Source organism: Amphiura filiformis, chromosome 18 (genome assembly GCF_039555335.1).
Source record: "Amphiura filiformis chromosome 18, Afil_fr2py, whole genome shotgun sequence".
NCBI classification, from domain to species: domain Eukaryota; kingdom Metazoa; phylum Echinodermata; class Ophiuroidea; order Amphilepidida; family Amphiuridae; genus Amphiura; species Amphiura filiformis.
The window spans coordinates 29,650,904-29,784,693 of NC_092645.1; the positions used below are offsets into that span (position 1 = coordinate 29,650,904).

General features: G+C 35.8%; 4 protein-coding genes and 2 long non-coding RNA genes across 9 annotated transcripts; 2 read left to right on the forward strand and 4 right to left on the reverse strand.

Annotated features, from left to right (window-relative positions):
- The first annotated feature begins 16,106 nt into the window (after positions 1-16,106).
- On the forward strand, positions 16,107-28,392 carry LOC140140108 (uncharacterized). The gene is made up of 3 exons (XR_011857213.1): positions 16,107-16,285; positions 27,648-27,846; positions 28,360-28,392. It is a non-coding gene; the product is annotated as an uncharacterized lncRNA (long non-coding RNA).
- Positions 28,393-39,139: 10,747 nt separating this feature from the next.
- LOC140140109 (alpha-2,8-sialyltransferase 8B-like) lies at positions 39,140-51,934 on the forward strand. The gene is made up of 4 exons (XM_072161936.1): positions 39,140-39,166; positions 39,282-39,317; positions 43,140-43,673; positions 46,924-51,934. The coding sequence occupies exons 3-4, from the start codon at positions 43,240-43,242 to the stop codon at positions 47,183-47,185; spliced, it is 696 nt and encodes a 231-aa protein (XP_072018037.1). The 5' UTR covers positions 39,140-39,166; positions 39,282-39,317; positions 43,140-43,239; the 3' UTR covers positions 47,186-51,934.
- A 982-nt stretch (positions 51,935-52,916) lies between these two features.
- LOC140139083 (probable tubulin polyglutamylase ttll-15) lies at positions 52,917-58,750 on the reverse strand. Its single transcript, XM_072160864.1, has 4 exons — positions 58,644-58,750; positions 55,686-55,758; positions 53,749-53,862; positions 52,917-53,033 (listed from the first exon to the last, which is right to left on the reverse strand). Exons 1-4 carry the CDS (start codon positions 58,745-58,747, stop codon positions 52,917-52,919), a joined length of 408 nt encoding a protein of 135 aa, XP_072016965.1. The 5' UTR covers positions 58,748-58,750.
- A 1,429-nt stretch (positions 58,751-60,179) lies between these two features.
- On the reverse strand, positions 60,180-61,163 carry LOC140139558 (uncharacterized). Its single transcript, XR_011857168.1, has 3 exons — positions 61,088-61,163; positions 60,409-60,532; positions 60,180-60,251 (listed from the first exon to the last, which is right to left on the reverse strand). It is a non-coding gene; the product is annotated as an uncharacterized lncRNA (long non-coding RNA).
- Positions 61,164-71,699: 10,536 nt separating this feature from the next.
- LOC140140110 (probable tubulin polyglutamylase ttll-15) lies at positions 71,700-93,355 on the reverse strand. 4 transcript variants are annotated; one of them, XM_072161939.1, is made up of 13 exons: positions 93,285-93,355; positions 89,517-89,899; positions 88,717-88,884; positions 88,384-88,505; positions 87,688-87,769; positions 87,095-87,336; positions 85,328-85,403; positions 83,336-83,459; positions 81,743-81,812; positions 80,339-80,469; positions 77,346-77,418; positions 76,302-76,415; positions 71,700-73,016 (listed from the first exon to the last, which is right to left on the reverse strand). In XM_072161939.1, the coding sequence occupies exons 4-13, from the start codon at positions 88,465-88,467 to the stop codon at positions 72,867-72,869; spliced, it is 1,146 nt and encodes a 381-aa protein (XP_072018040.1). In that variant the 5' UTR covers positions 88,468-88,505; positions 88,717-88,884; positions 89,517-89,899; positions 93,285-93,355; the 3' UTR covers positions 71,700-72,866. The 4 variants fall into 4 exon arrangements, with proteins under 4 accessions (XP_072018040.1, XP_072018038.1, XP_072018039.1 ...); XM_072161937.1 differs by lacking the exon at positions 93,285-93,355 and adding an exon at positions 92,525-92,642; XM_072161938.1 differs by lacking the exon at positions 93,285-93,355 and adding an exon at positions 91,193-91,313.
- Positions 93,356-122,111: 28,756 nt separating this feature from the next.
- On the reverse strand, positions 122,112-129,979 carry LOC140139431 (probable tubulin polyglutamylase ttll-15). The gene is made up of 7 exons (XM_072161189.1): positions 129,908-129,979; positions 129,293-129,416; positions 128,735-128,804; positions 127,257-127,378; positions 125,371-125,443; positions 123,149-123,262; positions 122,112-122,422 (listed from the first exon to the last, which is right to left on the reverse strand). Exons 1-7 carry the CDS (start codon positions 129,972-129,974, stop codon positions 122,306-122,308), a joined length of 687 nt encoding a protein of 228 aa, XP_072017290.1. The 5' UTR covers positions 129,975-129,979; the 3' UTR covers positions 122,112-122,305.
- Positions 129,980-133,790: the final 3,811 nt, after the last annotated feature.

Genomic DNA, 133,790 nt, shown 5'->3' on the forward strand with positions numbered 1-133,790 from the left:
ATTTTTTTTTTAATCAGCTGGGCACTTGACGTCGTTTTGACATGTCTGAGTGCATGCCTGGACCCTGCTATGTCTGGGACATACGCCCTCTTGTTGTCATTAGGAAATAACAAGTAATGGATCAAGAGGGCGCTATATAATAAAATCAAAATCATTTTGTGTGGTAATCCGCATAATTGTAAAACTGCGTTACACTCTCTCATTTCAAATTATAAGTATGCAATTGGTATGCAATCATAGCACTATTAATAGTATTATGCTGCGAGGACACAGTATAAAGGTATGGGTTTAAAGGCAGAGTTTCTTAAAATATTTAAAGAACCTCTCGTGTCTATTTAATATTCCTATATATTTTAGGAATAATTTTGGCTGAGTGGAATTTTAATATAAAACCACATAATCCGGCCTCCATGTGCATGTTTTGCAAAAAGCAAAAATTATAGCTAAGAGTGCACCAAAATATTGACATACTTTTTGGTATTTCAATCAGGTACAGTAAACAGCTATCTTGTCATGTTTCTCTGCAAAGTTCTAATTGATAACTAAACAGCAGATTGCGTAACTCTGTACAAAATCTTCCCTTGCCCCCCTATACTAGCTTTAAGACGCACTCAAAACATAGGAGAGCGTCTTATCAGAGCAAAGATAACTTTAAACCAAAACCCTAATATATCTTTAACTCCGACTTTGCAAAGTATAGCGGATGCTAACTCCAAAACCGGAATTTGCCCTATGTCTCCTACACTGAGAGATTTGTTGGATTTATTAGATGAAAATTAATTATCTATCATCACATTATCTTCATGAATGTTTCCTTACGAGCTTCCTTGACACTTAAGTTGGTTACACTAGTTCCATTGTTCCTATACGTACCTGATCTGCATGTTAACATGTTATTTTAAATATATAGACCTTATAATGAACCATAATAAAACCACACCCAATCGGGTAATCATATGGTCCTCATAATAAGGCTCTTTTATATGCACATTTATGACGCTGCACTGTAGGCCTAGGTATATAACTTTATAAAACATGCCTAAAACGGGCTCATAATCATAGTTTCAACCAACAAAAACCAAAGTGTTGTATTTTCAAACTTGTTCATTATATCGGTTTGTTTTCTTAGTCTTATCAAGACCAGATACATCCATATAAGTAGTGAAGATTAAAATATAACACGCTTTTGTGTTTAATCCGCACATCTACCATTTTGAATATCAAAAAGCTAGACAGTCATTTGGTATATATGTGCGACAAAACAGCCTAAAATGGGCATCTATCCTAAGATCAAACACAGCAAAATGTAGCTGATGAGATTAACCAAAATAGATCAAATTAATTTGATCACAGTTAATCGAAACGCGTCCTACAATAACTTCCAACGAGTTTCTTAAAATATTTAAAGAACCTCTCGTGTCTATTCGATATTCCTATATATTTTAGGAATAATTTTGGCTGAGTGGAATTTTAATATAAAACCACATAATCCGGCCTCCATGTGCATGTTTTGCAAAAAGCAAAAATTATAGCTAAAGAGTGCACCAAAATATTGACATACTTTTTGGTATTTCAATCAGGTACAATAAAAAGCTATCTTGTCATGTTTCTCTGCAAAGTTCTAATTGATAACTAAACAGCAGATTGCGTAACTCTATCACTCTTTAAACATTTATTACCGTTCTGTGCTCCTTCGTTTTGGACATGGAACAGCCGATAGACAGTGCGCGTTGAATTCTCTCCTAATGATCTCTTTATTTCATTAGCGAAGGAATCTCTGTTTGTTTGTTATCACAAACGTATTAATTAGACACTATCTAAATAAGATAAAGAGAAACATTAAATCCACAAAAAGACGTGGTTTTAATTTCTGAGGGGTAAATAAGGTCAATGCTCGTTCGTGATATGAAGAAATAAATGGACAACCAGGTGTGCCACTTTTTTCATCTTTATTAAACTGGATCTTATTAAAACATGGCAATGACATATTTATTTGCCTTAAATGAGAACAGTTTCTTCCGTGCACTGGTATATATCAATATTATAATAGATATATCAATCATGTCTTGCTTTTGAAAACTCCCGGTCGGATCCGACCTACGACCTTTTGCAAGACATTGCACTCTGCTCTATATCACGCATACGGCAGGCAGCCCCCAGCGTCCAACATACTTGGAAGTAGTGGCGCTTAAATCAAAATGTCAATTGCCATTACACTCGCATACTCAGCAATTTGCTACTATTGTGCATTATGGAATTGCTTTTTGAAAACAAACAAACTGTGATGCGCATGTGCCTTTATAGTTCGGTGATCTAATACTTGTTTACTACGGCTTTACTAAGTCATCTCGTTTGGGTCCTCTCAAAACCTAATATAAAGAAACCCGAGACTGCATCACTTTGTTTTCTTCCTCCGTTCTACCATGGCGTTATCTGATTCCGACTCGCTAGATCTAACATCCCCTTCTACTCCGGGAAAAAACCTCAACTTAGCTGCATACCGCATCCCGAAGCTACTGAAGTCACCGGAGATGATGGAGACCAATGACAGCCAACCCACCCCTGGACAGAGAGTTTCTACCAGTACCAAGAGAAAAAAATCATCTGACTGATCGCGCTAAGAAAATGGTGTGGGGAGAGTTGAGCAAAATCAAACATGTCCGATATACTGCGTCCAATGTTCATTTTCTCAGATTGGATATCAAGCAAGCTACAGCAGACAGAGTTATTCTTCCTATGTTCTCCATTTCAAAACACCTTCCCCAGTTACCTGGGGGAGCTCTGAGTTGGGCATTCCAATCAGAATGGGAGAACATTTTGAGAGAATGCTCACAAAAGCTGATGGACACCACAGCTAACTATCTGCTAACCGAGAAAGTGAAAGATTTGGATAAATTAGCGTCGGACATGGCTCAAAAAGCCACATTAGATTTCAAAAAGCGCTGCCATCTGATGAAATGGAGAAGGGTTTAACGCTTTTCAACATAGTTGACCAATCTATGAAGAAACAGAAGAGGAAGAAGAAACCGGCAGCATCCTCTGGGAAGATCACCAACGATCATCCAAGACAGACAAACACCGAGTGAAGAATCTCAAGAAGCAAAGAGGTGCAGTCAACCGCCGGCTAAAAATATAAGCCGGTATAAAACCAAACGGCCTTTTTTAAGGCCACCCATATCTTCCAAAAAGAGAGATGATCTTAGGCCGTCATTACACTATGCTTGGTATCAATTAAAACACAGTACATGTACTCCTTTGATACACGGTTAATATAATGGCAAAAAACAGGAAGTTCCGTAAACAGAGTATCAAACGGCAAACTAAGGACAAAATCAAGTCTAGAACTTGCCATTTGAATTCCCAAACCTCAAAAAATCACAGAAGTCCAAAAAATAAAGGACTTAGCCAATGCGAACAAAAAGTTCGTTATAAACTTAGCAAACGAAAATTTCTCTGATGCAGAATTATCTGTATTAGGGAGAGGTTTGAAATTTGTAGGTATCCCAAAAGATCCTAAAGCAAAAATGCTTGATAGGGATACAGAAACATTCATGAGAATAATGCGCATTCGTTATTTAATGTCCAATAAGAAAGCAAAACGAACACACAAGTTCAAACGAGCTTCTAATTGGCACCCTTTGTCTACACCTTGTTTGGATCTAGAAAACTACTTAGAATCCACGAGGTTAGAACTTTCTAAAATTAAGAATAATAACATGAACGATAACTTGACAAAACCCGAACGTCAAGCTCTCAAATCATTAAGGAAAAGAAACATTTGGTTTTCCAAAACCGGATAAATCTCGTGGCGTGGTCGTAATCAATAAAAATGATTACATACATGAAGGCGAAATCATGCTGGAAGGTAATCAATACACTGTAATCGATGCAGACATGACATTTGATACGGTAAAATTGGTTCAAAAACAGCTTAACCTCATGTTATGGGATCAAAGTATTGATAAAAATACACACGACTATCTATATCCGATAGAACATAAAATTCGAACACCAACTTGCTACTTTTTGCCAAAAGTTCACAAAACCACCCCTACTGGCCGGGTCTTTACTGGAAGACCTATAGTCAGTAATGTTAGTCGACCATGTGAACAAATTGGTGAATTTATCGACTTTTTTGCAGTCCCTCTCGTTCAAAAACAAAACACATACTTGAGAGACAAAAAAAGATGCGATAAGAAAAATTGAGCAATTAAAACTTCCAGCCCAATGTCTTTTGGTTACAATAGATTGCATTGGAATGTTCACTAATGTTCTTCAAAATGAAGTTGAAAAAGAAGTTTTAAAGACTTTTTCGGAAGTTAATCCAGGAATGTACTTTCCTAGAATGCCACATATCCGTCATATGGAAGCAATATTAAAACTGATTTTGCATAAAAACTGTTTTTCATTTAATGAAAAATACTATTTGCAAACGACAGGCGTAGCTATGGGACAAAAATGCTCCCCAGAACTATGTGACATAATGTTCCATTCGTTGGAAAAGAAATTCATTTCCTTAGCGATAAAATCTTCAAATGGTTCCGTTATCGTGATGATATTCTTATGTTTTGGTTAGGAGATGAAAACGAGTTAGCTAATTTTATATGTCGTATCAACTCTATGCACCCGACTCTGAAATTCACACATGAGTGGTCAAAAACAGAAATTAATTTTCTAGACTTAACTCTATACAAGGATGAAAGATTTCATGACAAACAGATCTTAGATATAAAATGCTATAGCAAACCCTGTGACACATTTCAATATCTTTCTAGAGATTCGTCTCACCCAAATTCGTGTTTTCGTGGCATGGTTAAGGGTGAGGCTATAAGATATATTCGAAACTCCAGCTCGGAGACAGAATATGAGCACAAACTTGATTTCTTTATCTCAAAACTTCTCACAAGAGGATATAAGAAACCAGAAGTGCTCGCATGCCTAGCAGATATTTCATACAATAGAAGAAATATTTACTTAGAGGATGTTCCAAAGAGGTAATACAAAAATCAAAAAGGCACTTCTCAGGAACTGGCATTTTATATCAAATAATTGTAACCTGTGCAAAATCTTCCCTTGCCCCCCTATACTAGCTTTAAGACGCACTCAAAACATAGGAGAGCGTCTTATCAGAGCAAAGATAACTTAAACCAAAACCCTAATATATCTTTGACTCCGACTTTGCAAAGTATAGCGGATGCTAACTCCAAAACCGGAATTTGCCCTATGTCTCCTACACTGAGAGATTTGTTGGATCTATTAGATGAAAATTAATTATCTATCATCACATTATCTTCATGTTTCCTTACGAGCTTCCTTGACACTTTAGTTGGTTACACTAGTTCCATTGTTCCTATACGTACCTGATCTGCATGTTAACATGTTATTTTAAATATATAGACCTTATAATGAACCATAATAAAACCACACCCAATCGGGTAATCATATGGTCCTCATAATAAGGCTCTTTTATATGCACATTTATAACGCTGCACTCTGGGCCTATGTATAGAACTTTATAAAAACATGCCTAAAACGGGCTCATAATCATAGTTTCAACCAACAAAAACCAAAGTATGTTGTATTTTCAAACTTGTTCATTATATCGGTTTGTTTTCTTAGTCTTATCAAGACCAGATACATCCATATAAGTAGTGAAGATTAAAATATAACACGCTTTTGTGTTTGATCCGCACATCTACCATTTTGAATATCAAAAAGCTAGACAGTCATTTGGTATATATGTGCGACAAAACAGCCTAAAATGGGCATCTATCCTAAGATCAAACACAGCAAAATGTAGCTGATGAGATTAACCAAAATAGATCAAATTAATTTGATCACAGTTAATCGAAACGTGTCCTACAATAGCTTCCAACGAGTTTCTTAAAATATTTAAAGAACCTCTCGTGTCTATTCGATATTCCTATATATTTTAGGAATAATTTTGGCTGAGTGGAATTTTAATATAAAACCACATAATCCGGCCTATGTGTATGTTTTGCAAAAAGCAAAAATTATAGCTAAGAGTGCACCAAAATATTGACATACTTTTTGGTATTTCAATCAGGTACAATAAAAAGCTATCTTGTCATGTTTCTCTGCAAAGTTCTAATTGATAACTAAACAGCAGATTGCGTAACTCTATCACTCTTTAAACATTTCCATGATCAGTGCACTTCTCAAGATTAACTTTAACAGTGATTACAAGCTTTGTTTCTGCTTAAATTAACCCCTGTAGTAGCAGTATTTTTCTACTGTTGTTCTTAAAATTGTACATACTAATGAACATGTGATTGGCAGTAAGTACTGAAAAAAGTGGATAGCTCTTTCCAATAATTTTTGACACCATTTTTACAAAGATCAGTCCATTTTCAAGATGCTTGTTCAGAGATATTTAACAATGGACCAATAGAGAAAGCATGTAATGCCATTTTATTTCTGTATATCGGAAGGTCGTGGGTTCGATTCCCATGCCGGCATACTCCCTTGCTTTATTGTCAAGTTGGGTTGTGTGCCGGTTGGAATCTGTATTTATTTGTTGTCATGTTTAATTGTAACACTTTGGGTTGGTAAACAGTTAATTCTTTCTTATTTAATATATTTTGTTTCCTCTCGTAGCGAGCAATCATTCCCCATTGTGTTTATTTGTTCTTGTGCAGGATGCGTATCCCCATTACCTACTTTACATTTATCCTATATTAACACATGCATTATATTGTTTATGTATTCTATTGTTTTCAAACAGTCTTATTTCAGTAATCAACTAATAGAAATTAATTGCAGGCCAAAATACATCAATGTAACAGAACAAATTGCTGCATATATATAATTCAAGTGACATGACAGTAAAAATAACTATTTCTAATCATACTATTATGCTAATTAGCTAATTGATACTCATATTTTAATGTTATAACTTTAAAGTAGATTTTCTCCTATTTCATATTTTAGTGGAAATGCGTTTTCAAAAAAATGTGGAGCGAAAATTACACCCCCTACAGACCTCAAATTTGGCAGAAACATGCATTATATTATGATCTAGACAATGGACCTCAATCAAACCGCTTAGGATTTACCAAATTTCATACCAGGTGCCCAGACAAAATACTAGAGATCATATGTACGAAATATAAAAGTAGGTCCAGTGACTATATCTTTTCAAGAGCTAAATTTTGACACCTCAATCAATTTCATAGGACATTCGGTTGTGGAGCTATATTTTTTTTTAAAAGTTTGACCTTCAACGCTAATTAATTATGCATGAGATGAAAAACATGCTTGTCTTTATATTATACTCATATAGATTTAATATGAAGTTGGTGTAATATTCCCTTCATTTATTTTTGTCAAACCCTCATATGACACCTTAATATGATTACTATTTAAAACTGTTTCATAGTAGCCTAGATACTTTGCATAATTCGTATTTATTTTTGACTTCTGTTGTTATTATTATGTCGAATTGTATTATTTGGAATATAAATAACCGTATAATATTTTGATAAACACATAGTGTTATTATTTATCGCACTATATTAATATCGTTCATGAATTGTTAGATAAATAAAATTTGATTGATTTATACATAATTAACTATGCATATGCAAAATGGAAAAATAATATGCATAATTACATACATATGTAATATGCATAATTCTTAACTTGATTTACACACGTAATATGCATAATTATCTAATTAGAATATGATACAATATGTATCCAATATGCATTAAGTATCTATGCATATGTAATATGCAAAATTATGTATGCATGTAATAGGCCTATGCATACTCATGTATATATGCAATGTACATATGTTATAGGTATACTTATCTATATGCATATACAATTTGCATATATAATATTGCTATTTATCTAATGCATATATATATATATTGAAATATACACAATTAATTATCTATCGAATTATTCATAATTGCAAATGCAATATGCACTCATGCAATATGCACTCATAATATGCACGTTGTAATATGTATATATGCATATTGTCTATGCTTATCCAATATGCAATATGCATAGATACTTAATGCATATGCATTTGTAATATGAATAATTATATATGCATGTTGCATGTAATATTATATGAAACATGCATAATAATATATGCATATGCAATGATCTATCTATGCATATGTTATAAGAAAAATTATAGATGCATATGCACGTGTAATATGCATAATCATATTTATTATTAATAACTTTGCCTAAAAAAATCATCTATCAAAATAGTATACAAATATTGAATGTTTGAGTTCAATGGTAAGAATATTTTTCAATTCAACGAGGCTTTGACGAGTTAAATGGATCAGTTCATATTTCTCATGATTCATAAATTAGTTCACTTAGGCTACACATATCATAATCAATTAGGCTTCATCGTGTTTTATTTTAGTGTTTATAGTGCAGATACCTACTGAAAATGTCATCAAAAGAGGATTTAATTGATACTCTATTATCTATTATCATGCAGTTATATTATACCTAAATATTAAACATTCATACTTTACATCATGAAGACCTATATAAGGTATGAAAACAACAAGTCTGTTTAACCACCAGAGATGACGCTATTCCAAGCATATTATAATTAAATTGATTATTATATTTTAATATATCTTTTCAATTGCTTCCTTGCTTACTAAGCAAGCTAAAAAAATATTACGTGTGTTTGCTGCCTTGAATGCGAGATTGCACGACAATCGCACGTATGTATGAACATCTTATTGGAACGAACTTGAACTTTTTACAGTTGATGATTTCTGATTTTCAGTTACTGACCTTTAATTTACTGTGACAGAGTATAAGGTCAAGTTCACCGATTTGCAATTTCGTTAGGTCAAATGCATTTAGGCTATATCATTTATGAATAAAAATGTTTTCGTGCAAACGAGCCATAATCTTATAAAACTAACTATAGGCCCTATATTAATATTGTATAACCCAGTTTGAGTTATACTTTATAATTGAAAATATAGTTACTTTATCATGTACGATGATGTAGTCAGGACATGCAGATTGTTTATATTCACATAATGCTTTGTTTGGCCCTTTACACTAATCTATAGTATATTACAATTGTTAGCAAAATACTATTTAAATATTGTATTTGATATATAAGAATAACATAATGTTAAAAAAATAAATGAAAGAGTGATTGGAGGAATATATGAATGATTGGATGAATATATCAATGAATGAATGAATGGATGAATGGATGAATGAATAAATGAATGAATGAATAGATGGATATCATCAAAAGTATGGATCTACACATACTACGTAACATCAACACATACTACTTAACATCAACACTAAAAGTACCGTCAAATAAATACATGAAATATTGAGGGAATATATGAATTTATTAGTGAATACAATTGTCCAAGTTCTATACATTGACAACATCGACGCTAAAAGTAAACAATAAGCTTACAATACGAAAAATAATAATATCAACATAAACAGATTGGCATACCTGCATGAATCAATATTGACGTTAAAAAACTTGCTTACCTAAACAGACAACCTTGTTACAAATATCGAGGGGATGAAAGCTTGTAGAATACCATGCATGCGAAAAATGTGGAGAGATTGTAGATTACCTAAACGGACATCCTTGTGACATAAGGCCTATATCGAAGGGATGAAAGCTTAAATGTGCAGAGACTGTAGAGGGCGGTAATGTGAGTGCGGTGCAAAATCCTCACATTGATATTAGGCCTACTCCCTAAATCATGCAGCTTCATGCCATAGCTGCAAAAAATGACTGATTTACTTGTTTCTAATGGGGGCAAAAATAGTGTCAATACTTATTTAGGGTATAAAATCGCACTTGTCATACTTGTTTAGGGGTGCATTTTCAGACCTCGTAAATACTTAGGGGGCGGTCACTATTTACGCCGGGGGGGTGGAGGATTTTCCAACTTTTCCTCAAATTTTTCATGTTCCCCTGTTGGCTTCAGAAAAAAATTCAGGTCCCCCCATCGATCAGATAAAAAAAATTCAGGTTCCCCCCTCCCTAACAAAAACAATACTACGGTCTTCATGTATTTTTACTTTGTACTTTTTTTGTCTCTCTTTTAAAATAATGAAATATATGAGTATTCATAATAATGGAAAGAGTTCTGTATACTGTACCCCTTGTTTTTTAATAAGTTTGTACAAGAAATGTTTTCTTTTTCTTGGCCTTTTTAAAATCACAAATGGAATATAAACAGAACAAGAAATGTCTTTAAAAAAGACAATGCCTCCAAGATACCAGTGGGCACCTTTTGTTATTAGTTAAGGAGACACTTATAATGCTAGCTTTAAGGTAACGCTATTGGATATAGATTTTGTCTGATTGAAATATGTGAGTCCATTCTCTCCTGATTACAAGACTGAAAATTTTATTTTAATCGGATATTCGGTTACCAAAATATATGGCCTGTCAAAATGGCGCGAAACCAAGAAAATGGCAACAAATTTCTTTTATTTTTGATATGCAATGATGTCAGGTAGGCCTTATTTTCTAATTATATATGCAAGAATTGTACAAAGTAGAATGTTCAGATCGGCTACAAAATAAGATATAAAACCCATGAATGCCTTTTTAAATGCAAATTTCCATTTGCATAATTAATTAGGGCCCTAATCAACTTTTCTAATAAGTGGCCCAAATTAATTATGCAAATTGAAATTTGCCAAAACGCAACCGTAATTTTGTAGTAGGTCTACAGTGTGTGTTCTACCCATGTACCATGCCTCAGTAGGCCTAGGCCTACTATAGCTCTTTTAATTGTATCTGAAATCTTTACTTTGCATACTTCATACATGTAATTAGAAAATCATCTGGCAACTGGACTTGTCAAAAATATAGAAAATAAAAAGAAAGTTGTTGCCAATTTTTTGTTTTGGGTTCGCACCATTTTGACAGGCCATATCTCAAGAACCGAATGTAATCTACAGGGCATAAGCTTTAACATATTATTTAAATAGAAAGAAAATCTAAATTTGTGCATTAGCCAATAGGGCCACGGTCACCTAAAGCCATCTTGCAATCTTGCAGATAATTCTGATGTATGAAATAAGACCTTCAAACTTTCAGATATGAAGAGTTCCAGATGCAGGCAGCCGTTTCTGTTTTTAAATGCATATATGCCCAAGTTGTATCAAGAGTCATTTCTCGTGGATTTTTTGACTGAAAATTACGATTGTAACGTTTCAGATTTTTTTAATGCTTGTTTATTATATTTTGTATTCAGGACTAAAATAATATTAATATTATTATATTTAGGGGGTCTTTTTATAGGTCATTACTCTTTTGTATGTGTAATTGAATAAAAAATCAAAAACATTATTGTTTTGTTTTGTTTCCTTCATTTGTGCTTTGTCTTGCATCGAAAGGGCCAATATCAGCACCTTGTTTGTAAGAAGTATTGTGTGGGGAAAGATGATTCTTGCATTTTATTTTTATTTTTATCTTAACAAACAAAAAGCAAATTTCTCAGTCAAAGTCTTGAAACGGTCATGGGTATGCATGCAAAAATATTGCAACAGTACTCAGTAGAACCCCGGAGTAGAACATAAAACACAACCACGCATGGGAATTGGGGAAGCAAATACTTTAAAACGAATTATTCCGAATTATATCAACGCAATAAAATTACAATACTTTAGTACATGTATTTGAACAGCAATGCCCGGGCAGCAATGAAGCCGGCCATAGGCGCGGCTAGGCGTATCATACCATACATTGCAGTTCAAATGCATCGGATCATGATCGTGGCCTAGTCGAGCCTAGCATGCATGCCAGTCGGTCTGCTGACTCGCCGTGGCACAAAAATACCTCCAATTTTGCACAAAACAATCCATGATGTCAAATTATCACATCCAAAGTGTCGTCATGAACGTCAGCTTCAACTTCTCCAGCCAAAGTTTTTGCATTAATAATCAGGTTTCATGTAATCATGAAATTAAACCTTGTTTGAGGTGTATTCCCATTGCCACAGCATAACGGTTTTCCAACTTGTCTTCAACGATAAAGCTGCTGATCACACCGAAGGCATTGAGGTGGTGTGGCTGCTGATGAGCGCTGAGGCTACAACCTATAATTAAAGACCGAATTAAAAAAAGACTAGTTTGCGTCTGACGTCATGACACAGGCGCGCCGTGATTGGTTGCTGACCTGCGCAGTATGGCATTTTTGGTCTGGTTTACAGGACGGCATACGCAAGCTAGTCTTTTTTAATTCGGTCTTCAATTATACAACATATGAGTTTGAAAATATTCTAATGCATAATTCATTAACTTGATAGACCCACGCGATTGGCGCCACGTGCTAGGCGTTTCTAGAATCCCTATAGAATAAGATTAATTTTAATGCTAATTTATTGCACATGCTGAGGAAGCGTGATTACCTTTTTGAACATTCGGAAATGGCGATAGGCGAATTTATGTATGGCGCAAAGAGGTGGGGGATATATATTGGGCTCTCGATATTGGGCGGAAATTAGAGTACTTGTCAGAATATAAATTTGTACAATCGGCCTACATGCCGCGCAATGTGCGGCATTTTAGGTGTAAATTTCAAAGCATACTACCTCCTGCGGAGGCAGAAAAATAAAATTAAGTTACTGGTAAAAGTATAGTACAGGTGCACAGAACTCTAGCCTGTACATGTATTAAATATCACAGTACTATATTCACAGGCAGATTCTTGTGACTGGCAACACAGGTTTAATATGTGCACCAAGCGACTCGAGGGTGCTACAAGTATATAGGACTCAAGGTGATTAACATTATACCTGTGTTGCCAGTTGATTTTGAAGATTCTGGCTGTGTACATACCCAGGGTGCAGCTTGTTGCTACGCTTTACTGGTTATTTCCAACACTGTTTATTGAAGAGAAAATTCTGAATACTATTATTTACAGCAGAAGAACTTGGTGAAATTAAAAAGGGCAGGCCAATTTTGACCTGTGTATTTTCAGTCTACTCTATTGATAAACCTTCATGGCCCCGGCCACATTTTGTACAATGTTACCTCTAAAGTTGCTTTGTATTTTCTCTTTTGGGGCAAGAATGTGACACTGAAGTTCATCTATATCAATAGTATCAGGATATTTTCATCTTTTCTGTAGACCATCATCATACAAAATGACTATCAAATATGGAAACCTTGTACGTGTTGAATCATTATTTGCCTGTTGGTAACGCTGTGCAAGGAACATACCACTTTAAAATGAAAAACACTTCTCCATGACCCTGCTTTCCTTCCACTTCTTGTGACTACAACATGATCTTCAAAGTTTTCCTCGTGCTCACTATCACTTGTGTCTGATCCTACAACACCATATACTTGATCACTCTCCTCCTCAATACTTTCACTTTCAACTTCTTCATGGTCACTGTCTTCACTCTCAGGCTACTCTCCTCCTCAATACTTTCACTTTCAACTTCTTCATGGTCACTGTCTTCACTCTCCTCTTCAGCATTATCAGAGTCACTTCTGGGCGCATCTTCCTGATTCTGGATGTGCCTTTTAATCAGTTGTATTTTTGCCCGCTTATTACCTGTGGTTTGAAGATTGTGTTTCTTGAGATATTTAGTAAGTTCACTAACTAAAAGTGTGGAAAGGGAATCATTGCCCACCAGTTCATGCCAATCGTAGTCATCATACTCCAGCCGCTCCCTTTCATTCTGTGCCATGTCCCGCTGCCTTTGACGCATCTCTTCCTTGCATTGCAAATGGTGAAGGTGCTTCACATATTTTTGGACTAATTCATCATTGACTGCAAATTCTGATGCAAATGCCTTTATGGCCTCTCCATTTGAAGCTGCTAGGACCCCTTCTCTGAATCTGATCTTGATTTGTGCCCGAGGAAGGTAATCATCAACTTGGCGTGCACTGTCGCCATCCATAGAAGGGGTATTAAAGACATCCATGTAGTGCCCTGGATTTTCTCTGTCTGGCATAGGTTGAGGAATACGTGATGCAACAGGGCCTATAAACTTGTGTACATGACAATAATCACACATTTGGCCTGCCATGATGCAGTCATGTCTACAGTAGAATTCATCTCGACCTTTGCAGGACTTAACCCCATTAAAAGCTATTAAACCAAGATAACACTCATTGAAACAGCTCAACTGATTAAATCGGATCTTCTCTGGTTGTGCACAAGTGACTGTTTTCATGTGCGATATCGCAATAAAGCTGGTATTCATAGCTTCAGTTGGGTAACCGATTATAAAGGAAACGAAAGGAAACAATGTTATGTGTGGCTTTGTTCACGAAATCAGACAATGTCGTGCTTTTTGTAAACCAGCATTCTTGAAAATGAGCAACATAATGATTTTTGACTTAACACGGTTTAGAAATAATTTCTTCATATTTTTGGTGTTATCTGTCGTTTACATGTCCTTCCTAAAACACAAAAGTACGACCCTCTCCAAACACCTAAATTAGCTAAAAATTTAGGACATGTTACAAAACTTTATTTTCTAGAACCTATTTAGAATAATTTAAATGTAGCTTTTACCGGTTTTTTGTGGCATCCTTCAGAAGTGAGCGGTCCGATACCAATATTTTCGGTCAAATCTCCATTCAAATAACACGGGGAGTTGGCTAGCTATGCCTTGCCCTCACTCATATTTTACAAAAGTACGACCATTTCTGAACATCTAACCTAGCTGTAATTTTAGGTCATGTTAGAGAAATATATTTGCTAGAAGTTTTGGAGAATAAATAAAATATTGGCTGGTTATTTTTCACACAGTGATGTTAACTAGGCAAGTGTCCATTCTCCCAACATACATCATTTGTAGGGGTCACGCGTCAATGGTGAGAGCACTGTGTATTGTGTATAGGAAAACGGACAGTAACTGCAGTATGCTCTTCCTCACAGCTGCCTTTCAGATATTCAGTAATTTACAAGCCAAGAAAAGTAGTGGGATCTGTCCTTTTGTCAAGATTAAAATTTGAATAGTAATAATTATATTTGTCTTCATATACTGGTTAAAAATTCAATTTACTTTTTGATCATATCAATAATACACATTTTTCATTCAAGAAAACAGTTTAGAATTGTGGGTTAGTACATTGATACTTTTGTATATGATTAATATTTTCCTGGGTTAGTCAGGCTGTAAGACTTTTTTCTCCGTCTGCTTTCAAATTTGCACATACATTTTGTATTTTGTACTTTAATGGTTTTGAAAGAGTGTACTGTGCTGTTTTGTAGGTGTAGAATAGTAATAACAACATCTGTATTTGTAGCAAAAGCAAAATGAAAATACTTTCAAATTTGTTTCGAAGCTTGTGGTGAAAGTGCTGGCTGCGGGGCCATGGTGATAATTGCGTAGCACCTAACATGCACGTACATTGCAAGTATTTGCACATTTTACACATTAAAAGAACTTTCACAAACCTGGGAACAATTTTGACTTTCACTGTAATCAGCCTTGTTTGTACATTGTATTTTATGTTACATGTAATCCAAGAAAACATGTCATGCCACCAAGGCTAAGGCTGTCAAAAGATTAAACAAAGTAGTGAATATGCACATATGCTTTAATATCAACATGACTACCGCTCTGTCACTCTGCTTTTCCTGTTTTACAGTGTTTTTTTTTTTTTTAATATACTGGCCGAAAAATTCATGTTCCCCCCCAAATGGAATAAATATAATTCGTGTTCCCCCAATCATAATAGAATTTTTTCGTGTTCCCCTTCAATCCTCCATCCCCCCTGGCGTAAATAGTGACTGCCCCTTAATATGGTGCTATTTGGGACTTCGTGGCCACGCATGATACCCCCTTGTCAATGACCAGTGGCCCACCCGGGGAATTACTATGGAACGGATATCGGATATGACCCTAACATTTTGCTTTTTTTTAATTTTTGGTTAATATAACAACGCTAAAATTATTGTTTTGTAACATAACATAATGATCCTTAATTTCTTTTAAAATTTAAAACTGTATCCTAATACTTTCGCACCACATTATACTTTCATCGGTGCATGACGTCACTTCATTAATATTAATAACCTGCTCTACGTGGTGCCGAAAAGTGCTTCCTGTGACCTGTGACTGTCATGACTGTGTTGCTTTGATTTATTTACAAAAAATACAACGACATGTCCACCATGCAACAACAACGTATCTATAGCATGTTAGGTTTTAGTTTATGTACACGTAGCTGCATGGTGTTTCTGCGGGGCTTGTTTTATCATCTCAAGTGGGAGGACCAGCTTGTACTGTGAAATTTACAAGATTTTTAGGCAAGTATGCACTATGTTTAAAACCATGAAACAGTCATGTTTTTTACATTAATGACCATGTCGACATGCACGATCATGTCAGAAATTAATATTTTGTTCTGGGTCTGATTATTCGGACTAGTCGACATGATGATGCATTGGATGATGACTTATATGATCATGTTTTTATGTTAAAACTTTTGTGTTGTGGTAGGCTGCAGACTTTGCATGAAAGTGCAGGATTGTATTCTAACATGCTAATTCTATCTAAACAGGGAAGTGGCACTGGGATCTAAATTATGCACATATCAAATGCAACCCGGCCCCTGCATGGGTACCCGGCCCTGGGGACGGCCCCAGACTCAGTCCCGAACCCTAAGCGGGCAAAATCTTGAGCCACTCCCGGCCCACCATGGGCAAATATTCGATACAAACCGGTGCAAACCCCGGGTATAATTCCCCCGCCATGCCCGGGGGTATTCCACGGCCCAAGTTTCCGGCCTGGGCATCGGATATAGCCTAGGGCAAGGCTAGGCCTACATGTCATGCATGTAGATCTTTTGGTTTAATATCGAGGTGATCTTGTCATGTGTTCTCAATATTCGGCTGGTATGTCTTTCATGGTCAGGTTTCATTTAGGGGTTCATTCATATATTTTCATGACTAAACGGTTGTTTATGCCCGAGGGGCCGCTTATGCCCGAGGGCATAAACAACCGCTTAGTCATGAAAATATATGAATGAACAACTAATGAAACTACATACCAGAACATTTTGTGATTCTTATTTCATCAAAATAATAACAAAAAATTACAAGTAAACATTATTAATAAACATGATTTTCCTTCATTTTCCCTACCCGGCGATCTCACATCCGGGACACCGGGCATAAACGCTGTTTATGCCCGGCTGTCGACCAATCACGCGCGCTGTTATATAGAGTGTATGTATGAACGCTAATTTAAGCATTTAGCAGATCTCGTAGAGCTAATATTATCACGCAGTTGTTAAAATATGGTCATTTTCACAGTAAAGGGTGTAACTTTTGATTTTTAGGGTCAAAATTTCAAACCACTTAAATATGTTTCTGTTTACTGTAATCATGCATAGAAGCAACTTAAATTCCAGTAAAATAATGTTTCAAGGCTTAAACCTTTTGATTTCTGATAAAAATTTGACATTTCCATAACATTTTGGTTAAAATCTAAGAAAAATGTATTTTACATAAGCTCAGAAAATTATGACATGAAAGCTGGAATACATGTGAAATCCCATTCCAAAGTAAGTCAACAGATATAAGTTAAATTTTATACCATGTTTTGCTATGTTTGTAATTGCAATTTTGAAAATTTTTAACATCAAGGGTCATTTGCAATGGAAATTTCCCAACCTTAAACATATTTTTTAAGTTTTAATTGGGTTCCTAAAATAATTTGAATGTCTAACTTCATGTACAAATACTACTTGATGAAAGGAACCTCCCAGCCAAGTTTCACAGAAATTGAAGTTATTTTCTAGAATTGGCAATTCAAGCGATCTGTGTTTCGGAGGCTTCAGTTAACAACACAGGTGATCATAAAAGTAAAATATTTGGCTAACTACTACAAGTTGACATGAAAAAATAGGTAAAAAATATCACAATTACCAATTTTCATGCATTGCTTCTAAGTATTGAATTTCAGTTGTGACAAAACTTAAATTATCACAGCAAGTCATTTTTTTTTGTTTCGAGGCTTCATGTTAACAATGGGTAAACATTGCAGAAGTAGTTTTTTTGAAAACAACACTGTTGGGATCATCTAAGCTGTTATTTTCTTGTGTGTATTGAATCAATGATTCTATGCGGCAGATATTGTAGATTTATAACATGGTAATTTTTTCACCCATTTGTTAAGTATGGTGTTATTTGCATGTGAAGCCTCCGAAACGGACTTTCTTGGGTATCAGTATATTTTTCAAACATTAACCATAATATCAATTTTTTTTTTAATTTATGACATTCTGCACATATCATGTAACAATTACAATGCAGATATCAATATGGAACACACCAATTTAGATATGCATAGATGATAATTAACCTAATTGTTGTTTCGGAGGCTTCATTTGTTTCGGAGGCTTCAATTGTTAACGGAAAGTTTGTATTGGGTCCCATTTTCAAACGGTGATATATATCTCCATGATTTAAAAACAAGTGACTTGAGGATCTACTTTGCTACATTTTGATAAATAGATTGGATGAGCTCTTTTATTCATATTTGCCCACGCTTGCTGAACAGTTTGTTTCGGAGGCTTCAAAAAAGTTAACGGAAAAATGGCTCTTTGAAGTCAAGATTTTATAAAAATTTTAAAAGCTTGCAAATCGACTAATTTTTGTTACCCATTTCAAGTTAAGATATCAACTGTTATGAATCAAGAAGAAGTGAAGAAATAACCAAGAATTATGAACCAAAGCTATACCCACAAAGTTTGTTAACAATTGTTAACGGAAAATGAAGCCTCCGAAACGACAAATCTCGAAGTCTGGTTCTCAAAAATACAGGGCTGTTCACAATTATATCTAATGTGGCAGTGTTTACTGAACATATGACCGTACTTTCAGGATAAGAAAAATTATCCATGAACTAACTGAAGAAAACACAGGGTTTTACAAAAATGTTACTGTTTTTATAGTTTTTCAAAATGGCAATATTAGGTACATTTAAGCCTGCTAAAACTGAACGCAGTAACTCCCGAAGATGATTATGCTACCCAAGGTAGCTGCTAACTAGATGACTTATGTGGCCAAAAATCATGGAATTCTGTGGCTTTATTAGAACACTACGGATCAAAATGTTAAAAATCCAAAGTTACACCCTTTACCGTGAAAATGACCATATATGATTTGAGGTCCGAGCACTGATTTGGAAGTGATGATGATCTCAGCATCGCTGGATTTAGATGTTTTTGCAATAGATAGAAATCTTTAATGATCTTTTACTTAGATTTTTAATACGGGGCCAGAGCCAAAAATGGTCATCACTCAACCTAAAATTTAGAAATTGTCACAGGAGTGAATTTCTCCTCTGGTTTAATAGACTACTAACCAAAGATTATGAATCGGCAAAAAAGAAGTAAAATGTGCCCGTCAATTTCGGACTGCAAGCAATTAAATATACATATAGCGCCCTCTTGGTGTGGCGGGACGGAATTGCTAAAGCTGATGTTACTACATATTTAAAAAAGATAGGATTTTTTTGTTTATGGTATTATAAAGGTCTTCTGTATCTAGACAATTTCAGCACTAAAAAAAATGCCAGTGGACTTTGCAAAAATAAAGAAATAAATTAAAATATGTGTAAAATTCCGTCCCGCCACATTTTGAGGTGATTTTTTTACGTTTCGGAAGGGACGAAAAAAAATGTTTAGTCAAAACTTTCCAAAATATCAACTATTATGGTAATATTAAATAAACATTCCTGAGTACACAAAAATTGAATTCATCAACTTTGCTAGACTCAGAGCCATTTTAACTTCTTCTTTTTCAGGCCTTTTGTGGTAGGATGCCAGCAATAAGGCTATTTTCAGGGTCTGTGGTGTAAAACATGGCCCTGCCACATTTTGAGATGATTTTTTTAAGTTCAGGAAAGGATGAAAATTTTCTTTCTCAGTTTATATTTTGCAATAATTTTTCATTGGAAGTGAAAGAAAAGACAATTTTCTCAGTTTTTTAGTGAATCAATTGCTTTTTTTCTTGATTTTGACATGGTGGACAAAATTCTGTCCCGCCACATTCCGTCCCGCCACAATGACATGATTTTTAAAAATTAATGAGCGTACTCTAAAGAGGGGGGTGAATTTTATTATTCCTTCCATAACAAAAGAAGGATAGTTGAAGTTAATACCAATGTTAGAAGCAAATGTTTTATCCCAGTACTTTTGATAAAAATTCAACAAATGTACTGTGTTCACAAATACATGAAGTTTATCATTCCGTCCCACCACATCGATGAATTTGTGTTACCGTGGCAACATGTTGATTCTTTGGACTATTTTTCTTGCGTGTGAATGTAGGCTGTAACTTATTTGTTTATAAAAACATGAAGAATCCATAAAATAAACAGTCACAGAGCTACAATTTAAAAGGTCTATCAAAATTCCGTCCCGCCACAAACGGGAATTTTGGCTCTGGCCCTACGTTAATTGCTAACATGCACTGACTTTTTTCTTCTAAAATAGCCCCTGGTTGGATTTTATATTTTAATAAAATTGCCTTCGTGTATTTCGGATCGCCGTGGTGAAAAATGATGCATTTAAGGGGGTAGGGGAGATTGGGGTTAGTTGGAACGCGGGGTAAGTTGAAACATTGTAATTTTTTTTGACACAAAAAATTAATTTGGTAAAATACTGGCACCTAGTAATAGGTATTAGTAAGGGTCATCCACCAAATTAGCAACAGCACTGATGCCCCACCAGTGTTGGCTTGGGAAAGGAATATCTGTTTTTTGACTTACTGACTAATTTGTATACCCCTCAGAAAAGATGCGTTATCTCCATGTTGTTTGAAGATTCAGGGGATTGTTTTTTGAGTAACATATAAGCACTAATAGTAAGTCCCAGAATAATGTTAAATAAAAGTTTTATTGTATTTCTTATTTTGTGTAATGAACTTTGAAATGTGAAAATAGGCATCGGGGTTAGTTGAAACTTTTGAGATGGGGTTAGTTGACACGTGAAAATGGCATAGAAAAATATGGTTAAAAATTTGACTTTTTAAAAATTTGTAACATGTTTACCATTTCTTCAATATTGCTTTAATATGGTTAAAAAGCAATAATACAAGCAAAAAGTGCACACAGAAAGTACATTTTATAATATTTTAGGCTTCTCATATTTTGGTCCATGGTGACACTCGTCACCTTGTGTCTAAAGTATTGACCCGCACTCCCACATATTTATTTATTCATTTTTTCACGGTTGATTGTATGTTAAAGGGTGCCTTCAAGGGAAGTATAACCCTAACAACACAATAATAACTATTTTTACATTTTTACAAGCCGTGTTTCAACTAACCCCACCCTATGTTTCAACTTACCCCAGGGGTGGGGTTAGTTGAAACACTTTTTTTCATATTTTCAAATTGGATTATATGAATAATCATAAGCAGGTCCAATAAAGTTTAAGGCTGTATTTGTAGCATGTACATGTATGTATATGTTTATACTGATATGGTTAGTGTTTCTTGAAAGTAATCGGTTTGTGTTAAAAAGACGATTTTGTGAATAATGTTTCAACTAACCCCAATCTCCCCTACTGCACCCCTGGCCAATTTTGAGCCTATTTTTGCATTTTTCTCAAAAATTATAGCGCATTGGTGACAAGTAAGATATGTACATTATAGGGGCAAGGACTACAATTACTGCACTGGAAATTTTATTTCAGCACCTGGACAACAGTTGTGGAGTTACAGTCAAAAATGAGGGAAAACCAATATTTGATCAATAAATCAATAACTACGGTACTTGCCTTGAGTTGCTGAATTTTCAGTGCAGTATATAGTTGTAGCCTTATCTTTGCCCAATATCATATGCATATATCTTACCTGTCACCAATGTGCTATAATTTTTGAGAAAAATGCAAAAATAGGCGCAAAATTGGCCAGAGGTGTAGTACCCCCTTAAGTCATGGTAAGGCATTGCAGAAAAATGCAAAATTTAAAAAACAGACATTTGCCCATAACTTTGCTGATTTTTGACCTACAGACATGGTTGACCCCTCATTTTTTAAGTTTTAAATAGTCACCTTATGAAACAAAATAATTTCCATGGCCATGTGTTTTGAACTCGCCACCCGTAGCGTTACATCGCAAATATATGAATTTTTACACCAATCGAGTTTCACATTAGAATATCTCCACAATTAACAACCCTAAACTAGCAAAAGTATACATTTTTGGAAAGCTGAAGGCATAAGGAATGTAACAATACATATTTCAACTCATTATACAGGGTGACCTTGAAGTTATACAGGGTGGAATAAAAAAAATTCCTGATACAAAAGGGTTACTTAATGCATTGCTTATTACTAACTTGCAGTAATAAACTGAAAGTAAATAACATCTATTTAGTTAGAGGATAGGGGGAGCCTATAGACTTTGGAAGATAAAAAAATCACAGCTGTTTTTTAATCTCGGAATACAAGGTGTCCCAAAGTATGTTAGAATTTTTTACAATTCATCATATTTTGAACTGAATCATTTTACCCCTAACCCATACAGGAAAAGTAAGTCCATATTTAGATTCCTCATCAAATTTCCTATCAGAAAATGTATACTTTGACTATGATAGGATAAGTAATAAAATTTTACAGCAACTTTTAGATTTTGAAGACATCCGCATTACTTACTACAGTGTTTGATATGAAAACGGGTGGTTTTGTACGTAAAAGTTTGAATTTTTTAGACTAAATCAAACAGTAAGAGTTTAAAATGATTAAAAACAATTAGCAGAATTGTTTAGCTGTAAATTAAGACCAAAACCAAGTTTATAGCCCTTGTAGCAGTGAATTTATTCAAGTTACACACGTGAAACGTCGCGTTCCCATAGAGTTTGTGTGTACCGCTTCCCCCTCCTCCGCTTCCCCCTCCTCCACCACCCTGACTGCTCGCAATTCAATCGACCACAGCTTTGTTAGTTGAGAAGCTATGTTGTCCATATTTACAGGTTATTTAGTGGTATTATTTAGCTTTTAAATGAGACCAAAACCATGACATAATCTTTTTGTTTAGCCGAGGTATGATGAATTAAACAGATCACAATTTGAAAATATGTAACACCACCACCCCTTTTGGGTGGCGAGTTCAAAACGCAGCGTGGCCCCATGTTAAAGGGGCATTTCGTGATCCACAGCCTCATCCCCCACTTTTCTCAAAAAAAGTTGAGATTTTTATATCACTGGAAACCTCTGGCTACATAATGTTCATGCACAAAATATTTCTTGCAGATTAATTCGTTTTGCAAAGATATCGTGAAATTTGAATTTCGTTATGGTGCACCAGAACGAAATTACAACGCATTGTCTATGGAGCAGTGTAATACACATAATCATAACTCGCAAACGCAAAAATCGGAATCAACTGAAATTTTGGGAATAGGCTTTTTTCGTGGATATGTACTGAAAAATGTCATAAAAAGAGGATGCTAGGATCACGAAATGCTCCTTTAAATATATCCTACTTGAATCTAACACTCCATTTAGGTATGAGAGAGTTTAAAACACATGTGCCCTGGGGCCCAAACACAATACATATTTATATTTCCGGGAGAAATTTAAAAGAAAAGGGTTGTACATAAATATGTTGCCTATAGGCCTACTTCACTTGACCGAAATATATGATTTTTTTTGGTGAGAATTTTAGAGGGATTGTGATAGCAGTTCCACATAGAAGAGCTGTAGGCCTACCGGTAGTCAGGTACTATGAGACTACATGTATGCCAAAATTCCTATTTATGGCGGGACAGAATTTTGATCCTTTTAAATTGTAGCTCTGTGACTGTTTATTTTATGGATTCTTCATGTTCTGAGTATAAACAAGTAAGTTACAGACTCATGCGAGTAGCGACCAATTTCGGATTGGTGGGATCTCCAAAGTATGAAAGGTAGAAAACCCATATTATGGATGCGAACCGGTCATCCCGGAGCGCTTGCGGGACGCAAGGGGTTGTCTGAGGGGGGCCCCAAAAAATTAGTGAGGGCCCGCAAAAGATACATCCAGTGGGCCCAAATGGCCCGCAAAAAATTTACAATTTTTCTCACTTTTTTTGTGGGGTTCATACAAATGTAGGTTAAAACCAATGGCCCAAATTTGGGCCCACAAAAGTTTGTGAGGGCCCTCAAACATTTATAATCGAGGGCCCAAATGGCCCTGAGAAATTCTGGCTTATTTCGAGGCCTGCCCCTGAGGATTGGGAAATTTGTTAAAATGAATGGCCGATTGAAGCCATTTGGTTGATCTTTTTTACACGAATTATGTACACAATTTCATTTGAAAAAGTTTGAAAAATGGACAATTTTTCCAAGAAGACAATCCCATACTAAACATGCTAAAGGACATCATCGACAAGATCCTATCCCTATCTGCTGCTGAGCAAGTAATAGGCTACCTCTCTGAAGTAGTAACTGTGTACAAGTTGCTCGTCAAATCAGCCGTTTTTTAGGTCAAAAATCCCTAAATATGGGTAAGGGTTTGTCGCGCTCCTCGCCCGCGCTGGTAAATTTTGAAAACACCTGCTTTAATTCGCACTATCATTTCGTGCACTTTTCGGAGGAAAACACCCCTTTTTTCAGATAGAGATTTCACAAATGTTTGCCCTTCAAAGATCATGCCCCCTTTTGGTCAAAACGTGAACGATATTCCAAAGATGCCTTTTTTGTTGTTGACAGAAACGTGTAGGCCTATATAGTATATGCCTACGACTAATCCTGAGGTCTAAAGTGTGTGTTTTTTTCCCAAAATAAAAATTTAGACCAATATTCTGAGAAAAATGAATAATTGAATATTATTTTGTCTCTTTTTTTTTCTTTTTCCAAAATATTGGTTGGATCAATCCCTCTGATCCGATCCGTGGCTACGCGCCTGCAGACTACATTCACACACAAGAAAAATAGTCCAAAGAATCAACATGTTGCCACGGTAACACAAATTCATTGATGTGGCGGGACGGAATGATAAACTTCATGTACCGTATTTGTGAACACAGTACATTTGTTGAATTTTTATCAAAAGTACTGGGATAAAACATTTGTTTCTAACATTGGTATTAACTTCAACTATTCTTCTTTTGTTATGGAAGGAATGATAAATTTTACCCCCCTCTTTTTAGTACGTTCATTAATTTCTTTAAATCACGTCAATGTGGCGGGACGGAATTTCATCAAAATCTGAGAGGTTACCTGGGAACTTTTTAGAAAATTGGTTGATTTGACATGGAATGACTCACTACTCAATTTATTTTTTATAATCTGCATTGCATCTATAGATGTAGATCTTCAGAGTCATTCCTTGCAACTCACAGGTGTACTTTATTAGTTGAATTAATTAAAAAAGTTAATTATAATGCTTCAAAAGTAACTACATGTACAAGTACAATTCGTAGAACTTTAAAAATGTAATGCTTCAAACATGATTGATACATACATGTACCTCTCATTCTAGTAATATTTAAGTAAACATGAATGATAGACCCGTAGCCAGGTGGGTGCGTAAAGCTATATTTTCCTAATTACTGATTTATTTATTAATTTAAAATAAATAATAAATCATATTATTCTACATGTATTATTATCGGAGTAGTGTGTTACATGTTATAAATGGTTCCAAAAAAGTAAGTCCCCCCTAAGACATTTTAGTATAACCCAAAAACGGCTTGATAAATTTTCTTGTTTTAAAGTTTGGAACATAGGCTAATTAGTTATGCATCAAGTGAGCGGGTTTTTGTTGCTACTTTTTATCATCTTCATTGCAAAATGCCGCCATTTATGAAATTTTCGGCTAAAAAAAAGTTGCATTTTTCTACATAGGCTTTTTATGCTTCAATTTGTGTTTGACAATTTTTTCCCTTTAAGTGAGTAATTTAATCAAAAAGAAGCATAATTTAATTAAATTTAATTTAAGCTTTTCCTGATTTAGGTGTTACACATTCAAAAACAATTTTTATGGTTCAGTGAATAAATTAAAATGAATACTGCAGCTTATTAATGTCTTTCAATAATGAATAGGCCTTCCTTCATGTGAGATGACTTCTAGCATCGTTCTTCTCTGTTGTTGGTCAAGCTGGTTCCCCGCATGCTGCAGGATTTGCTGCAAAATCCTCTAAGGTGGTGTTGTCCCTCACTTGTCCGCTTGTAACAAGTTGATTCTTGATAATGGCCACCCATATAAATGTTTTTTGAACCATTCAAGGAATAACCACTTGAAATCCAGCATAAAACATCTAACCAGGAATCTGTTGGTCCATTGGTTAAATTAATCTATGAACACAAGAGTTATCATTAAAGTTACAGTTGTTCCTTCCTAATAAATTTAATTAGAATGAAAAACTTATTAAATTTACGCATTTTAATGCATACAAAAAGCCAATTTAGAAAAGGGCAACTTTTGTTGCTGAATAAAATTTCAAAAATGGCAATATGATTACTCACTGAACCATAAAACATGTTTGAAATGTGTAAAAATTAATTCATGAAAATTTAACTATTTTAACAAAAAACAAAAATATAGAAACATTCCTTTTTGATTAATTTTCTTCAAGTGATAGAGGTCTGAAACCAAAAGTCATGCATAAAAAGCCTATGTGGAAAAGTGCAGCTTTTTTTTGGGCGAAAATTTTATAAATGACTGTGTTTCTCAGTGAAGATGATAAAAGATAACAATAAAACCCCGTTCACTTGATGCATAACTAATCAGCCTATGTTCTAAACTTTAAAACAAGAGAATTGATCAAGCCGTTTTGGATTATACCAAAATTCTTAGGGGGGACTTATTTTTTGGAACCGCTTTACGTATATATGATACATAACATGCTAGAATACAAATCAGGTTTTGACCAGATTTGACCAGTTTTGTCTGGTTTAAACCTGTTTTTTAAACCGCTTTGTGGACTAAGGGACCGTTCACAAACACTTGTAAGGGGGGGCTGATGCAAAAGGGGGGGCAGAACATTTTGACCCTCCTAAGGGGGGGGGGCCTGAAAAAATTATCACACATTTTCCTGGAAAAATTGAGTTTATATACTTTTCTATGGGGTTGACCCATAATTTTCATGTCAAAAAGGGGAGCCCTGAATTGTTTGAGGTCTGTTAAGGGGGGCCCCAAAAAATGTTCGCCAAGGGTAGCGCTAAGTTGCTTTTTGGGGTCCCGGACCCACCAAAATAGAGTTGGGACCCCCTGTTTTTAAATTTTCTGCAAGTTCAGGGGTCCCTACAGACCCCCAGTTTTCAATCTAGCGCTATTGCAGACATACTATTTATACTGCATTTGTGCAACTGGGACTCGCCAAACTCTACTCCGGACCCCCTACTTTTTAATTTTTTGCAAGTTCGGGGGTCCCTGCGGACCCTCGAGTGTTTAGTTCTAGCGCTACCCCTGATGTTCGCGATGATTTTTTTTTGCATCAGGCCCCCCTTACAAGTGTTTGTGAATGGTCCCTAAACAGGTTTTGACCAGTCAAAAGTCCAATCCTGAATTATCCTAATTAGTCTTGATCCTATTCCTAATTATCTAAAATTTACGCCAATTAGCCTTAATAATATCCTAATTATCTAAAATATCAAAATTATCCTAATTAGCCATAATATTATATTATATTGAGCCTCATTTCACAAACTCTCTCATGTCGTTTTTGTAGTTTCGTCAGTGCAACTGGACCTAGCTCGAAAATACCAGGCTAATTAGGAATACGAGGTTACGATGAACTATAAGAGGGTACTGTTAGGCATATTTCTTTCCTGTTCGGTTAGCTTGATGGTGATGATATATTGGCAATTTAAATCCAGTACAGCAATAATTATTAAAAAGACTTCGCTACAAACAGCATCACGAACTAGGTATGTATGAGGGTGGAGGGTGGGGCATAATTATTGCACAGCCCTTAAAATAATAAAAGGACAGGTTTCTACTTTATTGTATATTTTTACTTACTTTGTATTAATCACAATCTGCTTTGTATATTATACGTGTAGCCCTTTTTTATTTACAGATTATCCATTGTATTTCTTTACGATGAAGGCACCAGTTTATGTGACAGTGACGACTAATTCAAACTATAGCTATACCACGGCTGTGTCTTTTTTCATACGTGTACGCAAGTGCTTTACTTAATTTGGTCACAACCATCACTAACCATTACCATACATGTCACATGGAATTCGTTGGAATATTAAGGGGAAGATATATATACTGCTATGTTCCTGGTCTTAGACCACAGTAATGTCTAGTTAGTTCTGTCTTGGATTGAAGCTACAATGTACATGTAAAAAGTTCACTTCGCTATAATATAAGCTAACCCTGTATCAATCATAATCACATTTTTTAATTCTTAATTCTTTTCTTTTGAATAGACCGTGGGATTTCAACAGTAAAACAACTTTACGGTAAGTAGTAAATACGTATTTATTATGCCATCTCATTAGTCTGGAACCAATCCAGTGATTTGTTCTATTGCCTAGATTGCTAGGATACTCTGTGGGTCATTCCATGCCAACTCAACATTAAAGTTAACCCATACTTATGGATTTTGAAATGAAAAACTTTAAAATTTGAGGTCGCAACGACCTTTCGTTTTCGCGCTATAGCAATTAGAAATCTGGGGGGGGGGCATGAGAAAATAATGTGTAGCGAGGTATACTTTGATTTTCAAGGTGATTTTCAAAAAGTATATATCCCAGTCCCACACCCCTGAAAATTTACATTTTTTTGTGTGCCCCCACCCTGAATTTCAAAATTGCTCTAGCACGGAAACGAAAGGGAGTTACGACCTCAAATTTTCAGGTTTTTCATTTCTCAATTGTATCTACCAGTACACAAAAGAAGGAAAAAATCTATTATGGGTTAACTTTCATGTTGAGTGGGCATGGAATGACTCCTCAGGTTTTCGACTATTTCGGTAACAACTCATTCCAATTGCATGTACATTCGGTTTTGATTTATTTATATTTGAAGAGCTTTGTTTCAAAACCCCTTACATCCACTTTTGATATAAAATTGGATCGGTTGAGCCCATATTTATTGGTCGAGCTATGAGTTTTAAAATATTGGACGAGACGTAGTCGAGTCCAATATTTTACAACTCATAGCGAGACCAATAAATATTGGGCGTAAAGCATCCAATTTTATCATTATTATGTTTTGGATCCAATATTATCACAACTTGGATCCATCAAAACATAATAATGGCTGAAATTGAGTTATTGGCATGATATTATAGTATGGGTTAAAATACACATTTTGGTGGTTGTTTGACCTTCATACTACCTTCCCTTCCGGAGGTATCATACATTCATTCATTCATTCATTCATATTTTATTTTCATCAATCATCAACATCAATATACAAGTGATCTTAATAGCTCAACAAAGTAATAAAATTAAATGTAAACAAGAGTCATTGGTATATAAATAAATCTCAATACATTTAGGCAGTAACAATTAAATCAATATAATTAAATTAGAATAACATTACTATGTATGATTGACCAAAATACACTAAATGCATAATGATATTACGAGCGTGCTTGTAGTAGTTTATCACAGAAATACCACACTGCAATGGCAATTGATTTTGAAGTACTTCTATGATGATAAGCGCCTAACAATGGATAAGCTGGCTCTCTACAAACACGCTCAGTGAATAATACATACTATCAAAATATTACATAGTAATACATGATAATAAATATAAAAATTTTAATGTTTCCGTTTGGGAAATCTTAGGGAATTTCTGGAAATCTGAACTTAAAATTAATAGAATTGTTTTGTTTTAATTTTTTGATGTATAATAGTAGCTTAGAATGTTCTTTAGTATTAAAACCAAAAGGAACTGTTTTTGGGTCACTATGTTTGGAAAAATTCATTTTAATTAACAAAAGGTGTAGCTTCGAAAATACGCAAAAAATGCCATTTTCCCGAATTTAATTAAAAATTCAGAATTAAAAAAGTAAATGAGATATTTCAATTTTTCTTTTTGATTTTGAAAGCATTAGTCAAGTTACATAAAGTAGTGCAAACAAATGGGCTCTAATATGATTGCAAAGGTGGTTTCTAGAAAAGGGGTACATTTATTTTGTTGCAAAACCCCTTACATCCACAAAAGGTGTGATATAAAATAAATAATAAAATAAATAGGAATGCTTGAAAATTGTACCAAACCTATTCTTTTAGTTTCTATTCATCAACACTTTAGGCCCTTCAAATTAAAATCTTAGTTTACTGTTCAAGATTTTCAAAAAGGCACGAGGTAACTTTTAATTATTAATTATTAATTACTTATTATTTTCTTTATTTTGAAATGAGTGGTTACAGCCCAATATGAACGGCATATTTTGGCACTGCAGATTTAATTATTTTGCAATAATGGTTGATTTTATACATTGATGATAATGTAGGGGTGTTCATTGTTTGTTCAGCATCATAGTTAGGATGATCAAAGTAAGAAAGTAGCAAATAAATGTTATTAAAATGTCATTTAACAGAGAAAATGTCAAATAAAAAGAAAATAATTATTTTTATTTTTCAATTTTGGATGCGGGAGGAAAACAGTAAACTCAAAATCAGTTGTGAAGGGCCTTATCCGAACCCAAATTGAATCAAATCGAACGAGTAATACTTGCACAATTAAAAAAAGCTGTTTTTCTCAAAAAGTCAAAAGTGGATGTAAGGGGTTTTGCAACAAAGCTCTTCATTTTTTACTGCACCATGAAATTTTATCAAAGAGAATGTTTATACTTTCTTACTAACTTATTTACTGACTAACCTTTTGGTCTGAAGTGGACATATACTCTGGTTGCTCTATGAACAAGGCGGTTCTCGAACCACGAGTCTCGCCTGCTTTCGTGATCGCCTGCTTTTACGATTACTTTTGGTAGAAGTAAATGAACCTGCAACAACCCATGGCGATTTGCCTGTTCAATTTGAACTTGATTGGACCAATATTGGAATTTGACCTTTGATCCCTAAATTTTGGTGGGTCTCGGCTGGGCACAATTACCTGGCTGATGGTGACTGTACCCACCAAGTCTCATGCCCATCCGACAATTTTTACTAATTTGACCTCAGATGACCCCTACTGACCCCAAAATGACCTTCCAAAAATTGGGCTCTAAATGTTGACTGTACCAATCAAGTTTCATGCCCACACAACAGTTTTTAGTCATTTGACTTCAGATGACCTCTGAGTGACCTCAGATGACCTTGCAATGACTGTCCAAAAATTTGGCTCTAAATGATGACTGCCCACCAAGTTTCATGCCCCTGTGACAGTTTTTAGAAATTTGACCACAGATGACCCATGGGTGACCTCAGATGTCCCTGAAATGACCTTCCAAAAATTCGACTTTAAATGTTGACTGTAACCACCAGGTGTCATGCCTATGGATGACCTTCGATGATCCCAAAATGACCTTCCAAAAATTTGGCTCTAAATGTTGACTGTACCCACCAAGTTTCATGCCCATACAACAGTTTTTAGTAATGTGACCTCAGATGACCCTGAGTGACCTTGGATGACCCCGAAATGACTTTAAAAAAAGACTCTAAATGTTGACTGTACCCACCAAGTTTCATGCCCATATAACAGTTTTAAGTAATTTGACCTCAGATGACCCCTGGGTGACCCCGAAATGCCCTTCCAAAAATTTGACTCTTAATGTTGACAGTGACCACTAAGTGTCATGCCCATACAGCAGTTTTTAGTAATGTGACCTCAGATGACCCCTGAGTGACCTTGGATGACCCCGAAATGACTTTAAAAAAAGACTCTAAATGTTGACTGTACCCACCAAGTTTCATGCCCATATAACAGTTTTAAGTAATTTGACCTCAGATGACTCCTGGGTGACCTTGGATGACCCAAAAATGACCTTCCAAAATTTGGCTCTAAATGTTGACTGTACCCACCAAGTTTCATGCCCATACGACAGTTTTAGTAATTTGACCTCAGATGACCCCTGGGTGACCCCGAAATGCCCTTCCAAAAATTTGACTCTTAATGTTGACTGTAACCACCAGGTGTCATGCCCATGCGACAGTTTTTAGTAATTTGACCTCAGATGACCCCTGGGTGACCTTGGATGACCCCTAAATTACCTTCCAAAACTTTGACTCTAAATGTTGACTGTACCCACCAAGTTTCATGCCCATATGACAGTTTTTAGTAATGTGACCTCAGATGACCCCTGTGTGACCTTGGATGACCCCGAAATTACCTTCCTAAACTTTGACTCTAAATGTTGACTGTACCCACCAAGTTTCATGCCCATATGACAGTTTTAGTAATTTGACCTCAGATGACCCTTTGGTGACCTCGGATGAACCCGAAATAACCTTCCGAAAATTTTACTCGAAATGTTGACTGTACCCACCAAGTTTCATGCCCATACGACAGTTTTTAGTAATTTGACCTCAGATGACCCCTGGGTGACCTCGGATGACCCCAAAATAATCTTCCGAACATTTGACTCTAAATATTGACTGTACCCACCAAGTTTCATGCCCATACGACAGTTTTTAGTAATTTGACCTCAGATGACCCCTGGGTGACCTCGGATGACCCTGAAATAATCTTCCGAACATTTGACTCTAAATGTTGACTGTACCCACCAAGTTTCATGCCCATACGACAGTTTTAGTAGTTTGACCTTAGATGACCCCTGGGTGACCTCGGATGACCTTAGATGACCCCTGGGTGACCTCGGATGACCCTTGAAATAATCTTCCTAACATTTGACTCTAAATGTTGATTGTACCCACCAAGTTTCATGCCCATACGCCAGTTTTTAGTAATTTGCCCTCAGATGACCCCTGGTGACCTCAGATGACCCCGAAATAATCTTCCGAACATTTGACTCTAAATGTTGATTGTACCCACCAAGTTTCATGCCCATACGACAGTTTTTAGTAATTTGACCTTAGATGAACCCTGGGTGACCTCGGATGACCCCGAAATAATCTTCTGAACATTTGACTCGATGTAGCACCCCAAAAGAGACCATTTTTGACATAAAAACCCATTTTAGACATTTTTTTGAAAAAAATGCTTCCTTCACCCTAAAAAGGTGGTTTTAAATGTTCAGTTTCCTATCCTTTTGTACATGAGACATTCTTCAAAGTCTTTTTTTGGCGTATTAACTTGGCCTACATTTCCGAAATTGATATATGTAATGCAAATATAAAACAATATTTCATTACATTTTGACCCCCCTCAACTTTGAGTGTGTGGGAGGGGCCACATGGGGGGGGGGTACTAGTGTGCATGAAGACTACATTGTATGATAGACCATTTTTGACATAAAACCTGTTTTAGACATTTTTGAAAAATGCTTCCTTCACCCTAAAAAGGTGGTTTTAAATGTTCAGTTTCCTATACTTTTGTACATGAGAGACATTCTTCAAAGTCTTTTTTGGCCTAATAACTTGGCCTACATGACCGAAATTGATATACATGTATGTAATGCATAATATAAAAACAATATTTCATTAAATTTTTGACCCCCCCTCTACTTTGAGTGTGTGGGAGGGGCCACATGGGGGGGGGGGTACTAGTGTGCATCCTCTGGTCATACTACCCCCAACCACATTATGTTGACCGTACCCACCAAGTTTCGTGCCCATACGACAGTTTTTAGTCATTTGACCTCAGATGACCTTGGGTGACCTTGACGCACTAACCAATACAAACTTGTTCTGTCTGGGGTGAAGATGCACCCACCCACCAAGTTTGAAGAACGTATGCACCCCTAGTCTCCGAGAAAATAGGTTTTTGCATTTTATGCATAAATTATGCGAATTAGGTACTTAATTACCATATTTTGCGCTGAAAATCGAATCGGGTTGAGATCCTCTGGTCATACTACCCCTACCACGTTTCATCATCATAGGGCTTAGGGATCTTACTAATCCCCAGATACAGCTCCACAAGGCGGATTTCTTCAGATTTCCAACCATATTTGTAGAATCGTTCCGCATAAATTAACAACTAAATGCACATACTTTTTGCCGAAAAACTAATCAGGTGATCAGCAGATGTGTATCATAGCTGCCACCAGGTTTCGTTACCATGCGCCCGACAGCTCTTGAGATAGTCTGTCCACAAACTCCGCTATCAATTTGCGCTTGATTTTTGCATAAATTATGCAAATTAGCTATGTTAATTTGCATATTTTTCACCGAAAACATATGGTTACGGAGCAAACTTGGATACCCTTCCTCCCACCAAGTAGCGTCGCCGTAAGTCTTACGGTTCCCCAGATACAGCTCCGGACGGACACACATACATCCACACACACATCCACACAGACAGAAATAGTGATTACTAAGTCCCATCCTGAACAAAGTTCAGGCGAGACAAAAAGGAATAAAAATCAAAACCACTAATCCCTCCAATTAGCTCCTGCTGATTTCCCAGTAACTAAATTACTAAATGTTGATTGTACCCACCAAGTTTCATGCCCATACGACAGTTTTTAGTAATTTGACCTCAGATGACCCCTGGTGACCTCAGATGACCCCGAAATAATCTTCCTACATTTGACTCTAAATGTTGATTGTACCCACCAAGTTTCATGCCCATACGACAGTTTTAGTAATTTGACCTTAGATGAACCCTGGGTGACCTCGGATGACTCCGAAATAATCTTCTGAACATTTGACTCGATGTAGCACCCCAAAAGAGACCATTTTTGACATAAAAACCCATTTTAGACATTTTTTTGAAAAAATGCTTCCTTCACCCTAAAAAGGTGGTTTTAAATGTTCAGTTTCCTATCCTTTTGTACATGAGAGACATTCTTCAAAGTCTTTTTTTGGCGTATTAACTTGGCCTACATTTCCGAAATTGATATATGTAATGCGCAATATAAAAACAATATTTCATTACATTTTTGACCCCCCCTCAACTTTGAGTGTGTGGGAGGGGCCACATGGGGGGGGGGGGTACTAGTGTGCATGAAGACTACATTGTATGATAGACCATTTTTTGACATAAAAACCTGTTTTAGACATTTTTTGAAAAAATGCTTCCTTCACCCTAAAAAGGTGGTTTTTAGTCATTTGACCTCAGATGACCTTGGGTGACCTTGACGCACTAACCAATACAAACTTGTTCTGTCTGGGGTGAAGATGCACCCACCCACCAAGTTTGAAGAATGTGCGACCCCTAGTCTCCGAATAGGTTTTTGCATTTTATGCATAAATTATGCAAATTAGGTACTTAATTACCATATTTTGCGCTGAAAATCGAATCGGGTTGAGATCCTCTGGTCATACTACCCCTACCACGTTTCATCATCATAGGGCTTAGGGATCTTACGAATCCCCCAGATACAGCTCCACAAGGCGGATTTCTTCAGATTTCCAACCATATTTGTAGAATCGTTCCGCATAAATTATGCAAATTAACAACTAAATGCACATACTTTTTGCCGAAAAACTAATCAGGTGATCAGCAGATGTGTATCATAGCTGCCACCAGGTTTCGTTACCATGCGCCCGACAGCTCTTGAGATAGTCTGTCCACAAACTCCGCTATCAATTTGCGCTGATTTTTGCATAAATTATGCAAATTAGCTATGTTAATTTGCATATTTTTCACCGAAAACATATGGTTACGGAGCAAACTTGGATACCCTTCCTCCCACCAAGTAGCGTCGCCATAAGTCTTACGGTTACCCAGATACAGCTCCGGACGGACACACATACATCCACACACACATCCACACAGACAGAAATAGTGATTACTAAGTCCCATCCTGAACAAAGTTCAGGCGAGACAAAAGGAATAAAATCAAAACCACTAATCCTCCAATTAGCTCCTGCTGATTTCCCATTATAGAACTCTCAAAAAGTGTGCCAACATGTATCATAATAACATTATTACATAACAATTTCCTATCTTTTGGATTGTCTGCTGTGGTTTATCATTGGGGTGGGCTTGTCTAGCTGGAATTGTAATTGACCAAAGGGGGTAATTATCAGTTATTGGGCCTGGATTTATCACCTTTTTCATAGCAAAAGCCAACTATACCTTAAAATGCCACAAAGGTGTGACCCCCAAAAGGTGTTTTAAACGAAAGAGAGAAAAGAACAACTAAAGAATATATTTAAAATAAGATACCAATCATAAGCCTAGGGTCAATATTCATATGGATCCATTAATTAATAAATAAATTAATTAAAATTAATTAATTAACTAATCAAAACCACATTCCATATGTGACCGTACACCACGAATGAGCCGTAAATGTCCTCAATTGTATTCTGAGTTACAGTGTAAAATGGGCATGAAGGTCATATTCATAGGTATTTCAATTTGGTGCTACGTGTATCTCATTATATGAGGTACACATAGCACCAAATTGAGGTACCTATGAATACGACCTTCATGCCCATTTACACTGTAACTCAGAATACAATTGAGGACATTTACGGCTCATTCGTGGTGTACGGTCACATATTAGGTTTTTAACTTGGGAAAGGCTTCGAGACGAACTATTAAGATTAAAAATTAAGAAGACCATATCATTGGGCATCATCAGCGCATGATGCGTTGTCATTTATATTGACTCTGTGGAAAGGCTTGAAAATGAGGGAGTTTCGTAAAATTCTTTTCTTTTGTTTCAAAAACGGAGCAGTCAATTGAATACATGAATACAAAAGCCACCTAAGTCCATGCGAAGTTATTTTGAGAGAAAAACCTGTGTATCATTTTAATTCCTTCAGTTAGATTTACCTGGTCAATATGGTAAGTTTTACGTGCAAATGAGTGGATTAACCTGTATTAGGTATGACGATTAGCATTTCAGGGACTTTGTGGGGTTCATTTTAAATTTTGGACTTTTTTGGTGGTTTTTGAATCATATACAAAGACAACAATGTTAGAATGAGATTACCACTAGTAAGATAATACAAAATAAAGCACACAGGTATGTATATTGTATAATGTTGATAAGCATTCTGCCATGTAATATAAACCACACACTTTCCTTTATTAAACCCATTTTTGTTCAAAAGTCATTCTCTAGCAATGAATGTGTTACAAGTGGACTTTTATACATACTGGATTTCAATCAATGTGTTACAAGACTCAAATCATGGAATTGGGTGATTCTTTCATACATGCTATTTTTCACATGCCCAATAGACACAGAGAATGAATTTGAGTTGTTCTTTCATGCATATGACAGGCCTATGTATAGCAACAATTTCCCATGCTTAACTCAATTTGGCCAAAGTATGGACTTAGGTGGCTTTTGTATTCATATTCAATTGTCAAAATTCCAAAAAGTATGTGATAGCTGATATGTTCTACAACATCATCATTTATTTAGTTATGTTTACTTTGTGCATTAAAGTACCAAAAAATCAGTTCCCGGCAATGCAGTTCTTTCAGGGACACCCTGTACGTATACTGCCTCTAGCTATATCAGCTATATAATGACATCATTGTGATCTGGTCAACTTATTGACAGATATCATCCTGCAGGAGGGCATTCAATTTTAGATCAATTCTCTCCAGGTAGTGTAGTGAAACGTAATGAAGAATGCATAAAGGTGAATAGAAATGGGCACTAGAAGTATAATGTATACGATGTGAATAGCACCAATTCCAGCATGCCTTCTTTTTGGTGACAATCTATAATAAATTACTGAGTTTTTCGAATTTGTAAGGCTAAAAACGCCTCGTTTTTACATTATTTCGAAAACGGATTTTTACGTTTAAGTAGAGTAAAGTTGTCCGCACCCCAATAAAACGTCCAATTTTGTTTTTTTAGTTTCATTAGTTAATTAGTTTCAAAGGCAGGGCAAAGGCAGTGGCAGCGCACCTGCATGCTAACGCCAACACAATACACTAATGTTGACATAGCCTGAATTAGGCCTTCTATCCTGTCATCGGTGTGAGGATAGTATGCCTGTAGTCTCAACTATTACATGACACAGTAGAAGCAACTATTACATGACACAGTAGAAACTCAATTAATCTATTGTTTATTCAACTAATTGATCAACATTAGCATGTATTCTGTGTTTTTATGGAGAACCTATAGTTAAAGTGAAACTTTTGAAGGACAAATTAATCAGGGTTGCCAAACCACACCATGAATAGGCCTACTCTGCTTTGTGGTAGTGCTATGTTTAATGTTATCAGCATAATGTATGATCAGGTATGATCATAACTTATATGAAATAGAGTGTAAGGAAATGTGAATAAAATTGTTTCAGCTGCACAGTGGTGTAGCCAGAACTTTTTCAGAGAGAGAGAGAGGGGGGAGGCAAATTTCATGGGGGGAGAATTGTCACAAATGGGCTAAAGAGTACGACAAATTTATCCAAAATGGGCTAACAAATCAAAAGTACAACAAACGCATAGAAATCTAAAATATCAGATCAGCCAGCAGGCCACAGCGGGCCAAGAGGGATGTGAATAAAATTGTGTTCATCTGCTCAGTGATGTAGCCAGGACTTTTGCAGGAGGCAGGGGCAGCAAGGTACATTTCAAGGTGGGGGACAAACTTGGATGAAAATGACAAAAAATGAGCCAAAAGGTACAACAAATTTGTCCAAAATGGGCTAAAAAGTACTGTAGAAACAAATGCATAAAAATCTTAAATATCAGAGCGACCAGCATCCCACAGGGCAAGACATGATCTAATTGCAATTTCAAGCCATTGATTTATATGGAAAAGATACTAAATATTATACTTCTAAGTTCTAAATGATCATCTCCTCTCATACCATTAATCACATTAAATAAAACATTTACATATACGCAAAATGTACAAAATTTACCAACCGCGAAAAACCCTGACCGCGAAAGACAGGTGACCGCTAGTATAAAAAGTTATTAAGTTTCTTGCCTAGTTATGGTCACCCGAATCCTGGACCAGTTTGAAATCAGAGCCTGTGGTAAATGTTGCATATTTCCTGTCAAATTTCATGGAATAAAGCTGAACAATTGTAAATATCAGATGTTAACTGAAATTAATAGTATTTTGATGGTATATTTCATCCAACGTTTCATTTATTTTTAGAGATCATGTACACAGACAAGTGACAAGTTTAAATTCCTCATAATTATGTATATAATTTGTAAATTAATCAAATTTTATTCTGATTTTTTCTTTAGAAAAACCCGGGAGTTCAATACAACTATTTTACGGTAAGTACTAAATCTATTATTATTATTGTTATTGTTATTGTTATTGTTATTGTTATTGTTATTATTATTTTTTTATTATTATTATTTTACCTACGTTTGCTACTTTCTTTTGAAGCGTGAAGCTGTCGGAGATCAATACAACTCAATTATGGTAAGAATAAAACCACACGATATTTCCTTAATTTAACATAGCTGGCCTTCGATATAGCAACCCTTATTCAAACTGAATTTAAACTTAAATTAACCGTGTGATGTGATCATTGAACAAGCTAAAGAAGTAATTTGTTATTGCTAATTTAAGATCAAAGCCAGGTTATAATTCAACTTTACTGTGTATCATTGTTTTATCAAAAAAAAAAAAAGCTGAATAATTAAGGCAAGCACGCCCAAAATCTAGTTCATTTGTCCTGTTACGGCGCTACAACAACAGCGACTGAAACCGAAAAGTGGTAGAGTTGTCGCGTGGCAACACTGATGAAATACCAGATTCAGGCCTGCTTGCCTTTATTATTCAGCAATTTTTTGATAAAACAATGGTACACTGGGAAATTTAATGTGTTTAAATACATTATTTGTTCAATTTACTTTGTGTATCTGGGTCAGTCCATATCAAATCAACCAGGGGTCCCCAGGTGACCCTCTCAGATTTTGATGAAATTCCATCAGAGTAATCTTTTGTGGCCACAATGAAGTAACCCATACAAAAATTTTGCGTAGGGGATAAGTACATAGCTCAATATGGTTGTCCCCAGTGATTTTTGGACAAGAGGATAAGTGCTTATTTCGAACACTGCTCATAGGCCAAGTCGTTTTTGAGAAATGGCCGTTTGAAGTTTGGCCCAGACCCCCCATATTTGGCACTCCCAAGTGTCATTGGTGATTTTTACCAACTTTGGTAGCTCATAACTTCCTGTTCTGAACAGATATAAAGCTGCAATGTTGCATTCTAGCTAACCTTATGTCATATTTTCAGAATCTGGCTCTAAATTTCAGATATCTGCTTTCCGTTTAAAGTTACGAGCACCCAAAGTTGATCATTTATTGAACCGGAAGTGTGATTTTGTCATTTTGGGGGTCCCTGGTGCCAAAATATGTGATCATATGACTCATGTCACATGATACATTGTCTATGGGTACATATCTGAGCCCACAAGCAAGTTTGAGCAAATCAAACTATTGATGGAGGAATAGGCGGCATCCAAAGTTGGGTCCGGGTGAAAATTTGCCAGGAGACCCCCCGTTTTCTGACCAATGGTTGACCATGTGGACAGTTAAAACATGTATTGAAATTTACAGCCATGAAACATACTAATAAGACCTACCTAGAAACAAAAATTCAGCCAAAAATGGGGGGTCTGGGCTAACTTTTGGTTGATTTGACATGGACGGACCCATCTATAGACAAAACGGCAGATTTCTTGGCTAATTTGGTAAGATTTGGGGGGGGCACCCGCTACGGCGGCACCCCCTTATTTGGCTTGACTTTGTAAAAACCTTCTAATTTCGGTCTTGCTATATTTACTTTTCAACTGTTTTGCTTAAGGGATCTAAAATGAGCGTTTATTATGCGTTTTCGACAGTTTTTTTGTGGGACATGAGAGCACCTCAGACCTATCGAATTGCATTCTGAATCTGAAGCATGTCTTTCTGATATCAAATAATTTTCATTTTTGAAAATCACAATATAATACAAATTTTATGACAAATTATAAAAATTTCATATTTTTCAAATTTTTGATACAGTCCTCGAAGTAAATTATATAAATCTAATGATATATTCTTAAAGTGTATGTAGCAGGGAGGAAAAGTTGACGGTCAATTGAAAATTTTGACCTTTTATATTGAAGATATGGATTTTTTCCCAAAAACACCTAATTTTTTTGGTGTTTTGGGGAAAAAAATCCACATCTTCAATACGAAAGGTCAAAATTTTCAATTGATCGTCGGCTTTTCATCCCACCTACATACACTTCAAGTATAAATCATCAGATTTATAAAGTTTACTTCAAGTACTGTTAAATATCAAAATATCAATTTTAATGATTTGCCATAAAATGTGCATTAAATAGCTTAATTTCAAAAATCAAAATTATTTGATATCAGAAGGACATTCTTCGTATACAGAATGCAATTCTATATGTCTGATGTGCTCTAATGTCCCACAATAAATACTGTCCTAACGTTCATACTCCAGCCCTTAAAGTATGCCCAGCTTAGAAATAAAAACACAACTTGCTTGGTTTTGATTTTATTACTGTTTACTAATATGCATTGAATGCAAGTAAAGTAGTTCTATATACAGCGGAATTAACGATTGAAATACAAAATTAATGAAAATGCCTTAATGTCTTTTTAAAATGCTTTGAAGAGATGGCGCTATTACGAGCGCAGAGTAGGCCTATGATCCAGGTGAAGAGCGGCATGTTATTTAAAACACTTACCTTTACAAACATCATTAAAATCCCGTGCGTATAGGCTTGTCATCTTTGTTTGAAATACAAAATTATTGGTTAATAAAAACGCCCATTACACAGTCACTTTTGTGTCGCTAAAGCATGTTAAAAAACAAGTTCAAATGCTCTTAAAACATGATATCCGCGGCGACTTTCCATTAAATCAATAACCAGGCATGCAATATTGTGAGGTATTACAACCGACAGTTATAATTATATAATATGTCCACTTGGAAAACAATCCTTAACAAACCTATATTTTGAATAAAATAATTCTGCTCCAACAACCCCCACAACATGATTTGCTAACAATAGTAGGCCCTAACTGAAATGCTAAGATATATTCCTTTTTATTTGAAACCAACCCTCTTTCGTCCCATCTTTTACACCTCTCTCACTGCAATAAATATACTTTACTTTTCCTAATCTTTCTTTGCTTACTATGCTAATGTTACATTATTGTTAAGAAAAAAATTGTATCCAAACGGTTACATTTCAGCCCCGGGGGTGGCACTTCAATATGAAATGGATATAGGTGTAGAGATAGGGCTGCCCAGTAAGGGGCATCCGGTGATAGCAAAATATAAAAAAATATAAAGTCAATGCAAGCCTGAGAGCATGATTTTTGGCATTCTGTGAGAGCACAAATCAGTGTACAAAATATGGGGTCATTTGGGTGAGAGAGGGACCGTTTGGATCTAAATTAGGGGGCATTGGGTGAGAATATGACCTTTTTTAATGGGGTCTTTGGGTGAGAGCCAACATAAGCCTCAAAAATCAGTGATAGACGACTCGTTGCTGTTCAGATGGAAATATTACGGTTTAGTTTTTGGGTGACAGATCTAAAGGAAAAATATGGGGTCTTTGGGTGACAGAGCATGTGCTGGTAATGGGGTCTTTGGGTGACAGCGATGGTAAAAAGGGGTTCTTAATAGCCCTACATACGCATCACCTCCAAAGTGGGACTGCCCCCTCCCCCCAGATTTCAGCACATCACAACAAAGCTCCCATTGGGCGCCCCATTCCTTTTTAAAGGAATTTTTATTGGTGCTGCTTTTGAACGGTGTGGTATTTCATATAGCGGGCACTGCCCTCCCGTAAATCTTTGGGAATTCATGGTTTGATTTATAAAGAACCGGCAACAAGCAATCTTTATCAGGTGACTCATCTTTTCCAGGAGCAGGGTGCTCTATCCATTTCTACCTTAATGTCTGTAAATATTCGCCTAATGCCGCTATGGGCTCCCTTGACATATTTGGAATTTTAGGCATAACCTAAAACTGCCCTCCTGTAAATCTCCCACCAGAAAATAAGGACAAGAAATCTTATTATTCTTGTAATATTCTTGTTTGGATTTTAGCCATCTATTTGCACATAAAATGAACCTCAAGCAAATGAGCCCACGTGCACCATTAGGCGAACCTTTACTGTATTATATCACCATAAAATATTTATGTGTCTTGAGCAATCAAATAGTTATTTAATACTATTATGTTCTGTGATATTATCTTTCTAAACAGCCCTTGCATATTGGAGCATGTCAAAGGAAAATCAACACTTCATGCATTCTACAAAAAAGGCAAGAATGACAACTATTTAGACTCAAGTAAGAAAAATGATATGCTGCTTTGTAATAAGTGTTCCAATGATCCTTCATTCGGCATATTAACGCGTCAATTCCAAAATTGCGCCGTTGTAGGAAACAGTGGAATCCTCAGCAACAGCAAATGTGGAAACGAAATTGACAGCATGGACTTGGTTCTTCGATTTAACATGGCTACACTGAAAGGCTACACAGATGACGTTGGAATCAAAACTACCATTATGGCTATAAACAGGGAAGGATTTGAAAATTTGCTACAGAACAAAACATTACAGGAACGTTTGTATTCCTTACCTGAGAACTCAATTTTTTGGCATTTTAAACGTGCAAAGACAAGTCGGGGATACTTACGGGAAATGTATGATATTTTGAATGGAGGAGATCTTCAACGCAAAGGAATACGTTTAGCATTTTCAGGAAGAGATTCCGACCTACTATTGCCGACAAGAACGTGAGTAATATTATTGCCAAAATAAATTAGATATAATAATTTTCCATTTTATGTATTTGTTTCATTCTATTTATTATTTCAGAATAATGTGGGGTTCCACATTGTGGTTATGTGGTTAGCAATGTTTGGATATACTAATTGGGCTGTTTCACATTAAGTGTGCACTTTTCAAAATGGTGCTTCAGCATTTCTGGATGCCTGAATTTGGAACATTATATAATGTGGGTGATTTCATTAGATGGGTGTTATGGAGGAGAAGCTGCAGGAGCATTTCATTTAATTCTGACAACTTGTTATATCAGATTTTTGCATTTAAATGCATTTTAAACACATTTCTGGAGTTTACATTTCACATTTTGAATGTCTTGTGAATGATTTCTTAGGAATATAAGTATGTCTCCTTGGTAGCTATTGTTTTGGTAACAAAGTATGAAGCATGACACAATACAATGCAAGTTATTTGGCATAAAATGGTCAAGTATTGTGAAAATTATGACCATTTTTGTAATTATGTAGATTCTGTGTTCAACAAAAAATTTGATGTCCTCTCCAAAACAAGTACTTTCAAAATTGAAACTAAATTGGTAGTTCCTGCCAAAACTTGCATCTTTAGAAACCTTCAGGGTGTTATGCAATCAAAAAACAGGACAATTAGTTCTGAGGATATTTATATCAAATATCACAACCTGACAGTTTTGGTGTCTTGATTTCGCGTTAAAAGTGTGTCCTCTCCAGAACGGGGGTAAATCGGCAATTCACTCAAAACCAATGTTTGACTTCCTTTTACAAAATTAGCCTTCTCCTTCCCTCTAACAAGACAAGGCAATACTTCAAGTACCCAATATATGATGATATCATGTTGTTAAACAGAATGTCCTCTCCAGAACAACCAAAAACAGTGGTCCTTAACAGCTCACAAAAAGCATGTACTTTTATTTCAAGTGAATGTTTTACTTTTATTGACAACATAAAAGTGACCATTTGTAGTCAGAAACGGCTAATTTCAAGATTTTTTTTGATGATGAAAGAGTGGATTTCATGCCTCACCAAATAGCTGTGACCTGTGTCTGAATTTACAGGAGCCTACATTAAAAATAAAATACAAGAGATGGTATGGTTTTTAGTGCAGTATTTGTGTGTAATAACATCTGATGAAAAGTTTTAGACTGATGTAAGTTTGCTGCTTGAATATCAGTGAAAAAATTGCAAAACTGATTGTTAAACAAAATGTCCTCTCCAGACACCCATATGTTGGAAAGCTCAGAAAATATAAGTTCTACTGAAAAAATATGGCCATTTAACAATATTTCATTAAAACACATCATAATTAATATTTATGATAAGAAAAATGATACACTAAAGAATATACTGTTATAATAAAGTAACTTGCTTCTGGATTTACAGAAGCCCGCACTTTAATTTTTAACAAAAATGTCATGTAGAATGATTAAAAAATGTGTATTATCATCTGATGAGCAATGTAAAAAAATGCAAGTAATTGTGACCCATACATTATTTGAATTACATAGCACTGAAGTGGTCAATGTTATTTTGGTAAACAAAATGCTCTCTCCAGACGCCATGCATTTTCCCATTGAAGCTTTAGTGATGAATTTAACAATGTTATTGATGATCCCACGCTCTAATAATTTGGAATTGAATTTGGAACATCATGAAGCTCTAAAAATCATAGAATTTTGATGAATTTAAGGAGTTCTAATTTTGACCCTCTCTGAGACTGTAGTAAGTGTGCACTTAACGTGAAATAGCCCAATTGGGTGTTTTTTTAAATAAATTTTAGCGAAAAATGCCAGGATTTTGGCGATGGACGTGGAGGCTAATTTTCATTGTGTCATGCAATAACCTAGCGATCTAATATTGTTCATTTTTAAGCATTTGTTTATTAGGTTCTTTCTTCTTTTAAATAGGAAGACACGATGATGATGATGATGATGATGATGATGATGATGATGATGATGATGATGATGATGATGATGATGATGATGATGATGATGATGATGATGATGATGATGATGATGATGATGATGATGATGATGATGATGATGATGACGATGACGAGGAGGAGGAGGAGGAATGACTGGTTTCCATATAAATTAACATATAACTATGAGAAAGGTTTTTTAACACAAGTCAACACATACAAAAATGACAGCCAGTGAAAAAATTGACTATCCAGGATTTGAATCTGGGACCTTCGGATCACCGGACCGATGCTCTACCAACTGAGCTAATAAGTCAGATGGAGAAGAGCAGTGATGTTATTATCTATAGGCCTTCAGTTCAATACCCGCCCTCTATCATCTTCTCATCCAAGAAGCTTTAAGAAAGAGGTTTGGAAGTCATTCCGAAATCATATTCGAGACGGAAAAATAAAATAAACACAATGTATGTGTTGACTTGTGTTAAAAAACCTTTCTCATATTTAATTTACCACATAGATTCAACTTTATTTCTCCAACATATAACTACACCAGGCACAAAAAGAAACTTGTCAGTTATATTCATCCTTGCTGTTCAATAACTTGATAATTTTGGATTATTCTGAAATATACATTTTGTTAATTGGACTTTTCTTTCTCATTTGACACCCTGTTCGTGAACATAGAGCAAGAATTGACCAAGATATGCGCCTCCAAACTCTCAAACCCCAAAATGAAAAGTTGCAATTTTAACGATTCAATTGTGCCTGCTACACTGTGTGCTTTATTGATTGGCCCGTGGTGCTTGTGTGCAATACAACGATGCGTTCCCATTGAAAATCGTTGAAAATGCAACTTCTGATTTTGGGGTTTGAGGCTTTGGAGGCGCATATCTTGGTCAATTCTTGTTTGTTTTTCACAAACAGGGTGTCAAATGAGAAAGCAAAGTGCAATTAACAAAATGCATATTTCAGAATAATCCAAAACTATCAAGTTATTGAACAGCAAGGATGAATATAACTGACAAGTTTCTTTTTGTGCCTGGTGTAGTTATAGTAGTCTCAGATATAAATACCCATATTTGGTTGCATTGTTGTTATTTAATTGTTAAAACAACAAACACCAATACTACCTCTATTAGCCTTTTCGAGCACAATATGATGGCGCTGCATGAAGTGGGTAAAGTCTTTTGAAATTGCCGGGTTTTACCCAACTTGAAGACTGCCCTCTTGTGTACACCATACTTCGAAAAGGCTAATTTATTTTACCAATCTCTTATTAATGTATTGTTTTCTTAATTCTCATTACAGAATATGGGACCTTCACTACCCTACAAGTGGACTACTCTGTTTTACATTTGCAGCTACTATATGTAACAAAATCTCCGTTTATGGATTTTATCCATTTTACAAGGATGAGAATAATAACCCTATAAGTAATCATTATTATGATACTGAAAATTTTAACTTTACTTCGGATACAGCACACACATATAATCATGAATATTCATTATTAAGGGCCCTAAACAGGAGCAATGCAATTCGGTTGGTAACATCAAGGTGTAGCTATTGAATTATTCATTAATTACTTCGGATACAGTACACACATATAATCATGAATATTCATTATTAAGGGACCTTAACAGGAGCAGTGCAATTCGGTTGGTAACATCAAGGTGTAGCTATTGAATTATTCATTAATTAGTGTAGCTATTGAATTATTCATTAATTAGTGTGACTAATAATTGACTGAAATAGACAATGTTGGTATTGTTTCAATATAATTTAAATGTAATAATGGGCTATTCGAGAAAATAGATGCACACTCCCTATAGAAGAGTTCGGATTTACAGACTTTTTGTTCAGTCATGCTTGTTGGAAATCCAGACTTTTAAAGTGTCCAAAGGCGAAAAAAATCTAGCAAAAAATAGTCCAGAATCCAAGAAAATCCACATTCTGAGAGGCTCATTTTGGACCAATCCGTGATTTGTCATCCATTTTTTGCATTTCCAAGCTTTTTCCAGTAACATTGGCAACTAGAGTTCCAGTTGTTTTTAGAAAGCAAACTTGGAAATCCAGACATTTCTTTTATTTAAAAATTACTCATTTATACATGCTCATAGGGGATGTGCACTTATTTTTTAAGGACCTAAACAGGAGCAATGCAATTCGGTTGGTAACAACAAGGTGTAGCTATTGAATTATTCATTAATTAGTGTGACTAATAATTGACTGAAATAGACAATGTTGGTATTGTTTCAATATAATTTGAATGTAATAATGGGCTATTCGAGAAAATAAATGCACACCCCTTATAGAAGAGTTCGGATTTACAGACTTTTTGTTCAGTCATGATTGTTGGAAATCCAGACTTTTAAAGTGTCCAAAGGCGAACGAATCCAGCAAAAATAGTCCAGAATCCAAGATAATCCATCTGAGAGGCTCGTTTTGGACAAATCCGTGATTTTTCATTCATTTATTTGCATTTCCAAGCTTTTTCCAGTAACATTGGCAACTAGAATTCCAGTTGTTTTTAGAAAGCAAACTTGGAAATCCAGATACATGTATTTCTTTTATTTAAAAATTACTCATTTATACATGCTCATAGGGGATGTGCACTTATTTTTAAAGGGACCTAAACAGGAGCAGTGCAATTCGGTTGGTAACAACAAGGTGTAGCTATTAAATTATTCATTAATTAGTGTGACTAATAATTGACTGAAATAGACAATGTTGGTATTGTTTCAATATAATTTGAATGTAATAATGGGCTATTCGAGAAAATAAATGCACACCCCTTATAGAAGAGTTCGGATTTACAGACTTTTTGTCCAGTCATGATTGTTGGAAATCCAGACTTTTAAAGTGTCCAAAGGTGGAAAAAATCCAGCAAAAAATAGTCCAGAATCCAAGAAAATCCACATTCTGAGAGGCTCATTTTGGACAAATCCGTGATTTTTTATTCATTTAATTGCATTTCCAAGCTTTTTCCAGTAACATTTGGCAACTAGAATTCCAGTTGTTTTTAGAAAGCAAAGTTGGAAATCCAGACATTTCTTTTATTTAAAAATTACTCATTTATACATGTACCGGTACATGCTCATAGGGGATGTGCACTTATTTTTAAGGGACCTAAACAGGAGCAGTGCAATTCGGTTGGTAACAACGAGGTGTAGCTATTGAATTATTCATTAATTAGTGTGACTAATAATTGACTGAAATAGACAATGTTGGTATTGTTTCAATATAATTTGAATGTAATAATGGGCTATTCGAGAAAATAGATGCACACCCCTTATAGAAGAGTTCGGATTTACAGACTTTTTGTCCAGTCATGATTGTTGGAAATCCAGACTTTTAAAGTGTCCAAAGGCAAAAAAAATCCAGCAAAAGATAGTCCAGAATCCAAGAAAATCCACATTCTGAGAGGCTCATTTTGGACAAATCTGTGATTTTTTATTCATTTAATTGCATTTCCAAGCTTTTTCCAGTAACATTGGCAACTAGAATTCCAGTTGTTTTTAGAAAGCAAACTTGGAAATCCAGACATTCCTTTTATTTAAAAATTACTTATTTATACATGCTGAGGGGATGTGCACTTATTTTCAATGACAAAGGTACCAAAATCTGAATTTTGATGATTTTTTTACGATCGTCCGGATGAGCAAATCACTGAATGGGCCACAGAACAAGGACATAGCACAGAACAAGAACATAGTTTAAGGATAGACGAGGTATTGTTGGTCGAAGCAACCTAAAAATCTATTTTCATTATCTAGATCAATATATTATTGAAAATTAACACCTTGATGTTTTGCAAAGGTTCATTCTACAAATCGTATACTCTGCAAACTTGCTTAATTTATTGTGGTTAATTAGTTATGTACGTTTTACAAAAGTGTTGTTGTTTCAGCCCTCTTTACAACGTAACTCAAGAACCGCAGCACCTATAAAAGTATATCTGTGATATTTTTATTCTTCTACACGCTCGCTATGAATTGAGCAATGCAATTTTTGCCAAAGCTCACTACCATTCGTAAGATGCTGTGAACTACCAAATCAGAACAGTTTAAAATAATTACCGTAATAACCTTAAGTACACCTAACTACGGTTTTTACATTGAATGAGCAAAATAATCTGACACTCTTACAACGCAGTTCACCCAACAGACACAAACCTTTGTACAGCAAACCTTTAGATTGGATTATATAAAGGGTATAAAACGTTTGATTTTAAAAAACATTGGTCTGGTATAAGAGATTTCACTTCTTTTTTACAACTACTGTGTACAATTAATTATGAATAATGATTCCTCTTCATGGTTTTGTTGTTTATTTTGTCAATGCAACTGTTGGGCTGATCTGTGCTTGTCATTTCCCAGCTTTTTGGCTGCCCGGGCTTCTTGCCATGTGCATTCACTTTCTGAACTAGACACAGACCATCTCCATGTTTTTTTAATTTTAAATAACTTCCATGATGTGTGAGTTGCTTGTGTGAACAGTAGTTGATTAAGAGCAGGCGGCTAGTGGTTATTATTTTTGTACCAGAGATTATTTATTTATTGATTGATTGATTGATTGATTGATTGATTGATTGATTGATGTAATTTCATTATTTCAAGAATTTTATTCCTGTTCGGTTGCTTTGGATTGGCTCTTTTTTGGGGCATTTTCATGCATTTCACAGGAGTTTTTCGTGGCTTACATCTCTGTTGTGTGTCTTTTCCCCACCAGTCTCAAGTACAGGGAATTAAAAAAAAACCTCTCCTTTATCCTGAAATATAGCAGTTTTCTGTTGAAATTAGCCGGTTGAGGTGTTCGAGTCACTCACTATTTATTGAGACTGGTAGAATTCAGAATATTGATAGAGAATGTCAGGCGTGTGTCCTTTGCGAAACAGGGCATATTGAGTATATGTGACCATCCAGCACAACTGAGCCCTCAGTCGCCAACCATCATTTTTGAGATATTCAACCAAAATATTCTGCTTGAAATTAGCTTTAAAATGATGTATATCATATAGTACTTGACATTTAAGTAGTGAAAAATCAATAAAACAGTCAATAAATCCTTTGTTTCCTATTGTTTATTGTTAAGTTCAATGGAGCATTTTTCAATAGTGGCACTGACGACATCCGGGCTCAGTTGTGGTGGATGGTCACATATTTTGTTCTCATTTGCATTTTTTTTACCAGCTTGCGTTCAAGATACCTGCCAGTCTGGGTTTTCAATTCGTCCAACTCGTCAGAAGTTTTATTCTTTGTTAAATACGGATGACTCGAACACTTTAGCAGGCTTAGCCTTATTTGTTTTTCATGCATTCATTATAAGAAATTAGTGTAGTTAATGGTAAATATCTACACAAACAACTTAAGTCATCAATATACTGTTTATCTCACTGCACTTATATTTTAAAATAAATTGTGTTGTGTTATTTATGTATTTGTAACGTTTTATAACGAAACATATTTGTAATATGCTGGCGAATTGACGTCATAATCGGATTAACTACCATAGCAATAGATGAATACAATTTTTGAATAGATCGCTCTGCACTACAGCAGATTGCACTCATCACCTGGCCTCAATCATATAATAAATTGAATACAATACCGCTATTTTCAAAGAGACTAATCTTACAGGTGCAAGTGATTACCATTTCGTTGACATCTATGGTTCAATGCATCGGTACCGCATGAACGTTGTAGTGCGGGGCGATATAGTCAAAATAGTATTCATCTATTGCTATAGTAGTTAATCCGATTAACTACGTCACTTTGCCAGCGTATACTATTGGCCAAAGGCTGAATGTATTTGTGAACAAGTCACCAGACATGTTTTTGAGTTATAGGCCTTTCTCATAATGACAATCTCATAAAAACAAATGCAATTTTGGAATTCTTAATTTCATGTTATTCGACTGTGGGACTAAATGGACTTTCAAATCCTTGAAAGTACTTATTAAAAAGACATTTATTTAATCAATAAATAACAGTTGAACTATGTTAATCCCAATTCAAGCCTGTGCAAGGAAACTAATTAGTACATTAATCAGAATAGCAATTCGGCAAAAATATCAAGGTACCATTTACAAAATTATCCATATAATTATCTTGAAAAGTATTGATACTATGTATATTTTTGGTATCATTTTAAAGCTTATTGCCCAGTGCTTACATTTTTATTCAAATCATGAAATGTCAAAAATACGACTTGTTCCTGGTTTTATGAAACGGGTCACATTTGATAATAAATTGAACTTGAACTTGTTATTTATTTTTTTTAATTTAAATTTGTTTAAAAAAATGTTTAAACAGTTGTGGTACTTTTTCATAATAAAACTTTTGAAAATCGTTTTTATTATACAATGTATAATCAGAATTTATATTACGTTGCGTGTATAACGTTTTCAGGGCACTTATACGGTCGTCGGCCAACCAGACGTGAAGTATAATTTATGAGTTAATTAGTGTCATGGATCAACCTGTTGTAGTGGGCAACTTCGCTATTCCGAAGGTTCGCTATTCCGAAGGTTCACTATTCCGAAAATTAAAAAGGTTCTCTATTACGAAGGTTCTCTATTCCGAAAACAGAAAAGGTTCTTTATTCCGAATATGAAAAAGGGTTCTCTATTCCGAATATGTAGTACAAGGAACTTATACGATGTCCTCATTCACAAACTGATACTATCTGTCCGAATTTTGAGCCATATGTTTACGTGGTGAACTACCGAATATGAAAAAATGGGTTCTCTATTCCGAAAACGAAAGAAGGTTCTTTATTCCGATATAAGCCACCGTGTTCTCTACTCCGAAAATGAAAAGAGGTTCTCTATTCAGTATCGAAGTTACGTAATGTTACTATGTCAACGGGATCACGCGCTAGAGTAATGAACCACGATCGAAATGATCACCACATAAAGTATATGGCACTCGAAGGCATACCAAAGTAGCGTGATCCGGTAACCAAGAGAATTACGTAACCACTTCGATGCTGAATTCCGAATATGAAAAAAGGGTTCTCCATTCCGAAATCTGGGGCCCGTGACCTTTGACCTCTGGGGACAAGATGGGCAAAGTATAAATCTATGGGGTAGGGCCCGTTAGTGTACCATATAGGTCTGGGGCCTATGTAGTTTTAGCGCTAGCCTTGACAGAATGATGTGTTTGATGACGGAGGAAAAGGCCCTAAAAGAACTTATAAGTTGTGGACCCTATATAGAGTAAACCACGTTAAAAGATAGACCATTACAAGAAAGTGAAAAATGTTCCAAAATTGAGTCACTGACAGTAGTAGCCAGGACCTCATGTACACCAGTATGTATCTTGTTTGCATTTGTCGTCAAACCAGGCTTGGTTTAGGCTCTCACGTTTCGGAACGTATTCCTTCCAGTAATATGTGCCCGTCACCCCTGCATGTGTCTGAAATGTAAAATAATCAGTACGCTATCAAAAACTACGAAGCAATAGGCCTAAAGAGCGTATAAAACACACGATACGAAATTTATCCAGAAGCTTGATTATCCTGATGTTTGATTTGTTTGAGTTAAACATAAACTTACATCACAATAACATTTCCATATAAGAAGACAACTTGTTATATATTTATACCGTAAAACCTCGGCTACAAGCATAGAGTACTTTTGATGAAAGCTAAATTAATCCAGACGCCATCCATCGACAAAATTATAATATTATGGAGTTTGGGCAAATTAATTACCGATACAAACATATGCAAACAAATATTGTTAGACCAATCTATCAGAGACAGTAGTCATTCTAATGCTTGAGCGCACCTTTACTGCTCCCCACCCACCCTCTGATGCTCCAACAATATCTAAAATGTATTATTTAATGTGCCTGCTATCTTGATTCTATTGTTTATCGCGCGGGTATAAATTTAATGTGCGGGAAAATAATGCATAATGTTGAATATAAATGGACACTAGAAATATATCTACTGATGACAGCCCCAGCCTTGTTGGGTCGGGTGCTATTTATTGATGATAGTCTTCTTAGTTTCTGATGTAGATGTTAATTTAATTTTGTTCCTCTTCCATGTATAATGTAATATTGCGACAACACACTACTGCTGCAAATTATAACAAATGTAAGCTTAATAGCTGATAAAATTTACCATAGGCTTTGGATGAAGTCGTCTCAGGTCCAGTCTATTTAAATGCTCTCCAAATGAGTCCTTTAACATGGTCACGTGATCAGTAGTAAGGCAGTGCCCACACAGAAGACATTCCTGATTATTAGTAAATAAAGTATTCGTATATGAAAATGCTATAAATCATTACCGTTTTGCATTCGTTTTAAATTGAACATAATTTTAATTGTAATAGAATTAATTTAAATATACGTCATAATTATGTCAAAAAATACCGTGGTAGGCGCATCTCTTGGTGATATTAAAAGAACCTTCGGTCAATTCAAAATATATAATGACTTTAATTGATTGTTAAAATCGACTGATTCATCGATTGATCGATTGTTGTTTGATCTGTCAATCCATCAATCAATGAATTGGAATGGTTAACTAAACGATTGATTGAATATATAAGATTTACTTTTAAACTACACCAGGCACAAAAGAAACTCGTCAGTTATATTCATCCCTGCTGTTCAATATACATTTTGTTAATTGGACTTTTCTTTCTCATTTGACACCCTGTTCGTGAATATTGAGCAAGAATTGACCAAGATATGCGCCTCCAAACTCTCAAACCCCAAAATGAAAAGTTGCAATTTTAACAATTCAATTGTGCCTGTTACATTGTGTGCTTTATTGATTGACCCGTGGTGCTTGTGTACAATACAACGATGCTTTCCCATTGAAAATCATTGAAAATGCAACCTTTGATTTTGGGGTTTGAGGCTTTGGAGGCGCATATCTTGGTCAATTTTTGTTCGTTTTTCACGAACAGGGTGTCAAATGAGAAAGCAAAGTCCAATTAACAAAATGTATATTTCAGAATTATCAAGTTATTGAACAGCAAGGATAAATATAACTGACGAGTTTCTTTTTGTGCCTGGTGTAGTTTTATGTGCAAGCTTAGTGTACACTCAGAGTGTTCCATAAAATAGTAATCAAAAGTTGTATCAATCTACAAAAGTAATAATAGACTTTGTCAATCAATGAATCGATTGCATGATTGATTGGTAATATTTACTTTCATTACATTAAAATGCATCTAAAACACTTAATGTTGGCCTAAATCAGTCAATCTATGTATTTATCTTTGATTAATTAATAAGTTTTTTTTGTTACTAACCAGTATTTAATACAAATTAATAAAACTTGTTTTGGTATATAAAAAAATGTCATCACTCTCTACTGTTTATTCCAAGTAATTATCTATTCTAGTGAATAATTGAGCAAAACCTCACTGGACTTAAAACTAACTGCTTATTTGACTCAGTCAATGGTTTATATTGGTATGAATATGGTATACGTTTTTTACCTGCGATTCTCTAGTAGCTGCTAAATTATTGATGTGATGTGTCTTGGGCCAGAGGATGATTTAAGGAAGCCCCATCATGCACTGCAAACGTGTTATCACCAGAGTTTCAACTGCCACTTTACTTTTCAAATCCCATTGAACTCTGTGCAAAAGATGTTGTTTAAGAATTGTGCGTGTGTCATTATTAGTTGGTCGATTTCAGATCTAAAGTGATGTATGCATGAAGGATAATTCACACCTTCTGTAGGTAACATAAAATGTGAAATCGACCAGCATTGTGAATGCGTTTTTATTGTAAATATATCAGTCCAAATTCAAATTTAACCATGGCCGTCAATGCTATGTGCGAGCAGTCGTGTCATGTTCACTCACACAGCTGTGCTAACCGCAAGTCAACACAGTGGCGTGGTGGGAAGTGCTTAAATCATCCTCTGGTCTTGGGCCATAGTCGTCAGAAAATGCATGCAATGTTTATTGAGGGGTGTGGTTTTAATTGTTTGCTGTAGTACATGTACAATTAGAAAACCTGAACACTATACAATTACTTAAACACAAATTTGTACTCTTTACCCATATCATAAACTTTATTTCAGTGCTTTTATCTTACCTCTAATGAGCATGACTCGCACGTTGGTTCATAACACATGGCTTTGGACACGAGAACGTTACTATTTCGTAATCTGTACAAAATTAAAGACCAAGAAACACATTAAAAAAAATTTCGCGCGTAGCTATTGTGTATCAGAGTGATATCGGATAAAGGTAAATTAGTCGAACCTGAACTTTTTACAGGACGGAGTGCCCATCTCTCTGGCGATTAGGCCAGACTCATCCGTGAAATGTTGTTCCGGGGGATCGCCACATCTCCTCTACAGTGAGAATGTTACCTTCCCAGCATTAGAGAGAGAGCTAGTACCCATTTATACACCTGGTTGGAGAGGATTAATCTAGATAAAGTGACTTACTCAAGGGTATAACATGATGTCGTCACCGGGGCTCGAACCCACAACCTATGAGTGGGAGACTGGGATATAGTTTCTTTTATACAAATGTATACACATCTGTGCAATCATGTGTGAAATACGACAAAGTGACAGATTTTCCTTTGCAGTAGTAGTGTGTCAACAGTAGAGGAAGATGTTAGCAGGAGCAATCTGGGAAATTACAACGAGCCATGATGCAGTCATGTCTACAGTAGAATTCACCACGAACTTTGCAGGACTTAATAAACCCCATTAAAAGCTATTAAACCAAGATAACACTCATTGAAAACAGCTCAACTGATTAAATCAGATCTTCTCTGGTTGTGCACATGTGTCTGTTTTATATGTGCGGTATCGCAATGAGTTGGTATTATAGCTTCAGTTGGGTAACCGATTATAAAGGAAACGCAAGGAAACAATGGTACGTGGACCTTTGTTCACGAAATGAGACAATGGTCTGCTTTTTGTTAACCAGCATTCTTGAAAATGAGCAACATAATGATTGTTGACTTAACACGGTTTGGAAATAATTTGTTCATATTTTTTGGTGTTATCTGCCGTTTACATACCCTTCCTAAAACACCAAAGTACGAATATTTCCAAACATCTAAATTAGCTAAAAATTTAGGACATGTTACATAACTATATTTTCTAGAATTTTAGAAGAGTACTTTTAATATTGGCCGGTTATTTTTCACACAGCGACGTTAACTAGGCAAATCCCCATTCTTCTAACGTACGCTATTTGTAGAGGTCACGCGTCAATGGTAAGAGCACTGTGTATTGTGTATAGGAAAACGGACAGTAACTGCAGTATGCACCATATAGTCCACTCATGACATCGCAAGTTCGCTTAAAATTCTACATATCACTCATTCTTCATATTGCCTCCACTACGCACAACACCCGCAACCTCTAAATCCTAATAACACAGACACCAAAAATGAAACACACTAAAAATTTAATATGATTCAAGCGTTAAATGATTTAGGTTTGATTGAGTTTTTGGTTGGTTTTTGTAATTTGTAGTTCCATTACCTTTGCTGCATTGTAGGACCTGATCAATAAGCCAAATCGGCATTGGAAGTTTGCAATGCATTTTGGGAGAGTTTTTGCTGTTTTGGGATACTTTAACCTCTGACTTATTGGGAAAATTCAGAAAAAAATGGTTTTTGTGCGTACAAAATGTGATCTAAAGTATTTTACAAGAATACAATCAAACCCAAAAAACATTATTATTGGATAAATTTATTATTCAAATTTGTTTAATGGTAACATTATGACAATAATAAATTAATTAATATTAATTACAGCAATTTACCCGATATGTCAGAGGTCAAAGTGCCCCAAAACTACTCTCAAAAACCGGAAGTTGCAATGGCGATTGGGCTTATTCTGTTTGTGTCTTCTATTTAGATTTACAAAAACAATTGGAATGGCTGGTCATAGATATGGTATTACCCTTTTGACCTAGTTGTATCTGCATGTGTTTTTCCCACTCAAATGATTTTTATTTTTATTATTATTATAAATTCATTTCATTCTGTGCTTGTCATTTTTATCTGTCTTCTTTATTATATATTTATAAATTTATTTATTTATTTATTTATTTATTTATTTATTTATTACATCTTCTTTAGCCTGGGGATACCCAATCAGTGTAAAAACACTGTTCCATGGGTGCCCAGGGGTCAAACAAAATACATCAAAAGGTTCGAACATTACATATGAAATATGTGTACATCCATATCAAAAGGATGCACCCGTCGGCCGCCACATGTGTCCCACCTCACACAACAACCGGTAACAAGCACCACACCCACCCCAAGCTGGGGCCACTCCATATCATCCCCAAGTCACATGGCTTATTAATACAGAGATCATTCCATAACCATGTCACTCGGGGACGACCTAAAGCGACCCCCACCCCAGATGAGTCCGGCACCCATCCCCAGCCACTATGCGAAATGAGGCACATGCAGCAGCATAATTATATATTTTACATTAGCTTACATTCTACTAGTGCTACTTGCTGTTTTTACCTACCAAAAGGTATTGTTTATAATCCTGAAACGTCGATTGTTTCTTGTTCATATTAAACGAATTAAAAGACTTGGATCATACTATTCTATACCCGTCAGTGGCGTACCGTGGCCGCTCCTACCCCGGGGGCTGAAGGAAATTCAATTTTGCCGCCCCTTCCTCAACAGCCCGAAAAGGTTGACCCAATATTTTTTCGGGTCGTTTGAAAAAGTGAAAAGCCCCTTCGTTTTGGCCGCCCCTTGCTTTTACCCCGTGGGGCTGGCGCCCCAAAAGCCGGAAAAATACGCGCATGGCCGTGATAGTAAATGTTGCACAGTGATGAAGTAGATTTTCGCTTCTCACTTCTCTCCACCCCCAAACTAATGCTTTATGATAGATAACAAACGTACATACATGCGCAGACTTTATCCATTCTACTCACGTTGCACCAACCAAACACCCCACCCCAAAGGCACAACCCTCCCCACCCACACACCTCGTTATACCACCAACCACAGCATCATGCGAATGACACAATCAAGCATTATAAACATTCTCACCGATTTCCGTGACCACCTTTGTCAGATCCGAGAATATGCAGATAAGAAAATAAAACGCGTTCGTATCTGATGGTTCTCCAATGACCGACTCCCTGGGAAGTCATATCGGGGGATGCGTTGACCTAGATGTAAAGAAACGTTGTATAATTATAGTGAATCGTTCCTACTGAGAATATGTTGAAGTGGTCGAACCACGTATAGTTTGGTCCTACCGCCCTAATAATGGTATGGGAAGAGGTCCGATTTTAGATACAAGAGGAAAACTGGAGCACCCGGAGAAAACCCTTCGAGTACGAGCATGGATCGGCAACCAATCTATGTGGCACCGCGGGGAATTGAATCCGGGCCGCAGTGGTGAGAAACGAGCAAGAAGACCATTTTACTAACCCGTCATCCCCGATAATTAAAGCCTTAAAATGTACGATATTTTTACATTTTTCTTTTTTTCTTCCAAAATGATAATGTGCAATCATTATGAAAGTTTCCAATACATTTGGACGCGAAAAACATTGGGAATTTGCAAAGAAACAACATCATTTTTGGATAAGGACGGCGAGTGCGGCCTCAGAGTTGGTCTCCTACGCAGCCAGTTTGGTTACACTCCCTCCACGAGACTACGATTTGAGATCGTTCTAACATATTATCATAATCTAAAAATTATGATAATATTTCGGACCAACAGAAAATCATCCCGTTTACTACAAATAGGGCGAATTTGACAGTTTGCAGGTTGGAACATGTGTAAGTATTACAAATATGCCAACAAATCGGTTTTGAAAAAAAAATGAAGGTATATTCTGAAAAAGATCGTTTAATCAAATATTAATATCCCTGAATATTGATAATAAATAATAATTGAAAAAGACTCCAAGCGGTCCAATTATTATGTATATTGTAATGTTGCACCATGTAATTCTAAAATTTGATATGGAGCTCTGCAATATTTCATTGTAGGACAATAAATCTTTCTAAATTTTGCTAAACATTTTGCTGGAATAAGTTGTATGCCATGAATGATAGTTTACACAAACAGATGAAGCTTCAGAACACTGTCACCAGCACGGTGCCTCAATGCTTTTCAATCAAAGCCCACCAACGACATGCTCTTCTTGTCATTAAATGACAACACATGTGTTTTCCGAATTTCTGATCACGACATTAATGCTGGTTTCATACTTTCCGCTTGCCACATTGCCACTCTGAATATGATTTTGCTTCACTGCGCAGTCGCACCAGAAACGTAAGCGGTGACCGGCGGCAAGCCGATATATCGGACACTCCACCGCTTTGTTGCGGTGACAACACCGCTGGGAGTTGAATTCAAGTCAACTGGTAGCGGTGCCGCTCAGACGTATGAGAACAAAATACGATTTTGGCTGAGTGGCAAGAGTGGCTTTCAGAGTCATACCGCTGCCGCCTAGCAGTGTACCGCTCCGCTTGCAGACAAGTGCAAGCAGCATGATGAAGCGTCACGCCGCTCAGCGGCAAGCGGCAAAAAGTATGAAACCAGCATAAGATATACCAAATAGTATACATACCTCGAGTAAGTAAACTTGCATATTAGATCCAAGAATAAAATCCCACCTAGTCAATTCAAAGAAATTACATCTGAAAACAAAACATTATTGGTAGTGCTTAAAGAATAACTGAATGAGTATTTGTATTCAATTCAATGAATGTGCATTATGTATTGGGGTTAAAGAACTGTGCCCCCTGATAGATGAGCATGTTGTGTATCATAGTAATTACGTGCAACGATCCTTACCTAACAGGTGGCTTAAATCCATGGTACATTTTCCGATATTCTTGTAGAATTGCATCCCTTCCGTTGTACAAAACACTTCGAATAGCATCATAAATCTGGGCGTGTATCTTGGATACATTATAACCTTCACAGAATAGATCCCGGGAACAGAGATATTGATTAATACCGAACAAGTAAAGTAAAGAGAGGTAGAGAAAAGGAGAGGCTTACACAAAGGAAGGGGGCGATGACAATAGGGAAAACGAGAGAGGGAGGGGAGGAGTGCGAGACGGAGGCAGAGAGGGAGATGTCTCTAAATGCAGGTAGAGAAGTTTCAAGTAAGCAAGGGTCCAACGGTAGCCTCATTATGCTCAAAAACAATGTTAACTTGGATTATTCTTTTTTTTTTTTTTTAAGGTTTTTATTTCAAACTCTAAAGGGTTTTTATTTCAAACTCTAACTCTTATTCAGATTGTTATGAATATCATATGATTTAATACATCTGTTATAATGCCAATACATCGACAATATTGGGGGAAAGAACACTGGCTTGACAGTTCTAAGCTTGTCTGACGGCTAACCCGATAAAAACCCCGCTAACTGGCTAAATTCTCAGCACCTTTATTTGAAAAAAAATATGTATAACCTTTGCAATGTTACTATCTGGTACAAGACCACGATAAGTTAAATACGAATTTACCTGCGTCTGTTATGTAACTGGCTATCACCTGTCCTTTGTTGTACCCTGCTTCAACGCGACGCTTCATTTCCGGAAACTGCAACGAGACGGAGGGGAGTCAAAACATTAACAACTTAAATTCAAATATCAACATACTCTTTTCCACTAACATGTCTTCCACTTTGATGGCATCTCCTCTTGATACTGCATTAGAGTATTTCATACTAAGGAACGTGTAGCGATGACGCCGCTTAGGCGGTTTGGCGATACACAGATAAGAAGTAGCTGGCATACCCTAGCGTCAAATCGCAACCAGTTCAACAAAATCGCCGGCAACGACTAAAACGTTGTATGGTTAGATCACTATGGCTGCTAGTACTAATATTGCATAACAGTGCTGATATGGTAAAATGAATGTTTCAAACAGTTCTCTGAAACAATGTCAGTCAGTGCTGAAATGCTCTTACTAATTCTAATTCTTCTCCCCTCTCCTTCTCTTCTTCCGCCTGATTATTATTATCATCAGCAAGAACATTACAAAAAACACTATCACCATCGTCATTGTAGAAGTAGTGATCACAATGGTCATCGTCGTCTACATAAATATTCATCATTGTGAATGTCGCCATAATACATTGTTCTCTACATTTAACACCATCGTTGTCTTCGTCGTCATCAGCATTGTCATCATGATCAGCATCTTTGTCATCAACAACGCCGTCATCATTATTATCATCAACAACAACAAGTATCGTTATCAACTCCATCATCACCATCGACATCATCGGCATCATCATCTATGTCGCCATTACCGTCATCATCACCGTTAACATCATTATTGCCATCATCGTTATCATTACCGTCATCTTCATCACTATCACCATCATCATCATCCTTAAACCATCCTCAACATTCATTAGTCATTATGACTCGTACTCATGGGATCATTTATTAGTTTAAAAACACCCAATGTAGATCCAAATTTTAGGCTTAAACAGCTAAAAGCGATATCATGCTAATGTATACAGATGCTTTTGAGTCATTCGCAACTTTAATTTCCCCTCTTTTACAAAATTATTCACTTTTATAGCATTTTTATAGCTTGTTTGGATATAAAATGTGCCTATTTATGACCAAATTGGTGGCGCTATTTAGTTACTGGAAATTACTCTTTCAATTGATTGATTGATTGATTTTATTTGGTACTATAAGAATAACATACAAATTACACTACTTATACAGTATTGTTATAACAAAATAAAATATATTGCACATCAAAATTGTATAACGAAATTACAAATCAACACAAGTACCAAGGATAGCCCAAAAAGCCTTGGGAAAAGCTTATTTCCATTGGGGTCCTTTACAAACAAGAGAAATATAGGAACAAACTGCCATACAAAAACAAGAACAGAGACAACGTGCACAAAGGACGCAAAAAGCAGAAATGTGAGACCAGCTCAAACCCTAAAAATCAAATAGACCCTTGATCAGCTAACAACTGTTTGACAGATTGTTTGTACAATTTAAAATCATTGATGTTCTTGATTTCATTTGGCAGTTAGTTCCAATGATGAATTGCACTATTAAAGAAAGTGAGGCTATTTTGGCCCTTGGAGTGAGGAACCTTAAAGTTGAATGGACTACCCCTGGTACTGTAATTATGAAGAGATGATACTCTAGTAAAATGCATTTTCATATATTCAGGACAACAGTTATGGAAAATTTTAAAAACATGACTAAGTTTTAATTGAACTACTCTGTCTTGACTTGATAGCATACCCACAGAATCCAATTCTTTCTGCCCAATATGAGTACGTGGCCCCACATCCAAAATAAAACGAACGATCTTGTTTTGCATAATTTGTAATTTGTTTTTGTAGTTTTTAGATAACCCTGTATACCATGAAGAACATGCATAATCGAAATGACAAAGAATTAAAGCTGAACACAGTGTCTTGCGTGTTTTCATGCATAAAAAGTCTGCATGTCTGTACAAGAATTTGAGTCTCCCGTTTGCTTTTTTGATAATATTAGAAGCAATTGATTCACCGGAAAGAGTGTTATCTAGGGTGACCCCTAAATATTTCACAGACAGAGAGGTATTAATTAGCTCCCCATTGCAAGCAACAGTAAAACTATCAACTGAATTTAGCTTCCTTTTGGTACCAAATAAGATGGCCTCAGTTTTACCAAGATGAAGGGAGAGCTTATTATCTATCATCCATTGCCTGCAAGAGTCTAATTCGAGACTCAGTTTATCAACGATATTTTGGGGATCTTTATCAGAAACAAGCAAGACACTGTCATCAGCATATAAAAGTGATTTGCAGTCGACACTGGTGGTCATGTCGTTCACATAGCAGAGAAAGAGGAGTGGACCAAGGATACTGCCTTGCGGAACTCCACAGGAAATATCAAGTGGGGCAGAATCAACCTGGTTAACATTGACGATTTGCCTCCTACCAGTTAAATAAGATTTAAACCACTCAACCGAGGACAAGCTCTTAATACAAATAATTCCTTTTATAGTTTGATAAAATATGTTAACAACATTTCCTTGTTGCTTGTTTCAACTATTCCAGCTGTTTTAATGGCAGTATTAATCACCTACCAAATAGAGAAATATGATTTAGGATAAAGAGCGCCATCTATAGTTTGCATTTAGTTAACAATGAAGCCAATTCTGTATACATCAAATAACCGTGTATTATGGTCTACGTCATGTTTATCATCATTGTCATCTTCGTGGTCAATACTATTATCATTATCATTATCAATAATTGGGACAGACACACGGTGTGAATATTCTTTGTGGCCATCACCATTTACCATCATCATTATTGCCATAAATATTGTGAGAGTTTCCTACATACCTCTTCATGTTGCTTGGATTTTTTGTGTCCATCTGAGATATATTTTCTGGTGTCATTAAAATCATCAAGAGAGAATTTCTCGGGAGCAATTCTGTGGTTAAATTCATGATGATTAATGTAGAATCGCAATGGTTCAATAGACGTCAATAACACATAGGCGCCTATATTAAATGAGTGGCCACAGATCAGGTATTGATCAGAAATAAATTCTTGGACGAGGATATCCTGATCAAGGTTCAAATCTGCAAAAACGAAAAAATACACATTTTATTTCGGCATATTGTACAACAAGGGTTTTATTTCGAATTGTGGATGCTAAAGCTGAACAAAATAAAATCTGAAATGGACGAACCATTTCTTTACAAGAAGCCTAAGTAACTACAAATGATATGCGGATGGGTTGGGTGGTGGTGGGGTGGGGTGGTGGTTGGGTGTGTTTAAAGGGGGTGTAGGTGTTTGTCAGCAAACGTGGACACCCTCGCACTTCGCATTTAAACCGTGGACCAATCTGCAATGGGGGGACCGTCTTTGGTTTCTGGAGGTCTGCAAACGACCGCAAAAGCATGTTTAACGTATTTGCGAAATCATGGTGCAGTCATGTCTACAGTAGAATTCACCACGACCTTTGCAGGACTTAAACCCCATTAAAAGCTATTAAACCAAGATAACACTCATTGAAAACAGCTCAACTGATTAAATCAGATCTTCTCTGGTTAAATCCACACTACACATGTTTCTTTTTACCTGTGCAATGAGCAATATGAGCTGGTATTATAGTTTCAGTTGGGTGAACGATTATAAAGCAAACGCAGGGTAACAATACTGGGTGGGATTTTGTTTACGAAATGAGACAATAGTCTGCTTATTGTTAACCAGCATTCTTGAAAATGAGAAGTATAATGGTTGCAGGCTTAACACGGTTTGGAAATAATTTCTTCATATTTGTTGGTGTTATCTGTCGTTTACATATCCTTCCTAAAACACAAAAGTGCGAATATTTCCAAACACCTAAATTAGCTAAAAATTTAGGACATGTTACAAAACTATATTTTCTAGAATTTCAGAGAATACTTGTGTGTGGGGGTGTATGGGGGTGTGTGGGGGGGTGTAAATAAAGCGGTGTTATTTTTCTGTTATCATGGTTATCGTTAGCTTGTTTGTTTAGGCTACATGTCCCCTCCCCAGTTTTTCAGCTTTTCAGCACAAATTTCAACTTCAGCACGAACTACACACAACTTCACTTACGATTCGACATATTTTCTGTGACAAAGTAGATCTTTAATAGTTTCGTAAGATGTAGACGTTAGAAGTATTGAGTATTCACCTTTTATTTCCTTCACTTGATTTCCTCTGTGAGTTTGGCTTTTCTCTATCCACAGTTGGTTCCTGTATCTTGCTGACTTTAGCTAAAAATGATTTTTATAGTTATTATTGTTTAATTATAAATAGGGATTGTTCATTAATTTGTGTCGAACAAAAGAGATAGAGCGACAAAAGCCGTCGATCTTTACCTATACCCATGATTCCAGAATAATACAGGGCTAATTTCATGGGATTTTGCCAAATAAACAGAGGTTAATTATTAACCTTTACTAGAGAAGCTTTACCATATACTTACTTAACGCATTATTATATTCATACCTGATTCAAAAAGTGCATTTTCTCCCGCGGCATAACAAACGTTTTAGGGATATATTTGCTGAGTTGAACAGTGGTCAATACCATCTTGTTAAGCAAAAAACCCATTCCTGGGAAATGATTAGCCTGTAATTGTTAAATATGAACATTAAATTGCATTTTGATTGAAATACAAACCAATACAATAAGGTGATGAGGGTTCTGTAGCCAACAATAAGCCAAATCTGCATTTGCAATGCATTGTGGGGCAGTTTTTGCAGTTTTGGGACACTTTACCCTCTGACCTATCGGGAAAATTCAGAAAAATTGTTTTTTGTGCATACAAAACATAATTTAAAATGTTTTACAATGATGAAAACAAACCCACCCCAACATGTTGATTTTTATAAATTAGTTATTTAAATGTTTTTAATGATAATATTATTAAAATAATAAATTAATAAATAATAATTACAGCAATTTACCCGATATATCAGAGGTCAACGTGTCCCAAAACTACTCTCAAATATCGGAAGTTAAAATGCAGATTGGGCTTGATGAGATAAGAAAAATAAACAAGAGACAGAATATATCGAGAAAAGGTGGCAGAAAAATAAAAGTAGCTAGAAACGCAATTTCGCAAGTGCATATGAACGGGGAATAATTAAAACACACATTTATCCACTCACTTTACTCTCAGGAGGTATATTTTTTACATCCGTGAGTAGTTCTAGTTCTGGATGCCGTTTCTTAGGATCATGGTTGAACGGATAGATGTGAGTCCATAATAAATCCCAGTTTTCGTCTGGCGTGGTATAGCGGTATCCAATTCGTGATAAGACCGTCTTTATACAAGGCTACCAATGAAAAAAAATGACTGTTTAATTTATCATTTTGAATGCTTTTTTCTCCCACTATCTTGTTTTCATCAGGCTCTGTTTGTCGCCCTCCCTCACCCTCCCTCACCCTCTCTATCCCCCCATTTATTTCCCCTTCTTTCCCCATAACCTGTCCGCAACGCTATCTCTCTTCCTCCCCTCTCTCTATCTCTATTAGTAGAGAAGCTATAGGCCAAGGAAAAATTGGTTATTTACAAGGCTAAAGTGTGTACAAAAAATGTTCGGAAGAGTCTAAGTAATCTTATCTACTGGGATAAAAATCTGCAAAACCCTTACACCAATATCTATTAACCAAACTTCGTCAACATTCTATTTAAGAAATAACGGGTAATGCATTATCCTTTACACCCAAAAAATGTGTCTGAGGCAGCAAAAACGTAAATAATGGGTGAGACGCAGCCGAACCCATTATTTAAACGTTTTACTGCCGAGGACACATTATTTGCGTGTAAAGGATAATGCTGCACCCTTTATTTCTATTCTATTACCAGAAAATAGTGCGATTTAAAGAGATAATATCATTTTTGGCACAAATATTTTAAGTTGTTTACTTCAAGGTGGAGCGCGTACGCGTAAGTGACAGCGCGTATCGCGGAAATATTGCACGCGCAACGAAGCGTAATGCTGTGCGTAGAATGTGTTAAGGCGCGTGACCCATTATTACAGAATAATGGGCTCTCACGTGACGTGTTTTAACAAATCACAGTGCGCGATTTTGAATAATGGGTCGTAAGAGTAATAACTTAGTTCTTAACCTTAAAAAACATTTTTGATAAACAACTGCAAATATTTTAACATAATGTTATTTAAGTGTTGACAAAATATTTGGCAAAATAATGTTTGCACAAAATAGTTTGCAATAATATTTTGAAAACATTTTAAAAATATTATTGCAGTGTGTTTTCATACAAAACGTTTTAAACGTTTTTATGACCTTTATATAACCCGACATTTAGCGTTATTAAAACGTTTTTACCTAAACCAAAACCCAAAATCTATTTTTGCTATGTTTGATTGTTCTTTTTACAATAGTGTTATAATTGCCCTTCACCTTTTTTCATTCTTAGCAACATGGGATGTATTTGCCTGTTTAACATATTTACCCCATGCCACTAAGTCTTTGAATATTAGGCACTTGCCCTTTGTCAATTTGGAGTCTCTACTGTACCTCCATACCAAAATCTTACTTACTTCACCGTTCCTGACAATGCTGCGATGCATTAAACATTTCAATCGTACCGGGATCTTTGTAAAGTTTTCTTGTGATACTTGTTGCGATGAACATCTCATGTCCACGTCTCTCCATAAGAGAATTATCTGTAGACATAACCACACGTCTAACAACGCAATAATGTAACAAATCTTTGATTTGTAAGTTCGTGGTAGCAGTAAGAAGATGTTAGCTCTTTCCAGTAGAACCTGCTTCGTTGAAGTTTGCGTCGTGTTGTCAGAAGGCTGAGAACGACGTTTATTTTTTGCATTGGCTCTGACCTTGCGACTGTGATGGATCGCCATATCCTACAACATAGATGTGTTCGAAATCCCAAAATATTCCTTGAAAACAATAAAAAAAAGCATCACAGGATAATGCAATTTGTCTTACAGCTATAGTTTTATAAAGGATCAAGTCACTTTTGGTTCTCAAAAAAAGAATGTGTTCGTCTTCAGTGCTCAAGTGCGGAAATCGAACAGCTCACATACACCTACACTACAGGAAAGAAAATAATGATTTGATTGCACCAAAGAGTATTAAAGCTACGCTACATTTTGACCAAATCTGTCCTCAAATTTGATGCAGCGAGCCTTATTCAAAATGATTTTTTCTGAAAATAAATATCGTAGGTAGACAATTCACAGTGCATAATGGTGAAGGTCAAAATAAGCATTCTTATTAGGAATTGCTTTATTCTGAGCTAAAGGGAAATATTTGTTGTATTGCTTCCATTTTTTTTTCAATTCATTTTGGAAAGCTTGTGATCAATGGATTTCGTTAAAAGTTTGGATATGCGTTGCGAACACATTATGAAAATAATGTTGATAATCACGGTGGTCCAATGGTGGTCCAAGCACGGTGGTCCAAGCACGGTGGTCCAATGGTTCGGGCGCGAGCTTCATGATCGGAAGGTTGCGGGTTCGAGCCCCACCACGGCCAGTGTGATAGCTTAATTCCCAATTGCTTCACTCCACCCAGGTGTAAAATGGGGAGCTGCTGGGGTAATCACAATCTAAGTCGCTGAGAGTACCTGCGCATCAGTTGCGGACTTGGTGAAGCGGAAATGATTCTGATATATCCTAATGGCAGCGGAATAATTGTTGAAGTGTGCTGATAATTGGGCCATGCCTCGCTGAAGCGCACGTTAAATCAAACAACATTTATATTTATATTTATATAATTACGTTAAGGAATAAGTGGTTCTTGACTTCATGTCTTGTGGGGTTGTCAGTGTTCCACACCTGTTAAGTCATATTTGGCATTCAAGTTTTGATCCGGGGTGGGTAAAAAGTCAAAATATTAAGTATTTATTCGTTCATAATATTTTTGAAGCTGTTATCATTTTGCAAATTTCAAAGAAGTTGATAATAAAACAGTTTTGTGCAGGTTTTGGCCGTAAGACCGTAAGACCGTAAAAGAAACAATGTACCGTTCATGTTTACCCCTGTATATTCTAAACAAACTCAAATCATGTCTAAGCACTGTTTAAGACCTCATTATTGGATGAAAATTAAAGAAACGGTGATTTACAGGGTGTATCAAAATGATTGGTACCCGTCAATTTAGATGTTTATTGAAAAGCCTGCCTCTACCAAATACAGCATTGGATACTCATGAAATGTCCAGAATGAATAGTTTATGACCATGTTTTACAATTTATCTACAAATTATTTGGATCTTATGTTGAATTTTGATATGTCAGGTTCATCCATTATCAATGAAAACTCATTTTGATACAGCTTGTAAAACCCAAAAAGGAACGAAGTCAAAAGAAAAAAACATTTATTAAGAATGTGAGATTGTAAATTTGTTTTGGAATAATGTTAATTCTATTTTGATACGGTATGTGGAGTGGGAATAGATTTAACTAAGTTTTCAAATATTTTGGGATTAATATCCTGACCCTTTTTATCATTCGTTTGGGAAACAGTATATTTATCGATGTAAACATTTGATATAGCTATTTTTGTAAATTTATTTGGTTGTTTCATATATTGACTGTGTCATTTGTCCTGCATGACGAAAATAAAATGGTTTCGGCATTAACTAACAAAAATCCTAGCAGGAATTTTTCTGACTGAGTTTCAGTTTATTAGATCTGACAAATAAAAACATTGCAATTGACTTAGAAAATTTCTTTTCACCTGCTTCATCACAGATAAGAATAAAACACTTATTTGTTGTGCGGATTGAAAACACTGATGACCGAATTAAAAAGACTAGTTTGCGTCGTGATTGGTTGCTGACCTGCGCAATACATCATCTTTAGTCTTTGTTGACAGGACGTCATACGCAAACTAGTCTTTTTAATTCGGTCTTCAATTATACACTACTTACCTGAATTTGAAGTCAAAACAGTAACATTTATACCATAAACACTTGATATAGTCCCAATGGGCTGTTCCATTTAAAATTCATATTCACACTACCACTTTGGTAGATTTTGGAAATATCTTTCACAAGTGGAGTATGAATTTCAAATGAAATGAACACATTAGGCAGTTCCTTTTAAATATCTGCGGAATAGGCTCTGAAAGTGTATGAAATTCTAATGGAATTGCCCAATGTGTTCATTCTATTTGAAATTCACACTCCCCGCGTGGAAATATTTCCAAAATCTTCCAGTGTGGATTTAAAATTAAATGGCCCAATAGGGCACCATATGTTAATGCTGGCAGACGGTTGAGTTTGCTATTTTACTCACTTAATTCAGTTTCACGCTAGTACTATACGGGATTCCATTACTACACGCCGGCCATACAACGCCACGCAGAAGGTCAGCATCTTTGTCAATTTTTGAGCTGACCTTTATTTCATCGCAATCACTGATTCGGAAAGTTTAGACAATACTTAAAAAAACAATTACCTATTTCAACAAAGGAACAATGAACAGTAGCTAAGGTAAACTGACAATATTATTTATATGGTTTCCTGCAGTAGAACGGACCCGACGCATATCGCGAATCCATTGGGTTTTTTTTTATACCGCAGGCCGCCGACCCAATTAGTTGCTATCAGCTAATCTGTTTTATCACGAGAGTGTGAGACTGATCAATAAACACCATCACATCAACTCAATACGAAGCCTACCGCGGTAAGCTGCCCGCACCCATCTAAAAATGCATAGTTTTATTCTATATTAATTTATAACTATAAACACATGTACATATTATTAACAATCATATTACAAAAATACTATCGAATGCACATCGAGAATATTCTTCCTATTCTTCTTCTCCTTCCCATGGCCTCCTTTTCATTTTGTTTATACTCAATGACTCCCTCCCCCCCTTTTTTTAAAACAACGTTTTGGTATAGGCCCCTACTTCGCAACGCCGGTAGGCACATACCCGTCATTTCTAATGTTGAGTGCCCCCCGCGTGTATCACAGTACCAGTTTCTAGAACCATACATACTGGCAGGACCTTCTTCCACATTGCAGATAATGTTTGGCCCACCAGATGGAGTAGTCGGAGATATATCTGACAACGGCGCACCAACCTTCAAGAGCAGAGTGCATAAGCATTAATTATTGTGTCCGATGGTTTACTGTACCCATTCACTCTTGTTGTCCCTAAGCTCTTGTGAACCACTGATTGGCCCATGTGGTTGTCTTTTATAGTGCCTAGGTGCCTTTATAAGTTCTTGACATATGTCACTCCTCATGGAAACAAAATTGATATGATACAAAATATGATGGAAGTGATTTTCCGATCTCTTGAAGTCACAATGGTCAAATGTTGTTATCAATAAGATGGATTCTTATTATGCTAATATTGTTAAAATCAAGATCTTACATACCTATGATAGCATTGTTAGAATTATGCTATCAACTGATAATTGCATTATTATAATTGAAGACAAAATTAAAATAAAAAAGACTTGTTGACGTCCTGACAACCAGACCAAAAATGGCGTACTGTACAGGCGGTCTTCAATTATAGAATCAGATGCTATCTACTGATAGCATTATTAGAATCAGATGCTGAAGAAATTTTTAAAAATGTATATGTATAAACATATTTAACAACGTTATAATAATCCACACCTTGACCTTTCCCAGATAACAATGCTCCGTTGGCCCAACGTTGGTCCAACATGTTTAGATTGTTGGGCCAACGTTGTCTGTCTGACGTTGGATCAACTTTTTTTCCTGATTGGCCCAACGTTGCCTCACCGTACACATTTACGTTGGGCCAGCGCTGGGCAAACGTTTGTCTAACCAATATCGCTCCATGGACAAACGTCTGCCAACGTACGGCCAACGTTGAGCCAACATTGACCAAACTAATGTTTCTCCTTGATCAACATTCTGCCAACATTAAGCCAGCATTGGCCCAATGTTAATCCAACATTGGCCCATCATTGATCCAACAAATTACTTTCAACATTTTGCCAAAGTCATTTCAATGATGGATCAATCATGCCAATATTGAACCAACGTTACCCCAACGTGTGGCCAGACCTTTTAGACACAATTCTTTACACAAGCTCAATAATACTTATTTTCTCAGTCTGAACTGAATCATTTTAATATCTGACAACTCTACAGATAAAATACACATCATTCAACTGTGCCAATTTTTCATCTTGAAAATGTACATTATAACTGCTCTTTCAGTCAATTGTTATTTTTAGAAGTGACTTTGCATGTACCATGTACAGAAATTGTTTCTATTCCAAATTCTGCACCACCGATATCTCTTTCGGAATCTATTATAATAAGCGAGATTATAACAAGTATGTGACCAGCTCCAACAAAACCCAGCTTTAAAAATGACATTCCCATAAAAAAAAAATCAATTTTGGAATTCTTTAAAATTTCATGGTATTTGACTTTGGGACTGAGTGGACTTTCAAATCCTTGAAAGTACTTCATCACATGCATACATGTGACGTTGGCACGACGTTGGTGCAACGTCGGCTCAACAACCGCAACCGTGCCGGCGAATGCCAATGTTGGCCCAAACCAGGTCTGGCTATCTGGGTTATATAGTACTGTAACTTAAATTTTAATTCATCTGCAGAAACATGTATAGACTAAACACATATACACCCACACACTCTTTATTTAAATATAAACCATGAGCTCTTTGCAATTTTAAAAGAAAAGTTTCCTTTAAAAGCACTGGGTAGGTTCGTATCCATTTGATTCTATTTTCGTGATTGTTATAGTTATCACAACTAATCGCATATTAGTAGTAGTTTATATTAGCCAGGGTCTCATTATGTACACCAATATATGTATCTTGTTTGCATTTTTCTTCAAACCAGGCTTGGTTTAGCCGTTCATGTTTTGGAATGTCTTCTTTCCAGTATTCTTTGCTCGTCACCCCTCCATGTGTCTGAAATGTAAAATAATCAGTACGTTATCAAAAACAACGAAGCGCTGGCACTGGCCTAAAGAGGATATAAAACACACGATTTTCGGTATGAGCCAACGGGCTATTCCAGTTGAAATAATGCCACATCCCTTTTAATCACTCGTGGCACAGCTCTGATTCAGAACAGTAGTATTTTGTTGATTGCTATTGACAATTTTTACAATCGGCCTGAAATATTCAAAAAAACTCTTCCACAGACTGAACAAAAACATCAAAGTGCTCCGAATTTAATTTAACTAATAACTAATAATATCTTGTTTTTGGTACATGTTGTAAGTGACCTCACTGCCAAAATACGATTTGATACAACGGAAGCGATAAAAATCGTAGACTTACATGATATGTGTACCCGTCTTACGAGATTAGCTCGATATGCAAGTGTTATGATTATGTTAAAACAGATTGTAATCAAACATTATGACCAACGTATTAGACTATACCATAGTCGAATTTTGACTTAAATAAAAATATGTTATTATTAATCATGATGAACGCATCCTGTTGGAATTCAAAATTATACTGATGTGTATTATAATGAATAGTAAAATGGTCATAAAGAGATTATATAATTAGTGACAGTAAGAGTAAGTATACTTATGCAACATATGGCTCACTTTAATACTGAACAATTCTAATTTTGGAATCTACCAGTTTATTCGCGACAGCCCGTGTAAAAAATCCGACTATGGTCGTGCGCTATGAATTGGGGGCCAAATGCGTTACATACTAAAAATTCAACAAGTTGCATGTTTTTGTACTTAAACTGATCTAATTCATATTCTGTTCATCAAAACCCTATAAAATTATATATCACTGTAAAGTTTAGAGCACCAGGAATACACACATGCAAACATTTGGTCAATATACAGGGTGCCACAAATGTCATAGGGTGGAAAAGTTAAATGTTGGTTCAAAAAGTATACAATTTTGTTCCTCTCTTATACTAACATAAACACCTGGTCTGTTAAAACCTTTTTAGATGTGCTAATAACATTGTAGACTTAAAAAGAAGCAAATTTGTAATAATGAATTATGTTGCCTAACTGAGATACAGGGTGTTCAAAAGTCGTACAAAATTTTTATGATTTTTATTATATTTTCAATCAAAACTTTTTTCCTTCATGTCCTACACAAAAACCAATGGGATATTTGAATTCCTCATCAAATATCCTTCTAAGAAATGATAACTTTTACAGAAGTAGGGTAACTTATTCAAGAAATATGACATTCAGAACATTTTGGAGCATAAATGCATGCTTAGTACAGTAACGTATATAGGAAAAGCCTAGAACCCATGACACAGAATGCAGCACATTAAACTACAAATTAAACTATAGCTTAAAGTAAAATTGGTCACATTACCTACTAGACATATATACCAAAACAATGGTACCGTACATAATCCATCTCAATACCTTGCTGGGTTATAAAGTTACAGTAAAAAATATATTTGAGATTCACCACAAAACAATATTCCCTATACTTTAACACATGCCTCATCCGTAGGCTCCTCGTCCGTAGGCTCCACCACCCCTGACTTAACATCCTTTGACTGGCAATATCTCACAAAGTACAAATAGTATGAAAGTTTTACCTTCCACAATTTTAGCCAGATTAATTAGCAAGAAAATAAGACCAAAACCAGTTCAGTACACCTATCCGTTCTTGAGATCTGTGACAAAATGTTTGGGAAACAAAATGTAACACCGTCACCTTTTCCTATACCCCAATTCATAGCGCATGACCCTATGTACTTTGACTTTTAAGCAGAATTTTACCCCGAGACTTCGTTCTCTAAAACACACTGTCAATCATACTTGTTTATGATGGTTTATCAATCAAATTTAACCACAAGCACTAAGCATGGTGGTACCCACTTTCGCGCCAGCACGAAAGCGCAGCATTCCATAGATAGTTGTGTACTAATAGTTGGTTAATGGTAAAATCTATCAATTGCACACAACTTAACAAATCAGAGTTTTATGCTTAAATGTAATAGCCAGAGTATGCAAAATGGGCAAGTGGACTACGGAGAAGTCTAGACCAGTATTAAACTAGTGGCAAATGGTGGTCATAGACCACAAACCTAGCTGGGGCATGTTAGTGTTTTGGAGGTACCTGACTCCTGCACCAAAAATGTTCCACTGATCATGAGATTTGTTGTCACAGAGTTTGAGTCCCATACGACTTACAGATGCCCAGACAATTAAATTTTACGATTTGACCCAGATGACCTTTGACCTGACCCCTGCACAGTGTTCCCCTGGTCAGTAAGTTTGTTATCACAGAGATTGAGCCCCGTACCCCTTACAGATGTCCAGAAAATGCATTTCGAAAATTTGACCTCTGCATGACCTTTGACCTGACCCCGTGCAAACTGTTCCCCGGTTCATGAGATTTGTTGTCACTGAGTTTGAGCCCCATACCCCTTACAGATATCCAGAAAATGAAATTATAAGATTTGACCCCAGTTAACCTTTGACCTGACCCCTGCAAAGTGTTTCAATATGTTCCTCTGATCATTAAGTTTGTTGTCACCAAGTTTGAGCCCCGTACCCCCTTACAGTTGTCCAGGAAATGCATTTCTAAAATTTTACCTCTGCATGACCTTTGACCTGACCCCTGTAAAATGGTCCCCTGGTCATGAGATTTGTTGTCACCGACTTTGAGCCCCATACCCCTTACATATATCGAGATAATGCAATTGTAAGATTTTACCCCCTTAGTGACCTTTGACCCCAATTCCGTGTGCAACTTATGGGCACTGTGTAAAGGCGATGCACGTGTGTAAGTGACATCATTGTGCTATGTAATATGTGGCAGAAGAAGCCTTTTGAAGGCATTGGTTATAAACCGGAAATGCCCCCTTTATGACCTTTGACCCCAATTCTGTTTGCACCCTATGGGCACTGGATATAGCCATTACATATGTGCAAGTTACGTAATTGTATGGTGTAACATGTAGGAGGAGAAGCATTTTGAAATTACCTAGTTTTTGTTGTCCATTATAATATTAATGCATATTTGGTAGTGTATTAATATTGTGCAAGGTTGCCGAATTCGACCACATTGGCTTAAAACTTTCAGAGGGTATGTACGGTGGGGGGGTTATAGTATGTTTTTATTTTTTTTTCTCCTCAATATTATTGTTCAGTACAGTTAACTCCATATGAGGGGGTCCTCACATTAAAAAGTAAAAAATTTGCCAAATAACACCCCTCCCTATTAACAGCTGATCAAGTTTACCATAGGCTTTGGATGAAGTCGTCTCAGTTGCAGTCTATTTAAATGCTCTCCCAAGGAGTCCTTTAACCTGGTCACGTGATCAGTAGTAAGACAGTGGCCACACAGAAGACATTCCTGATATTAATAAATGAAATATTCGAATGTATTATATAAACAATTCATTATATTCTTGCATTTGTTTTTAAATTAAACATAGTTTGTTATTACTTTGGAATGAAATTAATTTGAATAATACGTCATAATTATGTAAAAAAAGGTGCATCTGAAGTACTAAAAGGTGCATCTCTCGGCGCCTTGAAAATAAAACCTTTACCAATTTGAAATAGATATTGTTTAAAAAAATGATTGATAAAATCGACTAATTGGTCAATTGATTAATCTATCGATCGATTGTCAATCAATCAATTGGATGATAACTTCAAAGATTGATTGAATATAAGATTTACTTTCAAACTAGGTTTATCTGCCTGCACTCACAGTATTCCATAAAATAGTACTCAAAAGTAATTAATTATGGACTTTGAAATTCAACGAATCGATTGAACGGTTGATTTGTAATGTTTTTATACTTTCATATTAGTACAACTTCAATTGTAAAACACTAAATGTTGGCCCTAATCAACCAATTTATTTATTTATCATTGATTAATTAACCCTTTGCGCTCATTTTAGTGATACAATTTTTACCCCAGCACCTTAACCGGGGGTATAACTGACCATCAAAGATAACCACAAAGGGAGGGGCGTTGGTGAGGCCCCAATGATTTTCATTTTGCTCTTGTGAAATTATTCCAAGAGCTACTAACTTTTTACTTGTTAGTGACTAGGTGGAAATATTCATTAAATGTGCATGTTTAATAATTAATGTTATAATTCGAACTAACAGCGATTTTCAAGTTAGATCATTTTATCAAATCTGCTTTGTAATTGATAGCTGTTACATGTAAAATGAGAATACATGAACACTTTACACTTTACACTTCTTAAACATTTCACAAATTTGAACACTTTACACATCAATTTATGTGCACACTTTTATCTTACCTCCAATGAGCATGACTCGCACATTGGTTTATAACACAGGGCTTTGGACACGAGGACGTTACTACTGCGTAATCTGTTGAAAATTAAAGACCACGAAACATATTCAATTCTATTATGTGTTAGAATGATATCGGTTGTGCAGGTTATGGGCTCATTTCAGACTTTGTAGGTTAAGGTGATACTACACCCCTTGATAAATTTTTGACTATTTTTGCATTTTTCTCAAAAAAAAAAAAAAAAAAAAATCAGTGGTAACAAAACTATATGTATATTATAGGGGCAATGGATCCAGTTACTACACTGTAATTTCAGTGACTTAAGACAAGTGGTACATTATTTATAATAAGAAAAGAGGTACGGTACCGCTAGAATGTTCCCCAGGGGAATGTTCCTCATTTCTCATTTCTATTATAATGAACCACTTGTCTTGAATCACTGACATTTCAGTGAAGTTATTGGATTCCTTTCCCCTATAATATACACAACTTTTGTTACCAGTGTGTAGTTATTTTTTGAGAAAATGCAAAAGTAGTCACACAATTTATCAGGGGGTGTAGTACCACCTTAAGGAGTCGAACCTGTACTTTTTACAGGACGGAGTGCCCATCTCTATTTCGTTAGCGATTAGGCCAGACTTCACCAGAGGTTGTTTAAATGTAAGCCCAGAATACATTGCAGCCACTGACAGCATGTTTGAGAAACACATGGTTATTTTCAGAAAATATCATGCTGGGCTCCTGCTGTGCATGGTCAAGGTTGTTATACAACAAAATAAGCTATGGGTCTGCATGCATGCATGTGCAAGAAAACTTTGCTGGTTCCACCTTCTTTTCCCAAGCATTTAAAATATCTAAAATTGTTTTAAAAACACACGACTTTTTAACTTTCTTGGTAGCAATGTACAAACATTACCCGTACCCAATTATCAATTCAAAACATAAAAGTCGCGATGAATATTCCATCAAAACTACTGGTTCTTATTTTGTACATAAATTTGAATGTGAAATGGTGTTGAAATGGCTCCTTTATCACATTGTACATAATATCATACTGCATGCTGGGATTACATTGAATCAACCTCTGAGACTTCACCGTGAAATATTGCTGCACTCTTATTTCGCCAATTAAAAAAGTCTTAAACAATCTTAATCAATCTTAAACTCGTGTTAGTTACGTGGTCCTCTCGTCGAAACATTGGTTAAGGGCCCTTAATTTTCTTGTTGTTTAAGGCTCAAATCGATAGTTGGTTAAAACTTTTAACCAATAAATGTATATAGCACTTTAACCAGCTGAAAGTTTAAGTGCTTAACCAACTAGGTTGTTTAAGGTCTTTTAATCAATATTTGCTTAATAACTCTAAACAGATAATGATTTATATGTTCTATTTTATCTAAGGATTGTTTAAGAAATACAACTGCTTAATCAATGGTTGTATTAGATTTAATTATGATTTGGACTTTCTTTCTTTCTTTTTTTTAAAAATTTTATACTGAAACATAATTCATGATAGATTTGAAGTCATCAGATCTTGGTCAACTGTGAGATTCGTTCAAAAATACAATTTCATGCATAAAGTTGTTGTTTTTATCAGTTCAACCCGCTATGTATCCGGGCAATGTATCCGAGTAAAAAATTAAAATCTAGTAAGCCTTTCTCTCTCGCATGCATTACGATACAATGCTAAAATACAATACATCAACGCTAATAAATTCACACACTCGATACGGTATCCAGCATACCAATACTTCAATGCATCTCGTCTACATTGTAAGCTATTGTGCGTTATATGGCCAAAACTGAACATAGCGGTACACACATTGGTGATATACATAATGTACCGTGCACGTAGAACAGTACAGTACAGTATCGCTAGAATGTCAATCCCAATGACGTTGTTAAATCTAGCAAATGAACGCATCAATATCCATCATTTATGTCTCAACGATGTCTATGCATAACTTATCAAACGAATCTCGAGTTTGGTGCAACCTGATTGACTCAAACCTACCTATTTAAACGAAGTTTCATAAGCAGCACGACCAGCATTCACTCGTGGCCGCCATTTGCTTTTGTCATTTTAAACAATAATTGGTTAAAATTCCGTGGCGCGAGATGTATCGTTAAACAGGTAAAGTACAATTCCACTAAACATTACACAGTTTAACGCCTTTTAACGTAACCTTTATACGCTCGAGTTTAACAGTCTTTTAACATACGTTAAACTTTGCCGATTAAGCGCAAAATCACGCCTTTGAACATTAATTGTTTAAAAATCTTAATTTTTTCTTCTTATACTTGGCGACTGTTAACTGCCGGAACAAGAGTGTGTGGGGGATTGTCACACATCTTCCACAGCGAAAATGTTACTTCCTAGCATTTAAGAATACCAGTACCCATTTACACACCTGGATGGAGATGTCAGTAAATCTAGATAAAGTGACCCTACTCAAGGGCACAACACGATGGCGTCGCAGGGGCTCGAACCCGTAACCTTCCGATTATGAGTTGGAACCCGTACTGCTCGGTTACCTTGCAAGTTAGTTGTTTTGTTACCAATGTAGGCCTATATACGGCATATTTTCAATCGTGAGTGGAATACGTCAAAGTGGCAGATTGTCTTATTCTTGGCAGTAGTGTCACAGTAGAGGAATATCAGGCACATCAGATTGGCCGTCCTTTTTCTTGACTCAAAGGCTGACAGTAAAATAGTTAACTTGGTTGTTGGGAGTGGCTTTCTTTTCCTTGTTCTTTGTCTTCAAATCTGTTTCACACTTCTCTTTCCATACAGGCTAACATTCTTATACAGGCTTTTAGCCCGGTTTGAGCATTTTGTTTGAGCCTGGTCCCATCAGGGCCCAAGCGTGTCTCCACACGTAGCGACCGTTTAAACACACAAACAAACAAACCCTACCGCACAACACCCACACATCACTGTACCACCCCAACCCCATCATCATGAGATTGAGACATTAAGTCATATTAAACGTCCTCACCGGTTACCGTGAGCACCACGACCACCTATGTCAGCTCCGAGAATATGCAGCACATTAAATAAAACGTGCTCGGATCTAACGGTTCTTGGGTGACGTAATCCCTGGAAATTCAGTTCAGGAGATGCGTTGACCTAATATGTAGCGAAACATCAGATAATAGTGAATCATTCCTATTGAGAATCTGTTCAGGTTCTCATGCTAGAAAACACGTATAGTTTGGGACTACAGATCTATCGGTGCTCCGATATGTATCGATGGCTCTTTATATCGTACACTGAAAATGTAATAAATAATTTGTTTCAAGTATAACAATGAGCATTTATTGTCATGTTATCGGGTTTTTTTAAACGTTCCAGTTACGATTAAAAAAAGAGTCATCGGTACCTATCGGGGCGCCGATGGTACTATATATGTGACGTGTCATGTCAAAAGGCACTTTTGGGCAGGATCGTAAATGGAGAAATAGCCAAAAATCTGCCAGGGGGTATTTTTTCAGAATTTGGGTTTGTTGCGAATGTGTGATGTTATTAATGTTAAAAATATTGTCTGATAGTTTCAGACCGGAATATAACTGGCATCTTCTATATTTTTTGAGATATTTTTCAAGATAATTCCTACTCTCAACATTGTCAATAATATTTTTAAAGGCCGATATCTCAATTTCCAATTTTATAATACCATAAGTTTCGAACTAAATATCTTCGCTTAGGAATGTCCGATTGCTTCACGGAAAACGGCGCTGTAGAGCAAAATATCTCTATATTTAAGATATGTAAAAACCTCAAAATTGATAGCCTGCCCAAAAGTGTCTCCTTTTGACATGACACGTCACATATTACCAAACTAAACGTATTCCGATTGCCTGCTCAGGAAACACTGCCGAGCCAGGCAGCATGTTGCCTGCGCAGGCACCGTGGGCTGTGGTAACTCTTTCGAATTTGGCAGACTAACAACTATTACTTTAGCCCTATAACGTGTCAATGATGATTTTATAAAAGATAGAGGTTTTACTCTTACACACATGAGCTAAATTTTACTTGATAATTTTTGTTTTGGCGTTCTTATAAAACTGCACCATTAAACCCGTGTATCTGGCGGAAACTCAAACAAAAGCAACAAAACTATATCCGCAATATAGTGAACACATGCTACCCCCATTCAGTAAAAATCTATAAATTGTAACATTTTCCCTATTCAGTAGTTACAAACTGGTACCATCAGGAAAGTTTCGGCAAGGAATAACCGACCAACACAAACAAAGGAGGCTTCAGAACACTGTCACCAAGCCCGGGCACCAAGCACGGTGCAACAGGACGACACCAAAAAAATTCAACCAGTCATATGAATTGTCAATGAATGTCAATACATTTCGAGACATTTGGATTATACTAATACTATACATACCTCGAGTAGGTAAACTTGCATATTAGATCCAAGAATAAAATCCCATCTAGTGAATTCGAAGAAATTACAGCTGACAAGACAAAACATTGTGATAGAGTGTTTAGAACCCGGTTTAGAAAATAACTGTTTCGTAAACAGATGCACCAGTAGGATCGTAAAAAAAAGTCAATTTAATTTATGTTTGACAACTTGAAATCCACAAATTATTTACTCACATGACATTGGCCTTTTCCATCCAGGCTGATGGCTTGATCACAAGCGATCTTCACTATTGCATTTCAATGTTTAATTTTAATGCAATCTCTCTTATCGGGATCAAAGTTTTAGCAGTGGAATACGACAAGAGCCGTCGTCGCTCCATCATATGTTGAAGGGCTGGCTTTGATCCCGAGGAGTGAGATTGAATCCAAATACTACGCGAGAATGTAGTGGAACAGATATTTTATGATCAAGCCTTCAGCCTGGATGGTGAAAATTCAAGTCGTATGAGTAAAATAAATATTTTAATTTGTCAAACAAAAATTAAATTAATAAAATAAACTACACACATTTATGCGTGTTGTTTCTCAAGCAACGTTTTAACGGATTAGAATAAAATGCACATTGTTGCTAGCCTCTGTTCTGCCAATATTAGAGAGATTGCGATGCTACACGGACGTACATTCATGAGACAAACATTCATACGTATCACTTTATTATAACTCAATAAGCACAATGACCAGCATTCTTTCATACAAATAAAATTCCAACTCGCTCCAGATTCTAGCCACATTGTCTTCTAGGGCCAACCGAGGACAATAAACAAGGTGGGTGTGTGTGGGTGTGTGTGTGTGTGGGGGGGGTGTATGGTCCCGTTGACTTTACGAGAAAAGTTCTAAATTGGACTAAAATGTGATCAGTCGGAACTCGGAAATTGGTTTGAGATATAGCCATACAAAGGAAATATTTCCTTTTGTTTCCTGTTGTTTTGGAAACTATTTAATTGCTCATATCTTTGGCACTGGTTGTTTAATTTCAATGGGGTTTTCTGCAAAATCCAGATTTGTTAATGCTTTTTACTATCCTATAAGAAACTGAAAATTTAATATTTCCCAGTTCCGACTGATTTTGCTTGATCGCATTAATGAGACTAATTGAGGCCTAAACCCATGCCAAAGATAAATGCGCATTACAACTTTTGGGTAACTTTATAACGGTATTTCGAGTCTGAGAGTCCCCCTCTTTCATGTTGTTCTCTGAAGTTGTAAGTTGACATCGGTATGTAACATGTCCAGGGGAATAATTATAGTACATTTTAACAAAATAAGCCAAGTACGAATGTTTCAGTCCAAAATTAAGGCGGAAGGGTCATATGCTAAAAAACTACTCTTACGTGATAATATGCTGTTGTGTCAATACATTAAAAAGTGTGTGTCTCCGTGTTCCAAAAACATGCCTTCGCCACTATTTAACCTCCACTCCCATACGCCTATGATCATGTTTTCTCCAACAAAAGACATAGATTTGTGGAGAAAAAAGCCCACAAATATAGGAATAGTAATAGAAACAGAAGTAGTGACAAAGTCGCATTACGTATTGTGCAACGATCCTTACCTAACAGTTGGCTTGAATCCATGGTACATTTTCCGATATTCTTGTAGCATTATATCCCTTCCGCTGTACAAAACGGATCGAATAGCGTCGTAAATCTGGGCGTGTATCTTCGATATATTATGACCTGCATAGAATAGATCCCGGGAACAGAGATATCGATTATTAAGGAACAAATCAGTGAAGGGAGATAGAGAAACGGGGAGACCGAGACAGGGAAAGTGGGAAACTTATGAAGTACAAACAACATCATTCATTTTTATAATACAGGGTGTCTTATCCGACACATAAAGTTTGGGTATTTCAAAGCCCGAATCTAGCATGACCGAACAGCTATTTTTTATGTCGCGCATATCTAGGCATTAACAGTTGAAATCTAGGCGATAACGCTGACGAAACTTCGGCCAGGCACAAGTGACCTGGTGAACGAAGGGGGTCGCCGTAGATAGCTGGTCTGGAAATTTTTGCAGGACAGTCAAGTGTATCCAACAATCGGGCTTATCACCCTGATCGGAACCGACTGTAACGAGGTCTTTTGTCATGGGTCATCTGCCCCGCCATTACCAGGTGAGCCACGGGGAGAGCGGAATTTTTATTTTTGTTGGTCCTGCGGGGAATTGAACCCGGGACCTCTTGCACAAAAGGCAAAGACCTTAACCAGTGTGCCACGCTGCTCCCGCTATCATGATATTTCTTTGATATTATCTTTAATTGTGACAAAATATTTTATTCTTGAAATAATAATAATTGTGAAAATGCCTCATTTTCAATTCGTTCCGCGGATTCAAATTAAATCAATGATCTGTATCATGTATTGTCACGGTGTTTACGATGTGTGACACCGTGGAACAGATTTACAATTAGGTGTGATTTCCAAATTGCTATAAAAAAGAACGGGCCAGTCAATTGACAAAATTCAAAAGGTGTGTGCTGGCTGTTTTATTTTTAAGTTGAATTTGATTCCGGCAATAAGATAGCTAAACATGAAAGTTTCTTACGATATATTTCTTTTGGTACACTCTATACCCAGCAAGCACAAAAACGTTTTTAAAACGTTTTAAATAAGTTATATTTTGGGTTTTGGTTTAGGTAAAAACGTTTTAATAACATTAAAATGTTGGGTTATATAAAGGTCATGAAATCGTTTTAAAACGTTTTGTATGAAAACACACTACAACAATATTTTTAAAATGTTTTCGAAATGTCACTGCAAACTATTTTTACAAACATTTTTGGCCAAGTATATTGTCAACACTTAAATAACATTATGTTAAAATATTTGCACCCAGCAAACACAGAAATGTTCTTAAAATGTTTTTTACAAAACGTTCTAATAACATTTAAATGTCGGGTTATATAAAGGTCGTGAAAACATTTTAAAATCGTTATTGTAAATATTTTGAGCACACATTTTTTGCAAAATGTTTTTTCAACCCCAAAATAACGTTCTGTTTAGAATGATTTGTACCAAGTTTTCAAAAATGTTTTTGGAATGTTATTAAAACGTTTTTATACCCTTTATATAACCCGACATTTAAATGTCATTTTCTGTAAAACATTTGTATTTGCTGTGCAGTAAATTACCAACAAATGTTATTTAATGTTATGAAAACGTTTTATACCATTAATGTACCCTTTATATAACCCGACATTTAAACGTTTTCTGACAACCTTTTATAACCGTTTGCGAATGATGTCGAAAACGTTTTTTGTTTGCTGGGTATAAAGTACAAGGGTCCCAACAGTAATCTTTTTATTCTCAATAACATTATTAATTTTATATAGCCTTGACTGCAGAATGATTTATTAAAAAACAAAATTACAGTTTACTCTGGATGTTGCAACAATATAATTTAATAAACCTGTCAATCCGACAATCCCAGACAATGTTTGCAAAACCTTAATGCTCAGCATAAATTATATGAAAAATAAATGTAACCTTTACAATCTTGTCTGTTACATAAAAACCGACAAATTATAATTTCTTTACCGTACCTGCGTCCGATATGTAACTTGTTATCATCTGCCCTTTGGTGTATCCTGCTTCATAATGGCGCTTCATTTCCGGAAACTGAAATGAAACGGAGGAGAGTTGTAAATTTTAAAAATGAAATTTAAACATCAACCTGCTGTAGACACTGATCGCCCTTTGCATGGTTCCGCCATCTTGCTCCGAAACGAGGTTCCCCCTGCAAACACATGCGCAAAATGTGCCTCTTTGTTTCTCACGCTTTTCTTGCATCGCTTCAGATGCATTGCGTGCATTAGACAGGCGTACGTACATACAGCACGCACATTGTGGGTAGAACCTCTAGGTTTCTACAGTAAAATCCGATTTCTGATTTTTTGAATTTTTTTTTATTTATTTTTTTTATTTTTTGCTCTTGTAGAATTATTGCAAGCTATATCGACTAATAGTAGTTAGGTTGAACTAGTATTTTGCAGTCATGTTTAAGAGAAAATCAGGTAAAAATTCCATGCTCATAGAATTTTTAAGAATTACTACACCCTGTGGTAAATTTGTGACTATTTTTGCATTTTTCTCAAAAATAATAACACACTGGTAACAAAAGTTGTGTATATTATTGGGGCAAGGAACCAAATTACTACACCGAAATTTCAGTGACTCAAGACAAGCGGTTCAGTATATATGGTCGGAAATGAGGTACATCCTAGCGGTACCTTATTTCTTATCATAAATAACGAACCGCTTGTCTTGGGTCACTGAAATTCCAGTGTAATAATTGGATTCCTTGCCCCTATAATATACATAAGTTTTGTTACCACTGTGTTATTAGTTTTTGAGAAAAATGCAAAAATAGACAAAGATTTATCGAGGGGTGTAGTACCCCCTTAACCGAATCACAATTCTACGTATACGTTTGTACATAGCCAGAATTTTCCAATTTTGCTAGAGTATCCTCACAATATGACGCCATAGCGATATGCGAAGAACGTTTGTACTCAGTTTGGTATCACTGGATATAGGATATATATATTAGCTGGTTTTAACAACTCTCTTCGTGGTCCGTATTACAATATATGGCTCATTAGGACCAGGGATATGAGATGGTTAATATCATCATAACATTATTATGGTTATCATTGTTATCATTGTCATTGCCGTTATCAGCACCGTCAACTTTATCATTCGTGTCACCATAATAACCATCTTCATCATCATAGTCCATGTCATCATGATCATTTTGGTCATCACCATTATCATCATTAATACACGGTTGTTTGATCTGCTCATTTATTAATTTTTCGAACAAAACATTATTATATTGTTCAATTTTAGACCTGAACAATACCTACAACTTTCACACTATTAAAATGTATACTAGTATACATATATATTTTGTAGCAATTGTTAATATACTAGTAGGTTGTCGTTTCTTTATCGAATTATTCATCTTTCTCTGCTTTTTTGTGATAATTTACATTAATGTACAAATTGAGGGCGCTATTTACATATATTTTGAATTTAAATTAGCCAAAAATATGAGTTATACCTTACATTTCATGATAAAAAGGTTGTTGAAAATTCCTTTATAGTTTGTTAGTCTGTTTGCTGATGTTATAATACCATTATACAAGTGTCTACACCTTGTAAAGATGCAAACAAGGTAAATAGCTATTTATAGCTAAATAGATAAATGCGCCATCATTGTTTAACTTTTCTTAAAAACGACTCAGTTTTACATGCCATCAAACAACGGTGAATAATTGTAAGAGTAGCCTAACTTATCACAAACTTACGGTATGCGGTTGCTTGCTTTGTTTATGACCGTCTGTTACATACTTTCTGGTATGATTAAAATCATCAAGAGAGAATTTCGCGGGAGCAATTCTGTGGCTAAATTCATGTTGAATAATATAAAATCGCAATGGTTCTATAGAAGTAAATAACACGAAGACGCCTATCTGAAATGAGTGACCATGGATGAGGAATTGATCGGAAATAAATTCTTGGACGAGGATGTTCTGGTCAAGGTTCAAATCTGTAAAAATGAAGACAATTGAAGAATAAATATAATTTATTGTTTTCAACTATAATATTTAATGATAAACATGCTCAATATATTTGAGTTGTGGGGGTTGAAACTGACAAAAAAAACCCTAAAATCATGAAAAAATTAAGAGAACGAAACTACTTTTTAAAAGGTGTGTCGGTGTGTGTGTGTGTGGAGGGGATAGGTGTTGGATAAGTGCTGTTATCATTTGATTATGTGTAATGACTTTAGAGGTCATTTTTCCTTCCTTTTATCCTCCACTTTTCCACACAAACTTTTTCTAGCAAATTGGAACTTGATTCTCATAAGATGTTTAAGTTAGAAATAGTGATAATTAACCTTTTATTTCCTTCAATTGATTTCCTCTGTGGCTTTGGCCTTTTTCAATCCACAATTGGTGCTTGTATCTCGCTGACTTTATCTGAAAATAATATAAAGAGTTAATTTTATAGTTGTTTTATAGAGCGTGTTCATCAACATGAGTCGAACATTGGAGAACCTCATACACGTAGGGGTGCGTGCGCGCTGCTCATAAGGGTTAAAAGCTTAAAAATTCCAAACAAAAATTACAAAAAAAAACAAACAAAAAACGATCGCCTGACCGATACCCCTCAATCAGATTCTAGTGCTCCAATCTACAATCAATTGGCAAACATATTTCATTTGAGATAATGTACTGGGTTAAGTGTGCTATCCCGTGTTTCGGCAACTTTGTATGATTTAGGCTACAATATTTCATGTCAAATTTCTCCAAATTTCTCATGCACATGTAGACAGCAATAATGCCAAAAAAACACAAAAAACAACAACAACAACAACAAAAACAAAAAACAATCTGCTTCTTCTGTAGCGCTATGATGATTGTTTTAATGATCCAAATTGTGGGATGGCCAGCTTTGCCTCTATAAACGGCCCAATTCATCACATGATATTGGCCTGACTGTGACATTAATAATATCTGCCCTGAAATTGTTAATAGTAAAAGGTTTTGACTGGTCAAAAAAGTAACTTACATACGCACTAATATGTTCATACCTGATTCAAAAAGTGCATTTTATCTCTCGGCATAACAAACGTTTTAGGGATATATTTGCTGGGTTGAGTAGTGGTCAATACCATCTTGTTAAGCAAAAACCCATTCCTGGAAAATGATTAACCTGTGGAAGTAAAATAAAACACCTAAATGTTATCTTGATTGAGATATATATAAAACAAAAAAGATGATGACGATGGTTATGTCCCAAGTCAAAGGTAAGAACAATACCCAATAGACAGGAAAACGTACGCAGAAAATAATACTAATTTAGTTAAAAAAACACGAAGTCATTGCAGTGCATGGGAAGAAGTAAAAAAAGCAGATCCACCTACTTTACTCCGAGGAGGTATATTTTGTACATTTGTGAGTAGTTCTAGTTCAGGATGACGTGTTATAGTATTATGGCTGAATGGATACAGCTGAGTCCATAATAAATTCCAGTCTTCATCTGGCCTGGCATAACGGCATCCCATTCGTGATAAAACCGTCTGTATACAATGCTACCAATAGAAACGATAAAAAGACGCTTTCATTTTTGAACTTTATCCAATGTTTCTCTCTCTCTCAGTCTTTGTATTTAATTTTATGGTTTTTTTTTTCTCTGTCGAATCCGTTTCAACCTCTCCCACTCATTCTCTCACGGTCCTTACCTCTCTCCATTCCTCCATCATCCACGCTCATAACATTAGAGTATATGTGACGTGTCATGTCAAAAAGAGACACATTTGGGCAGGTTATCAATTTTAGGGTTTTTACATATTTTAAATAATGATATATTTTGCTCCACAACGCCGTTTTTCCCAATGAAATCGGACATTCCTAAGCGAAGATATTTAGTTCGTAAGTTATGGTATTATAAAATTGGAAATTGAGATATGAGCCTTTTAAAAATATTATTGACAATGTTGAGAGTATGAATTACCTTGAAAATGTCTCAAAAATACAGGATGCCAGTTATATTCTGGTCTGAAACTATCAGACAATATTTTTAACATTAATAACATCTCAAATTCGCAACAAACCCAAATTGTAAAAAAATCACCCTCGGTCAGATGTTTGACCATTTCTCCATTTACGATCCTGCCCAAAAGTGTTTCCTTTTGACATGACACGTCAGATATAAGCAACTTACTTCACCGGCTTTCGTAACAGTGCTACTATCAATTAAAACTTTCAATCGTTCCGGGATCTCTGCGAAGTTTACTAATGGTGCTTGGACAAACGCTTGTGAGCGATAACCCATTTCAACGTCTCTCCATAAGAGAACAACATGTAGACATAACCACAGGTCTATCAACGCGATCAACGCAATAATATAACAAATCGTTGATTTGTAAGTTCGTTGTAACAGTAAGAAGGGGTTAGCTCTTTCCAGTGGAACCTGCTTCGTTGAATTTGGCGCCGGGTAGTCAGAAGACTGAGAACGACGTTTTGTCTTTGCATTGGCTTTGCGCTTGTGATGGTTCGCCATATTTTCCAACATAGAGGTGGTAAAAATCCCGTTGTTGACTATACCTTGAAGACAATCAAAAGTGTTTGCAAAACGTTCTGAATGAGTGAACCATGACATTAATAGTTTCATAAAGGGCGAAAAGTGCTCGAGTGCGGAAATCGATGAGTAAAACAAAAATAATGATTTGAATGCACCAAGGAGTACTATTGGATGCAGAAGAAAATAAAAGTAGAACTTGGGCACTTCTACAGGTATGTTCATCAATTATTCATTGGCCAATCAGACTGTAAAATCGTTCACTTTGCGAAGTGAACAAATCTACTTCTCCTGCTGCGCTATGAGGATATTTTGACGTAGAACAAAGTACAGTTTTTCTGAAGTAATTTTATTGGTTAAAACGATATTGAAAGTTCAAATATTATACATTTTCAAAGTTTTTTACTACCTTTTCGAGGTTTTTTTTCCTGTGAAAGCTGACAAGTATTACAAAGGTCGGAATCTATTCTTTATGTTTCACCGTTGTTCATCACCGATTAACAACGATGAGTCCGCGTCTTCTGCGTGGTTTACATCGCCAGGGCAGCTGCCCGAGCGAAGTAAACCACGCAGACGCGAGCCGGAAACGGCAAATCTTTATCCGATACTTCCAAAATACCGAATTCAATTTGTAAGCGTGATACGCACACAGATTCCAGATATGACGAATTTTATGTGCTCACGCGTAACGCTGATATACGCTTACGCTTAGGAAGAGTTGTTGAAAGTAACATCAACTTTTCACGGTTGTTTGATCTGATCGGTTTTTACAAAACATTACATAATTTCCAATGCCTTTACAATACCAACATCACTCTAATATACATTTACATTTGAAGACCTGAGCGCAAGAAGACCGTAAGTCCACTTGGCCCCTCAACATGCATACACTGAAGTTACGTATAGTTTCTTAGGGTTTTATAATGCTTAATACGTGTTCCAGGGTGAAAAAAATCATGAAAGGTTGTGAAAGATTTGTTTTGGTCCCTGAACATGTATAAACTTTACCGAACTATACGAAACTATACGCAACTTGAGTGTATACATGTTGAGGGGCCAAGTGGACTTACGGTCTTCTAGCGCTCAGGTTTTCATTTTTAAACATATTTTTAACTTATTTTTTTTCTTTTCTTCATCAAATTTTTCATCTTTTTCTGCCTTTGGGGGATAACTTTTATTCTATAAGCTATATATTTGTGTGCAAACAGGCGGCATAGGACACGCGGCACGTGACGTTCGAGGCTGGTGAAAATACAAGGCTGATAGCCCCATTCAAAATACACGGTTAGTAGTTATAAATTGAAAAACAACATACTTACAATGTGGTACATTGTAGTACCCCAACGGTTTTAGAGTATGGTTAATTTGCTTTGACATCACATAACAAATTTAGAATTGTTTGTGAAGATTTCATGATTATGTGTTAATCCAATGGCGACGTCAAAAATGACGATATCGCATCCACCACCGCCTGTGTGCAAATTGAGGAGAGACATAGCTCCACCAGTGTTCAACTTTGTTTACAAATGAATACATTTCAACATGCCATTAAACAACCGTGTTTTGAAGTATGATATTTATGTTTGAAAAGATTTTGCACACCTATAGTGCAATAAGTGATGCTTTATAACACGCAATTTTACTTCCGATGCTTATCCTATAAAAAGATTGGCTGAGGCTTAAGGGACCTATAATGAGCGTTTATTGCGTTTCGACAGTACTTTTTGTTGGACATGAGAGCACCTCAGACCTATCGAATTGCATTCTGAATACGAAGCATGTCTTTCTGATATCAAATAATTTTCATTTTTGAAAATCACAATATAATACAAATTTTATGACAAATTATAAAAATTTGATATTTTCAAATTTTGATATATAACAGTACTCGAAGTAAATTATATAAATCTAATGACATATTCTTAAAGTGTATGTAGCAGGGAGGAAAAGCCGACGGTCAATTGAAAATTTTGACCTTTTATGTTGAAGATATGGATTTTTTCCCCAAAAGACCTATTTTTTTGGGTGTTTTGGGAAAAAAATCCATATCTTCAATACGAAAGGTCAAAATTTTCAATTGATCATCGGCTTTTCATCCCACCTACATACGCTTTAAGTATAAATCATCAGATTTATAAAGTTTGCTTCAAGTACTGTTAAATATTAAAAATATCAATTTTAATGATTTGCCATAAAATGTGTATTAAATTGCGAATTTCAAAAATCAAAATTATTTGATATCAGAATGACATTCTTCGTATTCAGAATGCAATTCGATATGTCTGATGTGCTCTAATGTCCCACAATAAATACTGTCCAAACGTTCATACCCCAGCCCTTAAAAATCTAATTACTGGAATAGAGGTTATCCACTTTACTCAAGCGTGACTTCTAACAAAAGGTGCTGGTTCCCGTAGTATTCCTCATTCAAACTAATTCAATGCACGACCTCGGAGTTACCTGCATAACTTTGGCGGGCGATTTTGAAATAGTCATGGTTGCACATGCAGGTACTTCTTTTGAAAGTCCTAAACAAGGTATAGGAGTCGCTGGTAGGATATGCAGCTTATAGAACACGGATAACCTCTACATGAACCAAAGTAGTTTTTGAAACTTTAAACTAAAACTTATGAAAGAAAACTATCATTTACCTTGCAATATGTTCGGTAATATAACGATCTGTTACCGTAGCTATTGCTGATTGTCACTTCACATCTGGATAACTTTTCACGAGTTGCACTTGACAATTGAATACGAAAATGCTTAAAATATTGACCTTGATGTTTCCATATAAGGGGCTGTACATTGATTATGAGGCCTGGGCCGATGGCGGGGGGTCAAGTTTCGGAAAGGTGGGCTCGATTTTGCACAAAGGCATGGGTCAGCTTTTAAATAAATATAGGAAAACTATGCAAGTGTTCCTTCTCGCTACACTCGCGTGTCTAGCATAATCTAGACCATTTTTGAAATTCTGTTCTTTGATTATGGGCCAGATTAAACCTTAGATTAAATGCACGGAACAATCTATGTTTACGCATATCTACACACGGCAAATCCACACAGGGGTGATCCAATAAGTTGTATGCACACACACAAACTTTAACTTTAACTCAGGTTTGCAAATTGTGATCGCAAAAATTTGGAATCTCCAAGGGGTAGGGGAGAATTTTTTACAAGCATATACGGGGACACCTTTTTTAATTTGAGCACACAGGGACAGATAATTATTGCACAGCCCCTAATGTATACGAACTCACCGCTACTTCACATGTTGACACCGTATAGAATTTCTAGCTGAATGCATGTTATGTGACCTATGATATTCACCGACTCGGAATGTTGGGTTAATACAACAGAAATGACATGCTTAGCTAGTTTTTCTGTGGTGCGGTCTCAATTCATTACACTCACCTGATTTTGGAGTACACAACATGTAGATCAATGGATACTGCAGAATAAAATGAGCAGTAGTACTGTATGTATTCAGTTAACTTTGACAGGATTTGTTTTTAAGGGTAGACGAGGTATTGTTGCATGTTGGTCGAAGCAACCTAAAAACCATTATCTAGATCAATATATTATTGAAAAATAACACCTTAATTTATTGTTGTTAATGAGTTATGTACGTTTGACAAAAGTGCTGTTGTTTCAGCCCTCTTTACAACGTAATTCAAGAACCGCAGCACGTATAAAAGTATATCTGTGATATTTTAATTCTTCTACACACTCGCTATGAATTGAGCAATGCAGTTTTTGCCAAAGCTCACTACCATTCGTAGGAACTGTGAACTACCAAATCACAACAGTTTAAAATAATTAATAACCTTAAGACAAGACATGTGAACAATAAGATGAAAGTCATGAACAAAAGTTCAGACTCAGACTAAGTATAAAAAGTATGATCGATAGGTACCTTTCTTTCCCATTACACAATGCACCGCTGTCACTAGCCCCAAGCCTACACCCATCGTATGTGTGAGTTACGGCTTTTCACAATCCTTACTCACACACGCATGTACATTAAAAATACATGAATACGAGTTTTGAATTGGTTGTTTTGATATGCTTACCTCACTAATATCTAACCTCAGACAATACTTACACTCATTCGTTTTGCTTTAATGTTGTCACAACATATTAGGGAGCAGTCTTAATCATTTGGTAGTAAGCATGCGTTAAGTAAACGGGAGAAAAAATGAAAAGAATTCCCGACAAACACAGATTAACTAGCTCAAGAAGCCATGTTTACATGATTCGCACATGATTTTTACGCCGGAACTACAATGACCTGTGAACTTTTATTCCTGAGTCGCAGTCGTTATTAACAGTTCAGAAATCCCGCTAGCCAAGTCCGGGTAGCCAATATAAACGAATTAAACGACGCGAAAGAGGCTAACCCACAAATGAGCGTAAGAACCCATAATATCAATACGACTAAGAGAACTAGATCTACATTATCATATAAGTGCAGTCACTAAAAGGAATAAAAATAAACATGTATTGTAGACAAAATTATATTATTTCATATAGAAACAACCTGTCGTGTTTAAAATATTGCAACTGAATATAAATGAGACATAGCGCTACTGCGTGTAATGATATTGTAGTTCGTGACAAATAGCCACGAAGCGCCACGAAGTTATGAATAGACCAAGGTCAATATGATGCATGATGGGAAGTCAACATGCTGACATAAATAAACAATTTACGAAGGTGTTTGTTGAGAGATGGTGAGATTTTCATCGTTTTTTAACTCATTTAGACTCCGTAAAATTTTACATCCATAGTGCAGGTGGCTTTCCAACACTCGTGTGACCCTCTTAAATCAACATTTGTGTGGGAAGGAATGCGGTAAGATGTAGAAAAAAGTGATGACAATCTGACTGTATTTACGTTTACGGCCGCGTGTCTTAAGTTGGGAACCTTTTGCGTGACACCGACAAAATTCAAGAAATTTACGCCTTTTTTGATTCAAACGTTTGCTTCGCAAGAACTAAACATCTCACCCTATTAAAAGTATACATATTTTTGAAGCTTTTGCTCCAAGGAATTCAAAAATGACATTATTTTCTTGATAGGGGTAAGGGTTAAGAAGTAACAAGTACAAATATCGGTGATTTTTCCATAAAAAAGTGTATGACTCAAAAAATTTGGTCCACTGATGAGATACATCCTTGAGTAAAATCTATGCCAGAATTGGATTATTCAAGGCAAGAGCATTCTAAATATGTATAGTTTTACAGGTATCCCTATAAAGGTAATCGTGATACATGAGGATGAAAATTACCTTCATAAAATTCGCTGTAAAAATCGTCACATTGTTATAGTATGAAAATCATGTCCAGAGTGCTTTCTGGTTATACACACATGCTCTCTAAACACCAAAAATACAAGTTATATAACTATGAGCCTGTCTAACATGCTTTAATCCTCAGTTTTTACCCATCTTGTTTATCCTACTATATCCTGAATCAAAGCGCAGTCACGATAATGAACACAAAATGTCTTCATGGTCTGCATTTTGAAGAACACACTAATAATTTGCTTTTTTCTTGCTCTGTGAAAGGTCAATACCAACATAATATTGTACACTATTTTGCTTTGGTACAATGGCTGGTCTTTCATCTACTTTCAAACACCCTTCTCTTGTAGTCACTTGATAATTATGAGTGAAATTCCAAAGCCGTGGAGTTGCTGCTTCCTGGCTTGATCTGCAATCGACATTTTAATGTATGATTATAGTCAGAATGAACAAAAGCTACTTCATTGACTGTAATAATGCCTTCTGATGCAACTTTTAAACAAGTGGTAATCATATGAATCACTTGATGGTTTAATGGCAATTACTGATCCTTGGCAATAATGTTTGACATTTCTTCAGTTTCAATGACACTTTTTTGTTGGTGCTTTAGATGTACATGTAGAAGACTTTTGATCTTTGCTGGTGTCTGATTAAAACTGCAAACCTTACAAGCATGAAAATCAGTTTATAAACATGCCATACAATAACATGAAAGCTCTCTGACATTCAGTTTTCCATCACAGTTAACAAATGCTACAGAGCGGAGCTTCCGAGTGTTTGGAACTGTTATAGGCCCCATGACAGGGTGTAATTCCCATTATTCCAGTAATTCCTAAATGTTCCCTGTAAGTCCATATTATTCCCAACTAATTCCGAATAAGTCCGGTAAGTCCCTATAAGTCCATATTATTCCCAAATATTCCTGTAATTCCGAGTAACTCCAAATAAGTCCGGTAAGTCCTTATAAGTCCATATTATTCCGAACTAATTCCAAATAACTCCTAATAAGTCCAGTAAGTCGATATAAGTCCATTTAATTCCCAAGTATCCCTCTAATTCTGAGTAACTCCAAATAAGTCCGGTAAATCCCTGTAAGTCCGTATTATTCAAACAATTGAACTCCTAATATATCCCGTAAGTCCCTAAAAGTCCATGTTAATTCCCAAATATTCCAAATAAGTCCATATAATTCAAAATTTTGAATCCCAATGAGTTTAGGGACCGTTCATTTTTCCACCGGGGGGTGGGAGAATACATGGGGGGGGGTCAGATGGTTTTGGTCAGGCAAAAGGGGGGGGGTCGGATGGTTTTTAGTTATTGAAAGGGGGGGTCAGATGGTTTTGCACCTCAAATATCCTGAGCTTCGGGGCTTCGCCCCTGGACCCCATCTGGAACATTGCCCCTGGACCCCTGACCATTAGATTTGCGCTTTGCGTGTCGGCCGACACTTTGGTCCTAGTGCGCAGCGGACTTATGTCTGGCCTCGGAGGAATCTGCTTGTTTTTTACCTGCCACAGTGTGAATTCACATAAATTTGCACCAAAACTACATGATTTGGATGTATTTCTGTGTTAAGTTCACAGTTACAGTGTAACTTACACCCACTTGGCATATTATATTGTAAGCTAATTATAAAATGTCAATTTTTGGCAATTCAATAGCAAAATTTGACCAAGCTGTATTACATTTCAATACTAGGCCTACATGCAGTTAAGTTATATAATTACATGGCAAATGGCAAATGATAAGAGAGTCCGAGTCCAACATAAATAAGACCCGAGTCCATGCCCGGGGTCCATGCCAGGGGAGGGTGTTAGGGGTCAATCAAGTTTCAAATCTACAATACAAATTGGCTGATTAAAGAGAATTTTGAACCATATTTTATAAATATACATACTGCCATTTTCGTCATAGAGAATTAAGAATAATCACGCTGCTGCACAGAATTGCTGTGGTCAGACTATGTTCTTTTACAATGAAAAGAGACAGCTACACCACCCCACACCGCTCCCCCTATACACATCCACTATCAAACCCCACAGTAGGTGTCATTTCCATACCCTAGTTACACTACAAAGACTCGCCCAAACCACCATGACATGACAGTAACTTGAACAGGTAACTCTGAAGGTAAAAACTACATGTATCACATGTCAGCAGTCATGTGGGGGTATTTGTGGGTGGGGTGTGTGTGTGACACACTACATGTAACTCACAGTTGTGCCCAGGGCCAGGGACTAGAGAAGTGTCACTAGTTAACTGAAGAGCAATGTATTCAAATACATTATAGAAAAATAACGTCATCATCATCATCATCATCATAATCATCATAATAATAATATTAATTCTAAAACATCTTTTTAAAATTAGACAAATGTTCGGGACATTGAATGTGCAGTGACTGCCAGTGAGTAGTGAACACATACAAACCGCAGACACCCTAGCCTTAGGATGGGGTGTACAGGGGTGTGTGCATGCATACTGCAGTTACTGTCCGTTTTCCTATACACAATACACAGTGCTCTCACCATTGACGCGTGACCCCTACAAATGATCTACGTTGGAAGAATGGGCACTTGCCTAGTTAACATCACTGTGTGAAAAATAACCAGCCAATATGTTAGCTATTCTCCAAACTTCTAGCAAATATATTTCTCTAACATGACCTAAAATTACAGCTAGGTTAGATGTTCAGAAATAGTCGCACTTTTGTAAAATATGAGTGAGGGCAAGGCATAGCTAGCCAACTCCCCGTGTTAATTGAATGGAGATTTGACCGAAAATATTGGTATCGGACCGCTCACTTCTGAAGGATGCCACAAAAAACGGTACAAGCTACATTTTAACTATTCTCTGGCAATCATCATGATGAGTTTCTTATATAGTATGCCGAAATTGGGTACTGTAGGTGATTGACAAATGGTCGCACTTTTCTGATAAATAGGTGACAGTGAACATGAAATATCAGCGCCCATAAACCCAAGTTAGTAGCTAGTTAGTGGAGGCCGTCACGGGACTGATTATTGATTATTGAAGTGCCTTATTAATAGATACGCACGATTTAGGGCAAGAAAAACAAACCGGGACACTTTTGGAGACATCATCATCATCATCATCATCATCATCATCATCACCATCATCATCATCATCATCATCATCGACATCATCATCATCATCACTTTCTATATACATTTTTTCTAAACAACATAGGGCCTACCGTTTTAATAAGATTTTTTTCTTGAAATGCATGTAACTATAATTATTGTTTAGAGCGTGATGAAATAAAACATCACGATTTTCATCACAAAACAAATATAATGCATACGAAATCGTTTGTTTTAGAGCGTGATGATGAAATAAAACATCACGATTTTCATCCCGAAACAAAGTAATACATAAGAAATCAATTTTTCGTGAGTGATGAAATAAAACATCAAAATTGTCATCACGAAACAAAGTAATACATGAGAAATCGTTTGTTTTAAAGCGTGATGAAATAAAACATCACGATTTTCATCACAAAACAAAGTAATAGGCCTACAAAAGAAATACTTTTTTCAAGAGTGATTGAATAAAACATCACGATTTTCATCACGGAACAAAGTAATACATAAGACATCGTTTGTTTGATTGCAATCAACCGCGACAGTTCGTCTCACACACATAACAATGCACTGCGATCAAATAGGTTGATGACAACATTTGATTGAATGGACTGCACTGCGCCATGATTACGTGCACCGGTTCAAATCCTTTGTTTGGAGCCAATCAATAATTTCACGTACAGCCTCTATGCAAATTAGAGTTTACACACGCTGCAGCTGGGGTAATCGACCGAAGCTTGTTGCCGTTACCTGCCGTTAGTGATCGAATGCATGAGCTTATTTGCTTTACTGAATCGATTTACTGGATTAATTTCCTGTTAACTGGGTTTAATGCCACAAAGGTCGAATCGCCTTTGCCATGGACCATGACTGCATCATGGTTTTCGCAACTCATTCATTATGCACCAAAGGGGGCAATGTACTGCACCCAGTATCAACATGTATAGGGTACATTGAGAAGTTGATGCATATTTACAATTAAAGAGACTGAAAATCAATAAATCAGCTTGATAGTTTGATAAATGAAGAAATTAAACTTAATATTTGATTTTTTTTTTATAAATTCTGTATGATTTGATTTAAATTACAACCTCTTAACAAAAGAAATTTTGAAGTCAGTGATTTAAATTAAAAAATAAAATTAATTCATTAAAAGTAGCATTTCATCCAACTCTAAATTGTCAATCAATTTACAGCCATTTTAGCCTAATTACATAAAACTAATGAATTATAATGATATTGACCCCAAGTTTTCACCTGCCACTTGAAAGATTGTTCTTGTGCAAAAAAATTGTAACTTTAATCACTCAGTTTAATGGAATAATATCACTGTGGTTTGTTCAGGACCTGTAGTATTGAAGTACATGTACTAGCTGGAGCCCAGGGTGGCAGTTTGAACCAAAAACTGTGTACATGCATGTGAAACAAATAATAAAATAAAAATAATAAAAGTTAAAATACCCTGTGGGGTGCTACCTGCAGTAGCGTAGCCAGCAGGGGGGAAGGGGGGTGCAGAATACCCCCATCATGACAAAAAATGAGTACCCCTCTGAAAAAAGTACCCCTCTGACAAAATTCAGCCCAATCATGGGCCAAAATAGTGTAAAATACAAAATTCTTGAGTGTAAAGATAAAGCCATTTCTATCCTGATAATGGCCAAAAATAGTGTAAAATACCAAATTTTCTGCGCGCTACACGCACACATCGTCCAAATAAAGCAGTCTGTAAGTATTGTATGATGTATGTGCCCCCCGAAATTTTTTATTTTGCCCTCCCCTGACCAAAAAGCTGGCTACGCCCCTGTCTACCTGGTTGAAGGTACTTGGTACTTGGTTGTGCTTCCTCCTGAATACTCCAAAGAAGAGTTTTAACTGAAGGTATATGAGGATGTGCCATGATTTTGGGGTCCTTTTCAGTGATAATGGTATATTGATGGGTGGCTATTCAGTAGAGACCAATATTTGGGGAAAAGTGCCCAATTACTGCAATTAGGGTAAATTTAGGTGCTTTTTGTGAAAAATTGATAGCCGGGTGGCAAAAACAGCAAGAAGTAAAGGCATAATTTTTCAGCCTGGTATGTGGCAGTGACGTAATGTGTTGAGGCAGCTGATCCGACATGCGCGCATCTATTGCGCATCATTACATGACTTTGTGTGCATACGGCAGCACTTTTAAGCGTCCACTAGCTACTGTGCCTAATGAATGCACACTGACATCACTGCTACATGGTGAAAAATGGTACAGAGAAAGTCAGCATTCAAAGGTCTGCGTGGCACATCCCTGTAAACCAAAATTACAAAGACCCCACTACTCCACAGCAATACCCTTTCTTTTTTTTTGTTGGGGGGGTCATATGATTTTCATGTAGCTCGGAGGGGGTCATATGGTTTTTATTATCGGAGAAGGGGGGTCATATAGTTTTCGGCAGTGACTTTCTGTCTGCTCCCGGCCCCCCTCCGGTAGAAATAATGAACGGTCCCTTGGGCAATTTAAACGAACCATCACAGGGACATCATGCACCCTTAACATACCCAGGGACATGGGCCCAAAACACTCACCTCCCCCACTTGTCACCCCAACACCGGTCGCACGTACCTCACCCCCCCCCACATACACACATACATACATCCCACCCGTCACCCCAACAGACAAGTTGACAACCCCACACCCACTCCACACACACAAACATCATTTAAAGTATCTTTTATTTCTGAAAAATGGCACACTTTTTTTTATCAATTATCTCTGTATGTTTATTGTGATTAAAAATTCAAGCTGACATGTCATATAGGGGTGCACGCGCACAACCCTGTACACAAAACATCCGGGCACCCAAAATGACACACCCAGCCATGCATAAAGCATTTCATGTTCTGTATTATTCCCCCAAGGAGGTTACGGTTACACTGAAATAATGCAATTGATAGGTCTAATTCAATGGGATATCGTACCCCTACCCTGCACAACCCATCAACTTACGACACTCCATCAACAAACTCACATACCCCAACCTCACACACCACAAAATATACAAACAGTACACATGTGCGCTACACCCGCCCGCCCCCTCACACCCAACATTAACATACGCACACATTCATTGCACACATACGCTAACAATACTGGGACACCAACAAAAATTAAGGTACACCCAACCACTCAAACATAAAAAACACTTTTTGAGTGTTTTGTCCGATATTGATATTTTCCAAAAACCTGTCATGATCAATGCATTTATAATACCCATGAGCACGGACATTTTCAAAATTGATAGAAAAGCAGCCTGGTAAAAACAACTGCTGACATTTACTTCATTGTTTTATGTTTTATGATGAAGAGTATCATTAGCCCTATTGAAAATTTTAAAAATTGGCAGGTATGATTTGTTAGAAGGGTGACAAATAATAGAACGAAAGATATGTTTGCGTCACGGACGGACGAGATAGAAATAGGTTCCCCTACTTTTGAGTACTCTTTTGTCATTTCTATCTAAACTATCAATACTTACCAATACTCTCCAGGACAAATAATAGCCAAGATACATGGTTTGATTACCTGATACACAGATATTGGAAACACGCTTCATCTTTTGCAGGAGAATGTGACAAATTTTGTCACGGACGGACACTTTTGGGTGTCACGGACGGACACAAATGCTAACCAGAGTAGCAACTTTTAAAATTGTTATTTTTTTACCCCTTAGTTGAAGCAGCTCTAGTAACTGCACATTGCCATAGAAAAATTATCTTGCAACTCCAAACTTTTTCTTAGTTATGACAACAAATGTCCATTTTTGTCACGGACGGACAGAATTTTTGGCACGGACGGACATTTCATCACAAATTTTAGTACAATGGCCTATATTTCGACAGCTTACAAATAAAACATCAAAAGAACTCTAACTTGGTTTTACTATATTTGTGTTAACCATGTGTGTTTAAATTTGAGCATCAAATGATTGTTCATCTTTAAAATAGACCCCCTAAAATTGCCCCAAAATGACTGTGCACCAATATTGAAGGTAATTCACAGTCCTCAATAGAGTAACGTATCATTTTCAGTAGTGAATCAAGCAACAATGAAAGTGAACGAAATGCATCTGTTGCTTTATATAATATGTTTAACTATAGTTAGTGTTAGTAGCTTTGCAAAGATTGAGCATCATAAAGATTGTACATCTTTAAAATAGACCCCCTGAAAGTGTCTCAAAATTGCTGGGGACCAATATTCCTGACACCAAGCACCATTTTCAGTAGTGAATAAAGTATCAATGAAAGTGAACTGAATGCATCTTTTGCTTTATATATGTTCAACCACTTAATGTTTGTTTCTTTGCAAAGATTGAGCATCAAGAGATTAGTCATCTTTAAAATAGACCCCGGAAATTAAAATGTCCGTCTGTGACACTTATTTTATCCGTCCGTGACCAATTTTAAATTGAAGATTTATCTTAATTAATGGTGCCTTTGTTAAATATCATTCCTGCATGGGAAAGGGCATGAATGAGATTGATACTTCAGCATGTTTTTATTTTTCTACCCTGTGTTAGCAAATAGTTAGACATGCAGTCTTAGACAGGGTGAACTGAAGCTGTAAGCCATTGTCTGACATTCTGAAGGGGATTAGAGTTGGCCATGTTTAACTGAAGTGGCTGAATATTTTAAATAACCTAACAATACATGGGACAAGTGGCAGAGGAGTTTCAAACCCAAGTAGATGGGAGAGGAGTGTGTCAAGGGTGTCTACTATAACCCAGGACTGTACCTGATCTCTTCTGCATTATATTATTAATTGATGATAGATGATAATGTAGAGTAAATAGGATGGGGAGAACACAAGAGTGTGTAGTTTTGGAGGAGAGTTATTGGATGATGAGCGATTTGCAGATGGCCAAGCAAGTATGGTACAGGTCTACAAAGATTGATGGAAGGCTTGAATGGAAGATTGAAAGAATATGACATGAAAATTCATGTAAAGAAGTTCAAAGTAGTGGAGACATGATGTGGGCAAAATTTTAAGCATCACCATAAATGGACAGCAGAAAAAGCAATTAACTCAGCATGGGAAGAGTCGTACTAGAGCTCGAAGACTAGAGCAAAGACTGGCATGACAAACAAAAGAAAACTCTGCTTTCCAAAGCTTACAAGGACATAAACAGATACGAGTTGTAGTAAGTCAGTAGTTTGGAGTGTGGCCTGACATGGAGCTGAGACATGGACACTGCAGAAAGAGGATACATGTGATGAAACTGGAAGCTTGCGAAATATGGGTGTGGAGAAAACAGTACTTTGGAAAGACAGAAGACATATAAGATTTATATACAATCAGAAAGAAGAATTGGACTGGAATAGATGGAATAGCGGAAGGAGGGAAGGAATTAAGAAACAAAGAACACGCAAAAATGGAAATGCCTGATGAAGGACAGACAGTCGCTTGTGGAGTTAAAGCAGGGTCTATGGTTAAAGTGAACAGCTGAAGACAGAGGAGAATGGATTACATTGTTGATGGGAACAGCGAATTAACCTGCCAAATAAGGCATAACATTACGCAAGCAAGCTGGGCTACATATGGGCATGGTCATGATTCTATAATTATATTCGCAATGTGCACTGCTTTGCCCGTTTCACAAACATTTCAATGGGATTTTTACTTGATCAATTTAGGAGGAATGATGAATAATCTCTTCAGTTTCAATATCATAGAGTACAAACAAGAAGTGATGAAAACATGATTGTGTTGTTGAGAAAGGAATGAGGAAACATATAAACTCGTTTTGTTTCAACATCAGATTTTCTTTACAAAGATTAAATTGCAGCATTATAATAGACATGCATACTTCAAGTGGATAGTGTTTACTTAGAAAAAAAATAAGGCCAATATCAAAAAACTAAAAAAACAGTTTTTGGAATACTGTGCCCCAAGATTAAGAAAAAACAAAACAAAAATGTTTGGGAAGAGTGTTTTTTTGTTATGATGTACCTTTTTTTTACACCAAATCTGTATTTATTTTGAGATTCATTGATGTCCTGCCTTTATAAAAAAAAATGTATACTTTTATATGTCTTGCGTGAATAATTACAAAGTTATAGCACTTTTACTCCATGCATGTCTGAGAGTACACAGCCACCTTAATACAGAAGCTCAATGCTTTAAATAAATTTTCAGAAGCTATCCACATGCCCCAATATCTGAGTGCTCTTATTGGTTATTTTCAGTTTTTTTAGATCCACTGCAATGCATGAAGGGATAGCACTTATTACTGAGAGGATCCTTGTGCCCATCTGATCACATTATATCCTACCTATCTCAATATGCAAGAGGTGTCAGGCTAATATAAAATTACTATAGCAAATAGATCTTTTCTGCCCCATAAAACTTCTTATCTATAGGTTGTGCACGCACAAACAGAACAGTGGAATCCATGGGGCCAGCAGACGCATTATTTGACATAATCTGACACGAGCAAGGGGAATGATTCACTTGTATATGTATTGAATATAGAATTGATTTGTCCTGATTGAGCACCATTGTCTCATGTTAGGTTATGGGTTATTGAATATAAAACTCAGTTAATTTGTCCTCATTGAGCATCATCATTGTCTCAAATTGGTTGTTGTCTTGCATTTTTATTTAGGTTTCAAATTTCATTGTTTGGTAACTTATAATATCAACGGAAGAGCTGCCATACACCTTCCAGCATTTTCCTCCATAATGTGTCTGTTTATTGAATTGTGTTCAATATTGTTTTTAATGTATTGTAATGTGAAATTTTAGTATATTGCTACGAAGCTACATCTCCATTACCACTAGGCCTACATACACAGTATAGACTACTCTAAGGTCAAGTGGTTGTAATGATTTTAGGAAGGTCTAGTGAACTACAAGTTTTGGTAGCAAAAATCCATTAATTTTTTTATGCCCTCACAATTCTTAGGGTTGGGGTAGCATACTGCAAGTTCTTTTCTTTTCTGTAAATCTAGCTTACTTAAATGTTATATCACCATTTAGCTATTGAAAAATATACTGAGCAAAATGACACTTAAAACATCCCTATAGCTCATACCATTGTGGAGATATGGCCTTTTCAAATAGAAAATGAGGCGAATATCATACTTTTTTCCAAATCAATTGTCACCAAAATTGTCATCAAAAATATAGAAATATATGGATCCCATTCAATGCTTTTAAAATTGTACCGTTGTTACCCAATTAGCATAAAAAAATTAAGCACTATTTGATAGTGTTCATGTTCATACACTCACAGGAAATTAGCAAGTCAAAATTTTTGTCAACCCAAAACGGCAATTTTCGGCCAAAATCGGACAAAAAATCGATTTTTTTTTCCCTCAAAAATATTTACAAAAATAGGGAGGTTTAAGTGCCAAAATCTGAAACTAGATGCTATTTTATCTTTGGAAACATACAAACAATCAAGAATTATTGTTTTCACCCCATTTTTTTCATTTTTTTGTCCGCCAAATGTAAGTCAAAGTTTGAACGCTGTCTTATTGGTATTTCCTTGGTGTCAAATATAGCTGTAGTGAATCCAAAATTGCATCAATTTTAATTGAAATGTCCTTTTAAATTTCAGCTCGGTGTTTAGTATTTTTGTAATATAGCTTTTGTAAATATCATATTTATCAATTTGAAAAGTAGGAGCATGTTGTCTATATAGTCAATGTTTAGTGATTTAAATTTCTTAACTTCATAGCTATTTTCAAATCTACAATTACTTTCCAGTCAATGAGTCAGTCAATGAGTTCAGTTTAGTCAGTTGTGGAATATAAAAATCAAGCCAGTGTCTTGACCTAGAGTAAATGTCCCATTGGGAAATATTGATAATATTTATATAGCCCAGTCGTGTGCTGGTCGTGTGTCACATTGACTGCCCTCAAAATACCATACAGGTTTTATGCACTCATCAAATGTTCACAGATGAATTGGCGAGGAAAATGGGGGGTGTTATTCAAACGCGTCATTTTGATGGAAATATTTAGGTCTTAAATTTAGGGCTATTTTTGTCATGTTTGCTATGATGTGTTTACATCAAAGTATTGATTTGACCAATATCTCCTGATTGACCTGACAATTAAAGGAAGGTGACCTGATATATTTATAAAAATATATAAAAATTATAATCAAAAACTTATATATAACATAAAATGTCATCCTTCCAAGCACTCATGCAAAAGGAACATGTAAATGTTTTTTGTAAATGTGACTAATTCTAATGGAATTACTGACATTTATACAGCGTGATATTGGTAGTCTACAGTGTTTTTATTTCAAATGATAATCATCATGATCATGTAATATATTGATTTCAAGTGAAAGGCCCTATTTTCCACATAAACATATTAAAGTTAGAAGTTCCAAATCAGTGTATTTCCGAAGATATCATCAAAAACCTGCCTAATTAGTCTCAAATGTGGTATACCATATTTAAGACTAATTCTGCAGTTTTTTGACGATTTCTTCGGAAATATACCAATTTGGAACGCCAAATTCAATAAGTTTACGAGAAAATATGAGCTTTCATCTAGATCTGATCCAAAATCAGCATTTTGATAAGGTAAAGTGGGGGATGAGATTGTCAATCAGGTTACCCACCTTTAATTTACAGGATGGTACGATTTCTTCACAGACGTGCGGTTTTCACCTTTTATGCCCAAAATAATGTGCACAGTGCACTTGCATTTAGGGGTGGTTCAATAATTATGTATACCCATAGAATGGTGAAAAGTGGCAGGCTAAAAGGGTGAGGCGAGCGATTTTTGGCAAAGATATTTGGCACCATTTCGATATTAAACCCTAAAAAGCCGTGTAAAACATATCATGAAATGCTCAAATATGCAAAATGTTCTTTTTGATGCACTCACATCACATGATAATTTCAGGTTTTAAATTGGGGTTTCCCAAAATCTAACATGTGTAAACAAAGGGCAACGATTTTTTTGGCAGGGGCGTGGCAAAGATTTTTCAGCATGTTAAAAAGGGCAGTAAGGATTTTTTGGCATAATGAAAGGGAGGAGCAAGCAATTTTAACAGAACATTACGAATCACTCATCATGCACAGTCCCTAAAATAATTTGCAGAGGATTGGCTTGAAAATTCAAACAACACATCTTTAATTCATGTCTACACTTGAAGACCTGAGTGTCCATATTGGCATCTTGAGATATTGGGGCTGACGACGTCCAAGAGAATACTGGAAGAAAGCTTCCTCACGGTAAGCAATTTCAAGTTTGTTAGAAATAAGAAAAGTTAAACTTGAGATATGATCGTTTAAACTTTTTTAAATAAGCTAATTTGGAAACCGCAAAAAAGCCATAACATTGATACTTCTCAGGTACATGGGTATAGGCAAAAAGAATCATTTTGTATATCAACCAAGTAAATGTCTATAATATTGATCGATATATCATTTTTGTACTTACAGTCTACTTGCGCTCAGGTCTTCACTTTCACATAGCATTCAATGATGGGGGGGGTGCTGTGTTTGGTGAGGCCACATAATTTGACAATTTGTTTCATGTCCCAACATTTATTTATTTTTTTGCTAAATGAAAAAAAATACTGCAGTTTCCATGTGATATTGACAGTGCTAGCAGTTTTCAGTATCTAACAGGAAAATGATGAGGCCCTTATTTTTATATTTAAGATTATGAAGGCCAAGGGTTAGATTCTTTTAAAGTTCTACAAAAATACTTGCAAGTGATTCATGGTGAAAATTTAACTTGTTTATCAACATTAGGCCTAACCTTAAAATTAAATATGATAATAGAGGGAAAAAAATATGGACTGATCCCAGAAATTGAGGAGTGGACGCGAAATTAATTGATTGAAGGGATCAATTCCGGGATCATTTGATGAGAGGCAGTTGAAAATGGTGGTCAACAACAAGTTGAAAACTTGGCCCAGAAGAGCAACAACATATATTATTTACTCTTGACCTACACATAACTGAGACCTATATGAAATTCATGAATACAAAACAGTACTAATTCAAGTCTAGTCTAATATTATTTTCTTCAGATTGTCTGTGCCATTTGATTTATCATCAATAGTAAAACTCCCAATATTAGAAAAACACAGTGCAATATACTTACAGATGTTCTTTTGCCCAATATTTTTGTAGGGATTATAGGCATACATGTTATATTTTCAAACGTTATTTCTTTCATCACATGAAAAGGAAATTTACATTTCATTTATATAAATATACCCCAGTATTTACACATGTTACCATGGTTATGGTTACACTAGCTCTGAAAATGCTATTAGCCTTTGACCCCTAGCCAGGTTCACCACAGGGCCGCGTAATTCAAACGCTATTTATATCTACTACATGTAGAATGTAGATCAAGATGCATGTCTACACTTGAAGACCTGAGTGTCCATATTGGCATCTTGAGATATTGGGGCTGACGACGTCCAAGAGAATACTGGAAGAAAGCTTCCTCACGGTAAGCAATTTCAAGTTTGTTAGAAATAAGAAAAGTTAAACGTGAGATATGATCGTTTAAACTTTTTTAAATAAGCTAATTTGGAAACCGCAAAAAAGCCATAACATTGATACTTCTCAGGTACATGGGTATAGGCAAAAAGAATCATTTTGTATATCAACCAAGTAAATGTCTATAATATTGATCGATATATCATTTTTGTACTTACAGTCTACTTGCGCTCAGGTCTTCACTTTCACATAGCATTCAATGATGGGGGGGTGCTGTGTTTGGTGAGGCCACATAATTTGACAATTTGTTTCATGTCCCAACATTTATTTATTTTTTGCTAAATGAAAAAAAAAAATACTGCAGTTTCCATGTGATATTGACAGTGCTAGCAGTTTTCAGTATCTAACAGGAAAATGATGAGGCCCTTATTTTTATATTTAAGATTATGAAGGCCAAGGGTTAGATTCTTTTAAAGTTCTACAAAAATACTTGCAAGTGATTCATGGTGAAAATTTAACTTGTTTATCAACATTAGGCCTAACCTTAAAATTAAATATGATAATAGAGGGAAAAAATATGGACTGATCCCAGAAATTGAGGAGTGGACGCGAAATTAATTGATTGAAGGATCAATTCCGGGGATCATTTGATGAGAGGCAGTTGAAAAATGGTGGTCAACAACAAGTTGAAAACTTGGCCCAGAAGAGCAACAACATATATTATTTACTCTTGACCTACACATAACTGAGACCTATATGAAATTCATGAATACAAAACAGTACTAATTCAAGTCTAGTCTAATATTATTTTCTTCAGATTGTCTGTGCCATTTGATTTATCATCAATAGTAAAACTCCCAATATTAGAAAAACACAGTGCAATATACTTACAGATGTTCTTTTGCCCAATATTTTTTGTAGGGATTATAGGCATACATGTTATATTTTCAAACGTTATTTCTTTCATCACATGAAAAGGGAAATTTACATTTCATTTATATAAATATACCCCAGTATTTACACATGTTACCATGGTTATGGTTACACTAGCTCTGAAAATGCTATTAGCCTTTGACCCCTAGCCAGGTTCACCACAGGGCCGCGTAATTCAAACGCTATTTATATCTACTACATGTAGAATGTAGATCAAGATGCATGAAGTTATGACATTCCATATTGTATACAGTGCGTATTGGGCAATACTATTTCTTGTCTCACACTGTTGTCTGCTGACCGACATATTCAATTGAATAAGTATTTTAAAAAAGCCTTTCATCCTCAATACTATACCGGTAGCTTCATATTTTTTAATGTTTTAATTACAGTATTTATAAGAATGCAGGAAGGGTCACTTATAACTACTTATATTGAGCAGTTTTTGAATTAGTATTACCACCGGCACCATCTCGTCAAAAGTAACAAAAGAGCTTTTAGGAAATGTATACATGGTATATGGAAAACAAAGATTCAACATAACAAAAATTATTTACACACACTCTCAGAAAAAAAGGTGCTACTTAGAACCTTTTTTGTCCTGTATGTAGAACCCTAAGCAGTAATAAGGTTTTAAAAAGAACCTTAAAAGGTTCTATAAAGAACCTTAAAGATTTAAATAGGTTCTATAAAGAACCTTAAAGATTTAAATAGGCCTGGGGTATTCTAAATAATTCATTCATTCAGGGACTCATCACAAAGTTAAGAAAAGTAAAACGTAGTGTTAACCCTTTTTGGTCCTAAAAATCATTTTCTTGGATAAAAAAACTTTTTTTCTGTTCTACTAAGAACCCTTTGAGGGTTCTTTCTTTAAGATTCTTTAAGGGTTCTTCAAGCTTAAGGTTCTACAAAGAACCCTTTTCTTGGCTACAGAACCTTTTTTGGTTCTACAAAGAAGTTGAAAGAACCCAATTGACACCCAATGGATTTTAGAACCTTTTAAGGTTCTTTTTAGAACCTTATTACTGCTTAGGGTTCTACATACAGGAAAAAAAAAAGGTTCTAAGTAGCACCTTTTTTCTGAGAGTTCATGCTATAGGAATAGCTTGTAACAATGTGTAAATTTGGATAAAAAGTCTCAAAAATGGGCTAAAGATAACTTAAAAGTACGGACATTTTGACTTAATAAAAGAAGGAATTCAGACATGAGAAGGAAAGGCAGCATCTCTGATACTGGGAAATACTTGTAAACATTGAAATTAGTAGTAAATACCTGGACAAATACTTGGTTTGCAATAATTTATGTATACATTTTAGAAATTGTTTTTTTATATATTAACACATTTTCATATTCTTATCAAATAATTTCAATACATTTTAGAAAATGCCATTCATCCAAAACAGGCAAAATTATATTTATCATGTGAGTGATATTTGTCTGTGACAAAGAAGTTACAGATGAAAAGGCAAATCATTATTTCACTGTAAAATACCGGATAAAAACATTACCCTTCCCATCTATATAACTTTTCTCTATAGGAGTATAAATGGTGAGTGATATAGTGTAAGATTTTTAAATGTCCAAAGTGAATACGATACGATATATAATTTTTGTAACATGAATATGTTAAATATATATATATATATATATATATATATAGGCCTATAAGATGCATAGGGGGTGGGGATGGGGGGGGTGTAAAGTCCACTTTTCACATCAAAGCCAACTTTCACACAAAACCAGGTCTACATTTCCAAAAATCCAAACACCTGGATGCCATTAATTATTGCTGCCCACCCAGTAAATTATTTTCCCTAATTTGAGGGCAAAAATAGATTAAATTGCCAACCCAGTAAATTATCCTTATACCTCCCTGCAATCCCCATGCATATTAAAGGCCTACAATTTCAATTTCGCTTTTTAACCAAAAAAATAAAAGAGATCAAGACAACAATGTTATATACAGTGGAATCAGTAACATCTTGGATAACAGAAAAATTTTCCTTGATTTCTTTACTAGTTCAGACTCAAACACTATTCTCAATTAACTTTAAATCCAGAAAACAAGTTAATTGGGCCACTTTTAGCAGTTTCTTTTTTTAATGTCTTTGGGTGTCTTTCTTCCATGGTACAATCCATCTGCGAACAAATTAACAAATTCTATATATGCGTAAATGTCACCATTGTCATAGCTGTATACTATATATAGCATGTCCAAAAACAATGACAGGAAAATTAGGAACAACAACAACACTTAGGAATTTCATCACTATACTACTTTTGCGTGTCAAACAGTATAAACTTGTATAAACTTGCTCTAAACATATATAAGCAAAGCCAGAAGCAGGGTATTTCAAAATCAAATAATTATAACCACCATACCATGTTCTTTATATAGATTTTGTACCAGGATTTTGTATTTACTTCATCAGATAATTTATTATAAATTTGAGTATGCACTGTAAAATAATTTTACAGTGCATGTGTAAATAATGTTTATGGCTAACATGTAAATACTAGCAAGTACACAGCCAGTTCAAATTTCCCACTTTTAACTACAAAAGATCAAATAGGGCGAGCTAGGGGCCAGAGGTTAACATGGTAACATGATAATGGAATGTGTGTACACTGCCATTAAAGGTGCACTAGTTATTATATTAACAGTCTTTAATAGTGTTTTAAAAGTCCATAAGCTATCTAATCATTGAATATTGTGTAAACAATGAGTTATAAAGGGGAAAGAAGAATAATTTTATTTAAAATGGATAAATGGAGAAGCAATAAGCATGGAGCTGCATGGTAAGAAGCTGTTACACTGCAGCGTTTGTGATACAGTGGGGCCTAGTCAGTTGCAAATCTGAGTATGAGACCACATGAACCCTAGGCTTTTATTATTTGAGGCCTATCTACACTGCAGTCTGAAGTGAAGATCCTGTTATGCCAAAGCTTAGCCTCAACCAGCACAAACTATTAACCCAAAGCTCAAAAAAGGGTCGGTGCTCTGTGTGGTTTAAAATGTAGATCATGAAGCTGAAGTCTCTACTACTGTTCTGAGGCACACGTCTACCCCCATTGGGAGTTTCATCATTAGGTCAGCCATATATGCCACAGCACAGACCCTGGAATCCTGGAATCACTACATATAGCAACTAGCTTGTAATAGGCCTATAGATAACATAATAATGAGATCGAATTGCCTTTTTAAGGAAAGATTTTATGTTGGAAATTTTCATGCCATATAAAAATGGGATAGAAAGGTTTCCTTCTAATTTTTATTGTTCTAAATCCAAAAATCTGGATTTGTTTTGGCTAATTCAACTAGGCCTACATATTGTTTTGGCTAATTTCTACAATTCAATCCAAATTGTTCCAAACTATTCCGATAACTCTATCTTGTTCCGACTAATTCTGATAACTCCGGATTGTTCCAACTAATTCCTCTAACTCCGCATTGTTCCGACTAACTCCATTAAGTCCGGATTATTCCGATATCTCCAAATTAATCCGACTAATTCCGGATTATTCCGACTAATTCCGATAACTACGGATTGTTCCGACATATTCTGATAACTCCGGATTGTTCCGACTAATTCCGACTAATTCCGGTAACTCCGGATTGTTCCGACTAATTCCGGTAACTCCGGATTGTTCCGACTAATTCCGGTAACTCCGGATTGTTCCGACTAATTCCGGTAACTCCGGATTGTTCCGACTAATTTCGATAACTCCGGATTGTTCCGATTAATTTTGATAACTCGGAATAAGTACAAGTAAATATTGCAATTCCGATAACTCCAATATCGGACTCCGAAATCGGAATTAATACCCTGTCGTGGGGCCTTGTTATGGGCCATTACTTTTAGTTCTTGACACTGTGTCAACTCTGTCCTTGACTTAGATTATGATAATTAAATTATCAGTTACATTAAACAATGTTGCATTTTATTTTTAATATTATTAATTGCTTAACAATAACAGCATAAATGAGAGGGAGTATAATGTTTGACCTGTAGGATAATGTAGTTTTTCAAAGTAGTTCATGAATACAATTTCTAATGATCAGACTCGTTTTTGATGGCAAAATTATTTTAGCCTTTGCTAATTAACAACTCGTTAAGTGTCATTAATCTAATAATTTAGAACATTACAGGCCAACAGTTTGTTTAATTCTTTATTAATTACTTGCTTCTAAAATACAGCATTAATGAGGGGTGCATATTTGACTTCTATCACAGTGGTTCAAACTCCCAACACAATTTCTGAATGTCAGAGCTTTTGTCGCATCATCGTTTTACTCTTAATTAGCAGCTCGTTAAGTGTCATTAATCTGTATAATTAAAGTAAAATTCATAAAATAATACAGCAGAACTATTAATAAGTCCATTCAAATACATCTATTAACCACACAATATTAAATTACTAACAATTTCAAGTGGATCATAGTTGGTACCTATAAAAATTCATTTTTCCCATAGAGATTACATTGTACCGTGTCCGAAGATCCGTGTCCGTGATCCTCCCACTTTGCACTTCGTTAACTTATTGGTCCGTAAAATTAATTAGCAATGTCGTATTACTTATCTTTTGGTATCATGTTCAAGCAGAATAAATTAGCTTTCAAATGAATGTAAACTTCAAGGATTATGATGCTGTCTTCATAGTTTAATTAAAGAGAAAAGTTGAAATTTTCAATAAAAGTGTCACACCTCCCACTTTTCCAGGGTCCCAAGTCAAGACACACGGCCTTACACATTTTGTACTGACTCTCTGGAGAACTTTTATATTACCTTGTTTGTATGGAGATGGTTTATATACCGGCTCCATACATTCGATGTATGTACCCCAAGCCTACAAAAATGAGTTGGGTTACCTTGAAAGAGCTTTTTTAAACCAATAACCAATCTATATTGATAGTCTGGAATCTCAGGATTATGAATTCAGAGGTCGTCTTTTTCTCCAGGATTGCAAAAAGAAGAAGATTTTGCGCAATAAGGATGACGTCATCAAATTCTGGATAAAAAATGCAAAATTTATGTAAAAAATATTCTTGCCTGTATATGGATACATTAAATACATCCCCTTCGATTTCTATTAAGTTAGAAGCAGTATTATATTCAGATATTGTGTTAAGGGATCCAAAATGAGCGTTTATTGCGTTTCGACAGTATTTTTTGTGGGACATGAGAGCATCTCAGACCTATCGAATTGCATTCTGAATACGAAGCATGTCTTTCTGATATCAAATAATTTTCATTTTTTACAAATCACAATATAATACAAATTTTATGACAAATTATAAAAATTTGATATTTTCCAAATTTTTGATATATAACAGTCCTCGAAGTAAATTATATAAATCAAATGATATATTCTTAAAGTGTATGTATCTGGTAGGAAAAGCCGACGGTCAATTGAAAATGTTGACCTTTCATATTGAAGATATGGATTTTTTTCCCAAAAGACCTACTTTTTTTGGTGTTTTGGGAAAAAAAATCCATATCTTCAATACGAAAGGTCAAAATTTTCAATTGATCGTCGGCTTTTCATCCCACCTACGTACACTTTAAGTAGAAATCATCAGATTTATAAAGTTTACTTCAAGTACTGTTAAATATCAAAAATATCAATTTTTAATGATTTGCCATAAAATGTGTATTAAATTGCAAATTTCAAAAAATCAAAATTATTTGATATCAGAATGACACTCTTCGTATTCAGAATGCAATTCGATATGTCTGATGTGCTCTAATGTCCCAAAATAAATACTGTCCAAACGTCCATACCCCAGCCCTTAAAGGGACCATTGAAAGAAAAACATATTTGGTATCAAAATAAAGCTAATAACATATAGAATCCATTTCTAAAATGATAAACGCAATTTTCTTTCATTTTACCCCCCAAATCAGCAAATAAAGACAAAGCGCCCAATGTCGCGTCGTTCCGCCCAATTCATATGTGCAGAGACACGTGGCAACCCCTGTGACGTCAAAGTGGTTATCTTTTCCGCTGCATGGCAACACTGCATAGGCCAGATTTGGTCCTAAACCAATGCATTAACGTGTTTACACCAATGAACTTTTCTGTGCCTTTTAGGCCTAACAAGTATATTAAAAAGGATATTGTAATATAAAGTTATATATTACAAAGCTACAATGACTGTTGCAAGATGCCGACCATGAGACTGACACTAGACTGATATTGGTAGGCCTACTATGATAGGCATATATATAAATTCTAGCTACAAAATTGGCCAACAACGGGGATTAGGCCTACATATTGACAAAGTCAAAGCTGTCAGTGCTAGCTGCTCGGCTTTTGCAAGAGACTATATATCATTTGTTTTGAGGCATTCTGATATAGCAACTCTTTACGTATATTTCCTCTGAAATATCTTGTGAGGATAGGAAGTCAAGAGAAGGCAATGATGTTTTGGGTTGGCCCATGACATGCGTCTTATTTTGTTCAGGCCTAATTAGCCTACCTCCCGGGCGTGCAGCCTAAATTTATAACCATCGGGCCTAAAACGCAAGCCGATCCTGACTCCGAAGTTTGGAAGCTGAATTTGGAAGCGAGTGATTGTGTGTTTGTTTGTTTGTTTCTTTAAACGGTCGATCCGTGTAGAGACACACTTGTAGGACCAGGTTCAAAACAAAAGCCAGGCTCGGGAGAGCGAGTTGGCGTGGTTGTTTACTCGCCGTGCACCACTGAAGTCCCGGGTTCAACTTCAAGCCCCAGCGCGCGGCCCAAAGACTCATGCTTGCTCTCGCAGGTTTTCTCCGGGATCTCCCGTTTCCTCCTGCTTCTCAAAAATCGGTGATTAGTTGTTTGGTTATCAAAAACTTCCTTCACCCAATGAAATTTGCGGAGCTGAAAAGAATTGGTGGATGATCCAAGTGCGGCTAGGTTTGCGCCAGGTTCGGCGGCAGCATCCAGCCTAGATGATGCAATCTGATTGTGATAATTACCATGGCAGCGAAATTACAGCGCTTTGAACCCTCCGAGATCTGGGAAAAGGCGCTATATAGGCCTATATAAAAGCCGAAATTTATTTTTATTTATTTTAAAAAGCCTATGAAAAATGAGAAACAAATTTGAAGATAATTTATAACCACGAGAACATATAAAGACCACTCCAAACAATCATATGAACAATATTTACTGTCAGCCTTTAGTTTGCGTTTTCGGAAATGCTTATAGGTCTAATCCAATCTCAACTCCCACTGAAACTTGAAAGTGCAAAGTGTCAGAGCGTTTTATCAAAGGTAGGCCTACAGTTACAAAGTTTATGTTGATTGGGTAAGTGTTATAAAATACAGCGCGCCCGGCTGTATATTTCGTTTTTAGAAATGACTGACATCAATTTCGCATAGCCTAGGCCTACCCCGGGAGCGCCGGGCCTAACCATCCATGGATAAGTGTAGGCCTATAATATTTCCAATTTGATGTTTGTACTTTCATTTTTGTAGCATAGGCGCTCCTCATAATTTATTTCAAGAACATCTTGCATGTCATGTTCTTCATCTGCCGTACTGCCCAGTGCCAACGGCTCAAATAATATTGGCAAGTGTCGATGTCCCGTATAACACATGGTCGGGGAATAAATTTGCAAACTAAAAGGGCCTAGATCTACTTTGGCATGTTTGGGGTATGAAAATAAGCACTTTTGAAATTGAACTTATGGAAGAAGAGATTTTTTACCAATTGTCAGGTTTTTGGAAAAATAATCATCTCTTGAATATTTTAAGGTAGGCCCTACGGAAAAAATACATAGGCCTTTAATAATAATAGGCCTACCCATGGAGCCCAGCTATAGGCACGGGAGGTGCTCGCGCCGGCATATCATCTGCAATTTATGTGCTATTTATGTGATATTCCCTTCGTCATCGTCACTACATCATAGGCCTAGGCCTACTCATTAGTTTTATGGTTTTATACATGCCATGTAGGGCCTACATAACGTCATCTGAATCATATCTTGGTCATGTTGACCGGGGGTTGAATTTATGAAGAAGTAAAATAGGAAGCTGCATGATTGATGATGATAAAAAAAACCCGATTGATCGTCCCCGCCCTTTTCCTTTCGCATGGCATTGCCATTGAGGGAGTCTGAAATGTTTAATGCTAATTTCTTTATTATAAGGGAAAACTTAACAATGTGGTTAATAATATTGTCAATTGATTAGATTGCTTCTGTCCAATAAGCATTTCAATTTCCCTGTCTTGTTTTAATCATCCTCTCGTTAAGAGCCTCGATCCTATCATCCTCCTCTACAAGTTACACAACTAATAATGTCCGGGAATAATACATATGCCTAAATGACTCCATTTGTATTGTAAAAAAATAATAAATGATAAATAAAAATTGCCCTCCACTTCCTCTTTTTGATAACATGTTCACAATCAACACTTGACCTTTAAATAGTTATATAATTGGTTGTATTATCATGATTATTGCATCTGATATTTATATCGCGATCGTTGTCGTCAAATTATCCCGGCAAAAACACAAAACGCGTAACCACAATGACGTCATCCGGAAAGCGCCCAATTTTCTATTTTTGATCAATGACGCGCGATGTAGCGTCGGAAGGGGTAAATCGAGTGCGTTGTTTTCATTGTATTTTTATTTCTGAAATAGATAGTTCTTCAATTGTTTTAGATATTGGTTCTATATTTTATGGGCTTTATTTTGATACCAGATAATATTTTCTTTCAATGGTCCCTTTAAGGGATCCAAAATGAGCGTTTATTGCGTTTCGACAGTATTTTTTTGTGGGACATGAGAGCACCTCAGACCTATCGAATTGCATTCTGAATACGAAGCATGTCTTTCTGATATCAAATAATTTTCATTTTTAAAAATCACAATATAATACAAATTTTATGACAAATTATAAAAATTTGATATTTTTCAAATTTTTGATATATAACAGTCCTCGAAGTAAATTATATAAATCTAATGATATATTCTTAAAGTGTATGTAGCAGGGAAAAAGCCGACGGTCAATTGAAAATTTTGACCTTTCATATTGAAGATATGGATTTTTTCCCAAAAAGACCTAATTTTTTTGGTGTTTTGGGAAATAAAATCCATATCTTCAATACGAAAGGTCAAAATTTTCAATTGATCGTCGGCTTTTCATGCCACCTGCATACACTTTAAGTATAAATCATCAGATTTATAAAGTTTACTTCAAGTACTGTTAAATATCAAAAATATCAATTTTAATGATTTGCCATAAAATGTGTATTAAATTGCGAATTTCAAAAATCAAAATTATTTGATATCAGAATGACATTCTTCTTATTCAGAATGCAATTCGATATGTCTGATGTGCTCTAATGTCCCAAAATAAATACTGTCCAAACGTTCATACCCCAGCCCTTAAGGAACTTATAATTTAATTTTTCATATTGACATGTGTACTAAATATAATGTTTGATTACGATTTCTCAATAAGCCGTTTTTTCACTTTTAAGTGGTTATTGATATTGGCTATTTTCTCTGATAAACATATATTTTAACCAATTTTTTAATATTTTAAACAATTTTCATATGTTCTAGAAGAGGTTCATTTGGATAGTTCAATGTTCAATTTGTAGCTAAGCAACCATTATGAAGCCATAATTTCTCCAGTCCAGCGTAATACATTCCAATGATGATTATATCTGTGTCAGTTGCATATATTACAAATTTCTTGTGGTGATATGCATTTGCTGAATAGCTGATATGAGCAAACATCCTGGTATCTGCTTCTCTATGGACAGCACATAACAATTCAGGAATGATCGCAACTGCCGCTGTTGTAAGTTCTAATGTCACGCAAGCAACCTCTAACTATGGGATGCACAGTTGCACACCTTATGGTAGATTGCCAGTTTGACGTTCCCATACATTTGCATGATAGTGAAGAAGGTTGGATTTATTCTTTGGATTCATCATGAATAAAACCCAGTCGGAAATAAGCAGGGTATCCTGTGGGTTATACTCCAAAGTTTTCCCCTTTGTTCGCTTTTCCTGTTCTTCCCCCTTCAATGATACCAGATCTGCAACATCATCCCGATCCCCGACAAAATGAATGACATCATAACTTGTAGGTCTTAGACGCAGCAATTTCTTCAGATAATTAGCTTGCAGATCAAAGAAAGTTTTGCTTCTGAATTGCTGAAATCGTTTGAAAAAGGCCATAGAGAACAATAACACTCTTACTAACCATTATAATGAAGGTACAAAATTTAACTTTACGTCGAATACAATACACAAATATAATTGTGAATATTCATTATTAAGGGACCTGAACAGGACCGGTGCAGTTCGGTTGGTAACATCACGGTGCAGCCATGGCAACAACAACGTTAACCCTTTAATCATTCATTAATAATAATTACGATCAATAAATGAACATCTTACACGATTCGTGAAGAGATTCATTAGGTTTTCAAGATTTTTTAAGATTTTACAAAATCAAATTTGACACTGACCTGACAGTTTCATAAGACAAAATCGACATTCTCCTTCATAGTAATTGGTATCTCATTATCATCTGTACTCGACTCTCTATCCATGCCCAGTGTAGGGTTTTCTCGAGGAGAGGGTCATACAGGGTCATACACGTGACTTATGGCAGGCTCTTTGTCTCTATTTTATGATGGCAAGAATCAAGAGGGATTCTCTGATGAAGCAAGTACCACAGGATAGAGCTGTTTTTCCACCAGCAAAGAGCATGACAGCCTGACAGGATACCAATCACACGTAAAGTCAGCCATAACATATATACGAAACTGTCAGTCTGGTGTCAAAATAATGTGGTCTTGAAAGATGAAATAATAATAAAATAATAAACTAATCCCTTTAGGACTAAAGTCTGCTCCAGCTTTCACTCACCTCCCATATCAGTACTTTTTTCAAAATGAATGAGAAAATATCTGTAAAATCTGAAACAGTTTTCAACGTTGTTAGAATTAGATGTTATGAACCAATTAAAGAGCGCAAAAAGACTGTAAGTCCACTTTTGACGAAATTGAGTTACAGGTGGTTTTGAAGTTATTGGATGAAGACAAAAAATTTACCATTTTGTTTTTACATTTGGCCCCCTCTCCAAAGAGGATCAAAATGAAAAATTGTCCAATGTCGTCAAGAGACATGTCAAATTACTCGTCTCATCACAACGATTACGAAAATATGTAATTTATACATTTTGAGTTTGGTTAATGAGTTAGAGGGTCACTTCCGGTTAAAGGTCAACTGAAGTCAAATTTTAAAACAACCTTCAAATTCAACAAACAAGGTGTCAAATTGCTCGCCTTTGCATATAGATGACCAATATGATTAAATATTTTCAACATCTGCATTCAGGTTTGAGTTATAAGATTTTGTTTCAACCCAAGCGCAAGAAGACCGTAAGTCCAAAATGAACAATTGTTCAATATCGATCAATATTACAGATATTTACTTAGTTGATATACAAAATTCTTCTTCTTGCCTATACCCATGTAACTAAGAAGTATCAATATTATGGCTTTTTTGGTTTTCAAATTATCTTATCTTGAAAGGTTTAAACGATCATATATCTAAAATGCCAAATATGGACTTACCGTCTTCTTGCTCTCAGGTCTTCAATTATAGCATTTTAGATTCAGGTGCTTTCTACTGATGATAGTATTGTTGGAATCAGGTGCAATATATTAATATTAGTGTTACATCGTCGGCCGTATCACATACTGACGTATTCGACATTTTAAACATTTTTTAGAAAATTGGTATGTTAGTTTGTTATGTTCTACTCTATATATTCACCAAAAATCATGCCTCAAAGTGGTTTAATTAGTCAGATATTAATTAATTTAATTATGTCGTATTTACAAAACCTTGAAATGTCTGCATCACATAACGACGTATTTGCCGATCACCTATACTGCGCAAGCCCAGTATATCGTATCTGCAATTTGAAGAATTTGCCGTTTCACATACTGACGTATTTGCGCGACGTATTTGTGCGAATCTGTCAATGCACGGCAAAATTGCTGTTTTGTCCTTTTCACATACTGACGTATTTGCGCAACTGTTTCACATACTGACGTATTTGCGCGACGTATTTGTCATTTGAACGGCGAAATTGACATTAGTCCTTTTCACATAGTGACGTATTTTATTTAATATTGATTTTGTGCAAAATAAGTTATGCTCTGATAGTGATAAGTGAATTATATTGAAAACGTGGTATATTTGCATTACTGTTAAACTGGTTTTAATCGACAATATTATTTTAATCAAGATTATGCAGCAAATGAAAATCACTAGATTTTCAAGTTCGATTTTCTCGAAATGCGTATTTTGCAAATACGTCAGTATGTGATGCGGCCGACGACATAATATAACGAAAAATGATGTCTTATATTTCTTTTCTTTTTTATGAAAAAGTTAAATCACGATGATTTTGCAACATATCATTAAAAAAAAACATCCGGGATAATTTCTTGTAGATATTTTCGCCATAAAGCATTACATGCGATAACCACTTCCTTCTTCAGATTTATTTGCATGCCGCTGGAAAACCACGTTTTAAGAAAGACCATTACAAGAAAGTTAAAAATGTTCCAAAATTGTGACACTGATAGTAGTAGCCAGGACCTCATCATGTACACCAGTATGTATCTTGTTTGCATTTTTCTTCAAACCAGGCTTGGTTTAGCCTCTCGCGTTTTGGGGCGTATTCCCTCCAGTAATATGTGCCCGTCACCCCTGCATGTGTCTGAAATGTAAAATATTAATCAGTACGTTATCAAAAACTACGAAGCAATAGGTCTAAAGAGCGTATAAAACACACGATACGAAATTTATCCAGAAGCTTGATTATCCTGATGTTTGATTTGTTTGAGTTAAACATAAATACATCACAATAACATTTCCATATAAGAAGACAACTTGTTATATATTTATACCGTAAAACCTCGGCTACAAGCATATAGAGTACTTTTGATGAGAGCTAAATTAATCCAGACGCCATACATTGACAAAATTAAAATATTATGGAGTTTGGGAAATTAATTACCGATACAAACATATGCAAACAAATACTATTGTAAGACCAATCTATCAAAGACATTAGTCATTCTAATGCTTGAGCGCACATTTACTGGTCCCCACCCACCCTCTGATGCTCCAACACTATCTAAAATGTAGGCTATTATTTAATGTGCCTGCTATCTTGATTCTATTGTTTTTCGCGCGGGTATAAATTTAATGTACGGGAAAATAATGCATAATGTTGAATATAAATGGACACTAGAAATATATCTACTGTTGACAGCCCCCAGCCTTGTTGGGTCGGGTGCTATTTATTGATGATAGCTTTCTTAGTTTCTGATGTAGATGTTAATTTAATTTTGTTCCTCTTCCATGTATAATGTAATATTGCGAAAACACACTACTGCTGCAAATTATTGAAAATGTAAGCTTAATAGTTGATAAAATTTACCATAGGCTTTGGATGAAGTCGTCTCAGGTCCAGTCTATTTAAATGCTCTCCAAATGAGTCCTTTAACATGGTCGCGTGATCAGTAGTAAGGCAGTGCCCACACAGAAGACATTCCTGATTATTAGCAAATAAAATATTCGTATATGAAAATGCTATAAATCATTACCGTTTTTGCATTCGTTTTAAAATTGAACATAGTTTTAATTGTAATAGAATTAATTTGAATAAACGTCATAATTATATCAAAAAATACCATGATAGGCGCATCTCTTGGTGATATTAAAAGAACCTTCGGTCAATTCAAAATAGATAATGACTTTAATTGATTGTTAAAATCGACTGATTCATCGATTGTTGTTTGATCTGTCAATCCATCAATCAATGAATTGGAATGGTTAACTAAACGATTGATTGAATATATATATACTTTTAAACTAGTTTTATGTGCAAGCTTGATAGTGTACCCTCAGAGTGTTCCATAAAATAGTAATCAAAAGTTGTTCAATCTACATAAGTAATAATGAACTTGGTCAATCAATGAATCGATTGCATGATTGATTGGTAATATTTACTTTCATTACATTAATGCATCTCTAAAACACTTAAGGTGGCTGTGTACTCTCAGACATGCATGTAGTAAAAGTGCAATAACTTTGTAATTATTCGCGCAAAACATATAAAAGTATACATTTTTATGAAGGCAAGACATCAATAAATCTTAATATAAATACAGATTTGGGGTAAAAACAACAATTTTGAAGAAAATCACCAAAAGTGAGTTTTTGGCAATATTTGTTAGGTACATCATAACAAAAAACACTCTTTCCAAAATAATTTATTTTGTTTTTAGCTCAATCTTGAGGTTCCATTCCAAAACGGTTTTTTTATTTTTTTGATATTGGCCTTATTTGTTGAGATATTGACCATATAAGGCATCAAAATGAACTTTTTAAAATTCAAAAACGCCTATTTGCACAAAATGATGCCCAAAATCGGAAATAGACCAAAATATAAAAAATGAGAAAACCGTTTCTTGAGTCGATCATGCTTTTTACGATGATCATATTTGCTTACCTATAGATGCTGTATTTATTGAGTTATCGTGTACCTAAATCGTCATTTTACCGAGAAAATGAACATTGAAATAATGGCCGTTGAAGTTTAAAGTGGTCACATTTTGCACTTTCATCGAATCTCACAGGAGAATGCGACAGTTTTCGTTTTTGTAACTTATATTACGTGAACATCGGGTAAATCCACAGCCCTTGAGAAGTTTGAGCGAAATCCATTCATAACTTGATATTTAAATCGGGGAAAGAACTTGAAAAACCCACATTTTATCAGCTAAAACGGAGCCATTTGACCACTAGGTTTTGTGCTTCCGTGGTGTTTCCATAAGATGCGCCGCGCATGCAGATAAGCGTCGCGTATGCGTCGCGTATTTGTGCGTTAACAAATTGCGCGATACGCAACGCGATGAGTTGTTGCGCGCGTGTAACTTGCTGGTACAACAAAGATTTTCTTTCCTTTTCAATTTCAAACACGAGTGGAATAGTGAAATAAAATCCTTAAAAATTGCAGTTGGAGTTTACAAATCTGGATTTTCATTCCTTGTATTTATAAAAAACATAACAAGGTACAAACATATCATAAAAACTCAATTTTGAGAAAGAAACAATGGCTAGAGTACACAGCCGCGTTAATGTGGGCCTAAATCAGCCAATCTATGTATTTATCTTTGATTAATTAATTAAGTTTTTTGTTACAAACCAGTATTTAATACAAATTAATTAAACTTGTTTTGGTATATAAAAAAAATGTCATCACTCTCGACTGTTTATTCCAAGTAAGCAGTAATTATCTATTCTAGTGAATAATTGAGCAAAACCTCACTGGACTTAAAACTAACTGCTTATTTGACTCAGTTACTCATACGCGAACCCAGGGAGCTGATCCGGGCTTCAATGGTTTATTTTGGTATGTATAGGGTATACGTTTTTTACCTGCGATTCTCTAGCAGCTGCTAAATGATTGATGTGATGTGTCTTGGGCCATAGTCGTCAGAAAATGCATACAATGTTTATTGAGGGGTGTGGTTTTAATTGTTTGCTGTAGTACATGTACATGTACTATGAGTAAACCTGAACACTATACAATTACTTAAACACAAACTTGTACTCTTTACCCATATCATAAACTTTATTTCAGTGCTTTTATCTTACCTCCAATGAGCATGACTCGCATATTGGTTCATAACACATGGCTTTGGACACGAGAACGTTACTATTTCGTAATCTGTACAAAATTAAAGACCAAGAAACACATTAAAAAATCGCGCGTACCTATTGAGCTCTATTGTGTATCAGAGTGATATCGGATAAAGGTAAATGAGTCGAGCCTGAACTATTTACAGGACGGAGTCATCCGTGAAATGTTGTTCCGGGGGATCGCCACATCTCCTCTACAGTGAGAATGTTACCTTCCCAGCATTAGAGAGAGCTAGTACCCATTTATACACCTGGTTGGAGAGGATTAATCTGGATAAAGTGACTTACTGATGTCGTCACCGGGGCTCGAACCCACAGCCTATGAGTGGGAGACTGGGATATAGTATCTTTTATACAAATGTATATACACATGTATATACGATAAAGTGACAAATTTTCCTTGGCAGTAGTAGTGTGTCAACAGTAGAGGAAGATGTTAGCAGGAGCAGTCTGGGAAATTAGCAGACTTACGAGCACCATATAGTCCACTCATGATATCGCAAGGTCGCTTAAAATTCTACAAATCACTCATTCTTCATATTGCCTCCACTACGCACAACACCCGCAACCTCTAAATCCTAATAACACAGACACCAAAAATGAAACACACTAAAAGTTTAATATGATTCAAGCGTTAAATGATTTAGTTTTCATTGAGTTTTAAAAAACAACTTTTCTTTTGTTTTGATTAAGTTTTTGGTTGGTTTTTGTAATTTGTAGTTCCATTACCTTACAGCATAGTAGGGCCTGATCAATAAGCGAAATCGGCATTGGAAGTTTGCAATGCATTGTGGGACAGTTTTTGCTGTTTGGGGACACTTTAACCTCTGACTTATTGGGAAAATTCAGAAAAATTGGCTTTTGTGCGTACAAAATGTGATCTAAAATATTTTACAAGAATACAATATCAAACCAAAAAAACATTATTATTGGATAAATTTATTATTTAAATTTGTTTAATGATAACATTATGAAAATAATAAATTAATTAATAATAATTACAGCAATTTCCCCGATATGTCAGAGGTCAAAGTGTCCCAAAACTACTCTCAAAAACCGGAAGTTGCAATGGCGATTGGGCTTATTCTGTTTGTGTCTTCTATTTAGAATGGACCTTTTCGGTAAATCCCATAACCCTTTGCGAGTACACCTAAGAACTCGTCATTTTGCGTCACGCCGCTCTGCGCCGATGCGCACATCGTTTATCGAATATCGTTACTGCGCATTGCAAGTCGGCGTGACGTAAAATGACGAGTTCTCAGGTGTACTCGCAATGGGTTATGGGATTTACCAAAAACATTTGGAATGGCTGGTCATAGATTTGGTTTTACCCTTTTGACCTAGTTGCATCTGCATGTGTTTTTCCCACTCAAATCATTTTTTTTACTCGTGTGTTTTTATTATTATTCTAAATTCATTTCTTCTGTCTTCTTCATTATATATTTTACATTCTACTAGTGCTACTTGCAGTTTTTACCTACCAAAAGGTATTGTTTATAATCCTGAAATATCGATTGTTTGGTCTTTTTAACCTAATTATTGGATGTTCTTGTTCATATTAAACGAATTAAAAGACTTGGATCATACAATTTTATACCCGTGATGATAATTATTGCACAGTGATGAAGTAGATTTTCGCTTCTCACTCCCCCAGACTAATGCTGTATGATAGATAACAAACGTACATACATGTGAAGACTCATCCATTCTACTCACGTTGCAACATACATATACAGATAAACACCCCACCCCAAAAGGCACAACACAACCCACACACCCCGTTATACCACCAACCACAGCATCATGCGAATGACACAATCAAGCATAATAAACATTCTCACCGATTTCTGTGACCACCTATGTCAGATCCGAGAATATGCAGATAAGAAAATAAAGCGAGTTCGTATCTGATGGTTCTCCAATGACCGACTCCCTGGGAAGTCATATCGGGGGAAGCGTTGACCTAGATGTAAAGAAACGTTGTATAATTATAGTGAATGGTTCCTACTGAGAATATGTTAGAGTGGATCCCCAATTAGGAACCACGTATAGTTGGGTCCTACAGCCCTAAAAGATACACGAAGAAAACCGGAGCACCCGGAGAAAACCCTTCGAGTACGAGCATGGATCGGCAACCAATCTAACATGTGGCACCGCGGGAATTGAATCCGGGCCGAAGTGGTGAGGATCGAGTAAGAAGACCATTACACTAAACCCGTCATCCCCGATTATTAAAGCCTTAATGTACGATCTTTTTAAATTTTTAGATTTTTCTTTTCTTTCTTCCAAAATGATAATATGCAATCATTATGAAAGTTTCCAATACATTTGGACACGAAAAACATTGGGAATTTGCAAAGAAACAACATCATTAACTTCACCTCTATCACTCGAAATATCTCGTACTATTTGGATAAGGACTGCGAGTGCGGCAGCAGAGTTAGTCTCCTACGCAGACAGTTTGGTTACACTCCCTCCACATGTGGAGGGAGCGCAATCAAACGGGCTTCGTAGGAGACTACGAATTGAGATCGTTCCAACATATTATCATAATCTAAAAATTATGATAAGATGTCGGACCTACAGAAATTTATCCCGTTTTACCACAAAAAGGGCGAATTTGACAGTTTGCTCATAGATTTAAGTTGGAACATGTGTAAGTATTACAAATATGCCAACAAATCGGTTTTGAAAAAAATTAAGGTATATTCTGAAAAAAAAAATCGTACATTAAGGCTTTATTCGAATGTTAATATCCCTGAATATTGATAATAATAATAATAAATGAAAAAGACTCCAAGCTGTCCATTTATTATGCAGATTATAATGTTGCATGTAATTCTAAAATTTGATATAGAGCTCTGCAATATTTCATTGTAGGACAATAAATCTTTCTAAATTTTGCTAAACATTTTGCTGGAGACTGTTGTCATCAGAAAACCGTAAGTTTTATGTCAGATTTACACAAACAGAGGAAGCTTTAGAACACTGTCACGAGCACGGTGTCTCAATGCTTTTCAATCAAGGCCCACCAACGACATGCTCTTCTTGTCAATAAATGACAACACATGTGTTTTTCCGAATTTCTGGTCACGACATTAATGCTGGTTTCATACTTTCCGCCTGCCACTTTGCCGCTCTGCCGCTCTGAATATGGTTTTGCTTCACTGCGCAGGAGTGGCTTTCAGAGTCATGCCGCTGCCGCTCAGCGGTGTACCGCTCCGCTTGCAGACAAGTGCAAGCGGCATGATGAAGCGTCACGCCGCTCAGTGGCAGAAAGTATGAAACCAGCATAAGATATACCAAATATTATACATACCTCGAGTAAGTAAACTTGCATATTAGATCCAAGAATAAAATCCCACCTAGTCAATTCAAAGAAATTACATCTGAAAACAAAACATTATTGGTAGTGCTTAAAGAATAACTTAATGTGCTGCTTCTATATAAAAGTGTTGAATAATGAAAATAAAGGTGCATTTGGTGTTTACCTCTGTCCTCCTTATACTATTTTGACAAATTGTGATATTTCCTATCCCTTGCGCTGTGCGGGTGTTCGCCTGTACGACTCACATACAGCATGGCATGCGATATCCCACCTCATCCATACTCGATATAAAGATAACAGCCAGCATAATTTCATGTACATCATATAAAATTGCATTCACTATGGAACACAATGGCGCCTCACCCCCCTGGCATAGTTCAATCACCCTTAATAAAACAATCATAGTGAAAAAATTGACCTCAAGTTGCAGAGTATGAGTTTTTGTATTCAATTCAATGAATGTGCATATGTATTGGGGTTAAAGAACTGTGCCCCCCCTGATAGATGAGCATGTTGTGTATCCTAGTAATTACGTGCAACGATCCTTACCTAACAGGTGGCTTAAATCCATGGTACATTTTCCGATATTCTTGTAGAATTGCATCCCTTCCGTTGTACAAAACACTTCGAATAGCATCATAAATCTGGGCGTGTATCTTGGATACATTATAACCTTCACAGAATAGATCCCGGGAACAGAGATATTGATTAATACCGAACAAGTAAAGTATAGAGAGGTAGAGAAAAGGAGAGACTTACACAGAGGAAGGGGTGAGATGACAATAGGGAAAACGAGAGAGGGAGGGGAGGAGTGCGAGACGGAGGCAGAGAGGAGATGTGTGTAAATGCAGATAGAGAGTTTCAAGTAAGCATGGTAAGGGTCCAACGGTAGCCTCATTATGCTCAAAAACAATGTTAACTTGGATTATTCAGATAGTTATGAATATCATATGATTTAATACATCTGTTATAATGCCAATACATCGACAATATTGGGGGAAAGAACACTGGCTTGACAGTTCTAAGTTCTAACCCGATAAAAACCCCACTAACTGGCAATTAATTTGCACAATTCTCAGCACCTTTACTTGAAAAAAACTATGTATAACTTTTGCAATGTTACTTTCTGGTACAAGACCACGATAATTTAAAATACGAATTTACCTGCGTCTGTTATGTAACTGGCTATCACCTGTCCTTTGTTGTATCCTGCTTCAACGCGACGCTTCATTTCAGGAAACTGCAACGAGACGGAGGGGAGTCAAAACATTAACAACTTAAATTCAAATATCAACCTACTCTTTTCCAATTAGTGGGTTTTTAGCGGGTTTGCCGTCGGACAAGTTTAGAACTGTCAAGCTTTCGTCAGGAGTAGCTCTGACTTCTTCAGATCTGCTAGTTCTCTGTAGACAAGGGACAGTCTTCATTGAACGGCTCTTTTCAGAGCCACCAAAACCTGTATATTAGCAGATAGGCGAGATCTGCTTGTTCTCTGTTGACAAGGGGCAGTCTTCAGTGAACGACTCTTGTTAGAGTCATCAGTAGACAAGGGGTGGTATACATGTCTCATTCTTTGTCCTGAAGAAGTCAGAGCTACTCCTGACGAAAGCTTGACAGTTCTAGACTAGTCCGACGGCGAACCCGCTAAGAACCCCACAAATTGTTATGAATTCCCGTCGTAAAAGCCTATCCCACAATCTACTCTTTTCCACTAACATGTCCTCCACTTTGATGGCATCTCCTCTTGATACTGCATTAGAGTATTTCATACTAAGGAACGTGTAGAGATGACGCCGCTTAGGCGGTTTGGCGATACACAGATAAGTAGCTGGCATACCCTAGCGTCAAATCGCAACCAGTTCAACAAAATCGCCGGCAACGACTAAAACGTTGTATGGTTAGATCACTGTGGCTGCTAGTACTGATATTGGATAATAGTGCTGATATGGTAAAATGAATGTTTCAAACAGTTCTCTGAAACAATGTCAGTCAGTGCTGATATGCTTTTACTAATTCTAATTCTTCTCCCCTCTCCTTCTCTTCTTCCGCCTGATTATTATTATCATCAGCAAGAACATTACAAAAAACACTATCACCATCGTCATTGTAGAAGTAGTGATCACAATGGTCATCGTCGTCTACATAAATATTCATAATTGTGAATGTCGCCATAATACATTGTTCTCTACATTTAACACTATCGTTGTCTTCGTCGTCATCAGAATTGTCATCATGATCAGCATCTTTGTCATCAACAACGCCGTCATCATTATTATCATCAACAACAACAACAACAAGTATCGTTATCAACTCCATCATCACCATCGACATCATCGGCATCATCATCTATGTCGCCATTACCGTCATCATCACCGTTAACATCATTATTGCCATCATCGTTATCATTACCGTCATCTTCATCACTATCACCATCATCATCATCCTTAAACCATCCTCAACATTCATTAGTCATTATGACTCGTACTCATGGGATCATTTATTATTTTAAAAAACACCCAATGTAGATCCAAATTTTAGGCTTAAACAGCTAAAAGCGATATCATGCTAATGTATACAGATGCTTTTGAGTCATTCGCAACTTTAATTTCCCCTCTTTTACCAAATTATTCACTTTTATAGCAGTTCTATAGCTTGTTTGGATATAAAATGTGCCTATTTATGACCAAATTGGTGGCGCTATTTAGTTACTGGAAATTTCTCTTTCAATTGATTGATTGAATTTGGTACTATAAGAATAACATACAAATTACACTACATATACAGTATTATTATAACAAAATAAAATATATTGCACATCAAAATTGTATAACGAAATTACAAATCAACACAAGTACCAAGGATAGCCCAAAAAGCCTTGGGAAAAGCTTATTTCCATTGGGGTCCTTTACAAACAAGAGAAATATAGGAACAAACTGCCATACAAAAACAAGAACAGAGACAACGTGCACAAAGGACGCAAAAAGCAGAAATGTGAGACCAGCTCAAACCCTAAAAATCAAATAGACCCTTGATCAGCTAACAACTGTTTGACAGATTGTTTGTACAATTTAAAATCATTGATGTTCTTGATTTCATTTGGCAGTGAGTTCCAATGATGAATTGCACTATTAAAGAAAGTGAGGCTATTTTGGCCCTTGGAGTGAGGAACCTTAAAGTTGAATGGACTACCCTGGTACTGTAATTATGAAGAGATGATACTCTAGTAAAATGCATTTTCATATATTCAGGACAACAGTTATGGAAAATTTTAAAAACATGACTAAGTTTTAATTGAACTACTCTGTCTTGACTTGATAGCATACCCACCGAATCCAATTCTTTCTGCCCAATATGAGTACGTGGCCCCACATCCAAAATAAAACGAACGATCTTGTTTTGCATAATTTGTAATTTGTTTTTGTAGTTTTTAGATAACCCTGTATACCATGAAGAACATGCATAATCGAAATGACAAAGAATTAAAGCTTTAAAGACGATATCTTGATTCCTGGCACAAAATTTACTTGGACCAAAGGCCCAATAAAATTTCTTGGTGTGAATATTTCTTTGGATAAACAAGAGATGTTTAATTTAAACTATGAAAGTCAATTGCATAAAATGAACACAGTTTTGAATATTTGGTCACAAAGGGGTCTCACCCCAATTGGCAAAGTTGCCATTATTAAGTCGCTTGCAATGTCCCAGCTTACTTACCTTCTTTCAGTGTTATTTAACCCCCCTGATGTTTTTCTTAAGAGAGTTGGGAAACTATTTTTTAAATTTATTTGGAATGGTAAACAAGATAAGATTAAAAGAGAAACAATGTATAATAAAATTGAAGATGGTGGTTTGAACATGACTAATATATTTCTTTTTAAAGAGGCAGTTAAAATATCTTGGGTTAAAAGGTTCATGAACCCAGATAATAATGGCAAGTGGAAATTACTTTTTGCTAGAGAACTTGACAAAATTGGTGGGTCCGGAACAAGTAACTGGTTATGGCAGTGCGAGCCATCTAAGATTTCTGATTTTAAATGTCACACAAGTAATGACTTTTTGAAAAATATTTTGGAAGGCTGGTTTAAATTGCGTGCAGAATATGATGTTACAAACAAAGTTATTTGGTTTAATTCTAAAATTAAGGTGAACCGGAAGTGTGTTTATTACCGTAGTTGGAGTTTAGATGGTGTGAACTTGTTATCAGATTTAATTGAAAATAATCAATTTATGACTTTTGAGGGTTTTAAAAAAAAGCATCCCAATGTGAAGTGTAACTTTATTCAGTATTATGGTATAATTAGGAGCATCCAGAATGCACAGTGCAAGGTTTTTCAATGAATGATAATGAGATGAGTGACTGTCTGTTGACTGAACTTTGGAATACACAAAGAGTTTGCAAATTTGCATATGAAAAGCTAAGACAGCAGGCATGCCCCACATCACAGGCATACTGGAATGCCAGGGTAAATGATTTTGTTGTACCAGTACCTATTGAAAATTGGAATGAGATATATACTATGGCTTTTACTAGCAGTATCGACACATACACAAGATATTTTCAATTTAGATTTATTCATAATATTTTAGCGACAAACAATTTTCTTTACAAGATAGGATTAAAAGAAACAAATTTGTGCAGTTTTTGCAAGACAAGTATTGAAACCACTAAACATCTGATGTGGGATTGCAATTTCTCCAACCTTTTCTGGAAGGAAATTATTTCCTGGATAAAAAATGATCTTCATCTTTTCATAAACCTTACTTTCAAAATAGTTTGTTTTGGTTTGCTTAAGGTTAGCCGAGAGTTTTTCATGCGCTTGATTTCAGAGGGGCGTAAGTTCATAACAGAAACAGCCATGCAGAAAATGAACAAGCATACCGGGACGTAGGCCTACTTACAATAGAATATCGATCCACGGTCAAGACATGAAAAGGCTATGAAACTTGGCTTAGCTCGTGCCCGGAGCTCGGATGCCGGGTGGGTGGCACAAGCCGTTTTCGGTAATTTTCACAAGGATTTTATAAATTTTAAAATTGATTGGGGCAC

Bases quoted from the DNA above. Each gene is read 5' to 3' on its own strand.
- LOC140140109 (XM_072161936.1), top strand. From the start codon at position 43,240: ATGCTGCTTTGTAATAAGTGTTCCAATGATCCTTCATTCGGCATATTA. The intron at 43,674-46,923 runs GTGAGTAATATT...TTCTCATTACAG, and splicing joins CTACTATTGCCGACAAGAAC to AATATGGGACCTTCACTACC.
- LOC140139083 (XM_072160864.1), bottom strand. From the start codon at position 58,747: ATGACTTCCCAGGGAGTCGGTCATTGGAGAACCATCAGATACGAACGC. The intron at 55,759-58,643 runs GTGAGAATGTTT...AATTTTGTACAG, and splicing joins AAAGGTGGTCACGGAAATCG to ATTACGAAATAGTAACGTTC. The intron at 53,034-53,748 runs GTAAATTTTATC...TTTACATTTCAG, and splicing joins GACTTCATCCAAAGCCTATG to ACACATGCAGGGGTGACGGG.
- LOC140140110 (XM_072161939.1), bottom strand. From the start codon at position 88,467: ATGGTATTGACCACTACTCAACCCAGCAAATATATCCCTAAAACGTTT. The intron at 87,770-88,383 runs GTATGAACATAT...TATTATTTTCAG, and splicing joins AAATGCACTTTTTGAATCAG to ATAAAGTCAGCGAGATACAA. The intron at 87,337-87,687 runs GTTAATTATCAC...TCATTTTTACAG, and splicing joins TCAATTGAAGGAAATAAAAG to ATTTGAACCTTGACCAGAAC.
- LOC140139431 (XM_072161189.1), bottom strand. From the start codon at position 129,974: ATGAAGCGTCGCGTTGAAGCAGGATACAACAAAGGACAGGTGATAGCC. The intron at 129,417-129,907 runs GTAAATTCGTAT...TATTCTGTGAAG, and splicing joins CAGTTACATAACAGACGCAG to GTTATAATGTATCCAAGATA. The intron at 123,263-125,370 runs GTAAGATAAAAG...GCTAATAATCAG, and splicing joins GCGAGTCATGCTCATTGGAG to GAATGTCTTCTGTGTGGGCA.